This window comes from Bos grunniens, chromosome 23 (genome assembly GCF_055505025.1).
Source record: "Bos grunniens cultivar Pamir isolate PY7600 chromosome 23, Bosgru_T2T1.0, whole genome shotgun sequence".
NCBI classification, from domain to species: Eukaryota; Metazoa; Chordata; class Mammalia; order Artiodactyla; family Bovidae; genus Bos; species Bos grunniens.
Window position 1 is genome coordinate 46,839,177 of NC_141187.1, and position 133,634 is coordinate 46,972,810.

Sequence of the window (133,634 nt, forward strand, 5' to 3'; positions counted from 1 at the left end):
ACAATGTATTGTTTTGTCATAAATCCTTAGCCCTGGTAATCCTGAGTAAAAGATGCACTAAATTGTTGGAGGTAATCAAGCAGCACCAGTGTGGCTTCATCTGGTTTTACTCTTATTTTTCAGACTGATAGTCTTGGGCTACACCCAGCACGCTCCAAAGAAGGAACCCAGAAACAGCAAAACAGACATCCAAGTCTTAAAGGACGGGGGACCTCACAAGTCTGAAACAAAAGGTCCTGGAGCAATACCCCCACCATGGACAGCAAAGGGCAGGCAGAAAGCAACAACAACCTTCACGCCTCAGGCAAGAAAGAAGCTACTATTTCTTGGCGAAACTGATGGCAGGGTGGCTCATCAGTTACCAGGGAAACAGGCAGCTGGGACGGGGGCAAGCACAGAGGCACTTAATGATTAAGCCCTGTAATTAAGAGGGTTGGTTAACCAGATGAGTGAAGTGGGACTGGTCAAGAAGGGGATGCTGCTGCTGCTGCTAAGTCGCTTCAGTCGTGTCCGACTCTGTGCGACCCCATAGATGGCAGCACACCAGGCTCCCCCGTCCCTGAGATTCTCCAGGCAAGAACACTGGAGTGGGTTGCCATTTCCTTCTCCACAAGAAGGGGATACAGAGTGAGCAAAGAAACAGCCACCTTGAATGGCCTGACCATATACACCAGGACAGAGCTTTCTTTACACAAAGGAAAGCATATGGCCATGGAAAGAATGTGATTTCTAGGGTCGGTTTCTATCGTTCGCCAAAAAACACACTCTGAAGAAAAGCAGACTGATTTAAAGTCACAATAAATTATGAGTGATCCATACAAGAGAACAAGTAATAAAAGAAAAATCTTATAAAAGCATATTTATTGCATATTAATTATGGACAAATGAATGGGAATTCATGTTATCTCTGGTCAGAACGTGAAGATATGATCCCAGTTCCGTGTTAACAGGGGTAGAACCATTTCCTTTTTCTATTTAATGAAATAATTAGTGGGAAAAAGAATACCTTCTGGCATTTGCCATCTCCTATGTTCCTTTATTGTAGCAACAAGAAAAGCCGTAATTTATTTTAAGTGATGGATAATAATATATCCGTGACATTTTAGACCTCCTTCTGGACCTGTGGGCTGATAAATATTTTAAAGTAATAAACAAGAATTATCAGACCAAATGGGAAGTATAATTCAAAATTTAAGGGTTTACACATGTGAACCTGGTGTTCTTTGCAAGGTATAGATGACATCAATGGTATAATTTCTACAAGCAAAGAGCAGAACGCTTAGCGGCTAGCTGTCACACTCTCCCCCCCTTCCCCCACCTCCGCCATCTTGTTAGAAAAATAAGACTAAATCCTTTCAGAGATGACGGACTTGTGTTCTCAAAATGTGGTCCGTGGCCTACGTGCCTGCATCAGCCTCACTTGTTATGCTTGTTAAAAATTTGTATTCCTGATCTGCAGCTGAGAGCAGCTTGATGCATCCAGGTCTCTGTAGTTGATTAAATCCTCAGGTGCAATTTATACACAATAATGTCTGAGAATACGTTGAGAATTCACACTGCGTTACAGTAGATTAATCATACAGTGACACTGAGCCAGTCTTTTCCTAGTTGAAGGTCCAAAGAATGTGAGAACCATTTTTGTGGATTTAAAATTATAAAATAATATGTGTTTTAAAAAACCCTGAAAAATGAAAAAATATTAAGACAAATCATTTCATAATACGGCTATTGGGGGGAAAAACAATTTGGGGTGAGTACTGGGGTGAATTTCCTTCCCACACACATTTTTAATTCAAGGAACAAGACCATCCTCTTGAGCCAGAGCCTCACGCGAGACAAGGGATCTCCTGCGGAGACTGACCAGCTCCCGACCTCATCCCCGAAAGGAACCGGACTGACCCCTCCATCTGACCGCTGCATCCTGCAAAATTCAGGGTCATCCTGCATCCCAAGTGGGAGCCTTCATCTGCCTTTAACGTGTGCTTGAAAGCCCTGGAGCCGAGTCAGCGAAGGACGAACGACGACGTCCTGGCCCCCTGCAGCCCCCTCTTCCCCCAGATCGGCTGCGCTGGCAGCCTCCGGGGCTCGGGGTGGGTGAGACCGGGGTACAGCCGGCGGGCGATGCCTCGGGTCCTGGCTGAGCCTCCGCGAACGTTGAGCATCCGAGCGCAGCGGGCGCCCGCGGGGCCTGCACCTCGCCGCCCGGTCGGTAGGGGGCGCCGGTGTGTATGTGTGTGTTTGTGGCGGGAGCCGGGCCTGCACATCGCCGCCCGGCCGGCAGGGGGCGCCGGTGGCGGGGGGTAGCCGCCGCCGCCTGGCCCGCGCGCCCCTCCCCCGCCAGCCCGCACGCGCGGCGTTCCGCGAAGCCCGGGCGAGGGGCTGGGCGGGGCGCGGCGGGCGCCCGAAACGGCCCTGCGGCGGGGGGCGCGCGCGCGAGCCCGAGGGGGGCGGGGCGGCGGGGGCGCGCGGCGCGCGGGGGCGGGGCGGCGGGCGCGCGCGGCGGGAGCGCGGGCAGAGGGACGCCGGCTACCCTGGACAGCGCACCGCCGGCCGCCGGGGTCGCCGCGCCTCCGGCCATGGTGAGTGGGCGCCGCGCGCCTCTCGCCGCCGCCGCCCCTTCCTCCTTTCCGCCACCGACGCGCGGGGCGGGAAGGGGGCTGAGCGGCCGGCGGCGGCGGCGGCGGCGCGGGGGGCTGCGGGTTCGGCCGCTGGAACCCGTCGCTGTCGGCGGGCCGCGCCGCGCGGGCCTGGGGAGGGGGTGGCGGACGTTTGGGGACGGGGGGCGCGCGGGCCGCGCCCGGGCTCGCCGTGTCGCCGGCTCCGCGGTCCCGCCCGGCCCCTCCGGCGCCCGCCGCCGCGTCCAGTCCCCTGTTGCATGCACGTGCCCTCCGCGCCGCCCCCCTCGTCCCGCGGCGGCCGCTCCACTCTCCGGGTCCGGGGGACGGCGCCCCGCTTCGCGCGGGACCGGCCCCGCCGCGGGACTCACGCCGGCTCCGGGGCGCTAACGGTTGAATTCCCGCCTGCACGGAGCCTGCAAGCGCCGGGGGTGTGTCTGCGCGCGGCCCCCCCAGGTTTGCACGGCGGGGTTGGGGCGGGGTGTCCCCGTGTGAACCGGGGTGAGCGGGCCTCTCTGCTCCGTTCTTCTCCCCCCGCAACCGCTGTCTCCGCAGGCTCCGGCTCATTTCCCAGTTTACGAGGCTTTCTGCTGGATCTTAGGCTTAGTTCCCGGAGAGAAAGGGGCGTGTGTGTGTGTCCCCGCGTGTCCCTGACCCAGGCATCGCTCGAGACTGTTGGTGGCAGAGCCCTATTCTGTGACTCCAAAAAAAAAAGGAAAGTGTGCGCGGAACTCAGATGTGAAGTCTCGTACGTCCTCGGTGGCCCCTGTTTATCTTTGCTTCTCTCCTCCCTCCCAGATGGTCCCCTCTCCCCCACTTCAGGGCTCGTTAAAAGAACGCGCATCTCCTTTCACCCCGCTCCAGCTGACACCAGTCAGTCCTAGATTTTTGTCCACCCTCTCCCCTTTCGGGCACACGCAATCTCCCTGTGGACGGAGGAGCCTTCTTTTTTGGCCACTCACCGCAGTTCGTAGGACCCTAGTCGGCTTCATTTTCTCCCCGCCTGAAGCATCTCTATTGTTTAACACACTCTCTATTTAGTTTATGGACTTTCTTGAATGCGTTTCCCACTGGACTGTCAGTTTCGGTAGGGCAGAGTTGGGGTTTTTATTTTTATTTTTTGTCATTTTGTTGACTGCTCCATTCCTGGTGCCTGCACAGATGCCTGGCCAATCGCCAGTGCTCCGTAATCTGAAAAAAGTAGCCCAGTAAAGGAGCATACTGATGCTAATGTACAAATAAGAAACAGCAGCACGACTATAGGTTTATCTATTCAATTAACAGTTGTAATGATGAGAATCACGGGTGATGTTGAGAGGAGACATGCTTTTGGATGAGAGGGACTCAGTGTGGTGGCCCTTGATGGTAAGAGTAGAGTTGGCCGAGCTTTTGGTAGCTTGGCACCTGGGTGGACAAAGGGTTTTTAGGGCTAACTGGCTGTGTCCTTCTGGTCCTGAACCTTTGCTCCAAATTATTATGAATTACAACGAGTAAGGGAAATGTCCAAGAAAGTCTCCTTAACTGAATGGAAGAATCATGGGAACCTAAAAAAGCCAGAATAAAGGGCAAGCTGATACTGCCTGAAGACAAGCATTTTTCAGAAACTTCGGGTCTTCAGAGAATTATTTCACTTGTAAATGTCCAAATCCGAGTCTTCCCACTTGGAAAAAAAAAAAACGATGCAGAGTGTGTGAAACTTCAGGGTTTATAAGGTAGTGGTTTGGTTCAGAGACACCCCTCTGGATCCAAGTCCAACATGAACAGTCTCTCAAGGTGTGTCTGCTAATTCATCTTACTCCAAAACCCGTTTTTCTTTCAAGTTCCGTTTTTTCCACTTCCAGAGTATAAATTTATGGTAATCCTTTGTTTAAAGCCTGGGAAAGTGTGCTTTTATAGTCTGAGCCAAACTGCTTAATCTACCTGGTTAATGTTTAATCATTTCTGTAAATGATGTGATTTTAACCATCATTGTGCAAGTCTGTGGTTCTGACTACTGTCTTGCCCAGATAGGTAGTAAAAAATTAAAGATAAACAGGAAAGAAAATTTTCTTTCTAATTAAAAACTAGCAACCAACTAAACCAAATATAAGATATCTCATTTTTATGCAAGTTTATATTTTTAGGAGATTTTGCTATGTATGACTCCAGTCAAAATATCAAGCCATTTTTTTCTTTTCTTCAAAAGCATATCAAATCCATTTTAGACGCATCCAGTTGGGTAAGCTTACTTTTTGGTTCTCCAACAAAAGGCTGAAATTTTAGCTTCCTCCAAGACATGTTTTTTTTTTTTTTTAGTTAAGATATAATCGATCCCTTCAAAACATGTTAATCACAGTTTTGGAGTCTTGTCTATCTAGTCATCTTCAGGAGGCAGGGCCCTTCTGGTTAGAGTTAGTTGCGTCCAGGATCACCTGCCTTGGACATGCGCTGTGTACAACCTAATTCAGCAGGTTTGGGTGTTAGGTGTAGACGTTGACTGAAGGCACGGAGCCGCACTGGAAGCTCTTCTTCAGGCTCAACATAGACAAAGGAGGTCAAATTGCTGCTGCTAAGTCGCTTCAGTCGTGTCCGACTCTGTGCGACCCCATGGACTGCAGCCTACCAGGTTCCTCCGTGCGTGGGATTTTCCAGGCAAGAGTACTGGAGTGGATTGCCATTAGTTCCCATAATTCTGAAGTTACAAATTTGCTCACTTGTGTTTTTTCTTAACCTTGGAATTAGGACATTGCTGGTATTTCACCAGCTCTTAACAATGAACTATTACAATAAATTGCTAGTTTAAATACAGCCATTTAAAATTTAACAATTTAATAGCAGAATATCAATTGTTCTGGGGTTGATGTAGCAATTTGGAACCTGAGGCATGGACTCAACTTTGGGTTTGAATTCCAGCACAGCATTTAACTGTGACCTTGGGCAGATTAACTTCTCTTGGCCCCAGCTTTTTATTCTGTGAAAAAAAGATGCTAATGTTATTCCATAAGGTTGTTTTCGGAGAAGGCAATGGCACCCCACTCCAGTACTCTTGCCTGGAAAGTCCCATGGATGGAGGAGCCTAGTGGGCTGTAGTCCATGGGGTTGCTAAGAGTCAGACACGACTGAGCAACTTCCCTTTCACTTTTCACTTTCCTGCATTGAAGAAGGAAATGGCAACCCACTCCAGTGTTCTTGCCTGGAGAATTCCAGGGACGGGGGAGCCTGATGGGCTGCCGTTTATGGGGTCGCACAGAGTCGGACACGACTGAGGCAACTTAGCAGCAGCAGCAAGGTTGTTTGAGGAACAAATAAGATAATGCACTTGATGTGGCTCATTTAGTCCTGCGCATGTTCAGTAAATGTTAACTGTTATAATGACGTGTTTTTTTTTCTTTCTCGCATATGTGTTTGCAGTTCAGACCCTCCTAAATGATGTATGTGATTCTTCTCAGAATTCTCTTCCCCTTATGTGGTCCTAAAACATTCCTAGTATTGTTCTGTATGCATGCCTTCCAGGAGAAATATAATGCAGGCCATATGTGTGATTTAAAATTTTCTACTAGTCACTTTAAAAAGTAAAAAGAGACAGGTGAAATTAATTTTTAACATATTTTTAACCTAATTCACAAAAATGGTATTTCAACATGTAGTAAGTGTAGAAAACAGTGGGTGCTTTTTTTTTTCCATGTGTAATCTTTAAAATCTGGTATGTGTTTTATGCTTGGAACTTGTTCTATTCAGCCTCACCACGATTTCTCAATAGCCACACATGACATGGTTCGAGGTCGAGGTTACTGTGTTAGACAGAACAGCTCTGGGGTGATCCACACCTTCCAGATGTACCTCCTGTCTGCTGGGCCCTTTGCACTCGCGAGAGCCTCCCTGCCACCTTAAACCCAGCATTACTGAAAGAGAGCTCCTCGCCTTTCAGACTTGCCTCCGGTCCGTCTTGCTGTTAGTAATTCCACCAGCTCCGGCATCTACGGTGTCAGAAATCTGATTCTTACTCTTTCTCTCCTCTTTGTGTTGTTTATCGTCTAATCTCATATTTTAACTTGAAAATGTCTTTCACTGTCTCCAGCCCCTTTTCCACTATTGCTTTTTCTCCAGGTTTCCTCTTCTGTTGTCTGATTGTTTCTTTACTTGAAGCTTGTTCTTTCATCATCGTTTTCACGTAGCTCAATGCTGGGGGCTCTCTCCTAATATTTTCACTCCCTCCCACCTCCCCAGCCCCCTGCTTCCCTTCCCCAAGCCTGCCTCTCTCTCCAAACCACCAGCCTCCACACCCTGTCCATTCCTTCACTGGCTGTTTTTCGTGAGTCACAAATGGTTTCCATTTGATCGCTTCTTTCCGTGTTGAACATCTTTTCCTTTATCAAATATCCAAAGAAATAGACTTACTTTAACTGATGATGGACTTTAACTGATGATGTGGTATTAAAACGAACCGTCCAAGGAAAGCAGCACAGGTAGAGGGAGGAGAAATATCAACCACAGGCCGCGCAAAGGATGTTACTGTTGAGCTTCATCTACTTTCCAAGAACTGTCAATGGACCCGGTTAATAGCAGCAACCAGCACATCAGTGATGACACCCTGCCTTTCTCAGTGCCCTAGCGGGACAGGGCACCGCCCTCTGTGCCTGGAGAGCAAGGGCACAGAGCAGAAGAAAGGCCTGAATGGGGAGCCAGGAGCCCTAGCCTCTCGTCCTGGGTCTGTCGTGGACCAGCTCTGTGCCCTTGACCAGGTTACTCTGGGGCACTGGTTACTCATCAGCAAAATGGGCTCCTCTCGTTTTCACAAGATGATTTTGTCAGAAGCAAATGGGGCCTTTACACTGGCTGTTCTCTCTGGCTGGGTGTTTCCTATGCGAGCTGTGTGGTTGTCTTCCTAATACCTTCTTAGTTGGGCTTACCCCAACATCACTATTTAAAACTGGAGCCTGCTCTCGGCCGAGTTACATGCATCTCCTTACGGCTCTCTGCTTTTTCCATAACACTACAACTTTATAATTTACTCATTTACATAGCCCTGGGAATCTTCTGATCATTTATTACGTTGTGTGCTTTCTTGTCCTTCCTACATGAAGGCAGGCTTCGCAAGGCCAGGTGTCTGTCTGCGTTGCTCAGTGACGTAGCTCAGGCACCGAGCCTAACCCCTGACGGTCGGTGAACGCTGAGCCACTGTTGACCAAGTGCTGGCAGGTTCTGCTGGCTCCCCGAGCAGTGCTCCTGTCTCCTTACGTCCCATTTCCCACCTGCCGAGGACGAATTGGGAAACGAACTTTTGCTTTGCAGACATATCCACAGTAATTTACTTCAAAGGACAGTCTCTTAATGCGTTTAAAATCACCACCATTCAGTTTAGGCCTGTTTGAGCAATATAGATACTTCACCAAGGCACAGACGCCCGAGTGACCTGTTAGTAAATGATCATGTGTGTGTATTCCCACATCTGTATTATACTTCATAATCGTTATATTTATGGAAGGTTAGGTTGTTATTTCTAAATAGGTAAACCTGTAATTTCATAAGTTCTTATTGAAATCAAAATGTGTGTGCATTTCTGTAATTCTGCTTGCATTTCATAATTTGTAGACCAGGCCAGATTATATTGTTTTTACATAATGAAATCTATAATTATAGATTTAAGTTCTATAATTATACAATTAAGTTCTTTAAAAACGAATAGTTTAATAATATAAACAAAGTTATCATGCATAAATTTACTGAATAATTACATATGTTGCCTTTTTTTGGCTTTGAGTTATCACTTCAATGCACTACAAGTATAGTAATATTCTATAGTTATTAATCAGTAAGATTTTTTTAATGCATTTTTACACACATTATCTGGTTTGAAGCCTCACAAAAGACTTTTGAGAGAGACAAGTCCTGTAGACTCTACCAATTTACAGGTGAGAAAATTGAGTTTAAAACAAGAAATGATTTACTCAGGATCACATACTACAGGTAACAAAACCAGGCACAAGCCTTCTGACTCCAAAAATGTCATCTCTTTTGCTAATCCTGATATCCTTATCCTAGAACCAGCGCAAATGTACTCTTCTCATACAAATACGATGAAAGAAGAGCTGTTTCTTGTTACTGTAGATGAGAAGGGAAAAATCAGAATGACTTCCCCATGTAATTTTTTTCTCATAAATTAAAAGAATAGGTAGGTAGATGGATAGAGATATACATACACACATACATTCAAAAGTAATGAGTATACATAAAACCTAAAAGTCTGTTTCATTTGTATGGAAATGGAGCACATAAGAGAAAGCCATTTTAAATGGAGGTGATCATGAACAATATATGTGTGTATCAAACCTAATCTACTTACCAGTATAATAAATATGGAAACACCTGAATAGTAGATAATTAATTTACAAAGGAAGTAAAGTCTGTTTTTGAGTAGAATGACTGCAGTGTTGAGACATCACTCAGACCAACAGCAACTCTGCACAAGAATTTTTGGTTCATAATGAGAGTTCACCATTTGGGTTTATTTCCAATACTTAAACAATGTACTGATTTTTCTATGAGGCTCAGTAGAATTTGGTTACTAGAATTTTTGAGTTTAATAACAGATGCTATGGCAACTTGGGAGACCGTAATTTTTTTTTTTTTTTGACCAGGTTCAAAAAGTTTATTGACCAATATGCTGAAGAGTTAGGTTAAAAATTAACTCGCGCCTTTCAAGAAGAAATCAGAAGGTGTGTATAAGGCAAAAATCAGTGAGGCCACTTGAGTTTTCCGGAGGGCTCAGCCTGAGAGCGACTCTCCTCTCTGCCTCTGGGGGGGTCCATGCGGGGCTCACCAGGCACCGTGGGAAGGAGGGCCGCTGCGCTTCGACTTTCTCAAAGGCTTTCGTCCCAGGAAGACACCCTCTCTTGGAGCCAGCAGCTTCCTTGATTTTTGGAAATTACAGATTTCATGGCTGTTTAATGTCGGTGAAGTTATGCCCGAGAGAGGGTGTCTTGGGTTGTCGGCAAAATACTCTGCTGTCAGAATTGTACCTGGAAGCTGTTTCACATCCCTTCTCTCCACGGGCTGAAGAGTTGTTAGTTCTTTGTATATTCAAGGAAAGCATTGCTGTCCTTTGGCCTCTTATCTATTCCGATTCCTAAAAAGGAATGGCATGTGTCACAAGTCATCTTGGGATTTACTGGCTAAAATCTGTTTCAGACTCAAAGCACACTGCCTTCCCTACTGTGTTTCTTCAGCAACGGTGTCATGCTTACCTTGACCCCTTCAAGATCCTGCCTCTCCTACTAAAATGTTTCTGTGGTTTTTTGGTTTCTTTGTAAATTAGATTTCAGTTCAGTTCAGTCGCTCAGTCGTGTCTGACTCTTTGCGACCCCATGAATCGCAGCACGCCAGGCCTCCCTGTCCATCACCAACTCCCAGAGTTCACTCAGACTCATGTCCATCGAGTCAGTGATGCCATCCAGCCATCTCATCCTCTGTCGTCCCCTTCTCCTCCTGCCCCCAATCCCTCCCAGCATCAGAGTCTTTTCCAATGAGTCAACTCTTTGCATGAGGTGGCCAAAGTACTGGAGTTTCAGCTTTAGCATCATTCCCTCCAAAGAAATCCCAGGGCCAATCTCCTTCAGAATGGACTGGTTGGATCTCCTTGCAGTCCAAGGGACTCTCAAGAGTCTTCTCCAACACCACAGTTCAAAAGCATCAATTCTTCGGAGCACAGCCTTCTTCACAGTCCAACTCTCACATCCATACGTGACCACTGGAAAAACCATAGCCTTGACTAGACGGACCTTTGTTGGCAAAGTAATGTCTCTGCTTTTGAATATGCTGTCTAGGTTGGTCATAACTTTCCTTCCAAGGAGTAAGCGTCTTTTAATTTCATGGCTGCAGTCACCATCTGCAGTGATTTTGGAGCCCAGAAAAATAAAGTCTGACACTGTTTCCACTGTTTCCCCATCTATTTCCCATGAAGTGGTGGGACCGGATGCCATGATCTTCGTTTTCTGAATGTTGAGCTTTAAGCCAACTTTTTTACTCTCTTTCACTTTCATCAAGAGGCTTTTTAGTTCCTCTTCACTTTCTGCCATAAGGGTGGTGTCATCTGCATATCTGATGTTATTGATATTTCTCCTGGCAATCTTGATTCCAGCTTGTGCTTCATCCAGCCCAGCATTTCTCATGATGTACTCTGCATGTAAGTTAAATAAGCAGGGTGACAATATACAGCCTTGACATACTCCTTTTCCTATTTGAAACCTGTTCCATAAATCTTTTTCTCTTTACAATTTAAAAGTAAGTGGATTTGTCCCTGTTGTAACAGATTTCTGAAAAGAACACTGATCTTAGTGGTGCTTGCTTTGTGTAAGATAGAACAGGTGTCTGTCATAGTCGTAAGTCTTTGGTGCACACTTTGCGAATTGATAGAATTGCATTGATTTTTGGAATTGCATTAAGTTTTCTTTTGATGAAAAGAGAACTGTTCTCTACATCGAGTGCCATGTTCTTTAAAATTGACATCAAGGAGACATGGCCGTACATGCCTCAGTGAGCCTTTGAGCAGGTGTGCCCACTGGTCATTCATCTGGCACGTGGTCGTAACAGGCAGTGTGCTCGGCACTGTCAGTCAGCCGCGCAGCGGGAGACTCCTGAGTCCTCCAGCAGGAGCGTATGCCCAGGTCAGCAGCCGAGACAACCAGTCACTCAGGCCAGTAAATGTGCTTTATGTAACATTTTATCCAGTAAGAAGACTTACATGATAAGGTGAATAGTTGTGTTAGTAAAAAAAAAAAAAAAATCTAAACCCTGCAATACAAGGCACGTTTGCTTCAATATCAGGCCAAGAATGTGATCAGGACCAGGAGGTGGCTGGTAACTGAAGAGCTGGAAATCATCAGGGTTGATAAAACTGAGGTCAGGATTTGAGTCTGTGACACCAGTGTACTCAGAAGAGGAGGCAATTCAGTGAGAGGGAAAAACATCAAACCTATCATCGGAGAGCTAGCGTGGGTCGAAGGAGCAGGAATTTTAAATGTACATCTCCAGACTTGGTGAAGCCACACGTGCGGACTCAATCTGAATGCTGGCTGTGGAATCTGTTCGCTTGGAATCTCGTGTACATGAATGTGGAATCTAGTGTTCTAGATGGAGTTCTCAAGGAACGAGGGACACTTCGTAGCAAAGGTTAGTGTATGATCATAAAGGTGTTGGGGGTCAACACTGGATCTTGAGTAGGTTGGATTTTAGTAGGTAGGAAAAAGGAAGGTAGAATTGAACATTCCATCTAGGGATATAACTTGGTAGGGAAGCAGAAAGCAATAACAAGTGCATTTGAGTAAAAGCTGTGTGCTATGAGCAGCTTGTGGACAAGGACACATCTTTGCCGAGCCTAGCACAGAACGGGTGCTCAGAAAGAGTTGAGTTGGAAGGTTAGAGACCAAGGGGATTACGGGATGAATCGAGCCAGATTTTGAAGAGTCTTGAATCTGAGGCTGGGAAGTGTCTTCTAGATTTTGTAAACTGGATTTTGGAATGGAGAGCCAAATGATGAAAGCATTGTTTAGGAAGATTAAGCTGGTTTCCATAACAGCTGGGGCTGGAAGAGCCTAGATAAGGAGGTTATAAGGGGGCTAGTTCAGTGCATTAGTTCTCTTATTTTCATGTTGTCAACTTTTGAAAACAACTCTTTCACCACACACTCCTAGGTTCAATTCTCTACTCCATTTATCTCATCTATAAAATATATATAGTAACATAAGGTGAATATTAGATCAAATAAGATAATATATAAGGCCCCTCTTAACATATAAGCTAGCCAAGAGTAAATACTCAAAACTGGTGGCTGTTGCCCACAGAAACTTCATCATATTCATATTTACAAACCTAACTTTTCTCTGTGCTTGGGATAGAGATCTTTTAAAATCTAACTTGATTGATATATTTACATTAAAAAGTTTTTCATATTCCTGAGATTTTAGTTTTGACATTCAGGACTTTTTCTGGAGAGAATTAAAAAGTGATAAAGACTTTATTCTTTGTCCTTTTCTTTAGGCTGCATGAATTCTGTTAAATAGTGAAAAATGAAAGGTAAACTGTGTTCTCATCTTAGAGCAGTTTTTCTCAGTGATTCTCACCCACAGCTGCAGTCACATAACTGAATGTATTTTGAAAACTGTTTAATGGATTTGAAGTACCATTTTGGAACCTGCTAAGAGTGCCATGTAATCAGATTAAACTTCAGCTATTTTCCCAACTGCCCACATCAAATTGCCTGTGTCTTGAGCCTCTTAATTGTGCTTAATCTAATGCCTTAACCCTTACAAATGTACAAGAAAACAGATCTTCCGTGCTCTGCCTTTGCCACCAGATTGCCATTACTTCACATACTAAAACCCTAAATATAGCTGATTCTTGGATTGGTATGTTGTATTGCAAATCATGAGGAAAGAATATATCATATATATATGATATACATGATTTTATATATTTACTGCTGCTTTTCCTAATTTTCCCCTATCAGTTTAGTAGTGGAAATTGATTAGAAATTTTAGTGTATTTGTAAAACCAAACAAAATAGGTGGACGATATGGGGCTTATTACTTTTCATGATCTAGGAGAGGACAGTGTTAGAAGAGGCTAAGATTAGGTGAGAAAAGTCGAAGACTCGTGGGGTGTGTTGCGGGCAGGGAACAGACCCATCTGCCTGGCATGAAGTTGTTGCTTAGAGGACTGGTTCAGGCGAGGCTGGAGGAGGACTTTGAACCAAGGGAGGGAAGTCTCCAGGTTGCTGGTCCATGATGCCCTCGCACATGAAACCCTTTCCTACCTAACAGTTACTTTGCCTTGTATGGTTCATTCTTTTTTAAAAAGAAAAAATAGGATAATTCTACCTTCAGTGTGTGAGCAACCTTAGAAGAACTTTCCACAATGTCCCTCACAGTGATAATCATAACACGACATATTTGTATGCTTTTCAATTTACAGAACACGTTCACAGCATCTCAGTTGTAGGTTAATTGCTTAGTTAATGATCTGCCTTCCCCTCTGCAGTATAAGGTCTGTAAGGGCAAGAACTTTGTACATCCTGCTTACCGCTGCAGTTGCCACACTAGGATGGTGCCAGTATGCAACAGATACCCAAAGAATACTCGCTGGATAAACGGTCAGATGTGTCCAGCAAGAGGAAACAGACTTGGGTTGTTTTATTCAGAGTCCTATGACTAGTACATGGTGGTTTGAGGATTGAAGCCCACTCTATACCTGCGTCTCATCCACCATCGCTTGTTTCATTATAGTAATTGACTTTCCTGCTACCCATGGTAATTTCAGCAAGACTGAAAAATCACAAATCATAGAAAGTGACAGGTTTGATCACATCAAAATGTTAAATTTTGACATGACAGAAGACACTATTAGGCAGAGATTTAAAAAACAAGCAACAGACCAGGAGAAGGTATTTGCCATCTGTGTAAGAGTATAGATTGTTATATAGATGACTTACATAAACTCAGTAGATGAAGGCTTCCCAGGTGGCTCAGTGGTAGAGAATCCGCCTACCAGTGCAAAAGACACAGGAGGTACGGGTTCAATCCCTGGGGCGGGAAGAACCCCTGGAGGAGGAAATGGCAACCCATTCCAGTATTCTTGCCTGGAAAATCTTATGGACAGAGGAGTGTGGTGGGTCCATGCGATTGCGAATAATCGGACATGACTGACCACGCACACATAAATGCAAACAACAGATAAGCAACCTGTTAGAAGCATAGATGGGCAGCCGTTATTAATGGCAGCTCACTGCAGAGGAAACCACAAGTCAATAAACATTGAAAGGCATGCACAACCGCAGTAGTAATAAGGAAATGCAAATTAAAGCCACGCAACACACATGAACTTGACAGAAACTTAAAAATGCTGACAGCAAATCCTGTAACTTTTCGTAGAGCACTATGGTAGTTTTTACCAAAATCAGAAATTTTAATAAACAACATGGCAATTCCCAGAGAAATTCTCGCTTATAAACACAAGGAGACTTGTATAAAGCATCATCATTTGTAATAGCCCCCAAACTGGAAATAACCTATAAAGCCTAAAAAACCTATAATGCATAACATTATAGAATATTCATATGATGAGATACATACAGCAGTTACAGTGAGTGAACTGGAATAGATGAAGCTGCAGAAATCAAGTATAATTTATATGCACCCTTAAAATGTACAAAAGCAATGTGATTTTTGTTTGAATATCTATAAATATATAAAAAATGGACAAGAAGGCCTTATATCAAAACGATTGCAGTGGTTATATCTGAGGAGGGAACAAGGGACTCAGGGTCAGGGAGGCATACAAAGGGAAGGGCGACTTTATCAATTATGTTTTATTTCTCTATTCCCAGCACCTGCTAGGTGTATTCGGTAAATACTGAATTAGTTTTAAAAGATTTGAAACAAATGTGATAGTTTTAACACGTGATACTTATTTTACTCTTCTTTACCTTTTTATGCCTTTCCGTTTTTTTCTTAAGTTGAAAATGGATGTGGGATCTGCATTAGAGATCGGATATGAATAGCACATGTAGGACAGATGAGCTGCAAGACAGGATGGTCTTCTGTTTTCTGAGACCCTAGTCCATCCTTTTTGGCTGGCGGAACCAACTCTGAAAGAAAGACCTTACAGGGTCAGACTCAGTCACCATGTGGTTTTAGAGGACTAAAGGATAAGCTGCACATGGGCCTGTTTGTTGTTCTCAACATTCATCAGAGGAAGAAGGGTGTTTTCCCAGGAGCCATAAATAGCCAAACACCAACAATAGCACCTGATCACACTTAGTAAGCCAGAGCTCCAGGAACTCTCAGGGGAACCTTTCCTGTATTTACTCATCCTCAGGGCAGGCCTGTGAGGTGGTACCAACACCTCCTTTTAGCAGACAGGGAAATCGAGGCAGGCTGGGGAGAGACGCTCGTGTGTCCTCTCAGGAGGCCGTGGCGAGGGACTCTGAACGCCTGCACGCAGCAGCTGTTCGCTCTCTCTAACTGCTAACTTAGGCAGTGCTGTCTCTGCGAATATTCACGTTGAATATCCCTTGGGTCCTTTTCCTGTGTTATAACTCAAACTAGAATTTCGTTCCTCTCCTTTTACACTACTGCACTTCCTCTTCTAATTTTTTGAAAAAGGACCATTAAAAAAATTTTTTTTAAAAGACATCACTGTTGAGATAAGCCTAAATTCAAGAAGGGCCATTTCTCCTATGACATCACTCCCTCTAGATGATTCAAGGGTGATGGTGGAGAAGAGACACAGACGTGACAGTGTGCTGCTCAGTGGGGGCCTGAAAATGCAGGGAATGAATGAACACCTGTTAAGCGTCTGCTTCAGGCGCAGGCCCATCACAGATGCTTTCACAGATATGACATCCACTAAGCTTCACATAAGTTAGGATACTTATTTTATAGATAGCAAAGATGTTACTCTCAGATGATTATCTTGCCCAAGGTTATACAACTACTTAGTGTCAGAACCAAGACTAGAACCCTTGTAAAACTCCCATTCTTTCCAAGGAACCACCCTGAATGCCATGCTGTCTCCTTTAACATAACCCCCACACACACAAGACCCAGGATTGGCTAAAAATAATCACCAGCTGAGTGGGTGGCAAGAAGGCACAACATTCCTCTAAGCAGAGGGTAGTGGTTCATCATTTATTAGCTCATGGAAGTTAGACAAGTCGCTTTACTTCTCAAAGCCTCACTTTCCTGCTCTGTTGAAGGAGGTGAAAATACCTATTTTATAGAGTAGCTGAAAGAATTAAGTGAGATAATAGTATCTAATATCCCCAATAAATACAACAGCTTATTCCTGATAAACACATTCCATTTTCATTTATTACTGCAATTATTATTATCTGTGTGTGTGCTGTGTGCTCAGTCGTGTCCGACTCTCTGCAGCCCCATGGACTGTAGCCTACCAGGCTCCTCTGTTCATGGGATTTCCCAGGCAAGAATACCGGAGTGGGTTGCCATTTCCTCCTCCAGAGATCAAACCGATCCTAGGAGATCAAGCCCATGTCTTACCGACCCAGGGATCAAACCCACGCCTTAAGTCGGCAGGCAGATTCTTTACCACTAGCACCACCTGGGAAGACTATTATCATCTAGTTTCTATAATGAAGAAATCAGTGATATTGGAGGTAATTCTGAAATTAGGAATTCCTCATTTTTTAAAATTCAAAAAACTTTTTTTTTTTTTAAATCTTGCTTCCTGACAGCTGTAGGTAACTAATGAAGGAGAATGTAGTGCTTTCTTTATGAACCAGTCAGTAAGTAAAAAGAAGGAAAGGAGAACCTACACCCATTTTTACAACTCGTAGGCAGTTCTCTGCTGATGGAAATAGTTACTCTGGGCTGAAGCCATTCAATCACAGATCAGCCTGTTCGTTGCCACCAGCTTCTTGCCAAGAGTAAAATCTATAAAAAGTGGCCAAACTGAAGAGTCAGATAAATGTAAAGTTAAATGAAGTTGGAGCTTATCAGAGCAGCCACCGCAAGGGAGGTGTATAGCCTTCTAGGGCAAGAAGCTATTCTATTCCAGAGTTAAAGCGCTACATCCAAATCTAAGGCAAAACCAAATCCCCAAAGAGATTAAGCAACTCATACACTACATTAAGAAGCTCCATAGTCATCATTTAGTTGATGGAAGAGAAGAGAAATCTGTGTCGGTAGATTCTCCCCAACAAAAGTCCAATTTCAGCCCATTTGGAGGTATGGTATTGGAGGAAGTTTTTAGGCACAGGCAAAAGGAATTGGTTATATCAATGGAAATTGGTTACTCCTATTCACAGTAAGGTAATAGTTCTACCACATTCTGAAAATGTTCACTTCTGAAGGCTCTGTATTTTACAAAGATATTGACAGACTAACTGGAATAAATCCAGAAGAGAAAGCTGAAGAAAGCGAGGGTCGAGAGTGCCTGTCACGTTTGTGGATGGGTGTCTGATAGTTTATGAATTAATGGGAGGAGGAAGAAGGGAGCAGGAAAGGCCAGACAACAAAGTTGGGAGTGAGAGCAGGGAAGGGGAGTTTACTGAGGCTTTTGGAAGAAGTGATGGCTTGGTGTGAAATGTCAGGTATGTTCAGGGCTCTCAGGTGAAAGGAAAACGGTCCTGGTCATGTGTGATTTTAGAGAGAACTAGGACTGGTGGGTAACCGTTGGATGGAGAAAGATTTTTAACCCAAAATAAGGAATGGTTTCCTAAAAATGAGAAACACTCTAAAAATAGACTGTGCTACCTTGCCAAGCAGTGAGAAGTGTTTCTCTAGAGGTTTTCCAGTTGGGTGGGTGGGTTTCTATCAGAATTATTGTGGAAATCAAGCATTTCCGACTTCAGCTGCAAAGTTGAATTAGATGCCTTGATTTTTCCCCCCATATTTTGTAAATGAGGTTCACGGCCACAGTACTTGTTGGTGCCGGTTTCCAGGCAAGAACTGGGTCCCTTAACTCGTGTTCCAGTGCTTTCTGCCACATGAAGATGGTTGCTGACTTTATAGGGAAGCAGTCATCTTTACTAAGTGGGTAAATAAATGTGTGGGCATCTCCTTTAAGAGATCTCACGGAACTGGGAAAGCCCCTTCTGGGAGCTTTAATTAATACATGTGTAACATTGAGTCAGTCCTACATTCTGACACTCTGCCAAGTGCATGCAAGTTACCCTTATGAGACTGACATGAATATATTTTATCCTAAAAGATTTTATCCTAAGCTAAAATAACTATTGGAAGGACTGATGTTGAAGCTGAAATTCCAATACTTTGGCCACTTGATGTGAAGCACTGACTCATTTGAAAAGACCCTGATGCTGGGAAAGATTGAGGGCAGGAGGGGAAGGGGACAACAGAGGATGAGATGGTTGGATGGCTTCACCGAATCAACAGACATGGGTTTGGGTGGACTCTGGCAATCGGTGATGGACAGGGAGGCCTGGTGTGTTGCGGTTCATGGGGTCGCAGAGAGTCGGACACGACTGAACTGAACTGAAAATAACCATTGCTGTCATGGAGTTACATAGCTTTGTCTGTGAACATATTTAAGTGACTCTATTAGGAAATTCTTGAGATTGAAGGAATAGCAAGCTAGAATAAGTCCCTGGTAGCTCAGTCTGTGAAGAATGTGCCTGCAGCACAGGAGACCCAGATTCAATCCCTGGGTCGGGAAGATCCCCTGAAGAAGGAAATGAAAATCCACTCCAGTATCCTTGCCTGGAAAATCCCATAGACAGAAGAACCTGGTGGGCTGCAGTCCACTGGGTCACAGAGAGTCGGGTACGACTGAGTGACTAACATTTAGGCTTATAAACAGTTAGGTGAAAATCGGGCTCCTCCTCACTCAGAGGGAAGAGAGAACCGGGGGAAAGCGTGTGTGTGTTGTAAGGTTTTCCCTTTGATGTTAGCAGCTGCTGCCTCATGCTGCATGTCCTGGTGGGCTTAAGAGCTCTATTTTAGTGAGACAATGGACACGAAAAAAATAAAATGCTTCCATTTCCCCACAATTTCTAGCTTGTCTGGTGAAGAAACCAAGGAGACTTGCTATTTAAGAATCAGCTGCTTGGTGGCTGTCCCAGAGATCTGTAATATAACACCTAACCCGAGTCCAGGATTAACGTGGAAGAGTTGGCTGGTCCTTGGTGTTACAGCCGAGAAGGATTGCTAAGGATTTCCCACCACGTGCTGCGCAGCTGAAGCTCGCAGCCCAGCCGGCGTCTTCTGACCTTTTCGCCCAGCCTGCTGCTGGCTGCGGTGGTCTTTCCATTTTCAGCCTCCGGGCTGTTTAAAAGCCATGCAAATTAGTTGGTCAGACTTTCTTTAAAACAACAACAACAAAGAAAACCAAACAAAAAAAAAACCCTGTCTAACATCTCCTCCTTTGACTTTCCACATTTATCTAAGTCCAACACCCATTTTCACACACTCAGACTGGGGAGCTTTTTCTGTCTCTTAAGTCTCTAGGGTCTAAGTTGGGCTACAACTTGAGAAATAACTAGAAACAACTAGAATCAAGTGAGGTCACCAGTGAAGTTCACATGCTCAGCATCCTGTGCCTTCCTAAATAGAACTCTGGAATGTTGCTCACCCCAGTTCTACTGCCCAGAGGTGGTACCCGTTAGCATTACTGAATTTATCTTTTCTCTTTTAAAGACTGGGAGGGAAAACACTGTGAGCCTTTTATAGCTGCTTTAGCTGGGTTGGGAAGATCCCCTGGAGAAGGGAATGGCTACTCACTCCAGTATTCCGGCCTGGAGAATTCCATGGGGTCACAAAGAGTCAGACACGACTGAGAGACTTTCACTTCTTCAGGCATGTATTCACTTTAAAACATTTCTTCTACTCTATTAGAAGTTACATGGCAGATAAGCATTCAAAAGGCCTTGCTTGCATAAAGTTAAACTAAAAAATTACTGAATGAAAATGAGTGAAGTAACCCAGCTTGCCAAAGAAACGACTCAGTGTTCCTCTGAAAGGCTGTGGATTCGGTTTCACCAACTTCAGTCCTGTATGCCCAGTTCATTTCCAAATTACCTGTTGGGCCAACATACTTCAGACACTGGCACCATACATGAAGTTAAACATATTTTTATTTAGTTATAAAGTAAATCACTGTGTTTTATGTTGATCTCCAGTAGTAGCTTCAAAATTCTTATATAGGCAAAGAAGGGGACGGCTGTCTTAATTGGAAGAATAGATAGAGGGTGGGGACCACAGAGGAGGGCTTGAAGCATCTGTTGCTTAGCACTTTAAAGAAAATTGAGAAAACACACTACAAAATACTTTCTATTCTCCACTGAATAGAAATGACTTGTCAATAAGATTAAGGATAGTGAGCCTTCTCTGGTGGTCCAGTGGTTAAGACCTTTCCACTGCAGGGGACTGAGGTGGTCTGGGAACTAAGATGCCACATGCCATGAGGCTAAAAAAAAAAAAAAAAGATTAAGAATGGTAATACTTCATAAAAGTGCTCATCTAACAGGATTCAAAACAATAGCTTGGGAAGAACTAGGAGAGATTTGTGATGCAATGCTGTTTTAAATGGAGAAGGAAATGGCAGCCCACTCCAGTGGTCTTGCCTGGAAAATCCCAGGGACGGGGGAGCCTGGTGGGCTGCTGTCTATGGGGTCACACAGAGTCGGACACGACTGAAACGACTTAGCAGCAGCAGCTGTTTTAAAAAATATGGGTGTCAGAGACTTATATTTATGTAATTTTCTTTATTTTGACATGGTATCTTGGCAGAAATAATCGGCTTAGCCATGCATGATGTATAGTTATAATCACTGTATCTTCTGCCTTATCTCATCTGTCAAATAGATAATACTTCTCACTGCTCTCTTCTCTCCACACCCCCCATAGAGTTGTCTTGTTTTTATCCTCAGTGCAGTGTTTTGGGAGACAGTGTTGGCCTGATGGTTGAATGTTGATTGATGACATTAATTAAGGTGACATCCAGAAGGTGCTCAGAATAACATGAGGTACCTAAAATCAGTGTGTAAAATTCTGACGTCATCATAAATGTCAGTTCAGTTCAGTTCAGTCGCTCAGTTGTGTCCGACTCTTTGCAACCCCATGAATCACAGCATGCCAGGTCTCCCTGTCCATCACCAACTCCCGGAGTTCACTCACAGTCATGTCCATCGAGTCGGTAATGCCACCCAGCCATCTCATCCTCTTTCATCCCCTACTCCTCCTTCCCCCAATCCCTCCAGCATCAGGGTCTTTTCCAATGAGTCAGCTCTTCGCATGAGGTGGCCAAACTATTGGAATTTCAACTTCAGCATCAGTCCTTCCAATGAACACCCAGGACTGATCTCCTTTAGGATGGACTGGTTGGATCTCCTTGCAGTCCAAGGGACTCTCAAGAGTCTTCTCCAACACCACAGTTCAAAAGCATCAATTCTTCGGCACTCAGCTTTCTTCACAGTCCAACTCTCACATCCATACATGACCACTAGAAAAACCATAGCCTTGACTAGACGGACCTTTGTTGGCAAAGTAATGTCTCTGCTTTTGAATATGCTGTCTAGGTTGCTCATAACTTTCCTTCCAAGGAGTAAGCATCTTTTAATTTCATGACTGCAGTCACCATCTGCAGTGATTTTGGAGCCCAAAAAATTAAGTCTGACACTGTTTCCACTATTTCCCCATCTATTTCCCATGAAGTGATGGGACCAGATGCCATGATCTTCGTTTTCTGAATGTTGAGCTTTAAGCCAACTTTTTTACTCTCCTCTTTCACTTTCATCAAGAGACTTTTTAGCTCCTCTTCACTTTCTGCCATAAGGGTGGTGTCATCTGCATATCTGAGGTTATTGATATTTCTCCCGGCAATCTTGATTCCAGCTTGTGCTTCTTCCAGCCCAGCGTTTCTCATGATGTACTCTGCATGTAAGTTAAATAAGCAGGGTGACAATATACAGCCTTGACGTACTCCTTTTCCTATTTGGAACCAGTCTGTTGTTTCATGTCCAGTTCTAATGGTTGCTTCCTGACCTGCAAATAGGTTTCTCAAGAGGCAGGTCAGGTGGTCTGGTGTTCCCATCTCTTTCAGAATTTTCCACAGTTTATTGTGATCCACACAGTCAAAGGCTTTGGCATAGTCAATAAAGCAGAAATAGATGTTTTTCTGTAACTCTCTTGCTTTTTCAATGATCCAGCAGATGTTGGCAATTTGATCTCTGGTTCCTCTGCCTTTTCTAAAACCAGCTTGAACATCTGGAACTTCATGGTTCACATACTGCTGAAGCCTGGCTTAGAGAATTTTGAGCATTACTTTCCTAGCCTGTGAGATGAATACAATTGTGCAGTAGTTTGAACATTCTTTGGTATTGCCTTTCTTTGGGATTGGAATGAAAACTGACCTTTTCCAGTCCTGTGGCCACTGCTGAGTTTTCCAAATTTGCTGGCATATTGAGTGCAACACTTTCACAGCATCATCTTTCAGGATTTGAAATAGCTCAAGTGGAATTCCATCACCTCCACAAGCTTTGTTCGTAGTGATGCTTTCTAACGCCCACTTGACTTCCCATTCCAGGATGTCTGGCTGTAGGTGAGTGATTACACCATCATGATTATCTTGGTCATCAAGATCTTATTTGTACAGTTCTTCTGTGTATTCTTGCCACCTCTTCCTAATATCTTCTGCTTCTGTTAGGTCCATATCATTTCTGTCCTGTATCAAGCCCATCTTTGCATGAAGTGTTCCCTTGGTATCTCTAATTTTCTTGAAGAGATCCCTAGTCTTTCCCATTCTGTTGTTTTCCTCTATATCTTTGCATTGATCACTGAGGAAGGCTTTCTTATCTCTCCTTGCTATTCTTTGGAACTCTGCATTCAGATGCTTATATCTTTCCTTTTCTCCTTTGCTTTTCACTTCTCTTCTTTTCACAGCTATTTGTAAGGCCTTCTCAGACAGGCATTTTGCTTTTTTGCATTTCTTTTCCATGGGGATGGTCTTGATCCCTGTCTTCTGTACAATGTCACGAACCTCATTCCATAGTTCATCAGGCACTCTATCTATCAGATCTAGTCCCTTAAATCTATTTCTCACTTCCACTGTATAATCATAAGGGATTTGATTTAGCTCATACCTGAATGGTCTAGTGGTTTTCCCCACTTTCTTCAATTTAAGTCTGAATTTGGCGATAAGGAGTTCATGATCTGAGCCACAGTCAGCTTCCAGTCTTGTTTTTGCTGACTGTATAGAGCTTCTCCATCTTTGGCTGCAAAGAATATAATCAGTCTGATTTCGGTGTTGACCATCTGGTGATGTCCATGTGTAGAGTCTTCTCTTGTGTTGTTGGAAGAGGGTGTTTGCTATGACCAATGGGTGACCATCAAAAAAAGCCTCTTTTTTTTCTTCTTCACATACAGCTCAGACTGCATTTTGCCTTTCTATGACTTCTTTTCGTCTTAGAGCCTGCTAACGGTGCTCAGTTTGATTTGACATCTGGATTAAAATGTTAAGGAAAAGGTATGATTTTCCCTTATCTTTTAGAAAAGGCCGTACATGGTGAAGTGCGACGCAACTGTCACTATCACTAATACTTGAAACAGAGAGGATGTGATGAGGATCTCACTCAGCAGGGAGAGATGCTGGATTGCTCAGTAACTCCCGCTTATCGGTTGATTTTTATAGCTTGAAAGGAGGAGAATATAATATAGTCTCTCCATGTGACTCATAGATGTCTCTTAGGATTAGCAGTACACATCTTTTGATGTTACCATGAATTTACTGAAATGCTGTGGGTATTGTTTTTGAGTTTTTTTTTTTTTTTTAATGTGGACCATTTTTAAAGTCTTTATTAAACTTGCTACAATATTGTTTCTGTTTTAAGTTTTGATTTTGGGGGCCTGAGGCATGTGGGATCTTAGCCCCCTGACCAGGGATCAAACCCACACCCCCTGCGTTGAAAGGCAAAGTCCTAACCACTGGGCTGCCAGGGAAGTCCCTGTAGATATTATTAGACCATATAGAAATAGAATATAGATGTATAAATAGGTAGAAGACAAAGGTGTGATTATCGCTAAAAATTAGAAATAAAGTCTGGCCCATGTCTTTTACAAGAAACCATTAAAAACATTGCTTTGTTTTCATTTTTGGAAGGATAGCACTTGTACATGCAGAACAGCCAACCTGCCTCCCCTCTGGTCAGCACTTGATAACCAGAGCACATACAAACAGAATCTCCTTTCATCACTGCTGTTAATTGTGAAAGAGCTTCATTCTTCCCCATGTGCCCAAACACAGAAGCTGGTACTGTTCCAAGGTGTCCTGAATACAACTATCTGGCCTTGGGTTAAATCTCCAAGGAGTTTGGTATTCACTCACAACTTCCTGGGGAAATAGAAGTTGTAGTAATCATTGCAAATATCTTGCATCGCAGCCTTAGCAGCTTTCCTGGCTCCTCACATACCCCGTATAGAATCCCTGAATGGCTGTATTTTCTAACTGTGAGATTGACTCTTTTTCTGTATAGCAGATTTCACTTTATACACTTGAAATTAAGGCAAGTTATTTAATAATATCTTTTAATGAGACCAGAATATTATAAAAGAAATAATGTTGGTTCAGTTTTCTTTCCTTATTCTTGAAGAGAAGGTAATAACTTGCAAAACGACTGGCAGGGGAACCTAATATAATTAGGGCACTAATCCGATCATGAAGACCCACCCTCATCAGGTCATCAAAATCTAATTATCTCCCAAAGGCCCTGTCATTGGGGGAGAGGCTTCAACATACCAATATGAGAGAAACAAACATTCAGTTTGTAACACGCAGACTATGCCACTTGTTTTAATTAGTAATTTGAATAAAGGTGCCGAGACTTTAAAAGTGACTAAGCCCAAAGGGAAAATAAATATTTGGAGTTTGCATAATCTTCAGAGTACAAGGTGGGGCTGGAAATGAAGATAAATTCAAAAGGGATAAAGGTCTAAATTCCATTCAAGTAAAAAAAAATCAGTTGTGTAAGTATAGAATGGGTAAAGCTTGAATTTAATAGCAATTAACATGAAACATAATGACAACCTCGGAGATGGCAATGGCACCCCACTCCAGTACTCTTGCCTGGAAAATCCCATGGACGGAGGAGCCTGGTGGGCTGCAGTCCATGGGGTGGCTAAGAGTCAGACACGACTGAAGGAACTTAGCAGCAGCAGCAGCAGCATAATGGCAATCTGCTCTAGTACTCTTGCCTTTAAAATCCCATGGACAGAGGAGCCTGGCTGACCACAGTCCATGGAGTCGCAAAGAATCGGACACGACTGAGCATGCACACACGCAACATGAGACGTACCTGGAAATGCTTGTTGACAGTGACTAACTGGTGTGAGTGTGAATGCAGGCTTCTGATACTTTAATAGAAATACAGCATCCTGATCAAAAGGGGCCACCAGTTTCTCTGCACTCTTCCTCAGTAGGCCACTTTCAGCATATCGTATTCAGATACAACACATAAACGAAAAGTGATTTTATTTCTGTTTCCACAGTGCAGACGCTGTCTAATGGGTTTGTAGAGACAGGTAATTACTAAACTGCCTGTGATATGTGTGGCCACATAACCAGTGTACAGTTACAGACTCACAGTGTACAGTGAGTGTGAGTTTCACAGAGTAGAATATGCAGTGAAGTGCTCGGTGCTGTGCTCAGTCACCTCAGTCATGTCTGACTCTGTGACCCCATGCCTGCCCGGTTCCCGGTCCATGGAGATTCTCCAGGCAAGAGCACTGGAGTGGGTTGCCATGCCCTCCTGCAGGGGATTTTCCCAACCCAGGGATCGAACGTGCGTCTCTTACATCTCCTGCATTGACAGGCAGGTCCTTTACCACTTGGGCCACCTGGGAAGCCTTGATTATAATCAAAGCACATTTCAAGAGCATGAAATTAGAGCATGGAAAACTTTTAGTTGTGTTCAGTGAAAGCTTTAAAAAAGAAATCTATGATGATGTCCCCAAACTTTCTTTTATGAGTGACGCAGTACTTCAGGTAGAGTGAAAGTGAAGGATGATGTGATATCGATGGGTGGTCTCTGAAGGCGGACGCAGGCGTCACCTGGGTGACCCCCAGCACTGCTCCGGGGGTGGGATGCTGGGGGTGTGGGAGGGAATGCTGGCGTGGCAGTGAATGTGGTCAGGTGGGCGGAGGTTAGCTGGCTCTGGGTTGAGGCTCTGTGATCAGGTAGAGACATTTCGGATGCTCTTTATTCTTCTCTGTAAATGCTACTTTCCATATGGAATCATTTCCCACTAGATTTTTTTCCCTAAAGAACAACACCCTTCGCACACCTTGGGGTGTCGTTCTGCTGCTAGAAATTCTCTCACACGTGTGTATGAAAACGTTCCCTGTTTCCCTCTCATTTTTGAAGGCTATTCTGCTCCTCTCTCCTGCTGCCCTGGGCAACCACTGATTTTGTGTCACACAGATAATTTTTTATTTTCTGGAATTTCATGTAAATGGAAGCTGTGTATTTTTTGGGGGGGGGTCTAGCTTCTTTAATGCAACATCATAATTTTGAGATTCATCAACACGTGTTTGCATCAATAGTTCATTCCTTTATGTTGCAGAGTAGTATTTCATTGTAGGCTATATCACAGTCTGTTTATCCATTGATCTGCCTGTGTTTCCACACGCCAGACCCAGAGTGCAGCTGCGAACTCGGTACCCAGGCTCCGCTCTCACCCTTTGCTCGGAGTTCGTCCTGGGTGACTAACGCTGCTCCAACTCTGTACTTCAGCTTACCTTTTCCTGACCCGGTGGGAACTCTGATTTGTTCTTCCGAAGCCATCTCATCCTTGTCTTTTTAAACTGCATCCTCAATAACTGTTTTAAAGAACTCAGAACCAAAGAGGTAATTGTCCTCAGGTTTCTGACCTTCCCCGGTTCGCTTTGCTTCTGTCTGTCAGAAAGGTCACCAGGGGCCCTGGCCACGAGCGTCTCCCAGCTGAGCCTCGTCTCCGTGTGTTTGCTGCTGCTTCCTCTTCGTCTAGACGATGTCCTGGAATCCTTCAAAACTCAACAAAGCGGCAGCTCCTCCTTGGAAGGCTAAATTTATAAGAGATTTAAATGAAATCTAGTATTTTTCCTTTTGTTTCGGGTGTACAGTATAGTGATCTGGTATTTATAGATATTGCAAAATGAACACCACAGTAAGTCTAGTTAACATGAACAGTTACCATTTTTTTCTTGTGATGATAACTTTTAAGATCTACTCTCTTAGCAACTTTCAAATACTCAATACAGTATTGCTATTATTTTGTAAATTGGAGTATAATCGCTTTACAGTGTTGCGTTAGCTTCTGTTGAACGACAGCGGGAATCAGCCACAGTGGCCTGCTGTTAGTTGCTCAGTCATGTCTGACTCTGCGACCCAATGGACTGTAGCCTGTCAGGTTCCTCTGTCCACGGGATTCTCCAGCAAGAATACTGGAGTGGGTTTTGCCATTTCCTTCTCCAAGGATCTTCCCAACCCAGGGCTCAAACCCATGTCTCCTGCATTGCAGGGGATTCTTTATCATCTGAGCCACCAGGGAAGCCCAGCCAGCAGCCATAAGTATACACATCTCCTCTGCCCCGCTCCCCCCAGCCACTCATCTAGGTCGTCACCGAGCACTGAGCGGAGCCTCCTGTGCTGTGTAGCGGCTTCCTACGAGCTGTCTGTTTTACACACGGTGGTGCCAACACAGTGTTGCTGACTGTGGTCACCATGCTGCACGTTGCATCGCTGGGGCTCAATCTTGTTTAGTAACTGAAAGTTTGTACCTTTTGACCCCTTCAGTGCTTCTCCCACTTCCCAGCCCCCACCTCTGGCAACCAGCGATCTGTTCTCTGTATCTCGGTTTGGTTTTGTTTCTTTCAGATTCCGTACGTAAGTGAGATCATATGGTATTTGTTTCTCTCTCTGACTTATCTGTTCACCCAGCATCACGCCCTCAAGGTCCACCCACGTTGTCACAGATGGCAGGATTTTTCTTTTTTTTTTTTTAAAGTATGTTTATTTTTTTAAAACTATTTATTTGGCTGTGCTGGGTTTTCGTTGCTGTGCAGGCTTTTCTCTAGTCGGGGTGAGCAGGGCCGACTCTAGTTTCGGTGCTTGGGCTTCTCATCGAGGCGGCTTCTCTCGTCGCAGAGAGTGGGCTTCAGTAGTTGTGGCTCCCTGGGCTCTCGAGCAAGGCTCAGTGGTTGTGGCCCATGGGCTTATGAGTTGCTCTGCAGCATGTGGGATCTTCCTGGACCAAAGATCAAACCCGTGTCTCCTGTCTCGGCAGGTGGACTCTTTACCACCTTCTTTGCCACCAGGAAAACCCAGGACTCCCCCCGCCCCCCACCTTGGGAACAACCTTCTTTCCCTTTTTATTCATGTAATTATGAACAATATACTCAAGGACGCTTTTTTATGGCTGGAGTGACTTCGCTTTCACTTTTCACTTTCATGCATTGGAGAAGGAAATGGCAACCCACTCCAGTGTTCTTGCCTGGAGAATCCCAGGGATGGAGGTGCCTGGTGGGCTGCCGTCTATGGGGTCACACAGAGTCGGACACGACTGAAGCGACTTAGCAGCAGCAGCAGCGGCAACATTTCCTTTCTCATGGTTCTTACAGCGCACCACTGTTAACCCTTCCTATCATACTTAAGAAACTGACCCCTAATTACTGATGACTTGTCTGTTAGCCTATGTGATGATAAGGGCCATGCCTCATTTGACTTCATATGTCAGCATCTAACATGGTGCTGTTACATGGTAATGTCCAGAAAATTGGTTAATAAATCATGAAGTTAATGAGAAAGAATTCATTCATAGTTATCTTTCATTCTGTTTACTCTTCCTGTCTTCTCTTCTTAGCTTTTCTTTTGTTTCTGTTTTCCTCCACTGTGACTGAATTTCTGAAAGATAATAGAAGTAATACAAGCCTTGTGACTTTCAGCATTGTATTAGATCTGCTGACACTGGAAGATGGATTTTGAATGCTAGCAAACAAACTGGGAAAGTTTAAGCATTGTGGGTAGATGTAGCAATGGAAAAGATTTCGTTGGTGTTTGTTGTGAGGGTGGGTACATCAGCGAGGTTAACCTTCTTTGCTCGGGAATGAGAGGCCTCTAGACAGGTCTGCCCTATTTGGACAGCAGCGCAAATAAAACCGTTTCACCTTGAGATGTTAGGTAACTGACCTTTCCCCAATCTGGAGGTCTCCCAGGATGTCCCTCATGGAAACCAAAGATAAAAACCCTATTTAAAATCTTCCAAAGTGGGTTTAGTTCAGATAGTTGTTTGTTTGTTTTTTTTCTAATTTATCTATTTATATATTTTTGGCTGTGCTGGGTCTTCATTGCTGTGTGGGCTTGTCTCTAGCTGGGGCAAGAGGGGCTCCTCTGTAGCTGTGGTGCGCGGGCTTCTCATTGAGGCCTCTTCTTGTTGCAGAGCACGGGCTCCAGGCACACAGCCCAGGCTCAGTAGCTGAGGCGTGCGGGCTTAGTTGCTCCGCCGCATGTGGGGTCTTCCCGGACCAGGGATCAAACCCATGTCTCCAGCACTGGCAGGTGGACTCTTTCCCACTGAGCCACCAAGGAAGCCCAGTTGAGTCTATATACTTTCCATAGAGATACAGTGAAGTAATAAAGGTCCTAATTCACTGGTCAGCAAGTCGTGGGTGCTCATAAATGCTCGTCTTTCATCCTCATCCTCCTCCCCAAGCTGCCTGAGGTTCCCAGAGACCTACGTTTCCTTGAAATTCCCTCCAGATCAATGTCATGAATGTGGGACAGGTGCAGACAGTAAGTGCTGATCACCAACACACACGTCTTCTTTTCTGAGTCTCCTCTGTGGCACTTAGATTTTCTTTGAGAATAAACTGCGTTTGACTGCACACCAGCTGTTGATCAGGGAGAATGTTCTGCGTGAACTTCCTGACAACCATCCAGGAAACTCACTTGCTGTCAGAGACCAGTCCACTCACCTGAAATCCTTGTCAGAGTTCCCTTTCCTAGGAACACTGTGCATTGTTCTTCTCTTCCTACCTTTCCTGGAGGAGGTGCTCCAGACCTTAGCAGCAGGGGAAGGGAACACCTGAGCAGGTATTCTGAGCGGTGTGATGGCACTCCAGCGTGAAGAGGGGCCAGCAGCCAGTTTATCAGCCACCCAATGCTCAGCAGAAACTCTCCAGTCCCACCCTGAACCCACTAAAGTGGTGGTAATTAATTTGGGATACCCTAGTGACACTATCTATTGTAATAGTAAATGGATGCTAATGTACTGAAAATGTTTTGAAAAACAAAACATAAAGACAATGGGAAAAATAGCCATAGTACCTAATTTCCTTCCTTGAAAAATGAGTTGTCTTTGTAGTTTTATGTTTAGCTTTGTGAAATACAGTTCAGCTGAATTTTTCTTTAATATTAGGTTGTGTCCTGTGGGTGTAGACTCTCCCTGTGGCTTGCACACAGATATTTCACACATCCTGCGAGTGTAGACTCTCTGTGGCTTGCCCACAGACGTTACGTGCATCCTATGGGTGTAGATTGTCCCTGTGGCTTGCTCAGACATTATGTGCGTCCTGCGGGTGTAGACTCTCCCTGCGGCTTGCCCATAGACGTTAGATGCGTCCTGCAGGTGTAGACTCTCCCTGTGGCTTGCACACAGATGTTATGTGCATCCTGCGGGTGTAGACTCTCCCTGTGGCTTGCACACAGATGTTGTGTGTGTCCTGCAGGTGTAGACTTCCATGTGGTTTGCACATAGCCCAGGAACTGCAACAGTAGGAGTTGTTTGTGGAGAAGCTTCTACCTCTCTAAGCATCCTCAAAGGACATGGGACAGTCAGTCACCCTTCAGCGTTTGAAGGTTCCAAACTGTCCTCCAGGACTCCTTTTACCTAAGAAATGGAAAGAGAAACTGTTTCCTTCCCAGTCCTTACAGGCTGGTGATGGTGAGGCCGCATCCCTGGTCCACCTCCCATAAATCTCCGCAGTCAAAAGTCCCCGAGGCCAGGACCCTTGGATTCTGTCAACCGTGTGTTGTTGGCAGTGGTTCATTTTGAGAGATTCCAGAAGCATCTGCTTAAATCATTTTTTCTTTGTCTTTTCAGGAGCATCTAAAGGCCTTTGATGATGAAGTCAATGCTGTTTTGGACAATATGTTTGGACCTCGGGGTGAGTGAGAACTTGAGAACTCAATGTGGAAGGAGCACCGTCTAGTTAGAGAAGAGGATGGTGCCCTTGCAGGTGTCTGGGGAACAGTCTGGCGCCTCCCCTGAGAGACCTGCCACCCCTCCCCCTGGGGCCCCTCCTCCCCTGAGAGACCTGCCGCCCCTCCCCCGTCCCTGCAGGGCCCCCGCCTCCTGCCCTCCAGCCTCTCCTGGGGGCAGGAACACAGCCCAGTGCCATCCGTGTCTCTGGTCCCTCCGCGGCTGCCATGGTGGCAGTCCTTTCCTTCCAAGCCTGCTTCTTCCTCTCTTCCCCTCCTCCACCCGCCTCCCACATCCTCACACACGGTCTCTCTGCCCCTCCCTGTCCGATAGACTCCCTCTAGACACTCTGGGCTTTCCCTGCCCAGAGCCACGGTTCAGACTCCTCAGCTCCCAGCCATCCGGAGGGTCCTGGTGGTTCGTCCATCACCGCCCACTCAGACCACGGGGGGCCTCCTGACGCGGCTGCCCTTCCTCATCGTCTGCTCAGCGGCAGCTGCAGTAAGACTTCAAAAGCCTAAGTCATATTGTGCAGCACTCTAGCTTAAAACCCATCAGGTCTTCCCTGCGTCCTCAGGATAAAACCCAGCTCCTCGTGGACCACGCAGCCCTGTACTGTCCGGCCCCAGCTGTCCACTCTCCCCATGCTCTAGACATCTTCTCCTTCCTCTGAGTGTAAAGTTCATTCCTATGCTGCTGCTCCCCAGCACGGTCAGCTCCTTCTTACACTGTCAGATGTCCGCTTAACCGTCCCCTCCTCAGATAGCCTTTCCCTCACCAGGACGGCGGAGATCTGCCCTCAAAAGCAGCGACTCTTAAACCTGTCATTATGCTCTGTTTCAGCTTCTGTTTATTTCCTTCATGCACTTGATTAATAGCTCTTTCTTCCATGAGGACAGGACCCATGACTGGTATCTCCACGGTGTCTTAACGGTCCTAGGAACCAATTAGACACTATGTATTTTGCAAATAAATGAGGAAAGTCTCAAGAGCATGCTTTTGTTTCCCTTGAGCCTTGCTGGTTCACAAAGCTGGAGAATTTACAAGTTGTCTGCTCAGCATTAGGGGGTGGGAGGAGAGGGAAATGAGGTTTTCCAGTTTCTCAGAACCTTTAAATAGAATCACGCTGGGACACAGGCTGCGTAAACTGTCCTGAGCGTGACCACTTGCATAGTGTTAGTGAGATGCTACTCTGATTGTAGAGAGCTTTCAAATATACTCATCTGTGTATTCACATTGTCTTTGGTCTTCGTTTTGTTTTCCATTTCCTCCTTGTGATGACGCCGTGGGGCGGGCAGAGTGGGATGTCGGTCGCTCTTAGCCCGCTTTGTGTGACGTGCCCTCTGTGGCACTGCTGTAGCAGGCAGTGTCGAGGACATGGCACTCCAGCAGGCACGCGGGGCTTCTGGGTGACGGGCCAGCACGTGACGTCTCCACCAGAGACTTAACAGGCAGTGTCTGAGCCAAGGTCACACTGAGCTTTGGCATCAGTGAGGCCACTGTCACCTGGAATTACGTGGACAGGAGCAGTTAAGGACGGGATTGCAGTTGTTTGCTCAGTTTCGGTCATTTTTATGGAAATTTCCTTTGCTGCGAGGAGACTGTGAGGTTGACAGTTGATCGCTGATCAGGTGACGTCTGTGGTGACAGGAGGCTGAGCCTCCCGGCCGGCAGGCACCCTCCTCTCCCTTGAGAAGTGGGTGGGCTGAAATCATGTGGCAAATCCCCTGGGGAACCGACAGGCATCCCCAAGCCTTTTCCGGCTGTACCCGTGCCATGTTGGCACCATCCAGAGAGATTGTTCTGGGCAAATACCTGACCCCGCTGCAGAGTTAATGTCTCAGGTCCCAAAGACGATGATTTATAAGTGCTCGGTCCTGAGTTTTGGTTAGGGCAATTGTGAGCCTCCCTAACAACCATGGCCATTGTTTACAGGACTGTGACACAAGACAGTCACAGCCTTGAGCACTGCATCACGTACTTGACCTGTCGGCGGGCATGCGTTTGATGACTGTCCCCTTCACCTCCACATTAAGCAGCTGTAAGTTATGAGTGAGACTGAGTAGAAATACAAGGTAGTCTCACCTCTCAGAGTACACTGGCTGGGGCCTGAAACCACAACCTCTGAGACAGAAAGCGCAGAAGTCAACTGCATGTGTTCGTTTCCGGGGCTGTTGTAGCAAAACTCCCACAGACTGTGCGGCTTAAGACAACAGCAGTTCATTCTCTCCCTGTTCTGGAAACACGGTGTCAGCAGAGCCTTGCCCGCCCTGCGCTTCCGGGAGCGCTCTGTCCACACCTCCCGCTCAGGGCTTTCCGGCCGCTGCCCTGGAGCTCCATCGCTCCATCACCCCGGTCTCTGCCTCCGTCTCCACGTGGCCTTCTCCTCCTGCACCTCCCCTTCTTCTCAGGACACAGTTCCCTGAGCAGGGCCCACCTCACCTGGTACAGCCTCATGTTAGCCGGTTTGTGTCTGCAAAGGCCCTATTTCTCAGTAGGACCGCATCTACAGAGACCAGGAGTTTGGACCTGAACACACCTTTCTGGGGGACACTGTTTAACTCAATACCATAAGCAGAGGCAGGGTAGGGTTTAGTGCAAGTTACTTAACTGTTTTACTCAGTTTTTCTCTATTGTAAACCAGAGATAATTCCACCTATAGGATGGAGTTATCCATCACCTTGACTGTGGTGTTGGCAGCACAGGGGTTTGCATATGAATGGCACCCCACTCCAGTAATCTTGCCTGGAAAATCCCATGGACGGAGGAGCCTGGAAGGCTGCAGTCCATGGGGTCGCTAAGAGTCGGACACGACTGAGCGACTTCACTTTCACTTTTCACTTTCCTGCATTGGAGAAGGAAATGGCAACCCACTCCAGTGTTCTTGCCTGGAGAATCCCAGGGACGGGGGAGCCTGGTAGGCTTCTGTCTATGGGGTCGCACAGAGTCGGACACGACTGAAGTGACTTAGCAGTAGCAAACTCATCAGATTGTACACAGGAAAAGTGTGCAGGGTTTTTTGTATATGGCAATGACACCTCTATATAGCTGTTCAAAATAAGATCACCTATATAATTAGATTGTTTTGAGAATTTTAAGTTAACACATATAAAAGGCTTTAGGTCTGTGTGTGGCACAGAATCAGTGCTCAGCAAATGTTCATTATAAAAACAGTGCTATAGCCACATGGGCTTCCCTGGTGGCTCAGATGGTTAAGAATCTGCCTGCAATGCAGGAGACCTGGGTTCAATCCCTGGGTCAAGAAGATCCCCTGGAGAAGGGAACCCACTCGAGTATTCTTGCCTGGGAAATCCCATGAACAAAGGACCCTGGCAAGCTACAGCCCATGGGGTCGTGAAGAGTTGGACACGACTGAGCGACCAGCACACACACTATCGCCATGATAACATGCAAACTGTAAATTGATCACTGTTTTGTTACACTGAAGAGTTGTAGTTATGGAAGAGCAGTGGGAAGTGGCTTCCCTCAGAGGCCAGGCCCTTGACGTGGGCCTTGAAGGACGCGCAGGCTTTAGATGTGGAGGTGGACATTAGGAAGTGGCACGGTGTGCAGACCTCAGGACAGATGGTTATGAGCCCCTTGTGCAAAAGATAACTTGTTACCTGCAGGAACGCTCCCCTTACCTTTCAGCTCCGTCACAGATGTGGGAAGTTCACAGCATCAGTGATGCCACAGAGCTCGAGAAGGCACTTGGCTCATAGAAACTGTGCTCTGCAGGATGGGATGTGGAGAGCCAGGGGCTGGGTGGGGTGGCAGGGAGCAGAAGGGGAACTGGGGCTCTGGGGACCAGAGGGATCCCGGAAAGGGAGAACCCAGCTCCAACAGCTCTGTTTACAGAGATCAGAGTCAGTGTGAAGTTCTCATAATTCTGGGCCAAACCATTTTCTCTCTCTAGACTACAACAAAAAGGAGCAGAACAGAGAACAAAAATCACTTTGTGCCTCCAGTTATTTTCTAATTACTGACTGTATTATAGTTCTATTGTGTATGTTTTCTTTAGGTTGTTTTTTTTAATAGTGAAAACTTTTATATTTGGAATTAGCTAGCTGGACTCCGTTTCAGTTCAGTTCAGTCGCTCAACTGTGTCTTGATTCTTTGTGACCCCATGGACTGCAGCACGCCAGGCTTCCCTGTCCCTGACCAACTCCCAGAGCTTGCTCTAATTCATGTCCATTGAATCAGTGATACTGTCCAACCATCTCATCCTCTGCCGCCCCCTCCTCCTGCCTTCAGTCTTTCCCAGCATCAGGTCTTTTCAAATGAGTCAGTTGTTTGCATCAGGTGGCCAAAGTATTCGAGTTTCAGCTTCAGCGTCAGTCCTTCCAATGAATATTCAGGACTGATTTCCTTTAGGATGGATTGGTTGGATCTCCTTGCAGTCCAAGGGACTCTCAAGAGTGTTCTGCCACACCACAGTTCAAAAGCATCAACTCTTTGGTGCTCAGCTTTCTTTATAGCCCAACTCTCAGTTTACATGATCCCAATTTTGTTGGCAACATCCAAGCATCATAGTCCGGAGCCAGTCAAACATATGCCTTCTCCTCTCCATCAGGCCTGATCAGGGTGTTGACCTTGGCCACGTCAGCATTAGAGGGCTTCTCCACAGCCTGTTGGATTGGGCGCTTGTTGGCCTTGACACCCACAGTGGACACCCGTGTGGTGTGGTCTTCTGTCTTCTTCACGGCTGACTTGGTGGTGAGGGGGAACTTGACGATGGCACAGTGGTCCAGTTTGTTTCTCTTGGGGGCGCTCTTCGAGAATGTTTGAGCTGCCTCCTGAGCCACAGTGTTCTGGGCCACTGGAAGGTGGGTGACGTCCGGTCTTTGTTTGTGGCTGTGGATGCCTTTCAGCACAGCTTTCTTGGCCTCAAAGCCTTTGCTTTGGCTTTGGCTTTAGGAGGGGTTGGGGCTTCCTTCTTCGCCTTTGGTGCCATCTTCATGAAAAGCTTCTTTAGGTTTGTACGTGTTCACTCTCCAGAGTAAGGGACACTTGCCTCCTGGCTGTGCGTACTCTTGGTCCACGATCAGATTTGGATCCTTGGTTTGTTTCCTGTTCTCCATTCCAAACCCTCAGCTCCAAGGCTCGTTCCAGCCTCTCGCCCTCGCCCTCCTGTAATCCCGCTGCCCTGTTTGGACCAGCTGGACTCTAACCACTCCTGGTTTCTATAGTGATCCTAAGCTGATTCCAGGGGGTGTGGGTGCTGGAGCTAGGGCGCAGTATGGACGTGTGCTCTGTCCCGCCTCCCAGAGCTGCTCCATGGAGGCAGCAGCAAGATGCAGTGACCCAGGAGCTGGGTGTGGATTCACGTCCTGACAGCTGCTGACTGCCCGATGGCCTCCTGCAGGTGCTGACGCTTGCTTAGCCGTTTGTGTGGGACAGCGTAATACACATGCCTGCTGCTTACTGAGCGTAAACACAGGACTCTGCCACTTAGACATCGAGAACCATCACTTCCCACCTCTCTGATTTGTCACTGCGTGTTCGGCCTAAGCCCTGTTGGCGCCGTGGAACCTTCCTTAACTATTTCAGCCCCACTGGTTTCTTCTTCCGAATGGAACCCGAATCCAGCTTGCTCACGCTGCGGCCCACGGTTCCCTGCTGGGCCTGGTGCGACACACGCAGCGCACGAGACGGCATCTCCTTACTAAGCACGCAGGGTGCTCTGTGGGATTCTCACTGTGTGTTTCTTTTCAGATTCTCGAGTCAGAGGATGGTTCATGCTGGACTCCTACCTCCCTACCTTTTCTCTCACTGTTTTATACCTGCTGTTGATATGGCTGGGCAACAGATGCATGAGGAACAGACCTGCTCTTTCCCTCAGGGGCATCCTCACCTTGTACAATCTTGGAATCACACTTCTTTCCGCATACATGCTGGCAGAGGTAAGTGTCCGCAAAACAGTTACGTCTGGCATTGCAGAACTTTCCACGGTTTCTATCAATACTGATCTTTAATATCTCAAGAAGCTGTTCCAGCGTCTGATATTATTCCTTCCACATGGGTGGAAGTCTTTGTTTCTAACTTGAATTTTTCTTATTGTAATTTAGACCTATTTCTTTAGTCCTTAGTCTTTAGTTGTAATTTAAAATCACAATTTAGATCTGAATGGGCTTAAAGATCATGTATTATTGTTTTCTCCTTTTATAGATTACCATACTGAGGCTTAGAAAAGTTAAACTGGTTTGCCTGAGCTATTGAGTAACAGTATTTTTTTCAATTAAACATTAAATACAGTTAGTCTGACTGAAATGCAAACATAACATCCCTTAAAGGATGCTCCTCGCATCTCCGGGCCACTGTGTGTCCTGAGGACCACCTCCCGGAGGCCTGGGGTGACATCCCAGCTTGGCTATAGTAGCCTGCATTGCATCATGTCTTCCCTATTCCTTTATAATCTGCCAAACCTGAGTGATTTCACAAGAAAAAGAACAAGTAATGATGGCCCTGCCTACACAGCCAAAGGGTATTTACTGTAATACAAGAGGAAATCTTAAAGTGTTAAATAAACCTCGAGAGAGAGAGAACTAAAACAGAATCTTTTTGGAGAAAAATTAGGATAAAATCATTCATATATATTATAAATGGCTAACAGTGGCACACACATAGCTGCCTTCCTGGGCTCCTTGGATTCTGAATGGAAATAAATTCTTGTCTAAAACATAGGCCCTCTCACCCCTAGTTTTTAATCTGTGTTTAATTAGCCTAATAGGCACCATCCTAATGATGGTTAATAACCATCATCTAAAATGTTTTGAAACGCTAATTATGGGACTGGAGGCATCAGAGTGCAGGTGGCAGAGCTTGGGGTCAGGAAGGCCACCCTGACAGCTCTAAAATCACACCACCTGAGTCTAAACGGGGAACTTGCATTTTAGTTTCCCTCCTGGCTCAATTTTAGTTTTCTCTTGCGAGAGAGTAATTTACGGGCTTATTCCTCCCTGTGCAGCAGGGAGAGGCACTCTTCCCGGGGCGGGTCTCAGCGGCCACGCGTCTGCAGGGCCCGCCTGGCGGGCTCACTCGGTCAGAGGTGTGAGCCCCGCGGGAGGCGTCGGCGCAGCGGAGGCGGGAGGCCCGAGCGCGGTGGCGGCTCTCCACGTCCTCTGCGGCCCTGGGGGACTCACTCAGCCAGCTTAGCTGTAAGATGGAGACGCGACGTCTGTCCTGCCTCACTCCCTCCTGGGTGTCAGGACGTCAGTTCTGTTCAGCCGGCACTCAGCGAGCCCACGCTCGTTGCGGCCCAGGGGCCACAGCGAGGTCAGAGGTGGTTCCTGTTCTCGAAGAGCTCACAGACGCGCGCAAGTGCAGGAGACAGTCAGTCCTATGAGTCAGGACGAAGTCCACAACAGGCACCGACGGCAGGAACGAGAACGACAGTTCAGTGCCTGAGCCGCCACATACATGTACGGGGTTTGTCTCTTTTAGGGAGAAACCCCTGCACAGAGCGCATTCTCCACTGTGAGCTTTAGCTCCCACTGGTCTGCTGTTTCTCTTCTCAGACTTTTCCATCTCTCAGTTCAAAATCACTGCTGGTGGTTGAGTGCCTCCTAGTCTCCTGACCTAACCTCTTTCGGGGTTTAAGGTCTTCCCCCTTACACTACAGGCTGTGTTCGTAGACTAGTCAAGGGGTAGCTTACCTTAACCTTGCTAACCTGTTACACTCAGGCCAGACGTGTGCTTAGGCCAGGAAGCTGCCCTGAAACCACTAACACTGTTCCAGCAAGCGCACCCTGCAGGCCCTGCACGGTGTCAGGTCGAGTCCCAGGCTCTGGAGCACAGCCTCGGCCCAAGTGCAAGAGGGAGCACTGGCCCAGGTGGGGTTGGGGAGGCCTCTCTGAGGAGGCGATGGCTGAGCTGCGCGCAGTGATGAGAGCAGGCCAGGCAGGTCAAGATCTGGCGAGGCCTCGAGGCCGCAGCAAGCTCAGGGTGGTGGTCGAGGACCACGAGAAGCAGCGGTGTGCCAAGGAGAGTGGACAGAGACGGGTGATGCGAGACGAGCTGGACGGGAGCAGGTTACCCAGGGCCTCGCCAGGAATTTGGCTGTTCTTAGGAGGAGCCATCGAAGGATGTTAATGGATGAGTGATGGGATCTTCTACATGGAGAATGGACTCAGCGAGTTGGGGCAAGCATGGAAGCAGAGGCTCTGCTGGGGGGACTTGATGGTGCTACAGTCACAGACACCAGTGGTGTGGACTCGGAGTGGATTCTAGTCATATTCTGGAGCGAGTTGGCCCACACCTCCTTAAGGCTGACAGCCCTGTTTGAAAGCCTGGTTTCCTCCTCTTCAACACTCAGGTTGGGTGCTTCCTGCAAACCAGCACGCCCAGGGCAGCAGGAGGGGTCTGGGGTGAGGCACTCTGAGCCTTCCCCAGCCTGGCTGCTTGCTCTGCCACTCAGTCTGTCAGATGGTTCTGCAGGGGTGCGGTGGGGAGGGGACAGCCGGGGGACAGCTGACTAAGCAGAGCATGGCCTGTTCTTTCCTACTGTGGTGTTGCTATTACATAAACACGGTAGATGGTAGAGCCCCGAGCTGCAGAACTACAGCCTGACCATGGAGGTTTTTAATTAATCTTTCTAAACAAAGTTAAGTAACTTTATTTTGAAAAAGGCAGAAAAAATTTACATACACTTCTAGATATTCCTGGATCCACTGGGGCCTCCCACCAGCTCCCATTTGAGAACCAACAGGGACAGCTCTGGGACCTGGGGGTGACTTGATCTGTAATAGACCCACCAGGAAGGTTCAGTCTCTCTTACTTTCCCTGGATTCATTTATCCTGATAACCTATACTTATCACAATGTTAACTGGGGTGATTTTGTTAGAAGAGAAGCAGTGGAGGATATGGAAGACTCATGAAGGTTCTGAAACATTCTGTGTTCTTTGAGTTTATCTCTTTTTCTTGGTGTTCAGTTCATTAACATCCCTCCCTCCCTGCTCTGTCTAACAGTCGGTCCCTTTACACCTTTTTGATAAGCTACAGAAAATTATAGGCTTTCACATATATCATATGTAAATCAAAGCCAAAGACCTTATAGTCTAGAATTTTAAGTTTCTTAGTAACAGTGAGCAAGAAGGCAGAAAACTTTTATAGAATTTCCCACAAAGAAAGTTCATTTCCTTAAGTTGTAGAAGCAAAACTAGACAAGGAATTAGAAGACCTGAATCCAGTTGTCATTCTACTACTTACAGTCGTGTGATCACAAGCAAATAGTCATTGAGGACTTTCTCTGTGCCAGGCATTGGACAAGGAATTGTAGTTGCAAAAAATGAGCAAAGAAGGAGGCATGGACTTTATGGAGCTTTGTTTTTTGAGCATAATGGGGAAAACAGATGTGTATCAGTTATAATCGCAAAAATGACTGATTACAACATAGCATAAACACAATGAAGAAAATGACTTCAGAATGTCTGTGAGCCCTGGTTTTCTCATGGAAAATGGTAATAAGTACATAATTCATAACTTTGGGATGATCAAATAACAAATACATGTAAGCCAATAAAGTACTTAAATTTTAGTGTAGTTTCTTCACATCTGTTTACATTTAATTCTATATTGTATTTGTAGAGCATATGATTAGATAATTGCTTACGGAAAATATTTTGTTACTCAAATGATAGCTAAATTCTGTTTCTGGTGGCTGTGAAGGTTAGAAGTAAATCCTATATTAACCAAGGATTTTAACCACTGATACCAGTTCAGCAGCAAGAAATTAGGTCCTTTGATACTGTGTATTTGGGAACAGGATTGAGTAAAGCTCATACTGGGAAGAACTCAAACCTTGAATAGATGCCAATCAGAAACATGAATAGGAAGTTGAGTTTTCGTCCAAATTTTTGCACTGATTTTTTTCCTCTCCTTTGTTTCTTTGGCAGCTTATTCTCTCCAGTTGGGAAGGAGGGTACAACTTACAGTGTCAGGATCTGACCAGTGCAGGGGAGGCCGACATCCGGGTGAGTCAGCTGTTTGTAACCATTTCTCACTGAAAAGGAGAGAAAGCTTTCTCCTCCCAGAGACGAGGATGGAGGCTGGGCTTAGATAAGCAGGGGTCTCCGTCGTAGTAGAAGTGCTCATTTGGGGGACAGATGGAACAAACCTTGAATAGATCCCTTTGCAAAGTGGAATGGGGATGACCTCTGTCCTGATACAGAATCATCTCCAGGATGGAGCTCAGTGAAAACAGCAACCCACAGACCATGCCTATAGTACAGGGCCTCATGTGCAGAAAATGATAGGAATATGCGTGTCTTAGCTTTTAGTTTATTCTGCCATTGTTTCTTTTTAAAACCATAAGCAAACATGCTTGTTTCCTTTTAGGGGAGGGACCAGGGCAGAGTAGATAGAGGTGGAAATTGGACTTCTCTGAATGTCCCTTGTCTAATTTTCAGAAACAGTAGGTGTTTTCACATAATTATAAAGCAAATTTTAAAAGAATGCAAGGCAGCCTCTTATTCCACATCTTGGAAATAAAATAATTACCCGTATATTAAGTTGCTGACATAACCACCCAAGGAATTCTTTCATGTGCCTTTAAACAGTGTTTGAGTGCACACCCTGAGCGAGATGACCTCAACGGCATTCAGTAATTTGGAAAGGGGGGCTGCTCTTATTAATAAAAATATTGGTATTGCTTTTTGTGGGACTATTACAGGTATGCTTAAGATAAAGTACATAATAATGTTAATATCATTACAACTAATATTTGAAACATAGAAAAGAGAAACCAAGACTCAGTAATCATAGATTTAAATCAGAAATATCAAAATGAACATTCTTTCTAAAACGTGCTTTTTAGCTCTGTTCACAGGAGAGGTCTAGTTAGTCTCTGAGAAACCAGCAGTGATACCCACATCATGCTCTCTAAATATAATCCACCAGGAGGGTTTAGTGCTCTTAGAGAGTTGACCGATTCCTGTTTGGTTGGGGGGAAGTACATATATGAGAAGAATCCAGGACATCATGTGACAGAGCCAGGAAGCTGGGGTCACGACAAGAAGATGTAAGGGCCAGCTTAAAGGGACTCCCACAGCTAAAGTGGGACAGTTTGAGTATCAAAAGGAATACTGACAAATTTATAAAAACTAAACGAGTTTAAAATGACACTAAAAAAAAATCGTTGTTACTTTTTGAAGGTTACTAGGACACCAAGTAATTCTAGAAAAAAAAAATTGAATCAAACATCTATCCTGCCATTCATATGTAAGTTTCCAAATAGCTAAAGAGGAAGAGCTTCCCTGGTGGCTCAAACAATAAAGAAACTCCCTGTAATGGGGGAGACCCAGGTTCGATCCCCTGGGTCAGGAAGATCCCCTGGAGGGCATGGCAACCCACTCCAGTATTCTTGCCTGGGAAATCCCTCAGACAGAGGAGCCTGGAGGGCTATGGTCCACGGGGTCACAGAGTTGGACACGACTGAGTGACTAACATCATCTCACCTGCTATGTAAAGTTTCCAAATAGCTAAAGAGGAAGAACTATTTCTATAAAGACAAAAACATGCACGTAAGTATGAAGAGAATTTGAAAAGCACCATTTTGCAGCTTCTAGTGAAGGGTAATGGGCCCAGACGGCAGTCATCTGTAAACGATGAAGCTACCGGGTGAAAGCTGAGTGGAAGCTTCGCGATGATTAGGTGACGCTGTTAACACCTGGACTCTGCTGCTGTTAGTGTCAGCGGGCCACCCAGAAGCTGGGTGCCTCTTGACGTGATTCCACAGGAAGTACACAGACCCACGCCTGAAGTACAGATGACCACTAAACCACGTGGGTTTGAATTACACGGGTCCACTTAATACACAGACTCTTTTCAGTACTAAATACTAAGTGCTGTACAACCCGACACGGAGGAACCATGCTATGGAGGGCTGGCTGTAAGTTATACACAGACTCTGGCCTGTGCAGGGGGTCAGTGCCATGACCATCCCTGCCCCGTTGTTCAAGGGTCAACTGTAATCTTACCCCCAACCTTAAACCTGAATCCAGCTAAGCCTCTGTCATTGCTCTTTACAGAAAACGTGGAGGATAGAGAAATAAGTTTAAACAACACTAGGAAAAATAAGTCACCTAAATCCATACTATTAGGAATTCTATACAACTGATCAAGTTTAAGAAATAAAAGATCAGAAAGAAAACAGTGGAGCACGGAAAGGGAACAGACTTTTTGGTCCCCCCCAATATTTTGGAAAGGTACAATTATTCCTTTCACTAGATGGGGCTGGATTGCTGGGAATAAGGAATAGATGGCAGCAGAGGCCGGGTGAGACGGTTCTCGCTGGTCTGGGAGCAGGGCGGGTGAGCCGGTGGAGCATGGCCCGGTGCCCGCAGGGGCAGGTGGCCCCGGGCAGCATCACAGCTCACCCTGTCTTCCTCCCGCTTGACTTCTCGTACAGGTAGCCAGGGTGTTGTGGTGGTACTACTTCTCCAAATTAATAGAGTTCCTGGACACAATTTTCTTTGTGTTGCGGAAAAAAACCAGCCAGGTCACCTTTCTCCACGTCTACCATCACGCCTCCATGTTTAACATCTGGTGGTGCGTCTTGAACTGGATTCCTTGTGGGCAAAGTAAGTATACATCTGTCGGTTCTGTGTAATGGGCCTCCTGCCCGTCACACGGGGAAGCACACGTTTGCTGGTGGCCGTTTCGTTTCTCATCTTTGATCCTGGCAAAACCTTTGAGTATTAGGATAAATTTTAAAAATGTCTTCTCTTCCATGCACCATACATCTGATGGCAGGAGCGCGTGCCCCAGCTGGAGCAGGTTACCCCACGCCCTGGGCTGGTAGAAACAGCGCCTTCTAGTCACGACCCCTCGGCTGTGGTACAGATGCAGTCATTTCAACTTCGGGGGCTTGTTTATCCATTCTGAAAAAATAAAATCACATCCCTCTGACCCACCAGAGCAGTGGCTTTCAATTTTTTTTTTTTTTTACTAAGACATCAATAAATATTACATTATATCACAACCCAGGGCACTCATACTGAATGAAACAAATTCCATGAAACAGTATTTAGCCTGGCTCTGTGTGATTCACTTAAAAAAAAATTGACCTCACTTTTTCAAAAAGTTAATAACTCTCACTGCACTGACTTTCACAGTTGACATGTCAGTTCTGACCTGACATATCAACACAGCGCTCAAGAGAGAACAATACTTTTCTATTGGATATTTATTGGTTTATACCCAAGAATTCAAAAGTATTCTATGAAAAATCAGGTACAACTCAGGTCAGAATGATTTTCTCCTAGGATATAGGAACTTGTAGAGATGATACTTAAAAAAACAAAACAAAACTGGGGTATCTGCAGCACATTGACTATGAAGATGTAAATTTAAACTCCAGTAAGCTTGCTGGAGGCACAGTGGACAGAAGAGACCCTTTTCCACCTCTCCTAGACTGACATACTCTGGTTTCAGTTTAGTTATTAAGAATATAGTAGACTGATGATATAATCAGTATGTAGACTAAAATCAATACCAAAGGACAGTTGTCAAGGCTAAGTATTTTTTTGATTATCAAGTTTCATTTCTAAGTCACTAAAGCATCTAAAAGTCGATCTTAACCATTGTGTAAAGACATTGTATTTCATTCACGGGAATTCTGTGTGTGTGATGGTTTCTTTTCAGTCTAGAATACTATGAAAATTATAAGCAGCAACTACTTTTTTAAAATTAATTGATGGAAATGAAAACTCAGGTTGGTAAAAAAAAAAATCACTAATATTGTGCTGCCTGGTACTCTGAAACTATATTTGTGCTTTCATATAAATCCAGTGTCCTGACAAGTCATTCCAGCCAGTGTATAAGGACTTGCTAGAGTCCTGGTGCTGTTCCTCTTGTCATATTCACTGATTTGCATTGATCTATCCAGATTGTTAATCCAGGACTGGGAAACCAGGCAGGAGAATTTAAATTAATTAACCCCCATATGTGCAGTGCCTTTTAGTTTATATAGTTAACCCCATCACAACCTTAAGTGGTACTTACTTATATCAGTTTTCCAGATGAGAAACAAAATTTACAAAGTAATATATGCAAGGGGACAGAGCTATTTAGGTGGTCCTCCAGCTGCACAGCCCGTCTCTTGGGCAGCTCACAGACCAGCGGCCTGGATCCTGGACCCGCCCATTGTGCTCACCTTCTGCGCGCCCCGTCCGGAGCCCTTCACGTAGGCTGGCGTTGTTCTCACACCCTGCTTCCCGCTCCTTGGCTTGTGCACTTCCTCACCTCTTGCAGCTCAATCCTTTGACCCTTAGTTGAGCCAACACAGGGCTTAGCCCTTGCTCCTTAGTTTCCTGAAACACGACTCACCCACGTGGATGATAGCACCTGTCATGAAGGTGACGGCAGGGGACCGGGGGCAGGGGGGTTCCCCGCCACAGCTCAGCATAGCAGATACCCAAAAGTGTTAGACACCCCTTGTCCCAGAAGTTCAGGAGGCTTCCTGGCCACTGGGAAAGTCCCCAGCCCAGCTCAGCCTCTTCTCATCCTGCGGGACCTTCCCCGATTCACATTCTGCAGCATCTCCTGGTTCTAGGTCCCTTCCAGGGAGATTCCATTTACCAAACTATGAAGGGCAGTACATTTTCCCTGACTCTCAAGTGCCCTGTTCAGCCATGTATGAAGGCTATAATCATATAGTCTGTCTACAACCCAAATGGCTGGAAGGTTTAGTGAAAGCAAACACATGTTCTTTCTGAAATTCTGCCTCCTGGTTAGATGGTAGTCATGACAGAGACTGCATAGCCCTGGCAAAACGGTTTTCAGAGTCCCAGCCAGTCCCGGGTGAGCCCCCTCTCTAGGTGTCTGGTGGAATCCTGCGATGATGGCACAGGAATCGGGTGAGTCACGTGAGCGCTGGGTTGTTTGTGCTCAGTTATGTCAGGGGGAACAGTGCTTGACGAAGAACGGCCGGTCCTGCCTTCCAAAGGAACGATAATGCCTCCTGTGCTCTCCTAGGTTTCTTTGGCCCCACCCTGAACAGCTTCATCCACATCCTCATGTACTCCTACTACGGGCTGTCCGTGTTCCCGTCCATGCACAAGTACCTCTGGTGGAAGAAGTACCTGACGCAGGCCCAGCTGGTACGTCCGCCCCCGCCAGCTCCGCCCCGCGGGCTGCGGCGCATGCTCGGTCCCAGCCCTGGAAGCTGGAGGCACGAGGCTGCCAGGCTCTCTCTAAAAACGGGCTTTTAAGAGTAAAACCTTGTTAAAGTGTCCCTCGTGTACGGAATGCGTCCTGTGCGTATGGAATATGCAGCTAGCTCACTCCTTGCTGTGAAATGTAGACGAATACTTTTGAAGTTACTCTGCTGAAGCGTTTCTAGCTAAATGGCCTGAGATGTTCCCCAGAGAAAATTAACGATGGCCAATTTTACACACTTGCTAACTTCTGACAAAACTCCCAGAGAGGAGAGTGGGCCCCTCGGGCGCTTTGGGGGCTGTCTCGCCCCGGGAGCAGGCTTGCAGCAGAGCCAGAGCGATCCGCCCCTGCCGCCCACAGGTGCAGTTCCTGCTCACCATCACCCACACCATGAGCGCCGTGGTCAGGCCCTGCGGCTTCCCCTTGGGCTGCCTCATCTTCCAGTCTTCTTACATGATGACGCTGGTCATCCTCTTCTTAAACTTCTACATTCAGGTACGTTTAAACTCAGTCAACAGCGAAACATGAGACTGAGCACCTCTGCGTTACGTTTTTAATTTTACCAGTTAAACGTTATGGGAGTGCAGGCTTGTGGATCAGCTCAGATAACAGAGGTGCACAGAGTCCACCCTGCAACCTGCATTCCTAACTCATCTCCCTGCACCTCCTCCACAGGAGAACTAACCCCTGTTACTGCTCTGGTGGGCATTCTGCCAAACGTTTTTCAATGCATGCCTATGAAGTTTAATCAAAAATACTATGTATTTGAATCTTGTATTTGCACCAGGCTGCCAAAGTCTCACCTCTGAAAGTTAAACACTGTGTATAGTAACACAGATCTAGGAAATCTCTATGAATGGAGGAAAACATCGACTAAATGAACCTAATGGTGAAAACCTGTTGCCATTAGCTACTGCAAGGTTGTAGACTTCCTGTTTATTTGAAAACGTTCTTTTGAAGTGAACCAGGATGAGAAGGTCACATTGACTTTTCCTTAGGTGCCATTTTCTTTTTAACAATTTACGTGGAAGGGATTTCCAAAACGCAATTTCAGAGCAACTCTGTTCTAAAGAACCGGTGGCAGCAGTGACAGCACAGGCCTCAGGCGGTCGGTTTTGAATTGCTCCTCTGTGGGCTGCGGAAATAGAAAGCTTCGTAAGAAAAATGAGAATATACAGTTCATTCAGAACAGTACTTCTGAAATTGTATTGGCTGTATTTTCTCCCGCAAATAAACAAGTGCCCACTGACTTTAGTTTGGGTTGACTTTGAGCAAATGTATGGTGGTTTTATACAGAATACGGCTGGGGGAGCAGAACTTCTGATAGCTTTTCAGCTCTTGTGTTTTGGAAATTGGACTGGCGAGGCTTTGTCTCCTGTGAGATAAAAGTTTCCTTTGAGAATTTCTAAAGCAGCAACCATTGATAGAACCAAACAAAGCCACCCCTCTCCTAAAAAAAAAAAAATGATGAACGTTGCTGGCAGACTAAGGGAATCATCTTGGTGTTGAAACTTGAAGGAATCCATAGTCCAGCAGTGGGGAACAGTGGTGCTCAAAGCCGTAGTCAAGGTCAGCCCTGATCCTGAGTTGATACTATTCGCTTTTTTTAAAAAAGTGAGATCATATATTTTGTCTGAATAGGAAGGCTGTACCAAGACATACATCAAGCCAAAATCTCAGGTACCAGTACTTTTGAAATAACAGCACTTTTTCACTTGAATTGTATTTTTTTTTAAATTTCTATCCTTAAGTAAGTCATAGTGCATACTTGAAAGTTGCTGAGACTAGATCTTAAAAGTTCTCATCACAAGAAAAAATTCTAGTGGGATGGGAAATGTGGTAAATCCTGTATGTGGGATGGTAAGCTACACGGTGTGACCACTTACCAAGCAGTAAATCATTTACAAGCATTAAATCATGTTATACACCTGAACTGATGCACTGAATTTCACATATACCTTGACTTTTTAAAAAGACTTCAAAAAAATCATTCCCTCCATGTAAGCAACTAATGCAGAATTTGAATGCTAATCCCATAAAACAATATATATCAATACTAACCTGATGTGGGTAAGGTGAGACAGCTTTTCCTTGGAATTCATGCATTTGTCTTGTTTTTAATCAGAAGCTTAACAACCATCATTTAACAAATAAGCATTCATACTAGAAAGTTCAGTACCCAATGAAATCATGCATTGTTTTAGACCCTAAGTCACATTACAGACAAGGTTCTATTAAAGAATCCCTTTCTCTTTTTCTCTTCAACATGTACACATCCCAACAGACATACCGGAAAAAGCCAATGAAGAAAGCCATGGAAGAGGCAGGGAAAGAAGTCAAGAATGGTTTTTCCAAAGCCTACTTCAGCACAGCGAATGGAGTAATAAGCAAGAAGGCACAATAAGTGTCGTGTCTCAAAGACAAAGCATATATAATAGCCTAACAGATCCGCTTGTTTTAAAGCAAAGACTGAATTGAAAGTTATATATGTTTTAGCATAAACTAATTTCTTTTGAGTTTATAAATCATTTGTATCCGGAACGTATTAATATATTGCTGTTGGGTTGATCTGTTAACTGAATGCTTTCATCAGCAGTGAGGCGAGAACTCCGCAGAACTCAGAACCGGTGCGCCTTCTCTCCTCTCCCCACCAACCTAGCCCCCCCCCCCCCGGCCCCACCCCGCCCGGACACGGTCCCCACCACGCCTTACACACCTGCAGAGCCAGGGCACAGGGAGCACTGTTTCTCACAGCAAGTCTGCAAATAAGTTAGTTTTGTTCAGATTAAAATGTTTAAAACAAAATGTTATTATCTTCTAAATACAGGGTATGCTCTAATCTATATTTAGCAATAATTGTCAGTACACAATCGGTCCATTTGTTCCTTTAGGAATCAACCCCAGAAAATATTAAAATGGTCACATAGATGGACAACCCAGCAACCCCTTTTCTCTCTCAAGTCTGTCTTGTCTCCAGAATCTCAGATTCCCACAATTACTCCTAATTCTCAACTTAGTGACATGGTAATAGTTTTTTATTCCTTTTTTTTTATTTTGAAGAAAAATCTCCCAGACCCTCATAGCACAAGGGCTCTGGATAGGCCTAGTTCTTCTGTTTTAACTGGGTTTCCTTAGTTATTCATGCATTCACATCTACATCCTATGTTAAGGTACCCTGGGTTAGGATAACAGTGTTCATTTTAAAAGTAGGATCCGAATTTGGCTGCCTATCTCCTCTCTGAACAAGGACTCGAGCCCACTAATCTCCATCACTGGGCCCTTAGAATGATCTGTCAATGGACTATCTGTAAGTTAGAATTAATAGAGCATCGAGGGAAAAATAGATACTGACCTTGTCAACGATTTCTTAAGAGCCTACTTGAGAATATTATCCCCAAATAGCTGCTGTTTGTCTTTACAGGTTAGGTTTTTGAAAATAGGAAGAAAGAGAGGGCTATGGAAAGGTTCCAGCACTGCCCGCAGTAAAAAGCGCCGGTTTGGCAAGCCCAGCACACCCTTGCCCTGCTCGGGTAACCCGAGCCCCGCAGAGAAGCACACAGAGGAAGGCGAGAGGGACCACTCCTTTCTCCCCAAGGGCAGGGCGGTCATCTACCATTAAATTGTCCCAAGAATGGAAACGGTATTATCCGAAGATCTGATACAGATTTACACCCTATAAAATAATTCATACCCTGTAAAAACGAGATTTGCGCACTTTGACACTCTCTCTGCTTTCCTGCCTTACTTTAAGAAGTTTTTAGGTCGTAACATTGACATCAGAGGCTTAAATGCCCCAACACATTACAGCACAAAAGGACTTTGTCCTTTGGGGACCATTTCTGTTTTCTGAGCTTCCGTTTGAAAAAAAAAATTTTTAATGGGAAAACAAAAACACGGACTGTGGTACTGACGTGTACACTGACACTGGGCATACTGACACTTCCAACGTCTATTTCTTGTAAACGCCCCTCGGGGTTCCGCTGCCCTGAAAGGCAACTGACCTTACCAGCCTTCACGGCGAGGGCATCGTGCCCTCCAGCCCCTCCTCTGCCAGCGGACCCATTTCTCCGGAACAGACATCTTCCGTCTGATGTCCGCTTTCTCTTGGGTCTTTCTAGTCTCCTAAAGCTGTCTTGTTCTAGGGTGCTCAACCCCCTCCTTCCATCACATCATGCCTGCACAGCTCTAAGTACTGTGTCCTCCCAGAAACTCACTTTAAAACAAGGGCTCGCTTTGAGTATGACTCTCCCTGCTCCCGTAACAAAGTCCTCGACAGACTGGGGAGGAAGCCCCTCGGAGGAGCTAGACTTTGGTGCAGTTTTAGGTCTCAGAGGGGAGCTACAATGTTATCAAAATGCACTCACCGCAGGTAAAAATGAGGCTCAGAAGGCAGAGGTCACGGGTCAGCTGCTGTCTCCAGCTTCCCCTCAGTCATCAGGCCCCGGCTCTGCACTCAGCCTCGCAGCTGCAGTTCCGGAGGCTCCCGTGGGCTCCATCCCCACACGGCCAGGACAGAGGCGTCCTTCAGCCGAGGCAGACCCAGACAGCTGGAAACCACTGATCAAAGGGGAAGCTCGGTTAGTTTACACTCTCCAGCTCGATTTGGATAGAGGCTTCAGGATGCTTACTTCTGACTTGATCTGTAATCCTAGGGAAGCTTCATGAAACACTTTATAGCCTTAAACCATTCAAGGGCTGGTTAAAAAAAAATACAGGGTTATGAAGTCTTAGTCACAAAAACTGAATCAGGTAACTATCTTCACCTGTTATTAAGTGTTACAATTTTAAACAAAATGTTTACTTTTAATGTGATTTTCCTAAAGCAAAGCTGTTTTAAAAAAAGTTCTGTATAATTTGTTAGAAAAAAAAAGGGAAGTTTTCCCCCCAAATAAATTTCTCCTCACTCATAAGAATGAAAACAGTTATATGAGTATGGTAAGCATATGTTTATTCCAATTTTTCAAACAAAAGAATGTTCACTTACTGGAATTAAATACAGAAATCTCAACCCATCAAAATTACATACTAAACTATTTAGACATATTGAGGGGAAAGTCCTCCCCACATTGGAGAGGTATTTTTAAGGCAAAAGGTTACTATGATGGACAGAACTTCATTTCTTGTGTAAGAAACCAGTCTAGTTCTTTCCAGTATTTCCATTTCATTTTATGTTTCTGGGGACTTCCTTATTTGGAAAATAAGGATAGCACTTTTTTGATTTTCCTTGGAAAACACTTATATCTTAAGAACATAGTATCATGACTGAGGTGGCCAGGGAGGCAGGAGAAGCCATTTTTTCCTTGTAGATAAAAAGCATCTGTATGATTGTTGTATAATAAATTGATTTTTACACTAAAGTATGTCATGATTCCTTTTATTCGGTTCAAAGAAGTTAAAATGTGTTCTGCATGCTATTCCAAATGACCTATTACTCAGGAATTTTTTTTTTAACAAAGTTATATTTTAGCAATTAATTTTGGAGGTGTAATTCATTTCAGTAAGCAGTGGGCTTTTATATAACAATGTCACCTTTATGCAGTATTCATATACCAAGTTAAACTCTTTCAGAAAACGGTCATTCGTAAGGAAAAGTTAAGAGTAGACTAGCAGAGAGGATATGGTGGTGGTAATGGTAGAGTCTACCTGCCGATGCAGAAGATGTAAGAGATGCAGGTTCAATCCCTGGGTCAGGAAGATCCCCCGGAGAAGAGCATGGCAACCCACTCCAGTATTCTTGCCTGGAAAATTTCATGGACAGAGGAACCGGGCGGGCTCCAGTCATGGGTCACAAAGAGTCGGACACAACTGAAGCGACTTAGCGTTCTGCACAGCAAGCAGAGGATAGAAAGGTTATAACAAAAACAGCTACACAGCACGACCCAGGGGAAAGTGCAGGACTGGCTGAAGAGGCTAGGCTGGGCACAAGCAACGTGCAGCCACGCTCCAGCCCTGGGCACTCTCTTCGCAGGGTCAGGCAGACAGGAGGCCGCTGCAGCAGCTCAGGAGTGGGTCTGAAGCCTGAGGCAGACTTAATGGTCGTGGGGCAGATCACAGACTGGCCTAGTGTCGGTGTAGAGAGAAGAGGTTTAATGTGACGTTGACAGCAATGCGCAGAATGGTACAAGAGAGCTCCAAGTCTGCTTAGGAAGTGGCTTAAATTCCTGGACAGTAACAAGGATGGGGCAGAATATCCTGAAGAGCAGGAGCGGAGGAGAGTGGGAGGTGGCCCTGGAGAGCGGAAACTTCACCTCACCTCCCCAAACGGGGGCCACAGACCTCCCCATCACCTCCTGGGGTTTCCTTACCTTAAACAGTGGGTGCAACCCGTTCATTAAAAGCCTAATAACTTGTTGCAAATTAAAAGCTGCTTGTACATGACAAACGTTCACCTAAATAAGTTTCAGTTTCTCAGTATAAAGAGAAATTCAACGTGTTTTTATTATTCAGTTTATTATTACCACTTAAATTTATTATTTAGGATTTCTTCAAAATCAAATTATATTCACATTAAAGAAGAATTCTAAAAATAAAAAATAAAGGGTTCTACTCCAGGGCAAGTTAAAATAATAATCACTCTTACAACACCTAAACGACACTCACCTAAAATATCCCTTGACCTTCAGTAACACATGACTTTCAGTCATGGGTAGGTGGGGGAGCAAAAGCTATCGATTTGTAGGTCATTTTTCTGTCTTGAGAGGCAGCACTCAGGAAACACTGGGATGACACCAGGAGGACAAGCAGATGTGAAAGTCAAACCCTCACTGAGCACTTCGTGAATCAGTCAGTTTGGCTCTTGGAAGCAACCCACTGGGAGCCCATTATAACCCTGTGTGTGTGTCCCCAGCTGCTAAGTCATGTCCAACCCTTTGCAACCCCACGGACTGCAGCCCGCCAGGCTCCTCTGTCCATGGGACTCTCCAGGCAGGAGCACCACAGTGGGTTGCCACTTCCTCCTGCAGGGGAACGAACCCACGTCTCCTGCATTGGCAGGCAGCTTCTTTACTCCTGAGCCACGTGGGAAGCCCCGTTATGACCCCATCTGAAGCCAGATCCCATCTGACAGTGCAGCCGGGCTGCAGCAGGCACAGCCACCCTCCAGCCCTGGCAGGTACCTTGGCATCTGTACGCACCAGTCTGACCCTGAGATGGGAGCTGTGCTCTTGTGTGACCAGTTACCACCACTCATCCTCTTACATTCGGCCTGTTCACCCAGGTGACCCCCGAAGGCATCTGCATTTGTGACACCTGAGCACTGAAGAACAAAAGGAAAAATTCTGCATGGTTTTGCCTAGACCGAGTTCACACATTTCAAGGGAAATGAACTTCACTTTCCTGTTGACTGTGACCCTAATGATAAATATCACAAGTTGCAAATTTCTCTCAAAGTTTAGGCACTGTCCCAAAGATGGTCTGTGTACAGAGCTAGCCTTTATTTTTTAAGTCCAGTTTAATCCTATGAGCCTTGATAAACTCTGGAAATAGTCATGTTCAATTGCAAAATTCATTAAATCTACCTTCCCAGTGCTGTATGTTGTTATGGTGATACAGAAGTGACCCAGATGAAATATTTGCCCTTCCGAGTTCATAGTCTTGTAAAGCAAATGGAGAAACATGTAAAATAATAGAAATATGGAAAACTGCTTACCAAGAAAACTTTTCCAAAGGAGACAGTGTCTGGGCTTAGCTTTAATGGGTGAGGAATTTTCCAATGAGACAGGGAGGGAACTTTGTCCCAGCAAATCCCAGAGGTTAAACACCTAGGATTTTACCAGGACTCACCATCCTTCCACAATGAGGAGGCACTTCTCCAGTGCCCCCCATGTGGCTGGCATTGTACCAGGGCTTTGGAATAAAGTAGTGAAGAGATCAAACAGGGTCTCTGCTCAAAGAGCTCAGGTTCTAGGTGGAAGATGGGAGGTTGAAGAGGGAGGGGACATATTATGTATCTATGGCTGATTCATGTGGATGTATGGCAGAAACCAACACAATATTATAAAGCAATTATCCTTCAATTAAAAAAAGAAAGAAAGAAGGGCTCACAACCAGTGAGTACCTGCTAGAGGAAAACAGGGGTTACCGCAAAACTGCAAGAACATGCTGTTGGTGCTGTTCCAGGTGTCAGGATTCGGTCTCCCCGTGTCCCGTGGGGAACCAAAGCCGAATGCTGAGACCACTGTTTGCACCTGATTCAGCTCCCAACACCACTCTGCTACTCCTGGCTCGAGCAGAACGACCCAGACAGCTGAAACGCCGTCACCACGGGTGAACAAGCGCACTTTGGGAGTCTATTTGAAGTTTTCCCTTCTTTTGGTAACAACTGCACTGTGTATTCGGGTGCAAGCTGAGCAGCAGAACCGCTAGGTGACAGCCACGTAAATCCCCCAGAACCTGACCTCACACAGCTGCGGGAATGAAGGAGGAGCCTTGGGAAGGTGGCTGTCATCAGGTGTGATGTGGGCGTTCAGAATGCACACCGCAGACATTCGGGAAGAGAATATGGACCTGGGGTGGGGAAGACCGAGAACGAGCCTGAGCTGCAGCCCACGCAGACAGACAGGTGCCTCTGATCTCAGTGGTGAAGGTGACCTGCGGAAGCCAAGGCCTGTGTCCCAGAGCCCTGCACACACCTGGCCCAGGAGGAGGAGCTGATAGACTGCTGGGGAAGCGGAGCAGCTGCAGGGCCAGCACGTGCCTCAGGGGGAGCCTGCGGACAGGCCATGAGGCAGGCATGCAAACCAAGCCCAGTCCTCTGCCCGCAAGCCTCCCCCTGGACACCCCCCCGTGGCCACTCTCACCAGAAAGGTACAGGGGCACGAGTCGCCCTGCCCAAGTCAACAGGTCGCAAAGCCACCATGTCCTGTGGCGACAATCGAAAGTGCCGTGCACATAGAGAAAGATCCAGCAACCCCAGCTTAGCTTACCTGAATTCCCAGAAAGAGAGGTCTCAGTCAACAGTGGCCAGTCCTCCGGATCCGAGACGGTGTCTGCTTCTGCTTCTCTATTATCTGGTCAGTAGTAACAACCGTATCATAAACGGGAGAATCAAACCATTCAAGGACCAGAAACGTAAGCGCTCAGCCAAGGACAGCTGGGCCTCCGCCTCAACAGATCCCAGTTCATGTGGAAACAAGTTTCTCCAGCTTTCCTTGACCCAAGGCAAAGCCGAGGTTTTTTGTTTTGTTTTGTTTGTATCTTAATTAGCATACTCATTTTCTAAAAGCATCAGAATGCTGAACTGACACCTATTGTCCATATGTTCTAACCACTCTGACCCCCTTACACTTTCCTGTCACACACATTCACAGACACACACACACACACACACACACACACCTTGCATTCCGTAGGCTCCTGGGAGAGGTCTCAACTACACTGGATTGGAGACCTGTATTAGTCAGGATTCTCCAGAGAAAGACAACCAATAGCACATAGATATAAATATCTTGATGTACAATTTATATGTGTATATAACATATAAACATATATATAACATATACACATATAAATTGTATATAAAGAGAGAGAGGGAGATATCATTCAGCAGTTGGCTCCCAAAATTGTGAGAGCTGGCCAGTGTGAAATCTGCAGGGCTGGCCATCAGACTGGAAACTCAGGCAGGGTTTCTAGGCTGTAATCTTGAAACAGAATCGCTTCTTTCAGCAACCTCAGTCTTGACTCTTAAAATCTTCAACTGATTAGGCGAGGCCCACCCACTTTATGGCAGGTAATCTGCTTTACTCAAAGTCTATTGATTTAAATGTTAATCATATCTTAAAAAAAGAAGCTATTAAATAAGTGCTCTGATACTCTTATAGCTTACAATATACTAAAACATAGCTCATTAAAAAATTCAAGGAAAATGACAAATTGGGATTATAAAGACTGTTTTAGGCATATTAAACTATAACTAAGCTATATTATATAACAATTATATACTGTAAAATCTGGCCTTCAGTGTACAGTCTTTAACTGCAGTTATCCAATCATGTTCCTTATAGATGGGCTTAGCTTATGTAGGTTTCATTTTTCTAAAATAAATCCAGTCAGCTGTATATACAACTCCACGCACCAGACTTTATTAGAGCATTTAGTAATTATCAAAAGATGAATATTTCTCCTCTGCTAAAGCTGGAAGTTTTGTTAAAGTTCCAGAGAAACCAGAATATCTGCCAAACAGAAGAAGAACTATTTCAAAATACAACACTGTTTTCATCTGAGCTCTTTTCATCCCAAAGTAAGCTCTCCCTTAAAGAGACACGCTAAGTGGTATATACACACAGATGCTGAGGTTTCCCTTCTCCAAATAACTTGAAGCTGCTTCTCAAAAATCAATTTTACTTTCAAAAATTAAAAAAAAAAAGGGCACCATCACTCCAAGTTGCTAAACATCCTGAACTTCTTATTTTCTGACCAAATTTAAATACAAAAGGTAAACCTTTGTGACCAAATGGACAAACGACCAACATATTTCAGTCTATCCCGACTTGGCAGGTCTCAGGAACTCCACTTGCTGTGAACGTGCACAGAGCACTAAGGCACAGCCTGTGTGGCCGGAGGCTGCTTTGTCTCCTCCCCGTGGCTCAGGCTGGTGGAAAGGGAACAGGAGAACAGCTGTTAGTGAAGCCTGAACCATCCCCTTCCTAGGCCCTAGAACTCAGGGAGCCAACGTGAATGTCACTCCCTGTCATCGGCTACTTCCCTAACTCAGATAATAACTTAGCTCCACTGGGAGCTAAGGTCACTGCACTGGGGGGAACTGCCCAGGGTCAAAATCACTCTCAAAAATCTCTTAAACGTGCTGCTTTCAAGACTCACGTATCATCTCTCCACAGTCTAATGCATGATTTTTTTTTTTCCTTCGGTGTTGGAGAAAAGACAGCTATTTCTTGGAGGGAGGGCCAGTTAAAGTGGCTGGTCTGACCTTTGGGAAAATGCCCATTGTTAATAAGCAGACTGAGTCCAGTTGGAGGTTCACAAAACAAGAGGTGGGTAGGGCCCATATTCTCCCATCCTAAAGTGAACACTAGGGCATGTGCTCATTGAGAAGAACAGACAGAATCACCTCTGAGATTTATTTCTCAATCTTCTCCTGCATTCAGCACATACAATTTAATTTGGGCATGACAGACATTGCTGGTTACCTACCCAACATCTATACTCCCCTTTCTCCTTATTAACAGAATCCCACTTTGCGGGAAGACAGTAACAAGCTCAGTTTAAATCTGTAGCCCCAGATTCCCTTGTAACTAACAAGCTTCATGTGATTCGGTTCCGGCCAATGGAGACAAAAGTCTACTGATTCAGCTTCCATGAAAACTATTTCCCTAATTTTTTAAAAAGAAAAGAGAGTCTACTGGCACACATCTTTTACCAAATCCTTCACCATCTGCCTGCCCCTCCCTGCCTGGAGAGCAGATGTGCTTGAAGGTAGAGCTGCTGTTCTGTGACCATGAAACCCAAAGCCAAAGGAAAGATAACAGAGCAGGAAGTGAAAACAACCTGCGTCCCTAACTAGCACTCAAAGCTGCCGTACCAGCCTTGGATGGGTTTCCCCGATGACTCAGCCAGAGAAGAATCTGCCTGCAAGGCAGGAGACACAGGAGATACAGGTTTGATCCTTGGGTTGGAAAGATCCCCTGGAGAAGGAAACGGCAACCCACTCCAGTATTCTTGCCCTGGAGAATCCCATGGACAGAGGAGCTTAGCGGGCCATGGGGGTCTCAAAGAGTCAGACGTGACTGAGCTCAGCACCAGCCTTGGACAAAATCCCTCTGGGCTACTGCTCACAGGATTCAAACAAAACCTCTATTTGGTTCAGCTTCTGGAGTCTGATTTCTCTTATACATGACTGATCATAACACATACATTTAATTCGCATTAGATCCAATTCCCCACTAGGGCTGGAATTCTAATATACTTAGCCCAGATTAGGCTTTTATCCATATCCTCTTTTAGTACTATTTTGACTTGGAGATTTTGTTATTTTTGTTTTCCCCAAATAAAACTGTAATGTTTCCCTGATACTGAAAGTCATTCAAGATACAGTTACAAGGGTATTCACTAAGATTTGTTTGTGATAATTTAAAATAATCTGAATGCTCATCAACAGTAAATCAAATGTGAAAGTATAATAGACCCATAAACTAGAACAGCTACAGTTATTTTAAAAATCAGCAGATCCTTATTATTGACTTGGAAAGAAACCCTACTTCTGTTACTGAGAGAACAAAGGAAGAACAATGCACATAAAACGTAGTTACGTCATTTATGGTACTTAAAATACACACACTGAAACTTATCAAGATGTTTGTATATATTCTTATGTAAACATAGAAACATAGCTGAGCACCGAGAAATTGATGCTTTTGAACTGTGGTGTTGGAGAAGACTTTGAGAGCCCCTTGGACTGCAAGGAGATCCAACCAGTCCATCCTAGAGGAAATCAGTCCTGAATATTCATTGGAAGGACTGATGCTGAAGCTGAAACTCCAATCCTTTGGCCACCTGATGCGAAGAACTGACTCACTGGAAAAGACCCTGATGCTGGGAAAGACTGAAGGCGGGAGGAGAAGGGGATGATAGAGGATGAGATGGTTGGATGGCATCACCAACTCGATGGACGTGAGTTTGAGCAAGCTCCAGGAGTTGGTGATGGACAGGAAGCCTGGCATGCTGCAGTCCATGGGGTCACAAAGAGTTGGACACGACTGAGCAACTGAACTGAAACAGAAAAAAAATCAAGAAGAATATATACTAAAGAGATAGTTCTCTCTGGATCATAAAAAAGAGGGAAGGTTAGGGAGAGAGGAAAATTCACTTACTTGATAAATGTTATGTTGTTTGAGTTTATTACACAAGAGTCATTTATGAAAGTGAAAGTGTTAGTAGCTCAGTTGTGTCCAACTCTTTGCGACCCTATGGACTGTAGCCCGTCAGACTGCTGCATGAATTCTTCAGGCAAAAGTACTGGAGTGGATTGCCATTCCCTGCTCCAGGGGATCTTCCTGACCCAGGGATCAAACCCAGGTCTCCTGCAGTGCAGGGTGGACTCCTTACCATCTTAGCCACCAGGGAAGCCCAAAGTCATTTATATCTTGCACTACATCTAAAAAAATACAGAACAGCCTAAGTTAGAAAAGTCAAGTCACCTAAAATGTCACCACACAGAAATAACCATGGTTGACATTTTGATGAAAATCTCCTAGAATCCAGACCTCTCACTACATATGCATGCGCACACATCTTCTCACCTTCTGCAACACCACCCCCTCCTCGCACCATCCTCTCGCCCTCTTCTGCTGGCTTCCTCTCCCTTACCAAACTTCAGCTCCCTGGAGCATCCCGAGGATTCTGTCCTGGAACAACTTCTCTCTGTAACTGGTCCCTAAGTCAACTCATCCGGTCTCATTGTCAGACCCTCCACCATGAGTTTCAGTCTTGACTATCCGGTTACCCACTTGAGAGCTCCATTCAGATGCTGAAACCACAAATCTAATGTACACTCACACCCAGCCTTTAAGATCCAGCCACACCCCTTTCCTTCTCTCTCCACCAATAAAAGCAGAACTTTCCCAGTCTACACGCACACACACACACACAAACACACACATACACACACACCCCACTACCAGCAGTTCCCAAAGTGTGAGCCTTTGGGATGTCTAAGTTTTCAAAGATTCTGTGAGGTCAAAACTATTCTGGTAATACTGTGATGAAAACTAGCAAAAATTTGCTTCCTTCATTCCTACTCTCTCTACAAACATACAGTGGAGTTTTTCAGAGCCTACCTGATGTGTGGTGTCATGATGGATGGAATTCAGAAGCAGATATAGAGGCCCTTATTAAGGCAGACTGTGTGGATCACAACAAATTGTGGAAAATTCTTAAAGAGATGAGAAAACCAGACCACCTGACTTGCCTCCTGAGAAACTTGTACAGAGATCAAGAAGCAACAGTTAGAACTGGACATGGAACAACAGACTGGTTCCAAATAGGAAAAGGAGTACGTCAAGGCTGTATATTGTCACCCTGCTTATTTAACTTCTATGCAGAGTACATCATGAGAAATGCTGAGCTGAGGAAGCACAAGCTGGAATCAAGACTGCCGGGAGAAATATCAATAACCTCAGATATGCAGGTAACACCACCCTTATGGCAGAAAGTGAAGAAGAACTAAAGAGCCTCTTGATGAAAGCAAAAGAGGAGAGTGAAAAAGCTGGCTTAAAACTCAACATTCAGAAAACTAAGATCATGGCATCTGGTCCCATCACCTCATGGCAAATAGATGGGGAAACAATGGAAATAGTGACATTATTTTCTTGGGCTCCAAAATCACTGCAGATGGTGACTGCAGTTATGAAATTAAAAGATGCTTGCTCCTTGGAAGAAAAGCTATGACCAACCTAGACAGCATATTAAAAAGCAGAGACATTACTTTGCCAACAAAGGTCCATCTAGTCAAAGCTATGGTTTTTCCAGTAGTCATGTATGGATGTGAAAGTTGGACTATAAAGAAAGCTGAGCACCAAAGAATTGATGCTTTTGAACTGTGGTGTTGGAGAAGACTCTTGAGAGTCCCTTGGACTGAAAGGAGATCCAACCAGTCCATCAAAATCAGTCCTGGGTGTTCATTGGAAGGACTGATACTGAAGCCCAAGCTCCAATACTTTGGCCACCTGATGCGAAGAACTGACTCACTGGAAAAGGCCCTGATGCTGGGAAAGACTGAACAGAGGATGAGATGGTTGGATGGCATCACCGAGTTGATGGACATGAGTTTGAGTAAACTCTGAGGGTTGGTGATGCACAGGGAAGCCTGGTGTGCTGCAGTCTATGGGGTCGCAAAGAGTCGGATATGACTGAGCGACTGAACTGATTAAGCCAGACATTAGAGATCTGCAAAAGCACAAAACACTAATCTTCTCATAGTTCTTGTTTTGAAAAGTCTGGTTATTTTTCATAAAAATCTGTTATTTATATCAATAGGTAAACATTTATTACTGTTCTTTTAATTTTTTAAATCTACTTATTTTTAATCGAAGGAAAACTGCTTTACCATATTGTGCTGGTTTCTGCCATACATCAACAATTACTGTTCTTTTTAAAGGAACACATTTCAAAAACTGTCTCAGAATATTTCCTACATGACAATAAATATACTATTTTAAAATTTAAAAAAAACTCAGTCTCAATTTTTAACATGGAACATATTCACAGACAGCTGACAAAGCCAAAGCTTTCTGGGGATCCTCAATAAATTTTAAAAGTGTTAAGAGATCTTAATTCCAACCAGCTTGAGAACCATTCTTAACAACCATGGGCATTTAGTGAAGAGATCTGAAATGGCTATCCACTATCATCATGCGTAATGAACAGTGCACGGAGTGGGATGTGTGTTTGGAAGAACTTTGGAAATCTAGAGGCTACACTGTCAATGTTATTTCTTGTATTAACTGAGAAAACAGTAGGATGGCTAATTCAAATGCTGACAGTTTTTGTTCTGGTTTGAAATACCTGATATGATCAGAATAATATCCTTTTTGAAACCACATGACAGATTTCTGTGACAAAAGCTGATTCTTATGTGATAGAGAAGGCTTTAGCTAGTGTAAATTTATATAGGGATCCCTTTTGATTCAAGAAAGAAAAAAAAACACTAGAATTCCTCCCAGGGCACAAGCACCAGAGTAAAGGACTTCACTATCCATTTGCCCACTTCCTCCCCTCTAGAAAGAGGAAACGATTCCAAATGGACAGAAGCAGCAGCCTCAGAATGGACATGGGCTAACCACAGTGAGAGGAACACGCAACAAGATAAACCCACATGTTGTTTTAAAATGTATATATACATGTTTAAAACTGGACTCTCCTGGTGGTCCAGTGGTTAAGAATCCGCCTGCCAATGCAGGGGACGCAGGTTCGATCCCTGGTCCGGGAAGATTCCCACATACCTCGGGGGCACCTGAGTCCGTGCACCGCAAACTCCTGAGCCTACACTCGACAACTACGGAAGCCCGCACGCCTAGAGCCCTGCTCTGCAACGAGAAAGCCGCTGCAATGAGAAGCCTGTGCCCTGCAACAAAGAGCAGCCTTCCCTCACCGCACCTAGAGAGACTTTGGTGCAGCAACAAAGACCCAGCGCAGCCAAAAATAAACCACGTAAATAAAATTGAAAAAAAAAAAAAAAGTCTACATATACTACGTATATAAGGTGTGTAGAATGTACTCTATCAAGTACACAGTTCAGTTTAACTGAAAATGAACTGTTCACTCAGGAACCTCGATATTTTTCTCAAAATCTGTTTTAATTTTTTAAAATCTTGCTTAAAAAAAAAACAATGTGTATCCAAAAAAAAAAATGAAGTTTTCATGATCCTTTTTATGCTTTTCAAAATGTATATGTCTTGATGGGTATTGTAAGCCATACTCTATGCCCAGGGAGTCCCACAGAAGCAGCTGGTTAGAAAAGATGCAGCTAATTAGCTACCTAAGTAAGGTTTTACTAACATCAACCACTCATGCTTTAGCTAAATACCTCCTACTTCAACGAAGATACTTCTAGGAAAGATCCTTGTTAAAAAACAAACAAAATACCTCTGCAGCTGCAGTTCACAGAATGATTTCAGGTCAGCTGACTGCTTCCCCCAAAATTCCTAAAATTGAACAAGAGGTGGGTTGGTTGAAGTGGTTGACAGTTTTTCTACACCAGAACACATTCTCTTAAGTCACAGAGAATGTTCCAAACAAAAAGAACTTACCAGAACATCGTCCTCAAGGCGTTGAAGAACCTCGAAATCCTTGTCAAGATTGCTCAGCTCTTGAAGAACAAAACTGTGAAACTGTTCCAGTTTATTCAGTCTGAGAAAAAATAAGAGCAACAAATTTCACCAGACCGCTGGATGTGACAAAGACATCTCTAATCTTATTGCAAAGATACTCCATATTTTTCTCTAGATGTTTCTTGTCTTAAGAATATACATCTCCTTTCTCTTCTTTCCCCTTGGAAATGTTCTTTTGAGGAATCACAATTCCATAAACTTGCGTTGAAACCCAACACTTACCTGCGATGATGTATCTGGTTTAAAAGTTCTATCAGGCAATCTGGTACTTCCTTTGCATTTTTTGAATAAAGTGGGCTCCTTCTGTACCTAATCTAAACCATAACAACAACAAAATGAGCACATCCGGGTTAAACAGAACTACATAAATTGGATGTAGTCTTCATATTAAAAAGATGTTGCCCGCACATAATATTCACAGCAAACATCACTAAAGCACTGTGCATTTCATATATTACCTCAGGTTTGATATCAATAAAGGACAATAAGCTAAAATAGGAAAACATGTATTCATGCCACGGATACACATATTGAGTATCACAAACAAATTTCCATTATAAACTAGCTTACATTAGTACTGCAGAAAATAAGACTGGAGATCTTTCAAGTTAGTTCAATGAATATACGTTAGGGTGAGATCGTAAGTACTTTTCTCAAATGTGCTAACAAATAATTCCTTAGGGATTTATAAACAGTAGGGAAATGGACGGGACACAAATGGTTTCAAAGTCCTCTTGCAGACAAGGTTCTGTGACAGCCTGCATGTGTGGCGTCTCGAAGATTTGCCCTAGTCAGCTGACCACCCACACCCAGTCCACCTGCGTCTCCATCCCAGACGCCTCTCTCATCCCCACAGTCCCCTGGTCCTCCCTTCCTTGTCTATAGCTGTGACCAAATCAATGCTTCCCGCTTGTCCAGTTTTCTGAGACTGCAATCAACAAAAACCAAAGCCTTTCCATACAGGTCCATCTGGTCCCATGAGAGCAAATGGACATGGAATAGCTGCCCTGGTTTAAGCTGGGGTTTTGTTTTTGGGTTTTTGGCGGAGAGCCACACTGTGCAGCATGTGGGATATTAGTTCCCCAACCAGGGATCGAACCCACACCCACTGCAGCGGAAGCTCTGATTCTTACCCACTGACCACCAGGGAAGTCCCCAGAATAGCTGTCTTATAAATACAAACCACAGTTCACAAAGACACTAAATTCAGCAACCACAGCTAGAACAATGTACCTCCCCAGAGACTCAGGTACACCTTCACACAGGAAGGACCACAGTGGTGTTAATGAATGTGAACCTGTTACTTCAAATGCATAACGAGCTAGCTTTTCATTTTTACTGGACCATTACCTCATAGTTTCTTTTCAGTTCTCTAGTGAAGTTTTCAAAAGCAGTGATCATCACAGAACCTTTTAAGTTCTCTGGCAGAACGTTTAAGGATGAAGTTGAAATGCCTTCTGCACAAGAAGAATAGAACATTAAGTAAAACTAACAAAGGGCTCAAAGTAGGTATGCTCAGCCTGCCTGCTGCCCAGAGCATGGGAAGTCCTTTAGAAACTCAGGCATGACCCAAAGAAGACCCGCTGGCTTCTGTGGGTCACGGACTTCGTGACCCACAGAAGTCCATGGCTGCAGCAAGACTGACTCCAACCGTGACTGACCAGACCAGCTTGAGCCAAGAGTCCTCAGCTGATGCTTCATGCAGCTTCCCACCAAAACTCACTGTCTGGCAAGGGCTCATTTCAACAAATTTTCCCAGCACCTTGAATCAGAGCAACTGATCAGATCAGATCAGATCAGTCACTCAGTCGTGTCCGACTCTTTGCGACCCCATGAATCGCAGCACGCCAGGCCTCCCTGTCCATCACCAACTCCCGGAGTTCACTCAGACTCACGTCCATCGAGTCAGTGATGCCATCCAGCCATCTCATCCTCTGTCATCCCCTTCTCCTCTTGCCCCCAATCCCTCCCAGCATCAGAGTCTTTTCCAATGAGTCAGCTCTTCCCATGAGGTGGCCAAAGTACTGGAGTTTCAGCTTTAGCATCATTCCTTCCAAAGAAATCCCAGGGCCGATCTCCTTCAGAATGGACTGGTTGGATCTCCTTGCAGTTCAAGGGACTCTCAAGAGTCTTCTCCAACACCGCAGTTCAAAAGCATCAATTCTTTGGCACTCAGCCTTCTTCACAGTCCAACTCTCACATCCATACATGACCACTGGAAAAACCATAGTCTTGACTAGACAAACCTTTATTGGCAAAGTAATGTCTCTGCTTTTGAATTTGCTATCTAGGTTGGTCATAACTTTCCTTCCAAGGAGTAAGTGTCTTTTAATTTCATGGCTGCAGTCACCATTTGCAGTGATTTTGGAGCCCAGAAAAATAAAGTCTGACACTGTTTCCACTGTTTCCCCATCTATTTCCCATGAAGTGATGGGACCGGATGCCATGATCTTCATTTTCTGAATGTTGAGCCTTAAGCCAACTTTTTCACTCTCCACTTTCACTTTCATCAAGAGGCTTTTTAGTTCCTCTTCACTTTCTGCCATAAGGGTGGTGTCATCTGCATATCTGAGGTTATTGATATTTCTCCCGGCAGTCTTGATTCCAGCTTGTGTTTCTTCCAGTCCAGCATTTCTCATGATGTATTGTGCATATAAGTTAAATAAGCAGGATGACAATATACAGCCTTGACGTACTCCTTTTCCTATTTGGAACCAGTCTGTTGTTCCATGTCCAGTTCTAACTATTGCTTCCTGACCTGCATATAGGTTTCTCAAGAGGCAAGTCAGGTGGTCTGGTATTCCCATCTCTTTCAGAATTGTCCACAGTTTCTTGTGATCCACACAGTCAAAGGCTTTGGCATAGTCAATAAAGCAGAAATAGATGTTTTTCTGGAACTCTCTTGCTTTTTCCATGATCCAGCAGATGCTGGCAATTTGATCTCTGGTTCCTCTGCCTTTTTTAAAACCAGAGCAACTGTCTGCACCTTAAATCAGAGTATGTCTAAGAAGCAGGCTGAGGTGTTGTTAGAGATCTCTAGGATAATGTAATGGGTAAGACATTCTAGGGACTGGCGTTTAACAGCTTCTGGGTACCAAGAGGCTTTACAAGGGCTCACGAAGGGTCTGGCACTGTGTGGACCAACTCATTTAATTCTCAGAAAATCCAAGTGAAGCCGGTACTGTTCATGTCACTTTTCACACAGATCACACAACTGGTGCGAACTCACACTGACAGCTCCAGGGTCAGAACGCAGGGCTGCCCGGCTCTCACCACCCACTTCGAGTACCTGGGGGCCTCCAAATTTGCCTTCTTAGAGCCTTTGGTCTCAAAGGATAGGCGTGTTGCTCATCCAGAAGGCCAACCCCATGTACGCAGACACTTCAGATCATTCTCCTTCATCTGTGGAGTGGATATTTCTAACACAAACATTTGGCTATACTAAAGCAGATACCTGTAAGTTTAAGAACACTTGGGGCCTGGAAATTGCCACAAAGACTTAAGAGGCAGAAATCAAAATGCCAGGAGGAGACAGTGCTTGCTCTTATCTACAGTGTGTGCAACGATTTACTTATGTCTGAAGACAAAGCACTTCGTTTTTTGGCTCCTGCAGCCACTATGATCTTAAAACTCTAGCTGCCTTGTAGTTCACATTGGGACTCTAAGTGCTCACACATCTGAAACATCTGGGTGCCCAGCGTTACCTGCCAACTCAGCTTCTTCTGCCACCAAGGAAAGGGCCCCTGGTTCACCACCGTCTTCCAGCCATGGCTGTTTCCACTTAGCACCGTGACGGTCAGCTCTGTCTGAAGGCAAGCGGAACACACTGATAATCACACACACACGTCTCCTTGTTCCCAGATTTATCTTGCTCTTTTTTCGCCAGTGAATATCTAGCCATGATGAGCGGCAAGTGAAACGTGTTCCTGCCTTGTTACAAATTGCTTATCATTTGGCACGTTGACTAAGGGCACGTCTCAAAGCACGAGGTGTGCTGTTGCCTGAAAGAGGACCCGAGCATCCTTCGATGAGCTCAGTGACATGCAGGAGCACTCTCCTTTCCAGGATACGGGCTGGCTCAAATGGAAAGCAGTAATGGTTGGCATCAACCAGGGCTCCCGGCTAAAGGGGCAAGGTAGCAAGGTTTCCAGGCCGCCTGGCCCTTGGAAGCTGATCGGATCAGCTCAAGGAGGGCACCACCTGCTGGTGACGTGGAGCCTCAGCACCGGACTGAGGACTGTCTCACGAAGGAGGGCCTCACCAGTGTGAGTGATCACATTTTCACTCGGAACCTGAAAGAGCTCACAACCAGCTTCTCTTTTTTTAAAAAAAAGTGAAAAGCATAAGCAATACTCTCAACCTGGAGAGGTGCAACTATCTCTTTTCACTGCTCTAAGATTCAGGTGTGTTCCTTTATTTGAAAAGTATCAGTTCAGTTCAGTCGCTCAGTCGGGTCTGACTCTTTGCGACCCCATGAATTACAGCACACCAGGCTTCCCTGTCCATCATCAGCTCCCGGAGCTTGCTCAAACGCATGTCTATCGAGTCAGATGGGTATTTGCTAGGGAGTCTGGAAAAGACTCTCATGCTGGGAGGGATTAGGGGCAGGAGGAGAAGGGGACGACAGAGGATGAGATGGTTGGATGGCATCACCAACTCAATGGACATGAGTTTGAGTGAACTCCAGGAGTTGGTGATGGACAGGGAGGCCTGGTATGCTGTGATTCATGGGGTCGCAAAGAGTCGGACAGAACTGAGCGACTGAACTAAACTGCACTGCACTGTTTCAAGGCTAAATGATTTTTTAAATCCAGGGAAGAATCCAGACACAGCCCAGTCCTCTTCCAGCCTCTAAACAAATGGCACTCAGGCTTAAATCTCACATGGTGCCTACACCCCGGTCAAGACCCAAAGAAACCACTTAGAAAGAATTCTAGCTAGCCCCAGTTAGGCACCCATGAACAACTACTATGTTTCTTTACATTTCTCTCCTTTCTGCCTCTTTTGCCTCTTCTGGTTTCCCCCCCGCCCCCCCCCCCCCCACCCCGACATTTGTAGCAATAGCTCAAAGCATGGCCTTGAATGTTCATGCCCCACCTGTGGAAAAACAAAGCATCTACTGGCATAGACAATATAATAGCTACCTCCAATGGAGAGAGGAATCCAGGAACCCTGTATAAACAATGTGATGGTTCCCTGAACAAGCTGCTTGGAATTTGTGAACCTACTATATGGGGATCATCCCAGAGGGCCCACTTCAGCGACATGGAAATAATCTGGCACAGAAAACCCTTTGGAAGGGGCAATCCTGTAAATTACTTTACCTGAAATAGAGGAGCGGCTCTCCAGAGAGAACAAGTTCCTCTAGGGAAACCAGCGCACTCCTTAAAGCATGCAGGTCCTAAGTGATGCAGCTGACTCAGCTTTGTTTCCATGGCAACTGCATGCCTCTTTGAACCAGGACCTTTGGACATTCTCATAAAGGGGCTAAAACTATGTACATGCAGCACTTAAAAAACAAACACAGTCAGTAAACACACCGTGGCCGAAACTAAGGTGATCTCGAATGAATGCTGGTTCTCTTGGTGGCTGCTAAAGGAGTGTCCACTTGCTTTCGGACACAGGTGTCTTCATCGCTGTGAAAGCTGAGGGCTTTTGCAATCTGAGGAGCTTCTGAACTTATTTTAGGCACAGGTTGTATGTAGTGAATAATCTGGTGTCCATATTGCATTTACTCACTCATATTTCCGATGAAAACAGTTTTTAGTGCATGAATACCCAAGTTCTCCCAAGTTGAGGCATTAAAAGAAAATCTTACTCTGAAGTGACACCGTGTGGCTATAAATGATAAAGGTCAAGAGCCTTCACTACGACAAGAAAAGTCTTTTTTTATCGAAATACCCTTCCTATGGAGGTACTTTCCTAATGTCAGTTCCTCTGTTTATTCTACCAATGTGTACTATGCTAAGAATCTGAAAGTTAAAGACAATCTTTACTGTTGAATTTATCAGCCTGATGGAGACCACTGAAAAATATTTTGTCTGGACTAATGCATTTCGATTGCCAATGCAGGAGACTCAAGAGCTGTGGGTTTGATTTCTGGGTTGGGAAGATCCCCTGGAGGAGGGCGTGACAACCCACTGCAGTGTTCTTGCCTGGAGAATCCCATGGACAGAGGAACCTGGTGGGCTACAGTTCATGGGGTCGCAAAGAGTCAGACACGACTGAGAGCATGCACACAAACCAACTAATAATAAATACTGATTTCTGAGTATGTATGGATAATTATTCAAACACAGAATTCTGCAGAGGTTCGTCACTACATGACAGCATGTTCTAAGTTTCTTATTCACTTTCTAAGTTTCTTATTCTTCTTTCTAACTTTCTTATTCTTCTTTCTAACTTTCTTATTCTTCTTTCTAACTTTCTTATTCTTCTTTCTAACTTTCTTATTCTTCTTTCTAAGTGGTGTTGTTGCTGTTTAGTCATTAAGTCACGTGTGACTCTTTGCGACCTCAAGGACTGTAGCCTGTCAGGCTCCTCCATCCATGGGATTTTCCAGGTAAGAATACTGGAGTGGGTTGCTATTTGCTTCTCCAGGGGATCTTCCTGACTCAGAGATCAAACTCGGGTCTCCTGCATTACAGGCAGTTTCTTCACTACTGAGCCACCTGGGAAGCCCCTTTCAAAGAAGGTACACGATGAGGGCAAAATGCAAAATCATGAGTAATCAGTCATCCTGTCTGCTCACAGCTCTGGGAGCCCAGCACATCCAAAATTCCAGAGAAAACATTAAAACAACAGCCCATGAGCAAAAGAGCCAAACAGGAGATACCAAGGGAACATTTCATGCAAAGATGGGCTCGATAAAGGACAGAAATGGTATGGACCTAACAGAAGCAGAAGAAATTAAGAAGAGGTGGCAGGAATACACAGAAGAACTGTACAAAAAAAAGCTTCACGACCCAGATAATCATGATGGTGATCACTCACCTAGAGCCAGACATCCTGGAATGTGAAGTCAAGTGGGCGTTAGAAAGCATCACTACGAACAAAGCTAGTCGAGGTGATGGAATTCCAGTTGAGCTATTTCAAATCCTGAAAGATGATGCTGTGAAGGTGCTGCACTCAATATGCCAGCAAATTTGGAAAACACAGCAGTGGCCACAGGACTGGAAAAGATCAGTTTTCATTCCAATCCCAAAGAAAGGCAATGCCAAAGAATGCTCAAATTACCTCACAATTGCACTCATCTCACATGCTAGTAAAGTAATGCTCAAAATTCTCCAAGCAAGGCTTCAGCAATATGTGAACCGTGAACTTCCAGATGTTCAAGCTGGATTTAGAAAAGGCAGAAGAACCAGAGATCAAATTGCCAACATCCGCTGGATCATGGAAAAAGCAAGGGAGTTCCAGAAAAACATCTATGTCTGCTTTATTAACTATGCCAAAGCCTTTGACTGTGTGGATCACAAGAAACTGTGGACAATTCTGAAAGAGATGGGAATACCAGACCACCTGATCTGCCTCTTGAGTAATTTGTATGCAGGTCAGGAAGCAACAGTTAGAACTGGACATGGAACAACAGACTGGTTCCAAATAGGAAAAGGAGTATGTCAAGGCTGTATATTGTCACCCTGCTTATTTAACTTACATGCAGAATACATCATGAGAAACGCTGGGCTGGAGGAAGCACAAGCTGGAATCAAGACTGCCGAGAGAAATATCAATAACCTCAGATATGCAGATTAACACCACCTTTAGGGCAGAAAGTGAAGAGGAACTAAAAAGCCTCTTGATGAAAGTGAAAGAGGAGAGTGAAAAAGTTGGCTTAAGGCTCAAAATTCAGAAAATGAAGATCATGGCATCTGGTCCCATCACTTCCTGGCAATAGATGGGGAAACAGTGGAAACAGTGTCAGACTTTATTTTGGGGGCTCCAAAATCACTGCAGATGGTGATTGCAGCCATGAAATTAAAAGACACTTACTCCTTGGAAGGAAAGTTATGACCAACCTAGATAGCATATTGAAAAGCAGAGACATTACTTTGCCAACAAAGGTCCATCTAGTCAAGGCTATGGTTTATCCAGTGGTCATGTATGGATGTGAGAGTTGGACTGTGAAGAAAGCTGAGTGCCGAAGAATTGATGCTTTTGAACTGTGGTGTTGGAGAAGACTCTTGAGAGTCCCTTGGACTGCAAGGAGATCCAACCAGTCCATTCTGAAGGAGATCAGCCCTGGGATTTCTTTGGAAGGACTGATGCTAAAGCTGAAACTCCAGTATTTTGGCCACCTCATGGGAAGAGTTGACTCATTGGAAAAGACTCTGATGCTGGGAGGGATTGGGGGCAGGAGGAGAAGGGGATGACAGAGGGTGAGATGGCTGGATGGCATCACCGACTTGATGGACATGAGTTTGAGTGAACTCCAGGAGTTGGTGATGGACAGGGAGGCCTGGCGTGCTGCGATTCACGGGGTCGCAAGGAGTCGGACACGACTGAGCGACTGAACTGAACTTCCCCAAAGGACACCGTTTTTTGAAAATCACCTGACAAAGGGGCTTTGTGGAAGTCTGAGCATCCAGTGTGAAGACCTGACACATTGTTGGACAAGGAAAAATATCCAACTGGACGCATCCAAGAGGATAACAAGGACCATCACTTGAGCCACATCAGCGCGTGCTCAGGGCAGCCCAGCTCAGCACCGAGAGAAACCCTCTGAGCTTGCAAGCTTTCTCCCTTGGGGGAAGGCGAGAGCATCTGGGTGAGTGCTCAGTTACCCCAGGCGAAGAAGACAATTTCTTTCTTGCTCCAGCCAGAATCCTGAGGTACACTACATGGCCTGGGGTGAGGAGGGGCTTGGAGAACAGCATCCAGGGTTCTCAGGGAGCATCGAAGGGACGCAGATCCTGCTACCTGCCTCAGGTGCCCCATAAGGAGGCTTTCTCAAGAGCTGCTGGGCACGCATGACCTACGGGATAACCCTGCAGCTGGTCCACGGACACCACAAACAATCTGGACGGCTCGCCCATGCACAAGCCCACCCTGGGGCTGGCTCATTTTGCACACTCCCAAGAGCACACCAGGATTCCTGCCTGGGAAATCCCACAGGACAGAGGAGCCTGGTGGGCTACAGTCCACGGGGTCGCAAAGAGTCAGACACAACTGAGCGATTAAGCAACAACAAAGCTCACTGACTGTGAGCATTCATAAGACGCCAGGCCTATTCGGCAGGAAGCACTGAGCATGAGCACCCCCTAGCCCCAGGGGAAGCGACCAGAGGCTGCCAGCACCCGGCCTGGCTGTGCAGGTTGCAGAGAAAACGCAGTCTGCAGAGGTTCCCTGGAGAAAGAAAAGCGTGGAGCAGGAACATCCCTAGAAAAGGCCTGGGAAGGCTTCAGGATCCCTAGGAGACAAAACACATTTCTCTCTTGAAGCCAATCAGTATAGACTAAATATGAAGACAGCAACACAAAACTTCAAGGAACATGAAACTCAAGGAAACGCGACCTGTCCAAAAAACACAACAATTATACAGTATGCTGGCCTGGAGAATTCCATGGCATGTATAGTCCATGGGGTCACAAAGAGTCAGATGTGACTGTGCAACTTTAAAAAAAAAAAGAAAAAAATACAGCGACTGACCTCCACAAAAAAAAAAAAAAAAAAAAATGGAGCTCTGCAATTTGCCTAAAAAAGAATGCAAAACAGCTGCTCTAAGGAAGCTCGGTTAGCTATAGGAGCACTCAAAGGTACAAACTTCCGGTGACAAAACAAGTTAAGTCCTGGGAATGAAATATACAGGCAGCACGGTGACTACAGTTAAGACTTTATTTGAAAGTTTCTGAGAAAGTAGACCTTAAAGGTTCTCATCACAAGAAAAAGACTCACTATCTGTGGGGACAGATGTTAACAACATTCATTGTGATCATTTTACAACATGCATGAATAGCAAATGATTATGTCGTGCACTTGAAATTAACATGCTACCTGTCAATGATAACCCAATTTTTTAAAAAAGGAAACAATCGATACTTTTCTGGAGCCCCAGAAGGAGAAAAAAGGGAAAAGGAGCAGAAAGCTACTTAAGAAAATAATGGCAGGCTTTTCGGGTGGCTCAGTTGGTAAAGAGTCTGCCTGCCAATGCAGGAGACGTGGGTTCGATCCCTGGTCTGGGAAGATTCTACATGCTGCACAGCAACCAAGCCCATGCGCTACAACTACTGAGCCTGTGCTCTAGAGCCTGGAGACCACAAGTATTAGCCCACGTGCAGCAACCATGAAAGCCTATGCATCACAGCAAGAGAAGCCACCACAGTAAGAAGCCGATGTACTGCAACAGAGAGTAACCCCTGCTCACCGCAACTACGGAAAAGCCCAGGCAGCAACGAAGACCCAGGTACAGCCAAAAATAATAAATAAAATTTAAGAAAATAACAATGGCTGAGAACTTCCAAAATCTGGGGAGAAATCTGGACATCCCAGTTCAGGAAGCTCATAAACTCCCCAAAGATTCCCTCACAAAGATCTTCTATAAGACACACTATAATAAAACTGTCTAAAATCACACACACCCACAGAATTTAAAAAGCAGTGGAAAAAAATTCCTCATGGTTCAGTTCCTAAGTTGTGTGTAACTCTTTGTGACCCCCTGTAGCCCACCAGGCTCCTCTGTCCATGGGATTCTCCAGGCAAGTATACTGGAGTGAGTTGCCATTTCCTTCTTCAGGGGATCTTCCCTGCCCAGGGATCGAACCTGGCTCTCCTGCATTGCAGGTGGATTCTTTACCAACTAAGCTACCAGGGGAGCCCTGTCCACTTGCATAGAATACCTTTTTCCGTTCTTTTACTTTGAGCCTTTGTGCATCCTTAAAGCTGAGCTGAGTCTCTGTAGACAGCATATAGCTGGGTCTTGTTATTTTTATCCATGAAGCCACTCTCCATCGTTTGATTGGACAGTTTAATCTACTTACACTTAAAGTAGTCATTGATTTTTAAGGACTTACTAACACCTTTGTATTACTCGCTTTCTGGCTCTTTTGTAGTCCCTCTCTTGCTCTTTGCTTTTGCGGTCCATTTTCTACAGCGGTATGTTTTGATTTCCTTTTCTTTATCTTTTATGTATCTACTATAGATTATCAGAAAAATGGACTTTAGGTTTAAAAATGTAACGAGAAAAGAGGGCCATTACACAATGACAAATGGATCAATTCATAAAAAGAAGGTAACACACTGTAAATATACGTGCACCCAGTATCGCGGCACCCATGTTACGCAAACGTGAACAGATTGGAAGGGAGAAACCAGCAATGCTACAATAGAGCGGGATTTCAGTACCACCCCGGGGGGCAGAGAGGAGGTGGGCTGGGTGACGGGACCCGGATCCCAGGCCACGCGCTTCCTGACACAGACCTTCCTGTTTCGCGAGTGAAACCCCTGCTCCTCCCGTGCCGGCTTACCACTCGGGGCAGGGCAGCAGACGGCACTGCCCTCTCCAAGGTCTGGCAACTGTCGCTCTGTATAGTGATTATATCTGCCTCAGTTTGAATAACAGCCCTGTCAGCCAAAATCAGATTAATTTTGCTTAATTCTGCAAAATAAAAAAGTTTAGAATTCTCTCACCTCTGTCCTCCACGTTCTGCAGTTTATGTTTGAAAGTAGTACTTTTCATCAATGACTCTGGGGCCACAGTCTTAAAAAAAAAAGAGGTGGTCAGAAATACATGCATTTATGTCAAAATAAGCAATATGCGGTATTACATCATCCCTCAAGAAGGAATAAGCCAGTATATTAAGTATAATATCAATTCTGGAAAACAGATAAATAACCAACAATTAAATAGTACCTTCGATTCATTTTCTTCAACATCTGAGTGCTCCAGCGAAGAGAGATCGCTCAGTGGGCTGGGGCTGTGAAGTTCTGAGTATTGGAAGAATAAATAGTTATAAGAGAATAAACATGCTAAGAAGCAAATGAGGAAATGACATTTCACTATCAATCTATAAATTAAATTTCAACATACCCTGCCCCCTGTAAGGGATACAGTTATTAAAAAAAAAAAAAAAGAAAAAAACTCAAACCAAAAAACATTTTGTATCTTTCAAAGTATACATGGGTACAAGGTTTACAAGTTTGCGGATAAAATGAATAGCCAGTTACCTCCACTAGGCCAGCATCTTTTGTGGCTGCCCATGTGGCCCCAAATACATGGCGAGAGCTCTATCATCTCACCGCGGTAGTTCTCTTGCCTCTCTCAGATCTGTTCCTTTGTTCCCCTCACTCTCTAATGCTGTGTTTCCCTCTCTGCTATTTTTCTTTCCCCACTTCTTTTCTTCCAGTGGCAGCCAAATTAAGAGGCTGGCACTCGTGCCTGCTAAGTGCCTGCCAATGTGCTAAGCTGTAGAATGATAAAGGTGAAGAAACAATATCCTGACTCTCACCAATTTAAAAGATGTGAATTGTTTCAATAAAATACAGTGGGGGCTGAGATAAACCTTATAAGTCAAGGGTTAGCACACCCTGGCCCCTCAGGTCAAATCCCATCTGTCACTTGGTTTTATAAATAAAGTTTTATGGAAACACAGATACAGCCATTAGTTTACATCTTGTCTGCGACTGATTTGGGACTATGAACACAGAGTTGAATAGTTGCAACAGAAACTCTAGGGGCCAAAAAAGCAAAAAATAAATACTACCTGTTCCTCTACAGAAAAAGTTTACCAAACCCTGCAATCAACCACCATTTGCATTTGTTGCTATTTTAAAAGCAGATGAACACCAGCAATTCTTACACACAAGGTGATCTCAAATGTTAAACGAAATTAAAACACAAAGTCCTCTGTCTTTTGTTAATCAGGACAAGAAAGAGAAGATTAATCAATCATACCTTCACACTTTCTTCAACAGATATCAAGAGAAACATATTTTGCTTTTTTAAACTACCATTTTCAAAATATATTTTTTTCTATGTAAATCAACAGAAAATCACATACCTGTTTTCTGGGCAGAATCTTCAGGAGTTAAAAAGGCAGAACTACTTTGAAATTCGGTTCCAGAAATTTTGGGAGGTGTGACATTATTTTGCCTGGAGGAATCTTTCCGTAAGGGTGTTAGAATTTTAACCTAAAACATAGTACTTTTTACAAAGTGCTAACAGTCACAATCACTCAAAGCAAGTTATCAAAACATTCCAAGACACTTCCAATTTCCTTTTTAAAAATGTTTAAGAATTGGACATGATCCATTTGAAAAAAGAAACAGTAAGACCATAAGATCCCAGGGCTAGAAGCACATTAGGTCATGAATCAATAAACTAACTCAAAGCTGACTCTAAGTTCTCAAAGTGTGGTCCCAGACCACAGCCTCAGCAGCACCTGAGAACCTGATGGAAATGCATATTCTTAAGCCCCACTGACAACACACTCAATCAAAACTCTGGGGACAGGACGCAGCGATCTGCATTTCTGGTGACCATTCTGGTCATTCTGATGATCACCAAAGTCTGAGAACCACTGCTCTAAGCCAGGAGTCAACAAACTACAGCTCTCCAGCTCAATGGGAATGAAGTTTTCGTAAACAAAGTTTCATTGGAACACAACACATCCGTGCACTTGGGTATTGCACGTGTGGGTGCCTGCATGCTACAATGGCAGAGTTGAACAGTTGCATAGAAACCACCCGCCCCATACTGCTTGACCCTCCACAGAAAAGGTTTGCCAACCCCTGCTTTAAGTTCTTTTCTTAAACTCCAGCACAGAGACGTCAGTGTCAGCTACCAATGTCTCTATAAAGACAGCAATGCCCTCACTGAGAATCACCACAGACTTCCTGGCAGCTGCATATCTTAAATCTGTGGATTCTTAAAGCTTGGAGGTTTTTTGGTACCTAGTTTTTTTAAAGCTGTATATTGTTAAAAACTGTTCTTTGTGCCTATTTCTTTTTTTTTTTTTTAAGATTTTTTGATGTGGACTATTTTTTTAAGTCTTTATTGAATTTGTTACATAGTGCTTCTGTTTTATGTTTTGGTTTTTTGGCTCAGAAACATATGGGATCCTAGCTCCTCAACCAGGGATCAGACCTGCACGCGTTGCCCTGGAGCCAAGTCTTAAGCACTGCACCACCAGGGAAGCCCTTCTGTGGTCTATTTCTAACCGATAACTCCTTATCTCAGGTTGAACTCCTCAACAAATATTTAGGTACTTGCTCTGGCTTATAGTTTGAGCTATAAACACTCCCTGTCGTTGCAGAACATAAGAGTCCCCCTGGGCAGATGGAAGAAGGCTGGTAGGGGGAGGGCAGTAACAAGCTATGATTAGAGCGCTGTGCTGTGCCAAGTCGCTACGGTCGTGTCCGACTCTATGTGACCCCAGGGACTGCAGCCCGCCAGGCTCCTCTGTCCACGGGATTTCCCAGGCGAGAATACTGGAGTGGGTCGCCATTTCCTTCTCCAGGGGATCTTCCCAATCCAGGGGTCAAACTCACGGCTCCTGCATTGGCAGGCGGGTTCTTTACCTCTAGCGCCACGGCCAGATCCCATTAGGGCACTAAACACATTATATTTTCGTACAGGTGAGCAGGGTGCTGTTGATGTCCTCAGAATCCCAGCACTGCTGTAGAAAATCCTTAAACACTTCACACTATATTCTTTAGTGTGTCTGTGTTTTCATGTGTATATGCACATTTATACAGAAGTGTATGTATTCTATATATATGTACAAATTATATATAATATACATATTATATACACGTGATTATGTATCACATTATATATCATATATAAAATATATTTCATATATACATGATTATATGTTATATGGCAACCCACTCCAGTGTTCTTGCCTGGAGAATCCCAGGGATGGGGGAGCCTGGTGGGCTGCCGTCTATGGGGTTGCGCAGAGTCGGACACGACTGAAGTGACTTAGCAGCAGCAGCAGTGAAAGTGAAAAGTGAAACTAGAAAATTCTTGAACACTTTGCACTAATTCTACAGTGTGTGTGTTTTTGTGTCTGCATATACACACACACACATAAAATATGTGTTACATATATACAAGATTAAATGTGTATATATGTATATGTTTTATATATGGTATATAATGTGATATATAATCATACACATATAATATATGATATATATTTATATACATGATATATTATATAAAATATAATCATATACACACATACAAGGCCAAAAGCCAACTGCTAAGAGAGGTAATTCCGCTAAAAACATGGTAAATTAATCTTGGAATTGGTCTGGAGGACACTCATGTCCATGTTCTTAACTGCTTTCCTATAAAACAAGTATAACTGAAGGGATTTAAGAAACCTTCAGGGTTTATTCAATATTTATGTAAGCCTGAAGGTATTTCAACCTCTGGCAACATAAAGATTTAAATAATTAAAATCTATGTGAATAACATGTCCACAAACTGAAAACTAAGAGAAAAATTAAATCAAGAAGTTTAAAATACAAATTCAAAAGAGCACATATTTGTAGGAAATCAGAATAGCCCAGATTTCAAGCATTCTTTGTAATAAACATCTTTCAATAAATTTTCAACCAAAAAAAAAAAAAGATACTAAATCTTTGCCCAAGATTCATATTAAATGTGTGGAACTCCTTGAAGTTTCTACTGAAAGTGGTTTACATACTAGTAAACCACTGGTTTGTTATTTTTCTCTTCCAGAAAGGAGTTTTTTTTTTTTAAATAAACGTAGTTCAAACCTAAACAGATCAACTTGTTTCAAACTTACCCCATAAAGGGCACATGCAGCACAGAAAAAATTTACTCACTTGATCTTTCTCAAGGTCACTGCCACTACTGGGAGGAAAAAGAGGCAAGACTAGAAGGAAAGGAAAGGAGAGCCCAGTGGATACGTTTACTTACGAGAAACACAAAATACTCTCTAGAAGCAATCCCCACTTCCCACAGCTTGCTGAAATGTCTAACTCTCTAATTATTAAGCTTTGTTCTTCTCTGGCCAGCAGGAATTCTTTGCTCCAGATACTGTTTCTGAACGCTCTTCCCACGTTCTTGCTGTTGTTGTTCAGTCGCCAAGTCGTGTCCGACTCTTTGCGACCCCACGGACTGTAGCACGCTAGGCTTCCCTGTCCTTCACTATCTCTCGGAGTTTCCTCAAAGTCGTGTCCATTGAGTCGGTGATGCCACCCTACCATCTCGTCCTCTCCCACCCTCTTCTCCTTTGAGCTGCCATCTTGCCCAGGGACCGGCCCATGTTCTTCTAGCTTTACCTAACCAGAATACTTCCTCTTCTCCATACTTCTTCAAATCCTATTCTTTTCCCAAGGATTAGCTGAGGTCCCACCTAGCCTTCCTTGAAGCTTTTTCTGAAGATTTCAGCTTAGGTCAGCTTACATCAAACTCCTCTTACCTGAACTCTTTACTCCATTTATCTGTAGTTCATATTTCACAATTATTGGTCAATTCCATATTCTTTAGTACTGTTTCACATACGAACATTTTCCCTTTCCCGTGTAACGGTAGCAGGATCACGTGATCATACATCTTGTTGATACCCTTTCTCATCACATCCCGCAAAAGTAACACCTACTGATTCACTTGAAAAGTGACTGGAAAGAAAACACATATCAGACTTACTTCTTAGGCTGCTTCTTCCGGTTCTTGTCTTTTTCCTACTAGTATACGACTTCAAGGATTTCCTTTTTCGGTTACCGGCCCAAGACAGCTCACTGCCGCTACTACTTGAATCTTGATTACTCTCCGAGAAAAGGTGTTTCCTATAATCAAACTTTTACAAACACAGGTGATACATGAGAGCTGCTGAAAGGATGCCAGTAGCATTTATGTACAATTAAACACATGACTATGAAGTTAGGCAAAAGAGAAGTAACTCCTTGAGAAGACTGGGCTGTCTTACACAATAAAAGGGCACAGAAGTACAGAGAAGGGAGAAAAAGAAGATGATTATATCCTTAGACAGCTGCTGTTGTAAAAGATAACAAAATCCCCTCTAATCATAATTGTAGAGATGGTAGGTAACTTTCCAAAAGCTGATGCACCTGATTACATGCTATCACCAACTTCAAAATGCTAGCCCATAGGACTGAGAACCACAGCTAAAAGAAAGCCAGAAGGAACTTTGCTTGTTTGGAATCCATGATCTCAATTTTAGGAACAAAAATCTCATTTATTGTTCACATACAGATTTCTTTTTTAGTGCACTGACGATAGACTTAAAGCACTCTGCTTCCCACAAGAAGAGCAGCAGAGATGGAAGCGGACATGTAGGAACAGAGCAACATCATTGACTTAGAACAAAACATTTCTTTTCAATTCATTAACACTTCTGATTCTATTCAGAGGAAATCTCAGCTGCTAGAAAGTCTTTAACACTTCTCTTTTACTTCATAATCTTCTGTTAAATTTACTTTTAATTTGGAGGATAATTGCTTTACAATATGGTGTTGGTTTCTGCCACACAACAACATCAATCAGCCTTAAGTATACATGTGTCTTTTTTGACAAAGCAAGGACAGACGTTTGGCTCAAAGCCGAATACAAGGAGAAGTATCACAATTCGATAAAACTTTGCTATTCTCCTTGTACTTACTTGGGGGCTTTACCAACTAGTTGTTAGAATTAATGCTGATTTTCCACTTGAAAGTGAAATACTTCCTTTTAAAAAGACCTTAAGATAAATTTAACTGAGAAACATAAAGACGCAGAGCCAAGGCAAAGTTTGAAGATGGTATGCAAATAACTAAAATGGGAAGGACTGCCCAAAACAATCAAAGTGATCCCATTACCGACATCCGTGTTTCTTGCTTTCTATTATCCTCGAAAGCAGAATCTTTCCTGAAAGCAAAATATATTGAATTAACGGAAGTGTGGCAGCAACACCTTCGCCCTTCTTTTTTCTGCCATGTGCCCTTTGCCTACTGTGAGCCCAGCGCACCAAAAGTGCCCTATTCCGTGACAAACTTCTTGTCTTGCCATCCATTTCCATACATCTTCTGCCTGCCAACAATTCGCTATTTAAAACAAAACCTATGTTGAGCCCATCTCCGTGAGGCACATAAAGCCGAGGATGGCAGGACAAAAAAGGGCAAGGCAGCAGCGCTTCCTACCCGGTTGTGTCTTAGACCCGGCTGGGCGCTACAAAAGCCTTTCTGGGGATCAGTGACGTCAAGCATCTTCTCACACACGTCTTGACCATTTGTATATCTCCTTTGCAGAAATGTCTGTTGAAAGCCTTTCCCCTCCTTTTTTAATCAGATGATTTTTTTTTTTGGCTATTGAATGTAGGCATTCCTTATATTTTTTGGATATTAACCCCTTCTCAGATAACATGGTTTGCTATTATCTATTTGCTAGCATACAGAAAGAAATTTGATTTTTGTATACTAATCTTTTTTTAAGGTTTTAAAATAACATTTATGTCTTAAAAGTTAACACATGCATAATAGGAAACCAAAAAACACAAGGAGCGAAAAAACAAAGTGATTCATAGTCACAAGTACTTTACCACTTGGTGTGTCCTTCTAGGTCTCTTGTATCTTTCAATTTTGTTAAATTGGGGAGTTGTTTAGTGGGGACAGCATTTCAGGCGGGGAAGATGGAAAATGCTCGGGAGATGGGCGGAGGTGACGACTGTACATACAACAATGTGAGTGCACTTACTGCCACGGAACATACACTCACAATGTGAAGATGGCAAACTTTACATGATGTCTATTTTATCACCATTTTTTAAAAAGTCAGCCCTATACTAAATGTTATTGTGCATGTGTGTGTAGTCTGAAAAGGGATAGAATAGGATAATCAAAGAGCTAGTTTAAAATCCCACTTGTTGCCAGTCCAGGTTCGATGCACGATACTGGATGCTTGGGGCTAGCGCACTGGGACGACCCAGAGGAATGGTATGGGGAGGGAGGAGGGAGGAGGGTTCAGGATGGGGAACACATGTATACCTGTGGCGGATTCATTTTGATATTTGGCAAAACTAATACAATTATGTAAAGTTTAAAAATAAAATAAAATTAGAAAATAAATAAATAAATAAAATCTCACTTGGAGACTATAGGTAGACGGGGAACTTGAAGGAACTTTGGGAGACCAATGTAAGTTAATGATCACCCCAGAAAGCAAATGGAAAATCATGAAGCAAAGCAGGCTTGCTTAACAATGAAACTAACAACAGAAATACACATCAAGTCAATGATGTTTGCATCCTGCCGGTTGAGGTCACTAGGTTAATGATTCCTAGGACATGCTCCTCTGCATACATTAAAAACAAAAATAGAGGGGAAAGGTGACACTCCAAAGTGGAAACCCCTCATCATACCGATTGCTGTTGTCTAGTCACTAAGTTGTGTCCAACTCTTGGCGACCCCGTGGACTGTAGCTGCCAGGCTCCTCCGTCCATGGAATTCTCCAGGTGAGAATACTGGAATGGGTTGCCATCTCCTTTTCCACGGGGATCTTCCTGACCCAGGGATCGAACCCACGTCTTCTGCATTGATTCTTTACTGAGTCACCTGGGAAGCCCCATTATACTGATACCTGACATGCTTTACCATAGTCTAGCATACATAACCATTCTTCTGCTGATTTGAATAGTGCCATGATGGTCCCAGTTTGACCATGCAGAGACAAGAAAACTTCCCAGCCTGACATGGAGGAGGAGCCGATGATGGAAGCTTAACTCAAAAATAAGGAAAATGGTGGTCTTCTCCCTGCTGTTCCTTTAATTATAAAAATGTAACTTGTGAAGCGCTCAAAGCCCTCTCACCTGCCTGCAACTCGCACCTTTTTAGCAAGAGCGTGCTCGGCCGTTTCTGACTCTTTGGGACCCCACAGACTGTAGCCCTCTATCCAGGGAATTTTCCAGGCAAGAACTAATAAACTCTTTCCTTACCTGACACTCTGCTTCTCATTGAGTTCTTTATGCATTGAGACAGAAAAACCTACGCTCTTCTGAGCCCTGAATTGCATTCTGTGGTTTCAGTCTGAATGTAAAAGCAGTTGTACGTGCTGTTTTACTTATTTCAACACAAAAGAGCTAAAAAGCTCTGAGCAGTACCCAAGATTTCTTTGCCATAAAGGCATCTGAATGTCCCTTTTAATTGAGGTACTCGTTTACAGACAGAGAAACAGAGACCCAGCGATGAACAGATTACTCCAGTCTAGAAACCTTAGCTCAGAGTCTGTGGTGGTTTTGCTAGACGTTCTTGGGGAATTAGTACCCTCCGGAAGACAAAGACCTACCCTCTGCTCTACGTGGACATATTCTGCAGGATGACAAGTGAGCAGCCCCTTCCCAAAGACAAATCTAGACTTCTTGGAGCAGCAGCAACAATGTTCCACGCTTCCCAGAAGGAGACAAAGGATTCTCGGATTCAAGCAGGGCTGGGGAGTTCTCACATGCTGAATGGAGGATCAGACAGGCACAGAGAAGGGCAGCAGGTTTCTGGGAGGAACAGAGCCCCAGAAGAAGGTTGCTGGGTCGCCTGAGCCCAGCACACTTCCAAACCAGGCTCCAGCTCCCACTCCTGCTGCAGTGGGCGTGAGAGGAAGAAGTAAAGCCGGAAGAAACCTGGATTCCTCTACGGATCTGAAATGACGAAACACTGGATGCCTGGACAAGAAAGTATGACGAGAAGGAAGCAGAGTGGTGGTGTAGGTCTCTGCTCTCTTCTAATTGAAAGAGACCTCTGCCCAGGAAATGGCTAGCTTCAGCGATGATACAAAAACACTCCTTTTTAGTTCCTGGACAGCCTGACAGGCTGTAGGCTTCGAACTTTCATTTTTTAAGGTCAGACAGGAACAGATTTCACAGCGTGACAAAGAGTACTTTATTAATGTTAGTGAAAACATTAGTAAAAATGTTAGTAAAAACTAACATTATTAAAGGAGAAATAGAGCTGTTCATTGGTAAAGCATCCGCCTGCAATGTAGGAGACACCGGTCCGATCCCTGGATCGGGAAGATCTCCTGGAGCAGGAAACAGCAACCCACACCAGTATTCGTGCCTGGAGAATCCCATGGACAGAGGAGCCTGGCGGGCTACAGTCCATGGGGTTGCAAAGAATCGGACATGACTGAGCACAAATGCAGGTCCTAGAGCTGCATACGTAATTTACAACTTGGGGATTTACATATGTGAATTACATGTGTAATTTACAACTTGGAATTTACATATGTAAATTACACATGTAATTTACAATTATATATAAATGGTAAACCCTTAAAGCCCCCAAATAATAAATGCTGACACAGATACACAACACAGAAAGATATCTAATAATTCAAAGAAGAAGAATGGTGTTTGGGAGGTAGAGCCATAACAATATATAAAAACTAATGAAGTAAATAAAGGAAATTATCACTCACTGAGGATCCTTTGTGGGACTGTGTCTGGTAGAAAGAAGCAGCAGCCCACATCAGTACTGGATCTGTTCATTCATTCATTAGTTCATCCATTAGTGAAATTATATTACTGAACCTACTAATGAGAAAGTCTAGCAACCAGAACCCTCAAAGACTGTTGGTGCTAACATAGAATGCTCTAAAGACACTGGAAAACATCTTGGCAGGTTTTAAGAAGTGAAAGATACACCAACTATGATCCAGCTATCCCACTCCTATATATTCACCCCAGAGAAAAGAAAACATAATCTCTATACAGAGGAGTTTCCCAGGTGGCACAGTGGTAAAGAATCTGCCTGCAATGCAGGAGACTGGGGACCAGGAATGCAAGATTCCTGGGTCAGGAAGATCTCCTGGACAGGAAATGAAAAACCACTCCAGTATTCTTGCCTGGAGAATCCCATGGACAGAGGAGGCTGGTGGGCTACAGTCCATGCAGCTGCAAAGAGTCGGATGTGACTTAGCAGCTAAACCACCTCCACCTCCACACAGAGACTTATACATGAAGCCTAAAGGGCTTTACTTGTAACAACGAAAATACTGGAAATTCAAATGTCCATCAACAGGAGAATGGATAGACAAGTTGTGGTATATCCGTACAATAGATCCACTATTCTCCATACCACTCATAACATAAAGGAATGAACTGCTGATACAACGTGAAGAATCTCAAAATACTAGGTTGGCCAAAAAGTTTGTTCAGATTTTTCTATAAGTGATGAGAAAACCAAACTTCCTGGCCAATCCCAATAATTACAAGGAATGAAAGATGCTAGGAAAGAAAAAAAAAAAAGAGTGCGTCCAGTTTGATTCCACTTAAGTAAGATTTTTAAAACTACAAACTCATCTATAGTGACAAAGCAGATCACTGATTGCCAAGGGTGGGGGTGGGCATGGAGAAAGAGGGAGGGATTTCCAAGGGGCAGGAAGAAATTCTTGGAAATGATGGACATGGTCCTTATCTTGATTGTGGTGATGGCTCCTGGGTGCAGACAAATGTCAAAACTCAAATTGTATACTTTACATAGGTACATGTTATTTCAATTGTATCTCAACAAAGCTGTAAAAAAAAAAAAATCACATGCATGGCCCATTCTTCAGAGGCCTACAGAGAAAAGTGGCAAATAAATTATTGCCAAGTGATACTCATTTTCTGTCTCGGAGTATCCAGTGTTCTGCTAGGGAAAACTACGTCACCAAAGATAACACTGGGGCTACAGTTTCCTCCCCCAGTGCTTTGTCAGAACTCTCCACCACGACCCATCTGTCTTGGGGGGCCCTGTAGAGCATGGCTCATAGCTTCATTGAGTTATGCAGGCCCTGTGGCCACGATAAGGCTGTGATCCTTGAAAGGGGTAGAGATCCACAGGACAAGAGAACACTCCAGCCCTGCTGAAATTATTCACAGAAAACTGCACATAACGCTCTCTCCTTGTGTGGGGCAAGGCCAGATGCAGGAAAGGGGAAAACCCAAATGGTCAAATTGCAATTAACGAGTCACATTAACAACAATCTACGTGGTTTATGGGCTTCCCTGGTGGCTCAGATGGTAAAGCATCTGCCCGTGATGCAGGAGGCTCAGAGTTCGATCCCTGGGTTGGGAAGATACCCTGAAGAAGGAAATGGCAACCCACTCCAATATTTCTACCTGGAAAATCCCATGGACAGAGGACCCTGCTGGCTGCAGTTCACGGGGTTGCAGAGTCAGACACGACTGAGAGATTTCGCGTGGTTTATGACTTCTGAAAATCACTTACCTGGATGCATCGTTTAAAGTAGGAAACTGAATTGTTGCTGATGATTCTTGTAAATCTACAGAATACTCATGTTCTGAAGTAACTTCCAAGCATAAAAATGGAAAACAAAAATTGTTAAGCATCTGAAGTATACATTGAAATATACCATTCAAGTCCTATGATAGAAAAAAAAAAATCTGACCTTTTTGTGTATCATCCAGTTTTGACTTTTTGGGTGAATTATCAGCTGTATTTGTTTGCTGCAGGAAAATGCATAAACATCTGCTTAATTAGGGTGCCTTTGAGACTTTTTGGAATCATTCTATACCTCCAAAGAAAAGCATTTGAGTACTAAGATATCAGGCTCTTTCTTCATTAAATTTGGTTCCAAGTGACTACTGGCTATTAAAAAAAAAAGATACCCACCCACAGGAGAAGGTTTACCACATCCGAGATAATCAAGAGTGTCTCATAGTCACTAAGGGAGACATCGAAGGAAGACTTACAAAAATGTCAACAGCATCATAACTGTTCAAGTTCCCCAAAAGACAGTCTATCTGTAGAAATAATCTTTGGTGTATATTTGTTTAAAAAATATGACACTATCATCACACTTCTCTACAGTCTGTCCATGTGATCAAACATAAGAAAATGGACTGAACATCAATACATGCCAAGCCTTGTGTTAGGTGCTTTACATATATTCTGTTTTTAGTCCCAAGAGGGCCACACTATAAAGCAGGTATTGTTTGTTTTCTCTAGTCACTTAAGTCATATCCAACTCTTTATGACCCCATGGACTGCAGCCTGCCAGGCTCCTCTGTCCATGGGATTCTCCAGGCGAGAATACCAGAGTGGGTTGCCATTTCCTTCTCCAGGGGATCTTCCAGGTCCAATAATTGAACCTGCATCTCCTGCATTGGCAGGTGGATTCTTTATCACTGAGCCACCAGGAAGCCCAAACCAGCTTTGTTCTATAGATGAGAAGCCTCAGTCCCAGGGATGTTATGTCATTTCCTCAAGTTCCCACAGTCAGTAACTAAATGCCAGGTCTGATTCCAGAAATGATGCTGCTTCTCACAAGCTCAGTCTCCAAATCCCAAATGAGGGAATGAGGCAAAGCCAGCCAAGTCACACATTCCACTGGAAACCCAAGTTGAGGGAAAGGCAAGCAAAAATAAGTACAACTGATGAACCTAATTTAGAGGAGGGGATCGTCAAAAAAAGCCATGCCTGGGCAGGAGAAACTGGAGAACCAGCCGGGAGAGTCAGCTTCCACCTGCCAGCACCCCAGTGGACACGGTTCAGAATCCTGCCCTCAGGTCCTTGTACTTACAGCAGGCTCAGACTGGTTATTTAAGGGGAGAGTTATCAGGTGGTGGTCATCTTCAGCCCTGGTTAACTCTGCCGGCTTGGTAGAGTCCTTTTCTTGGTCTGTACGCATGAAGAAAAGAGCAATAAAAAATGGTAATAACCATACAAAATGCTGCATACATCCTGCAAATGCTCGTCATGGGATCCACACTGCTGGTACAGCGCCATCTTCTGGTAAGAGCTGGTAATTGGGACCTGCCTCAAACACCAAAAATCTAGAGGCACCTTGGGCTTTGGGTCTAACTCATAAGAAATATTTCACCTGTGCAGGGCCAGCTTTGTGGGCAGACAGGCCCCTACATACCCCTAGCATTTGCCTCCAGCCACCCCATCATTATTTCTCCTTTGTCATTTCCAACTGACTCCCAAAGAGACTGTATCAGGTGGACAAAATAATTCAAGGTTTAATTTGCAACTTTTTTCTTCAAAGGTGTAACACATTAATTACTCTTATATGACCACAGGTTTTCAGTAACTGCTTTCAAGTAACATGTTATCACTGCTTCTACGGGGAATCCAGGTAAGAAATTTTGCTGTTTCCCAATATACCTGTCTCTATTTTGTGGCTGCTAGGAATCTCAGTGTCTTCTTTCTCTAATTCACCAAAAACGGCCGAGATTTTTGTCTGGTCAGGCATCACCTGAAATGCACACCAAAACCACATGGTTTTTAAAAGCAGTAATTCTTTTATAAATTTAACATTAACAGGTATAGAGAGAAATAGACAGCAATATGATAATAGTGAAAGTGAAGTTGCTCAGTCGTGTCTGACTCTTTGCAACCCCATGGACTGTAGCCGACCAGGCTCCTCCGTCCGTGGGATTCTCCAGGCAAGAGTACTGGAGTGGGTTGCTGTTTCCTTCTCCAGGAGATCTTCCCAACCCAGGGATCGAACCCGGGCCTCCCACATTGCAGGCAGATGCTTTACCATCTGAGCCACCAAGGAAGCTATGATAATAGTAAGGGACTTTAAATGGGGGCTTCCCAGGTAGAGCTAGGGGTAAAGAATACACCTGCCAAGGCAGGAGATGCAAGAGACGTGGGTTCCATCCCTGGGTCAGGAAGATCCCCTGGAGAAGGGAATGGCTACCCACTCCAGTATTCTTGCCTGGCAAATTCCATGGGCAGAGGAGCCTGGAGAGCTACAGAACATGGGGCTGCAAAGAGTCGGACATGACTGAGTGACTGAGCACACACAAGGGACTTTAATATCCCACTTACATCAATGGATACATCATTTAGATGGAAAATTAACGTGAAGACATCAGCCTTAAATTAATGTTAGATCAGATGGACTTGACATACACATAACATTCTACCCAAAAGCAACAGAATACACATTCTTTCAACACACATAGAATCCAGGAAACACTTATATATTAGGCCACAAAACAAGTCTTAATAAATTTAAGACTGAAATCATATTAAGCATCCTTACTGACCACACTGATGTGAAACCAGAAATCAATTACAAGAGAAAAACAGGGAAATTCATGAATATGTGGTGACTAAATGACACACTTCTGAAAAACCAATGGGTCAATGAAGAAAGCAAAAGAGCACTTAAAAATACCTTTTGGCAAATGGAAATAAAACATACCAAACTTATGCAGCAAAAGCAGTTCTAAGAGGGAAATTATAGTGATAAATGCCCACATCAAAAAATAAAGAAGAAAGATCTCAAATAAACAACATATCTTTACACTTGAAGGAACTAGAAAACGAAAATAAATGAACCCAGTTAGTAGAACGAAGAAAAAAAGAATGGAGATAAATGAAGTAGAGGCAAAAAAAAAAAAAAAAAACCAGAAAAGATCAACAAAACTAAGAGCTATTTCTTTGAAAATATAAACAAACCTGACAAATATTTCTCTGGAGTCACATATGTACTTTGACATAGAATATTACACAGCCATTAAAAAGAAGCAAATCTGCCATTTGCAACAATACGGACGGACTCTGAGGGCCTTATGCAAACTGAGGTAAGTCAGACAGAGAAAGACAGATTCCGTGTGGTCTCACTTGTATGTGCAATCTTGAAAATGACAACAACAAAAATAAGCTCACAGATACAAACAGCAGATTGGTGATTCCAGAGGAGGGGGTTGAGGGTAAAAGAAACGAGTGAAGGGCGTCGAAAGGTACAAACTTCCTGTTATAAAATGAGTATGTCAAGGGGATTTAACGTACAGCATCGTGACTATAGTTAATACTATACTGCATATTTGAAGTTGCTAAGAGAGTAAAAGTTTTCACAAGAAGAAAAAATTTCTAATAATGGTGATGACTATCAACTAGTCTCATAATGGCAATTATTTCACAATATATACAAAATGGAATTGTTATGATTTATACCTGAAACAAATGTTTTATGTCGATTATATTTCAATTTATAAAACCCCAATATGGAAATGAAACAGAAGAATTAAACACATCACCTGTTTGTCTTCTCCTAAAGCTTTAATGGAAGCTTGTGATATGTTGAATTGCAATTCAAAATGGATTTCTATTTTCGTCACTTCTTTGTTTCTGATATTAATAGGCTTCTTCAGGTAAATTTTGAGCATCTTCATCTCAGTTTCTAGCAAAAAATAAAGTCAATATAGATCAACAAACTGAAAGGGGTTGTGTTTTTAAATTTCATAATTTTAAATGACTGGGATATTTGCTCACTGTCCAGATTTTTCTGCAATGAGAAGTTGAAAAGACATTATTTAAATAAAGTTACTCTGAAATTATTTTTATCAAATGCACATGTGTTTTTATATACACACATTATGTTTAAGTAGTTAATCTTGCAGAAACAGAAGTAATTTAGCAGCATAGCAATTGAGACGGGTCTTCTAAAATTCAATCCAGTTTTTAAAAGAACGTTTGTGAATACAAAGCTATCATCTCTGACAGATATTTTACTTCTCAATATATTAAGCACAACCTTCATTCTCATTCTTTCTCTTAGATCCCACCCATTTCTATAATTCAAAATAAAATCCACCGTTTCCAATATACAAACTGAAATAATCCACACTCATCTCAACAGACTCCACTTGAAGAGAAATGGAAACATCCTCGGAGAGGCCTGCTTCTCAGACAATAGTCTCCTTGAGGGTCTCCGACCAGGACACCAGCTCTTTACTGACAAATAGTAGCTGGTTTTAATAGAGGAACCAGTTCAGACCACAATTCACAGCAAATCCAAGCGTAAGCCACAGCGAGTACAAGCTGCATTGGAAGCAGTAGGAACAAAAACTCATGAGAGCTGGCAAAGCTTGTTCACAAACTGATGAGAATGGAAAAAGGAAAAACAGACACACACCTGGATCCAGATCTGTGGCCCCTGATACTCGAAATACGGCTAGTACAACATGAGATGTGTTATAAGCACAAAACCACAGCTTATAAAGACTAGTACCAAAAAGAGAAGGTAAAGTATTTCACTGATTGTTCATACTGATTACATGTTAAACTGTGAATATTTTGGACATATTGAGTGAAATACACATTAAAATTAGTCCACTTGAAAAAAAACTTTAATGAGGTTACTAGAAAAATTTTAATTAAATATATGGTTCAGATCATATTTACATAGGATAGTGCTGGCCTCTAGTGAAATTCAACAATCCCCCAAAGGCTGATCTTACTGGACATTCAGTCTCTGCAGGGTAAGTCTCAAACTCTGCAGCAAAAACAATTTAAAACAATATCTGAAAAAGTAAATAGCTAACTGTGGTGTTGGAGAAGACTCTTGAGAGTCCCTTGGACTACCTGGAGATAAAAATCCATCCTAAAGGAGATCAGTCCTGAATATTCATTAGAAGGACTTATGTTGAAGCTGAAACTCCAATCCTCTGGCCACCTGATGTGGAGAGTTGACTCATTGGAAAAGACCCTGATACTGGGAAAGACTGAAGGCAGAAGGGGACAGCAGATGATGAGATGGTTGGACAGCATCACTGAATCAATGGATATGAGTTTTAGCAAGCTCTGGGAGCTGATGATAGGGAAGCCTAGTGTGCTGCAGTCCACGAGGTCACAAAGAGTCAGACACAACTGAGCGACTGAACTGAACTGAGCTGTGGGGCTAAATGCAAAGATACAAGGGTGAGAAAAAATAGCCCAAGAACTATACCAAACCCTCAACAGGCTCCTAAAGCACTGCCAACCCCTTAGCAGGAAGGGCTGTGCACACAAAAGGCAAGTCTTGCTCACCGAGTTTGCTATACAAGCCTCAGTTTCCTCAACTATAAAACTACCCCAAGTCACAGCTACCTCCACCAGCTCCTACGAAGCACTTTATGAATCTCAGAGTCTCCCCAAAAGGTGATATATTTATGAAGTATAGGATATTGACTTGGCAAGTGGGTTACTGAAAACCACCTCAGCAGCAAAATCCAGGGTTCAGAAACTTACAATATGCAAAGTAATATTAGGATGTGACCACAGTCAGATCCATGGGAAGTCTCTATAAAATACTGACTTCAGAGTAAACACCAATGATAAGTTATATATCTTAAATAGTAACAGGTGGTGACTATACAGTATCCCTGGTGACTCAGACAGTAAAGAATGTGCCTGCAGTGCTGGAGACCTGGGTTGGATCCCTGGGTTGGGGAGATCCCCTGGAGAAGGGCATGGCAACCCACTCCAGTATTCTTGCCTGGAGAATCTCATGGACAGAGGAGCCTGGCAGGCTACAGTCCATGGGTTTGCAAAGAGTTACTCTTAATTTATACTTATATTTAATTTAAATTTTTAGTGAGATGTTTATAAACCCCTTTCCTAGAGAGAGGGGGCACTTCCAGCTCAGCATATACTGTGACTACAGAACCGCTGGCTTCTGCTCCTTCCCATCTGTGTCACCATAAAAAATATACATTTGATCTTGACCTCGGTTCCTGACACAGAACTCCTAAAATCCATTTTAAGCAACGGGGTGCTAGAAGCATCTTTTGCTCTCATATTTGGTCTTTGACCTTGGTTCCTGACACTGGAGCTTCTAACACCCTTGGCATCTCCTGAGTGATGAGTGTGTTTTGTAAGTTCATGAGGTGACTGGGGGCTGGAGGAGCCTAGACAACTTCAGGATGCACACTGGTCCCCAGAAAGACCAAGGAATGGTTAGAGGGTTGGAACTTCCATCTTCCCAACCTTCAGGGAGGGGAGAAAAGGCCAGAGATGGAGTTAATATTGGATCATGCCTACATGATAAAGCTTCCATAAAAATCCCTAAACTATGGGGTTCAGGGTTCACAGAGCCGTCGGGCTGGTGAACCCCAACATTCCAGGAGGGTGATGCAGCCGACCTCCTCAGAAAGGCAGGCCCCTGCACTGTGGACCCTCTGGATCCTTTATTATGTATGTCCCCTATAATAAACTGATAAATGTAAACAAACATGTTTCCCTGAGTTCTGTGAACCATTATAGCAAATTATGAAACCTGAGGAGGAGCTTGTGGGAACCTCTGAGTGGTACCCGGGTGGTCAGGCATACAGGTGTCAACCTGTAATTGACTTGCAATCAGCATCTGAATGATGGGCGGTCTTTACCACCCTTTCCTTCTCCCAGCTGCACGGTGAAAGGCTCTCCTTCTGCCTCTTCCTCTACTGCCTCCTCATGCCACAACTTCCCTCTTTTTCTAATAATATTTAACAGAAGAAATTAAATAACGCAAGTGATTCTTGTTCATAGAAACTCAAATTGTGTTTATCAAACGCATCTATTTACAAATCTATTTGTGTAGTTCTTTGCATCTTCCTGGTTACTACATCTTACCAATTATCTCATTAACGGGGCCTTTAATCCACGTTTTATTAATGTATTTTTATGAGGGTCACCATGTCACCTTTTCAAAAATTATCCTTTAACAAAACACTGAAGTTAACTTATGTACCTAGGAAAGTCCAGCAAGGAACACTGGGGGCTGAGTGAGGTCCACCTTACCCTCAGGAGCCCCTTGGGAGAACCTCCAGTGAGAGTTTCCAGCTGGGAAGGATGGGTCCGCTCTCTCCAGGGCTGGTGGGGTGAGAATCAAGTTACACGTGGTCCCACTTTTCACCCTAATCTGAACCTCCACGGTGGCCAAGTTCAATTCAGCCTGCATGAGAGACACTGTCCTTCTTGTCTGTGGTTTCAATTTTCCATTTCTATTATTTCGGTATAAATAGGCAAGCTGCCCTAGATTCTTTGTGAAGTAAGCATAGCATCCATATAATTGCATAGTATTTTAACTCTTTAGTAAACCCAATTACTTCAATGATTATGTGTATGGAGTTATTTTCAAAACATCCTTGTATTTTTTTAAAGACCCAATTCAGGGATCCTGGTTAAGTGTGATTACATCTGAAATACTCAACTAGACCAGCACCTTACTTTTATCCACCCATAAAAGAATCACTCCCCAATTCCATGCCCCTCAACTCTACCTACCAAGCAGAGAAGAAAGGTGAGTGGTGGAGATTTAAGAAGAGGGGGACAGAGGGCAGATATTTACATACATGTTGAAATTGTCCCTGTAACTCATAAATTGCTAGTGCAAATATGTGGGAAACAGAAGGGAGGTACCATCAGTTCAGTTCAGTTCAGTCGCTCAGTCGGTCTGACTCTTTGAAACCCCATGAACTGCAGCACGCCAGGCCTCCCTGTCCATCACCAACTCCCGGAGTTCACTCAAACTCACGTCCATCAAGTTGGTGATGCCATCCAGCCATCTCATCCTCTGTTGTCCCCTTCTCCTCCTGCCCCCAATCCCTCCCAGCATCAGAGTCTTTTCCAATGAGTCAACTCTTCGCATGAGGTGGCCAAAGTACTGGAGTTTCAGCTTTAGCATCATTCCTTCCAAAGAACACCCAGACTGATTTCCTTTAGAATGGACTGATTGGACCTCCTTGCAGTCCAAGAAACCCAAGAGTCTTCTCCAACACCACAGTTCAAAATCATCAATTCTTTGGCGCTCAGCTTTCTTCACAGTCCAACTCTCACATCTATACATGACCACTGGAAAAACCATAGCCCTGACTAGATGGACCTTTGTTGGCAAAGTAATATGTCTGCTTTTTAATATGCTATCTAGGTTGGTCATAACTTTACTGCCAAGGAATAAGCGTCTTTTAATTTTATGGCTGCAATCACCATCTGCAGTGATTTTGGACCCAAAAAAAATAAAGTCTGACACTGTTTCCACTGTTTCCCCATCTCTTTGCCATGAAGTGATGGGACCAGATGCCATGATCTTCGTCTTCTGAATGCTGAGCTTTAAGCCAACTTTTTCACTCTCCTCTTTCACTTTCATCAAGAGGCTCTTTAGTTCCTCTTTACTTTCTGCCATAAGGGTGGTGTCATCTGCATATCTAAGGTTAGTAATATTTCTCCTGGCAATCTTGATTCCAGCTTGTGCTTCTTCCAGCCCAGCATTTCTCATGATGTACTCTGCATAGAAGTTAAATAAGCAGGGTGACAATATACAGCCTTGACGTACTCCTTTTCCTTTTGGAACCAGTCTGTTGTTCCATGTCCAGTTCTAACTGTTGCTTCCTGACCTGCATACAGGTTTCTCAAGAGGCAGGTCAGGTGGTCTGGTATTCCCATCTCTTTGGGAATTTTCCACAATTTATTGTGATCCACACAGTCAAAGGCTTTGGCATAGTCAAGAAAGCAGAAATAAGATGTTTTTCTGGAACTCTCTTGCTTTTTCCATGATCCAGTGGATGTTGGCAATTTGATCTCTGGTTTCTCTGCCTTTTCTAAAACCAGCTTGAACATCTGAAGTTCACAGTTCACGTATTGCTGAAGCCCGGCTTGGAGACTTTTGAGCATTACTTTACTAACATGTGAGATGAGTGCAATTGTGTGGTAGTTTGAGCATTCTTTGGCATTGCCCTTCTTTGGGATTGGAATGAAAATTGACCTTTTCCAGTCCTGTGGCCACTGTTGAGTTTTCCAAATTTGCTGGCATATTGAGTGCAGCACCTTCACAGCATCATCTTTCAGGATTTGAAATAGCTCAACTAGAATTCCATCACCTCCACTAGCTTTGTTCATAGTGATGCTTTCTAAGGCCCACTTGACTTCACATTCCAGGATGTCTGGCTCTAGGTGAGTGATCATACCATCGTGATTATCTGGGTCGTGAAGCTCTTTTTTGTACAGTTCTTCTGTGTATTCTTGCCACCTCTTCTTAATATCTTCTGCTTCTGTTAGGTCCATACCATTTCTGTCCTTTATTGAGCCCATCTTTGCATGAAATGTTCCCTTGGTATCTCTGATTTTCTTGAAGAGATCTCTAGTCTTTCCCATTCTATTGTTTTCCTCTATTTCTTTGCATTGATCGCTGAGGAAGACTTTCTTATCTCTCCTGCTATTCTTTGGAACTGTGCATTCAGATGCTTATATCTTTCCTTTTCTCCTTTGCTTTTTGCTTCTCTTCTTTTCACAGCTATTTGTAAGGCCTCCCCAGATGGCCATTTTACTATAACCACTTCTTAAAACTGTGCTACAAAATATAACACTTCCCTTGTTAATCTTTTTAAGTGTAGAGTTCAGTGGCATTAAGTATATTCATGTGGTTGTGGAAAAGATCTCATCTTACAAATCTGAAACCCTGCACCCACTGAACAACTCTCCATTTGCCCCTCCCCACGGCCCCTGGTAACCACCATTCTGCTCTCTGTCTCCATCAACTTGACTTCACTTCAGACACTTCATTTTAGTGGAATCATACAGTATTCGTCTTTTTTGTGACTGCTACTGCTAAGTCACTTCAGTCGTGTCTGACTCTGTGCGACCCCATAGACGGCAGCCCACCAGGCTCCCCCGTCCCTGGGATTCTCCAGGCAAGAACATTGGAGTGGGTTGCCATTTCCTTCTCCAATGCAGGAAAGTGAAAAGTGAAAGTGAAGTCGCTCAGTCGGGTCCAACTCTTCGCGACCCCATGGACTGTAGCCTACCAGGCTCCTCCGCCCATGGGATTTTCCAGGCAAGAGTACTGGAGTGGGGGACTAGCATTTACTAATTAGCATGACATCCTTAGGGTTCATCTATGTTGTAGCATGTGCCAGAATTTCCTTTTTTTTTATAAGGTAAATAACAGTCCACTGTATGTACAGATTACATCTACTTTATCCATTCATCGGTCGATGAACACTTGGGTGTCTTCCATCTCTTGGCTATTGTGAATAAGGCTGCCATGAACATTGGCATGCAAATCTATTCAAGTCCAACTTTCAATTCTTCCAGATATAAATCCAGAAGTGGAACTGCTGGATCCCATGGTGACTCTATTTTCAATTTGTTCAGGAACTATAGCCATTTTTTACAGTGAGAAAATCAGGCAAGCCACTGAACCCCAACGTTACAGACTGGAGGAGTCACCAGTCCTTCCCTGAGCACAGCCTGGCTTCCACCACACTCACCAGCTCCCTCTACCTCAAGTGCAAGCAAAGTTCACCCTGAATTAACTAAGCATACACAGCAACTGTAAACAGAAATAACACTCAGCAGTAAAATGTGGAGTGGTTTAGAATGCACATCTTACCTAGTATGCTGAAATTCATCACTGCTTCCTTCAAAAGTCTTACTGAGTCCCACAGATCACTCTTGAAAAAAAAAAAAGTGAAATTCATGAGCACTTAACACACACTGGATATCAACATTCTCTAAGCACTGAGGTTTAAACAGGAATCAAACATGATTACCTCAGGATTGTTTATACAAAAAGTTACGCTCTGACTCCCTAGGTTGAAATCGATCCAAAATTTCTCTAATTTTTCATCTGCAGGTTTTCTCATCTGTAAGATATAATTTCAGCATTAATATGTGAAAGAGTCAAATGAAAATTCCACTGAAAACAGAACTTCTTTCCCTAGAACAATCCTACTTTAAGATTACAGGGTCTCCTATTGTCTCTCACTTCTGCAAAACAGGAAGAGGGTTTCAACTGTAATAGCTCACCTACTTCTGAAAAAACTCTATATACTTATAAAAACTCCATACTTAGCAACAGATGTTTAAATGTGTCAGATAACTATCCACACCATTTTTTTTTCTAGTGCAAGTCACAGAGGAAATAGTTCTCTGTGAAAGCAGTAACAGTCCACATGGCATATGGATAGGAACTTCTAGCAAGGAGGTGCGGTGATCAAATAAAAATGGTGGTTGGCTGTCTAACTTGCCACGTGTTGGAAGAAGGCTAAGACCTGAAGATTTCACGTTATCCTCATTTTCATTGATTACAGACACTCCTCCGTATCCATGGGTTCATTCAAACAAATGTGGATTGATTCAGAAAGTTCCAAAAAGCAAACCTTGATTTTTGCCACATGCTGGCAATTACTTACATAACATATTAACTTCTATGCAGAGTACATCATGAGAAACGCTGGACTGGAAGAAACACAAGCTGGAATCAAGATTGCTGGGAAAAATATCAATAACCTCAGATATGCAGATGACACTACCCTTATGGCAGAAAGTGAAGAGGAACTCAAAAACCTCTTGATGAAAGTGAAAGAGGAGAGTGAAAAAGTTGGCTTAAAGCTCAACATTCAGAAAACGAAGATCATGGCATCCGGTCCCACCACTTCATGGGAGCTAGATGGGGAAACAATGGAAACAGTGTCAGACTTTATTTTTCTGGGCTCCAAAATCACTGCAGATGGTGACTGCAGCCATGAAATTAAAAGATGCTTACTCCTTGGAAGGAAAGTTATGACCAACCTAGATAGCATATTCAAAATCAGAGACATTACTTTGCCAACAAAGGTCTGTCCAGTCAAGGCTATGGTTTTTCCAGTGGTCATGTATGGATGTGAGAGTTGGACTGTGAAGAAGGCTGAGCACCGAAGAATTGATGCTTTTGAACTGTGGTGTTGGAGAAGACTCTTGAGAGTCCCTTGGACTGCAAGGAGATCCAACCAGTCCATTCTGAAGGAGATCGGCCCTGGGATTTCTTTGGAAGGAATGATGCTAAAGCTGAAACTCCAGTACTTTGGCCACCTCATGCGAAGAGTTGACTCATTGGAAAAGACTCTGATGCTGGGAGGGATTGGGGGCAGGAGGAGAAGGGGACAACAGAGGATGAGATGGCTGGATGGCATCGCTGACCCAATGGACGTGAGTCTCAGTGAACTCCGGGAGTTGGTGATGGACAGGGAGGCCTGGCGTGCTGCGATTCATGGGGTCACAAAGACTTGGACATGACTGAGCAACTGATCTGATCTGATCTGATCTGATTGTATTAATATTTACAACTATTTGCACAGCATTTGCACTGTGTTAGGCACTGTAAGTAATCTAGAGGTGATTTAAAGTATGTGGGAGAGTGTGTGTTCATTGTATGCAAATACTAAGCTGTTTTAGATAAGGGACTTGGGTATCCACAGATTTTGGCATCCACAAGGGGTCCTGGGCCTGGCCCCCCATAGGTACCAAGAAATGATTGTATTACAAAATAAATACATGCTCTTAAAGAAAGGAGAAAGAAGGAAAGAAAGCTAGATTAAAACAGTACAGTACTTATGTGTGTGAATGTGTGTGTATGGTGCTTATAGAAAGAGTAAATATCTCCTTCTTTGTCCCCCAACTTCACAGAGGTCCCTTTTCATAGGAACCATTAACAATGCCTTTGTTTCTTCCCAGATATGTTAGACACGCTCAGCAAGCATATATAAAGTTTCTATTCCTCAGCAAGTGGGACAAACACTAGACTTACTATTCTCCCACTTGCTTCTCCAATAAACAGTATTTCTTGGCCAGCATTGCATCAGGCATGTCTACTTTTTATTAATGACAGCTACAGAGTTGAGCAAAGGTGTTAACATATGTCTGTGGCGTGGAAAGCCAATGTACGGACCCCCTACTGAAGCTGATGGAAATTTAGAAGTCCTAGAAAGAAGCAAGCAAGCAGGGACTGGAGTCCTCAGACAACCAGAAGGAAAAACAGACAGACCTGAGATGCAGGAACCAAGCTACCAAAATCAGTTCGAGAGAGAAAGAGTTTATCATGTAGTCATGATCTAACAGTTCAGCTCACAGAGGCCAAGAAGGGCGCGCTAGACCCAAAACAAAGAAAGGGTTAACTAAGACATTTAAGAGACATGATCCAGGAAACCTCAGTGAAGTCCAGGTCCAGAGACCTTTGAAAATTTTACCCAAAAAAAAAAACCTGAGATGGTGCAGGTTGGAGCACTTTTACATGAAGGATCTTGTTCCTCTAGGAGCCAAAGAAGAGGGTGAAAAGAGACTACACAATTTTGGACTATGAAGTACAAGGTAGAATGACCTAGAGAAAGGAGAGTGACCCCAGTTGCTGGGGACAGAGTGGGAGGCACTTACTGGAAGGAAAGAAGCAAGGGCCCTGCCCTGTTCCCTCCAATCCAGGTGTGAACAATGATGCCCATCACCAGGATAAAGTACGACAAGGTTCCTGTAACTGACCTTGTGAACAAAGTATATAAACTCAAAAATTCATTTATCAAGTAGTAACAGCAGGGCTCTTAAATAATAAGCTTCAGAGTTGAGGCCTCTAGGAAGAAAAGCAAGATTTCTTAAAAAAAAAACACACACACACCCTTCTGTGTAGCGAGAGCAGTTTGGCCTGATGTACATCTACCTATGGATCTCACTATATAGCACCCGACTTCACAGCCCCAAAGACAGACATACCTCATGCTCACCAGCAAAAGCAGCAGTGCATGGAAATGAATAGACCCTGCAAAACATCTCAGAATTAAAAAGTAAAATAAAATATGGATGGACCCCACACACAAGCTACAGACATTCTACAAACAAGCATGGATAACTAGGTGTGCTGTTAAGTCCCTTGGTACAAAGTATGGAAGAGGCTCTCAAAGCTGCAAATGGAGATCTATTACCGTGGGCAAAATTCACATCCCACCTGGCAGGTTACAGGCCAGGTTTTCCAGTACAATATACACCTCAACCCAGCTGCCTGGCAAGAGTCCTAAGGAAAGGAGTGAATTTAGCCAATATTTTCTCAAAGACTTAACTGTCCATAATATGTCTTTCTCTAGTTATCCTCAGACCTACAGGAAATCATTCTTCATAAAATCTCTCTGGAGGATATAATGTTACAACTGCTCTAAATCACAAATAAATATGTTAGACTGAATGAAACCATCTTACACACACACTAATGAATCGCTAGGCACAATGAGTCTTCTCTTCTGAGCGTTCTACTCAATGGATAACCCAGTGATGCCCAGTAAATTCTGTATTCTGTATTCTCCCCTAAAATAAAACAGATTCTAGATTTCTTAAAAAACATTAGACATTCAGTGATTTCTCTGGTAGGACGGGATAAGAATCTGCCTGCCAATGCAGGAGACACAGGTTCGATCCCTAGCCTGGGGAAGATCCTGCATGCCTTGGAACAGCTATGCCCATGAGCCACAACTACAGAAACCCATGCACCCCACGGCCTGCGTTCTGCAGCAAGAGAAACCACCCCAAGAGAAACCACCCCAAGAGAAACCCGTGCACCGCAATGAGGAGGAGCCCCCGCTTGTTGCAATTATAGAGAAAGCCCGCGTGCAGAAACAAAGACCCAGAGCAACCAAAAATCAAATAAAATTTTAAAAAGACATTCAGAAAAGAACTAGTTAATAAAGTAAAGCTCAGAGAAACGTCTTACCTTCTTTGGTCACCAAGTCTGTCATTTAGGTGATTGATAAACCGTCTACAATCCTTCAAAGTAAATAATGCAAACTTTTTGTTAAACAAACCAAGATATTCAATATATCTTTACCCTTTGCAGCATAACAGAGACCAGTGTTTGCTTCTACATTTTCAGGATCCAGTGACATCAAGACTCCATAAGGACTCATTATTAACCATGATAACTGTAACAGAACTTTGTATCAGAAAAAGGAGGCTCCAGGCTCAAGTTCTGAACCCCCAGCTGAGGAATACTTTATGTGCAATTATGTTTCCCTGGGTTAAAAGAGTGAACGAGAGGAATACCTCTTACTGATGATCTAGACTGTAATATTTGACTAACCCTTGGGCATCCATCTCCCCAGCACAAGCCAACCACAAACCCATAAAACTTATCAACTGGGGGTTTATCCTGGTGTATTTATCCACTGTCAATTTCCCTTATCAGCAGTTCTCTCTCCTGCTCCTCCCTGAAATCTCCCTCCTGCTATAGGTTCTAAGAATAAAGAATACGTCTAGAGTTCTCCTAATCAAAACCCATTAGGGAGGCAAACTTGCCAACCCCCAAATTCTAAAACTAGAGAAATACTGATCCAGGCGTTTTTCCCTCTTGTTGGCAGGGGATGTCTGTTGTGGTAAACAGTCCTCACGCTCCACGTCTACATTCAGCACTAAAGGGACACGGATGTGAGCCTTCCTCTAAAAGCAATTCCACTAAGAAATTGCTTTTCTGACGGAAAATGATTTGAGAAACAAGATAATTACTTTTGTTTTGCAAAACTGAAAGTGAAAAGTGAAAGTGAAGTCACTCAGTCGTGTCCGACTCTTTGTGACCCCATGGATTATACAGTGCATGGAATTCTCCAGGCCAGAAGACTGGAGTGGGTAGCCTATTCATTCTCCCGTGGATCTTCCTGACCCAGGAATCAAACTGGGGTCTTCTGCACTGCAAGCAGATTTTTTACCAACTGAGCTACCAGGGAAGCAGGTTACATGAAAGACACCAAAAATTATTGGCTTTTCTAGTGGCTCAGCTGGTAAAGAATCCGCCTGCAATGTGGGAGACTTGGGTTCGAACTCTGGGTTGGGAAGATCCCCTGGCAAAGAGAAAGGCTATCCACTCCAATATTCTGGCCTGGAAAATTCCATGGACTATATAGACCATGGGGTTGCAAAGAGCTGGACACGACTGAGCGGCTTTCACTTACTTCAAATTGCGGAGGTTGGAGGGCCCAGGTCATAACCACCCCACAATACTCCTCTGCCAGCAGAGCCCCCAGGCCAGCTTCAGCCTCCACCACCACCCCAGGTGCTCTCTGCAAGGCACATTCTTTTCTTCTCTGACTCTCCCTACCTGTCAAGGTTTGTTGAAAGTCACTTCCGGCTCCATGACATGGTCTCTGACTGGATCCATCAAATTCACACAGTTCTGTCTCCAGGCTGTCTCCTATAAAGATGTCCTAACTCTAAGCTGGTATTTGTTCCACACATACTCTATTTCTATTGTCCTCAACTTATTTTCACATAAGTGGGAAACAGGAAGCTTCAAAATGCCAACACAATCACACTCGAAGGAAAAAACCCTCCCCTAAGCCCAACATACACGAAGGCTCTGAGAAGTTGCTTCATGAATATTGATTAAATGGAATTTTCATGACCATAGATCTCACCGTCTCAAATTCTCGGTCGTTAATTTCTTTGAAAGCCTTAGCAATGGTGTCATCTTCAAACCACTGAGGGACAAAGTCCTCCCTGGATTTTCTGGTCGTCAATCTACACAATGCTTCACAAAGAGCCACCTGCTGGTCATAATCTAGAGATTAAAGACAGGGCAGACAGGGATGATTCTGGGCACCAAGCAAACGCAGCAACAAGGTCCACAGACCAGCATTTGCTCTAAGAAGCTCCAGCTTAGACGACTAGCACGTGGCTTCTAGTTTTAAGCAGCAAGCTGTATCCTGGAGCAATTATAATCATTTAAAGTGTGAACGTGTTAGTTGCTCAGTCGTGCCTGACCCTTTGGAACCCCATGGACTGCAGCCCGCCAGGCTCCTCTGTCTATGCAATTCTCCACGCAAGAATACAAGAGTGGGTTGCCATTCCCTTCTCTGGAGGATCTTCCCGACCTAGGGTTCAAACTCAGGTCTCCTGCATTGCAGGCAGATTCTTTACAATCTGAGCCACCAGGGAAGCCCCAATAATCATTTAAATTCATCTGTAAGAAATTTTAGGAGAAAAATCCAAACAATAGGTCAATAAGGAAACACTTTCTAAAAAAATTAAATGTTACTTCTGTATTCTGTATTTCAGATATATTAAAACATTCAAAACCAACTATGGCTAAGACTCATAGACATAGAGAACAAATTCGTGGTTACCAGTGGGAAGAGGGAAGGGGAGAGGGGCAAGATAGGAGTGAGGAAGTAGGAGGTACAAAGTATTGGGTATAAAATTAGCTATAAGGACATACTGCACAGCATGGGGAATACAGAAAGAATTTTACAGTAACTATAAACTGGGTATAACCTTTAAAAATTCTGAATTACTATATTGTATACCTGTAACTTATATAATATTATACATCAACTAGACCTCAATTAAAAAAAAAGGAGATTTTTTCCCCCCAGCCTTAAGAAATATTTCTACTATAACAAAATCTCAAGATAAACTATGGTTTTTCAGAGCAGATAAACAAAACTACATATCCCAACATATTTAAATATTAAACAATTTTAAAGGTAACAACCAAATAGCAACTGGATATGCAAACTTAAATTTGCAAAATAACAGTGTATGTTGCTTGTGGATATATGTATTAAAGTATAAACATATTCTTGAAAATGGAAAACAAGTCCAAGTCAAGGATTATCTCTACAGATAAAGAGGGGAATGGGATGGGAATTTGGACATGGGCCTTTACCTGTAACTCTGATTTACTTAAAAAAGAATTTGAAGCAAATGTGGAAAAATGATCAAATTTGACTCACTTCATTGGAGAGTAAAGGAATATTCATTAACTATTCTTTATGGTTTCAGCATGCTTAATGCTTCAATCATAAATTAAAAATAAAATTCTACTTCCTATTTTCAATTTGACCATACATTATTCCCCATAGTTCCAAGATGCTCATTAAACCCCCCCATGTCCAGTATTTAATATTCTCATATTTAAAATTCTAAATGCTTCTTACCACCCACAGTCAAGATTGTCCTTGCAAGGTCTTTCCTGAAATATTTAGATAAATTTCATTTTACTGGGATGAACATAAATAAGTAAAACTTTAATACATTGGCATTAAAATTTTAAACCGAGATGTATATTTTTTTTAAGTATTTCAAACTCATTATCAGAATGTCCTCAATGTCAAGAACATATTTTTATGGGAAAAGTCTCAAATTTATATATTGACTTAAATATACTTTTTTAAAGAGAAACTAGAACTACTACACATTATGAGATTCTAGTTCTTCTATAAATGAGTTTGATCCTCTCCAGACAATTCATCAAATGCTAAGATTCTGGAATTCTATAATCACCTCACCACCCTGTGAAGATATATATTCTTTATTATTATTATTACATAGCTTGACCCTGGAAGAAACGATACAGCAGGTGCTGTGGGTCTTTCCTATTGCTGTTTGGAATCAATTTTTAAAACTGATAAAGTTACAGATGTAATGGGGTTATCGCATTACTGTAACCACCAGAGATTCCCAAACTTCATGTTCATTTAAGAATTTCAATTAAATGCTGACAAGGGTGATGCAGATCTTTTTTAATGTCATAACTCCAAAGCTAAAGAATGGATTTTAGAAATCTTGTAATAGTTCAGTTTCTCATAATAAATGGATGGATTTGTCACAATTTAATAGAAGTCTTAGAATGGTCTTATCAAGAGTTCTACTTAATTTTATGTTTGCAGGTTTTACATTTAACTAGAAATGCAGAACATTCCAGATGAGAACATGCAAACGTTAAGACAGGACCATTGCATTAGTCTGAAAACTGAGCAGAGACCATCAGGTCGACTTCTCTCCAGATCTAAACACATGACTAAGGGTAATAATTAAACTAACGTATTCAAAGAAACTCAGCAGGAAAAATTCAGAGGAAACACTATCCTGCAAAGAGTTAAACAGACAAACACGGTGAGCTCCACAGTCACCAATCACCTTTTTCAGGTCTGTGCTGTGCATAGTTGCTCAGTCGTGTCTGACTCTTTGTGACCCCATGGACTGTGGCCCACCAGGCTCCTCTGTCCATGGGGATTCTCCAGGCAAGAATACTGGAGTAGGTTGCCATGCCCTCCTCCAGGGGATCTTCCCAACTCAGGGATCGAACCCATGTCTCCTGCATTGCAGGTGGATCCTTTACCATCTGAGCCACCAGGGAAGCCCACACTGTGATAAACTGGATCCCCTCCTCTTGCAGGCATGGCTGCGTGTCACGTGAACAACGGAGGGCCATAATGATGTCTCCGATGCTGACTGGTGCTCAGCACACAGTCACAGGTTCAGGCTGATATCTCTAAACAAGGTACTAGTGTTGCTTCCCATGGTCAACACGACCACCTTACCTCCAAATTTCAATGTCCCAGGAACCATGTAACTGTGAGTGTGTCACCAAAACCCCCAAAATCCATCCCGTGGAAAGTGCATTGCTGTACTGGGACAGCTAACAGCTGGTAACCTGTGAGTATCTGCTGTCTACCAGGTGATATGCTAATCGCTTTCAATGGATTGCCTGATTCGGCCTGCACTCTATCAATCAGGTATTAATCTTGGTTCCACTTTACAGGTGAGCAGACTGAGGTGTAGTGAGTTAAGACCGTGGTCTTAACCAGTGAACAACCAGTGTAAGTGGAGAAACCAGGATTGTATCTCCCATGAGTTGCTAATTCAGTTCACATTCACAGTGAAAAATAATCTAAAGCCTGAGAAAGTATTTCACCTCACAAATGTGATAGAACCAAAAAAAAAAAAAAAAAAAACCACCACCGCAAACACCTAAACAGAACAAAGACTGCCTGTGTGTTAGTTGCCTAGTTGTGTCTGGCTCTTTGTGACCCCATGGACTGTAGCCCATCAGACTCCTCTGTCCATGGGATTCTCCAGACGAGAATCCTGGAGTGGGTTGCCATGCCCTTCTCCAGGGGATCTTCCTGACCCAGGGATCCATCCCAGGTCTCCTGCATTGCAGGCAGATTCTTTACCATCTGAGCTACCAGGGAAGCACAACAGATTGGGGTAGTACAGTTCAGAGATTTTGCCCCTACATCACCACCAGATCAGGTCAAGGTCACGTACATAAGACGACAGGGACCTTCCAACAAGAGGAGCCGTTTTCTCTCTTCCCGAGGTACAGCTTGCAGAATGCCGTTCAAGGTCCTCAGTGCCTGTTGGGAGTTGGGAAAGGTTTTCAGAGGAAGAAACAAAAGACAGGACTAGGCACAAACTTCTCCACGGGGCCCAGGGCAGCTGCTGTCAGCAACTCACCTCCCGTTGGATCAAAGGATTTACAGCTTCTTCTGTCACTAGAAATCCCAAGGTAAATATGAAGGAATTCAACATCTGAATTTTCCCTGAAAGCAGAATTTTCGAAGAATCACATTGATGCTAAAAAAAAAAAAAAAAAAAGAATAAGGAAATGATTGTACACAGCAGGAGTGGCAAAGGGTGAAAAGCCATGGGCAGCAAATGTTTCCGAAACTATCTAGGCTGGATAAGGGACACATGCTAGCCTACTGCAAGTTCTAGAAAGCCCCAGGCCACAGTAGATCTGCAGGGCTTTTGTTGTTGTTCAGTCGCTAAGTCGCGTCAGACTCTCTGCGACCCCATGAACTGCAGCACGCCAGGCTTCCTTGTCCTGCATGACCTGGACGCCCATGGAGAGAAACAGCAGCAGTGCCTGCAGAGTCTGACTGTGATCATTGCATCTCAGGCAAAGCTGCTTTGGTATCCAGAGTGAGCAACGTGCAAGGGCGGCTCCTGAACACAGTTTCCCACTGTTTCCATGCATTTCTCACATTTGTGTATTTTATGAAAGTCTTAGGCGGCTTCCCTGGTGGCTCAGACAGTAAAGAATCTGCCTGCAATAGGGAAGACCCAGGTTCGATACCTGGATCAGGAAGACACCCTGGAGATGGGAATGGCAACCCACTCCAGGATTCTTGCCTGGAGAATCCCATGGACAGAGGAGCCTGGCAGACTATGATCCATGGGGTCGCAAAGAGTCGGACACAACTGAGCGACTAAGTACAGCACAGCACATTCACTGCAGAATGTAGTGTGAATTTAGTAGTAGCTTTTCAAAAGGATGAAAAAGATGGAAAATAGGGAGAGGACATAAAATGTCCCCGATATCTATCCATCTTTGTTTTCTTTATTTTGAAGTGGAGGATAATTGCTTTACAGTGTTGTGTTGGTTTCTGGCATACAACATCGTGAATTAGCCGTAAGTATACATGGCACAAATTAGCACAAATTAGCCCCTCCCTCTTTACCTCCCCCACCCAAACCCACCATCTTTGAATGCATGGTTTCATAATTCAAAATGTGGAATTACCTTTAACGTGAGCCTAAGCTGAACAATATCACCCTAACATCCAAATAATCTACCTTTTGTGCTCTTGAAAGACAGAGAGAGGCACAGAATTGATTTTAAGTTAAATCAGTATTAGGTAATTTTGCTGGTTTGGATGATAAAAGTGGCTGTCCATCCCCAACCAGAACTGAATGATCAAATGGTGGTAAAAATGAAGTCGCTCAGTCGTGTCTGACTCTTTGCGACCCCATGGACTGTAGCCTACCAGACTCCTCTGTCCATGGGATTTTCCAGGCAATAGTACTGGAGTGGATTGCCATTTCCTTCTCCAGCAGATCTTCCCAACCCAGGGATCGAATCTGGGTCTGCCACATTGTAGACAGACACTTTACCGTCTGAGCCACCAGGGAAGTAAATGGTGGTAGAAGCAGCGAAATAAAGATGCACCAGAGGTGAACGAGGCACACTTTATGGCAAAATTCGCTGCAGCACCACCATCTGACTGCCATAAAACAGTCAGTTAATCCAAATATAATAGTTAAACCCACAGCACTTTTACATATCATTTAGATAAATATTCTTCTCTATTCAAGAATATTCTAGTAATGAGAGGTCAAAGGCCAATTAGTAGTAAATAATACACTTACCTTGACTACTACTTCTGGAAATAATCTAATGAAAAGAAAAAGTAAAACTTCTATTATTTTTTAAAAGCATTATCAACTGTAACATTAATGTATTAAGGCTGATAATTCTCTAACAGGCAGAAGTTGACTTTAATTACCATAGAAAAAAATTATAGAGAAATCCTATTTGACCTTCAATCCACTTTATTAAAATCAGCCTATTACCTCCAATCAGGTGAACAACATATTTGAAAATAAATCACCTTATTTTTCTATAACATTGGTTACACGTACTGTTTGTTACTATTTCATATAACATTTCTAATAATAAAATACGAGTCTTTTAGTAAAATCCACTTCTTGGAAAAACACAAGCTTTATAAACCACCTGAAGATTCCTGCAAATTACCAACGGTATCTGCTCAGTAAAGCACCCGTCCTTATCCTTACCAAGGCTGTGTCAAAAAAGTCTTCCGTCACGTTCTTCAGAGATGTGTCTGAGGCTAGGTCTGCCATGGTCAGAAATCCCACTGTTCTTTCAAACCAGGAAACCATGTACACAATAAAAGAAATACTTATACAACCTCTAGGACTAAATCACTACTCCCCATTCATTAAAATTTCACAACTCTATCATTTTAAAGACCTCTTTCCATTCCCTGTCATTTCGATTAGGTCTAGTCCTGAAGTCTTCATCTAGACCACTCCAGAATGGACTCAGACCACTACAGAGCTGCAGTAAGTTCTCAGATACCAGCAAGAACTGGAGACTTTGCCAGGATCATCCACACCAGAAAGCCTTATAAAGGGGCTAGTGAGTGGCCAAGAGAACGCAGGAGAAATTCCTCATTCCTGTAACCTCGGAGATTACAGAAAACAAGCCATCCAATATCAAAGGACAGCAGATTCCAGAGAGCTCTCCAGAAGTGGGCCAGTGCAGGACACAGGCCCGACCACCTTCCTTCCTTTTTTCTGCCAGAAGCTTCCAGCTAATTGGAGATCCCCACCCCTCACCACTGCCTCCCACCCCATAGGAACATCTATCTAAGTTCATATTACATCGCTAGAATTGGTGTGCTTTAATTAACTTATATAAACCTCCCTGCTCTGTGTGTGTGCTCAGATGCTCAGTCATCTCCAACTCTTTGCAACCCCACAGACTGAGCACACCAGGCTCCTCTGTCCATGGAATTCTCCAGGCAAGAATACTAGAGTGGGTTGCCATTTCCTTCTCCAGGAGATCTTCCCAACCCAGGGATCAAACCCGTGTCTCCTGCATGGGCAGGCAGATTCTTTACCTCTGAGCCACCTGGGAAGCCCATAAACCTCTCTAGAATATATTTATTCAATAAAGCGAAGGCCATCTTTGGATGTTTTTTGCAGAGACTAGACACTCTTATAAAAAAAAAGAAAGAAAGAAAGAAAATCTTGGCATGCACAATCAGAAATCAGTTGAACAAGAAGTTGGTGACATGAGTTTGTGATGAGAAACTCTTATAGGAGTGGGGCCTTGGAAACTCTCCACTTTAGAGTCAAGAACCCGAGGTACCATCCGAAGGCCACAGATGAGCCCATCAGCTCCCAATCTTGGCTGCACATTAGGAAATCCTGAGGAGCTTTAAAATGCCCTCATGAGTGAGACCACTGCAGACCCAGTAAATCAGAATCTCTGGCAATGGGACCCTCACATGATGTCTCAAAGCTCTTTAGGCAATTCTAAGGTACAGTGAGGTTTGGAAGCTCTATTAAGTTCCAGGTGATTTTCTTTTATCTCAAATCAGACAAATATTTGCATTTGATTGAATCATCCACCTCCTAAAGCAAACTTTTCTCCAACAGTCCATGGAAGAAATGTCCCAGAGGTCAGTGGGGTAGGGGATAAATTGAGACTGATCTATACATGGCACTATTAATATATATATATAACAGATAAATAATAACTTGTTGTATAGTACAGGGAACTCTACTCAACACTCTAGTGGCCTACATGGGGAAAGAAATCCTAACAAGTGGATATACGTATAACTGATCCACTTGGCTATATACCTGAAACTAACACGACACTGTGAATCAGCTACTCTCTAATAAAAAATTTTTTAAGTGTTCCTCTACAAGCAGAACTCACTGCTAAGGCACTTTTTTCTCCCTCCCTATACTCATGCTCAAAATTCTATGCTTTTAAATACATTTCTGTCACTATCCCCCCAAATCCTGTCCCCCTCCCCAGCTCATCAAAATCCACTGAGTATAGATTTAGAAAGCTGGGCAAAATGCCACATTATTTGATCAAAACCTGGACTAGGAATTCACTCTGAAGGCATCTCTGTGCCAAGATTAAGCGTAATAACTGTTACACCAGCTGCCCCTACAGCTGTGTCATTACCAGAAATCAGACAGATAATTATTGACGGGTGCAATAGCTCTTACTCGTGACACATATAGCAAAGGAGAAGTCACTCAGTCCTCCTGAATCTTCAAGTACAGGGCCAAACTTGCTTCTCTCTGTAGGAAATTCTTCTATGGTGAACCACCTTCCAGCACACTTTATGTTGAGCCTGTGAGCCCAGTGGGCTTTAGAAGTATAAAATCTGGTACCCCCCTCCGCTCTGATAATATCAACCTACACAAATTAACACTACGTGCTTTACAAGGTGTTAACTTATGGCTGTGGCATTTACATCACCAGCTAGAAGTCTAACAGAATGTGGAAATTCCTATTTGGTTTCAAAACTCCAGTGGAGACTTGATCTGACACTTTTCAACCCTTGGGAAGGCATTCTGAAGTCTAAATATAGATTTCAGTTCAGAGCAGATCCCAATTCATCCCCCCAAGTAAGCTTCAGCTTCCAAGGTACCTTGGGACACCCTGCTCCATTCCTTTGGAGTTTGGCTGTTTGTCCCTGCTTCATATTACCTGCATAAGTAAGTATATCAGGGAGCTGTTGCTTAGTCACTCAGTCATGTCCAACTCTTTTAGACCCCATGGACTATAGGCCTCCAGGCTCTTCTGTCCATGGGATTGCCCAGGCAAGAATACTGGAGTAGGTTGCCAGTTCCTTCTACAGGGGATCAGAGAGTTGGGTGGGGCTAAAATCAATATGAAATACACGTGTTAATATTTTTCTCTTTATGATATATATATACACACACACACAAACACACTACCATGTGTAAATAGATGGCTAGTGGGAAGCTGCTGTATGGCACAGGGAGCTCAGCTCAGTGCTCTGTGATGACCTAGACAAGTGGGATGAGGGGTGAGGTGGGAGGGAGGTCTGGGAGGGAGGGGATATATGTACATATATAGCTGATCAGTCCTGAATGTTCACTGGAAGGACTGATGTTGAAGCTGAAACTCTAATACTTTGGCCACCTGATGGGAAGAACTGACTCACTGGAAAAGACCCTGATGCTGGAAAGGATTGAAGGCAGGAGGAGAAGGGGACGACAGAGGATGAGATGGTTGGATGGCATCACCGACTCAATGGACATGAGTTTGAGTGAACTCCAGGAGTTGGTGATGGACAGGGAGGCCTGGCGTGCTGTAGTCCATGGGGTTGCAAAGAGTCGGACACTACTGAGCAACTGAACTGATAGCTGATTTACTTTGCTATACAGCAGAAACTAACAACACTATAAACAATTATACCCCATTAAAAAAATGAAATACACGACTTGCATTAAGTACAGCCCTTAGATTTCCACTCCATCCTGCAGGCCTCCCTCTACACACCAGCCGCTAACACTTTTATAGTCCCCGAGAGAAGTTAGGAAAACCTGGAGTTAACTCTCCCCCCGCCATGGAGGGGCAGCCCCATGATTATATGCATTTTAAAGTGAAAAAGGACAGACACATCTCCTTGGCCTAACCCGATCTTGATAAACTTGAGATGTAAGTACCTGCAGAGGGTAAGTAGAGATTTTATTGCCAGCTCTGTCACCCTTCTGTCCCCTACCTACCCTCATGTCCTCATCAACAATCAAGCTCAGGGCTGCAAATCTTATCATGAAAAAAAAACAAAACAAAACCAAAAAACGTGCAACAAGAGACTGGGAAAACTGCTTTGCTTCCAGATGCCATTATCAAAGGCACACACGATGTTACCTTCTGATTAAAAAATAGAACTGTGTAATTTGGGTGACCTAGAATAAGCAACAGAGAAAGCAATGGCACCCCACTCCAGTACTTTTGCCTGGAAAATCCCATGGATGGAGAAGCCTGGTAGGCTGCAGTCTGTGAGGTTGCTAAGAGTCAGACACGACTGAGCAACTTCACTTTCACTTTTCACTTTCATGCATTGGAGAAGGAAATGGCAACCCACTCCAGTGTTCTTGCCTGGAGAATCCCAGGGACGGGGGACCCTGGTGGGAAGCCATCTATGGGGTTGATAGAGTAGGACACGACTGAGCGACTTCACTTTCACTTTTCACTTTCATGCATTGGAAAAGGAAATGGCAACCCACTCCAGTATTCTTGCCTGGAGAATCCCAGGGATGGGGGAGCCTGGTGGGAGGCCATCTATGGGGTCGCACAGAGTTGGACACAACTGAAGCAACTTAGCAGCAGCAGTAGCCGCAGAATAAGCAAAAGATACTTTTGCCATGTGTTTTTTCAGATTTAACTAGGCTTTTAGGAAGTTGAAAAAGTGGCCTGTGGCAAAGGATAAACTGATCATTTATCTAGGTCCAATCTTGTTACTGGAAAAGACCCTGATGCTGGAAAGACTGAAGATAGGAGAAGGGGATTGACAGAAGATGATGGTTGGGTGGCATCACTGACTTGATGGATATGAATCTGAGCAAACTCTGGGAGATGGTGAAGGACAGGGAAGTGTGGAGTGCTGCAGTCCATGGGGTTGCAAAGAGTTGGATGTGACTGAGTAAATGAACAACAACAACAATCTTGTTAATAAAGTATATTGAAATAGTTATAAAGCTTTTGGGGGAGGGGTGTAATAGTCCACTCTCTTCATTCTATATTTAAGCTAAATTCACTGAAATAATAAAATCATACTATTACTGCATTGACTTGTCAAGGGGAGGAGAGGTTGTGTCTTATTCCTGTGCACTCCCCAAGTGTCCTGTCCATCCCACATATCAGGAAACACGTGGAACTTCAGTTTTGATTGGATATAGGCAACAAGCCCTGGCAGCAATTCCTTTTCAAATCTGACTTCAAAGGAATATAAAATACCAAACTGGGTAACTGAATCCTCTCTTGTTCTTTAAATTATCCAAATCCACACAAAATTAAAAGATGACACTTATCTTTGGGATCAGACCCTGCTTAATCAGTAAAGGCTCATCTTCTTTGAGGCCATCAATGAAGAATCGCTGGATACATTTCAGCAACAGAGAAACACGCTGGAATTCATTTTTATCCAGTTCCTTGGGATGAGACCAGGCCAAGTTAAAAACCTTACACAGTTACACATTGGTACTCTGATTACAAAACAAACAAAACTCACTTGCCTTATTTATTGATCTGTCGAGAAGGCGTAATAAAAGATTGTTATATCTTTGAGGAACATGGCGCTGTTCCTGAAAATATTCTTTGATTTTCTGAAATCCTTCATCATGGAATGCATTAGTAATAAGCGATTGAAGCTGGAAAGTTGACAGTTTGAAAATTACTCTTTTTCCCGAAGAATAATTATTTCATAGTGATATTTCTAACAAGTGTTATCAATAACAATTCAGTGCAGAAAAATTCAGTGCCGAAAAAGAGGGTAAGAATAGAGAGTTATATCTTGAACAGTAACCATGCAGGCAATGATTTTGGGGGCTTAAGACAGTAGTTTGCAAAACCACCACCAGCACAGCACGGATGTCACTGGGGCACGTGTTAGGAGTCAGAAACTCTGGGAGCAGGGCCCTTCAGGTGATTCTCAGTATGCAAAAGTCTGAGAACCACTGACTTACGGAAAACCACACCTGAATTACAGATATCTGTGGGCAGAGACTTTATCCCCAGTGATGTTAGAAACTCTAAAACACTACAAAATGCATGCCTATTATCACTCATTAAGTTATATACATGATATTAACAGGAGAAAACGAATTCAACAAATAGTTACATTTAAGGGAACTAATACACACAAATTGCTATGATGAATGAAATTGAACTTTTCTGCCTGAAAGTTAGTCAGTCAAGACCTATCTCTATATGTGTGTCTCTGTATGTGTGCTTGAATAAGATATATTCTTAAATATCTGTACTATAAAAGATATGATTTCTTCTTTAATCAAGAAAAACCCAGTCCAATCCTATAGGCTAACTTACAGTATTTTAATGAATCATTTTACTATATCTAGCCTGAAATTCCATCTATTCCTAGTATTGATTTAAATGAGGAGAGAGCATTTGAAATTAAACATTTAAACAGAATTTAAGTTATCATATATTAATAGTAAGTTTTTTTGAACCAAGGGGGTTTAGGCGTTCTGCAGATATTCTAATTTACTCCTCGCCACTGATCTAGGTGTTAGACTCTCTATCTGGGGATAATAATACAAGGCTGGGAAAGGTTAAGAACGTGTATAAGATCACCCAGCTGGGACTCACGTTCAGATTCTCTGACTCAACAGTCAGGCTTCTTCCTACTTGCAGCTTCTCTATACTCAGAACAAATCCAAACCCTTTGCCTTGGTCTGTAGGGCTCTGCATGATTTGATCTGTCAGCATATCCTGTCTCACTTCCCTTCTGAGTCCCAGAATAAGTCAAGCTCTTCCTGGCCTCAGGGCCTTTGCACTGGCTATGCCATGCCTGGACTGCTTCTCCCCACCACGTACCATTCTGGCTCCTTGTCACCCCTCAGTTCTCAGCTTTAGTATCACCTTTTCAGGGAGGTCTTCTGGACCTTATCTAAAGTTGCATGCATGTGCGTGCGTGCGTGCGTGCTCAGTGGTGTCCAACTCTTTTCGACCCCATGGACTATAGCCCACCAGGCTCCTCTGTCCATAGAATTCTCCAGACAAGAATACTGGAGTGGGTTGCCATTTTCTACTCCAGAGGATCTTCCTGACCCAGAGATTGAACCCAAGTCTCTTGCGTCTCCTGCATTGGCAGGTGGATTCTTTACCACTGCACCACCTAGGAAGCCCCTATAAAGTCAGTCAAGTGCAATTATTCTCCATCACAACATCTGTTTCATTTTCTTCCTACTGTCTTACTTTTGTCCTTATTCTGTCTCTTTGGCTCTCTGCCAGGCTGAAAGTTCTAGGAGAGCCAGTATTGTGACTATTTTGTTCAATACTGTCTACCTCCACCTAGAATAGTACAACGGAATGGCCTAGATTAGGATATTAGTAGGGTAATCAAAGAGATGGTGATAAGTTGATGCAGATTAGAAAAGTAGAAAAGGACTTCTCAGGCTTGAAGAACTGGAGGAAGGAAACAGAACAAGACAGCACACACGCAGAACACAAACTCGATCTTTACAGAGAAAGCATCCCGGGGCAGTCCACTCTCGTCCTTTTCCTGAACGGGCTGCAAAGGACCTTCGTTCTCCTGTGTACAAAACACATTAAAAAAATTTTTTTATTTCAAAGAAATGCACTAAGTTTTAAAAAGAAATAAGGTTTATATTATTTTCCTGAACAAGCTTTCTTCATTCACGCCACTGACTATAGGTCTAAGAAAACTATGACTTAGAAGAAAGCCCAAAAGCTTTATCCAACGCTCTTTAACACTTATGACAAATACAAACTACCGCAAGAAACAAAGTAAATATCATTGTAATAAATGACCACATAAAATAAATTTAAACTCTATAGCAGCAACTATAATAAAAAGAAAGGAAGGAAGAAAGAAAAGGCTTTGAATTAATGAACCATTTTCAGAATGAGAGCTTGTAAAATAAAGTTTTCTAAAGCGAGTTTCAAGCCCAGTCATGAGCTTAAGCTTTATATTTCTGACTTGCATGAATTTTAAATGTGACTCTAGGACTTACTCTTGCCTGGAAAATCCCATGGATGGAGGAGCCTGGTGGGCTGCAGTCCATGGGGTCCCTAGGAGTCGGACAGACTCAGCGACTTCACTTTCACTTTTCAGTTTCATGCATTGGAGAAGGAAATGGCAACCCACTCCAGTGTTCTTGCCTGGAGAATCCCAAGGGACGGGGGAGCCTGGTGGGCTGCCGTCTATGGGGTCGCACACTGAAGCGACTTAGCAGTAGCTAGGACTTAAAACTGAAACTTCAAGGATCAAAACAGCAACAAGAAAACTTACTAAACATTGGGTTGTTGCACATTTTCTTCAAGAAGTGATTCCTGGATTACCAACCTAGTTTTCACAAACACGCTAAACAACGGCATCTCACCTGCTCCCGACAATTAAAGAATAACTTAAAAAAATTTTTTTAATCTCTCTCCCAAAGAGGTTGTTTAAAAAAAAAAATCTAGCTTGGGTTAACAGTCCTTTGTGTACTGGACAAACTCCTTAAATGTCAACATATTTTACAATAATATTATTTATAAATGGGGGGGGTGAATTCAAAGACTCAAATCCAGGCTTGTTTTTTCCACCAACAGTGTATTCAAGAAGAGGAATGAGGGAAAGTACCAACCCACCTTGCCCTCTCCAAACCCTGGGCGGCGGGGCTAACAGAAGCCCCAGAATCTTGGGGCCTGGGTAGGTTTGCGTCCTTGCACTTTCCACGAAACAGGAAAAACGGGCTGGGAAAACATCCCGAGCATCTCAAAAAGAACAACATCGTTGCCTTCGGACATTAATTCTCCAATTCCCCCTTCCCCAAACGCTTTACTGACGAGGGACCAGAAGTTTCTATTCTACCTTACGGTCTCCCTGAAAGCGACCAATAAGCTCCCAGCAACCCTAAGAACGGTGAAGCGCCGCAGCGCCCCTGCGAAGGGCCGGGGGCACGCCAGGCTTCCCAGGGCGCAGTGGTAAAGAATCCGCCTGCCAATGCGGGAGACACCGGTTCGATCCTTGTGTCAGGAAGATCCCCCAGAGAAGGAACTGGCAACCCACTCCAGTATTCTTGCCTGGAGAATCCCATAGACAGAGGAGCCTGGCGGGGCTACAGAAGCAGAGTCGGTCACGACTGAGCAACCGGAGCATTCTGGGCGAGCACGCCAGGCTCGGAGCCCAGAGCCCGACGGACGTGAGCCCTCGCGTCCCCCTGGAACGGTGGAGAGGGGGCCGGGGTTCTACGGTGCTCGGGTCCCCCCGAGGCCACTCACCTCCCCCATCCCGAGGCTCAGGCAGGACGCCACGTACCCGAACCAGGGCGCACGCCGGGAGCCGGACGCGCCGCGCTCGGCCTCCTGGGTTCCGCCGGCGAGGGCTGGGGTAAGCCACGGCTCCCGGACGCCAAGCTCCGCCCCAAACTCTAATTAATCATCCCGCCCCTGAAAACCGAGCAGAGTCCCGTGATTGAGAAGCGTGTTGAGAAACGCTGGCATGTTAACTAGGAATCAAGGTAAGGCCACCTGGGCGCACGCAAGCGCACCTTAAGAAAAAGCGATTTCTCCAGGGATGAAAACATGTCAATTAACAGACTTTAAAAGGGAAGTTCTAAGCTGATAGGCGCACCCTGTGCTGAAGCCGCAGTTTTCTCTCCACCTTTAAACAGATAGCAGAGCTGGTTTCGATCCACTGATATTAACAGACTGAAGCCGAACTTTCCCCATAGGAACCAGATTTGTACCCGAAACTGTGACTTTAAAAAGAAAGCGTTTTAAAATATACACACCTCGCTGTGCTCAGTCAAAATAAAATAAACATTTTCATCCAGTCTGCTTGTTTTCTGCCCACTTACTTTAGCCCCACAGGAATGTGTACCAGGTTTAGGCTGATCGTTTGTCTGATATGGGAACACGGTGACAAAAATAAGTTGAACTGGAATTTTCTTTAAAAAAAAGAAAAAAAAAAGCAGACAAAAGGACCTCTCAGATCCAAACATTCCTTGTAAAAAATTAACTTGTATGATAATTGGGTGCGGTGGGTACTTGGTGTCATGACCTTTACAGAAGATATTTGTTTGCATCAAAGGTAAACTTAATATAACCAGAATCTCTGCAAGTCAGCCCTGAACTCTACCTTGTATCTCCAGTCCATTCAATAAAGTACTTGCTTCAAAGCTCATCATATCCATTCCTGGTAAATATGAGGTAATTTACTTATTTAAATGTAAACCAAACTTTTAGATTCCTTTGCTTTTAAATTAATAAACTACGATTTCAAAATCAGCTGTGAATATAGTGTTCTGAATCAATGTAAGTATTAATGCAGAAAAATTTTAAGGTTGATAACAAATAATCAAATACAGTTAAAATGCACTTTATTTTAGAGAATAAAATAGGTAATACAGTAAAAATATAATGTATGACATTTAAGTCTTCTTGATATTAGTTTAAAAGTTTTAATCAATTATTTTCAGACTGTGGGGAAAATATAACAGCCTTTCAAACTACATGGTTGTTAATGGATTCAAAAATTCAGGAGAAATTAAAGACAACAACACAGACAACACCATTTATATTTTTTTTTATGTTTTCACTTTGATTAACTTCTTTTACTAACATGTTTTACCCAGACATAATTTTAGGACAACTTGGAATATATATTCTAATTCTGCTCAAACAAAATACAGTAGAGACAAGGACTTTTCTTTGGATACCAGAATCTATTTAGAAAAAAAAAGTACTTGATTAATTGACTTGGCTTTCTTTTTTTTTAATTGTGCTTTTTCATATTTTTGAAGGGTAAGGCCTCTGTAGGAATATTCCAAAATTACAGAGAAAAGCAATAGTATAACAATGGTTACAGTAAGACCAGAAATTAGTTTCTACATATTTTCACAAGTGATTTTAAGTTCGTTTTTGAAGTTATATTAAAAACATTTTGTTGTTAAGCTGTGTCTGACTCTTTACGACTCTATGGACTGCATTATGCCAGGCTTCCCTGTCCTTCACCAACTCCCAGAGCTTGCTCAAATTCATATCCCCTGAGTTGGTGATGCCATCCAAACATCTCATCCTCTGTCGACTCCTTCTCTTCCTGCCTTCGATCTTTCCCAGCATCAGGGTCTTTTCCAATGAGTTGGCTCTCTTCACATCAGATGATCCAAGAATTGGAGCTTCAGCTTCAGCATCAGTCCTTCCAGTGAATATTCAGGACTGATTTCCGTTAGGATTGACTGGCTTGACCTCCTTTAAAATGTTTTTAAAACATTTTAAAACGTAATATTATCTTAAACTTGACAAAGAAATGTCGATTTGTAATAAATAAATGAAAAGAGAAGGGTCAGTAATTTTAACCGTGGAAAAAGAAGACAACCCAAAAAGGAACTGAATTATAGAAGTTGCCAGGAGGTTCAGTGCGCGGTTGATACACTGAAAGTCTGTCAATCAAACTAGTGGGTGAACAGTGAACACATTTCTCTGTTTCCTCCCAGACTTTCGCGGCAACTCTGTGAATGATTTTAATCAGAAACGCTGACCCACAAGAAGATAGAAACTTTAGGGGCAGGGTGATCGCGGTAGGGAGGCTGGGGAATGAACTTGTCACTTTCTCTTACAAGAACTTTGCGCCTCTGCTTGGGGCGGGGAGGGGGGTTTTGGGGAGGGTGGGAGCAGAGAATCCCAGCTTGAAACTAGAGAGAAGAAAATTCGTGTCATTACCCAAATCTGGCTTTTACCCTCTTGGGAATTCTCTGCCCCTGCGCCGTCAACGGCAGCGGCTCTGAGTCGAACTTCACTGTTGGTTTGACTTGCCCTCCACCAGGAAAGTTAAGAAGACTGGGAGCATGGACGAGATTCGCTTCCTGTGGTTGTAAGTGCGCATCTCTTTCCTCACCTTTCGCCAAAGAAGAGGCTGCAATCCTGCAAGAGGCGCTGGACTGGGCGTCCTTCCCTTAGGGTGCCACGCTGCATTCGCATGCGCGCTCCGCGATGCCAAATTCTAGGCGCGCGGGGGTGAGGATTTGGCGGGATGCAGGTTCCAAGCGTCCTCCGCTAACAGTGAACATCTTTAGAAGCCGGCCTCCATCTGGCTGCCTAAAGAATCTGCCTGCAGTGTAGGAGACCCGGGTTCTATCCCTGGGTCGGGAAGATCAGTGGAGAAGGAAATGGCAAGCCACTAGAGTATCCTTGTCTGGAAAATCGCATGGAGAGCGGAGGCTGGTGGGCTGCAGACCATGGGGTCGCAAAGAGTTGGGCAGGACTGAGCAACTAACCGGAGAAGGCGATGGCACCCCACTCCAGTACTCTTGCCTGGAAAATTCCATGGACGGAGAAGCCTGGTAGGCTGCAGTCTATGGGGTCGCGAAGAGTCGGACACGACTGAGCGACTTCACCTTCACTTTTCACTTTCATGCATTGGAGAAGGAAATGGCAACCCACTCCAGTGTTCTTGCCTGGAGAATCCCAGGGACAGGGGAGCCTAGTGGGCTGCCGTCTGTGGGGTCGTACAGAGTCAGACACGACTGAAGCGACTTAGCAGCAGCAGCAGCAGCGCAACTAACAGGTCACTTCTGTCTGGCTATGCTGGTAGCAGGAGCGTGCCATCCCCAAGAACAAAGGCGCAGGGAATGAATTCTGGAAACCCACTCTCCCTCGCTAACCGAAGCGGCCAAAGAGCAACTTAAACCCCTTCCATTGGTTTCTTGTATTGGGCCCTTCCAATCACCCTAAGGAAGTGGGTGCACAGCTAAAGAAAGCTTGGTCTCAGCCCTGGGAAGCCCACAGCGCCCTACGCACTCACCTGGTTCTTCTAGTCTCCAGAGCCTCCGCAGACGGAATGGGTGTAAATACGATTTTGTTGTGATATTTCTACGACGATTTCTACGCGGTTAGGGAGGGGAAAAAATACTATTTTTTAAAAGGGTCGTTTCATGTGGATGGCGACTGAGAAATCCCCGAGCCTCAGATCCTTTTCCTAGCAGAAAGAAAACAGGCTCAGAAGTAGCCAGGGCGGCAGAGAAAATACAGGTTAGGGGGCGCTTGGGGGCCGCAGAGTTCCCCCCTCCTTCCCCTTCCCCCTTCCTACCTGATGCGAAGAACTGACTCAGAAAAGACTGAGAGACAGGAGAAGGGGACGACAGAGGACGTGATGGCTGGATGGCATCACGACTCAGTGGACATGTTTGAGCAAGCTCCGGGAGATGGTGAAGGATAGGGAAGCCTGGCGTGCTGCAGTTCATGGGTTCTCAGGGAGTCAGAGACGACTGAGCGACTGAACAACAACATCAGCCGGAACAAAATCCCCGAAAAGAACGCGCCCCAAAGCTAGTAGGCTTGCGCGCATCTTCTCGGACAAGGGCGCTCGGCCTCCCAGGCGTTTAGAGGTGGTTCCCGAACTGCCTGGGGACTGAGAATTGCCTCTTGGGGACTTTGCTGGAAAGGTTCTGTCTCAAAAGCCTCTCTCTAAATCCAGTCGGAAACCCCAGAGATGGGGCGCAGTTAGGAAAATGAACATGATTTTCAACTTAAACTAGACATTCCAACCTCCCCCGACTCTGGCCCGTCTAGGCTTCAGTTTCCCGTCACCTCGAGGGCTCAGGTCCACCTCCCCTCCGTCCCTCGCCTTGCCTGGAAGTGGGGGACCGGCCCTGGCGGGCGGGGAGCGAGGAAAGGCGGAGCACAGCGCGCGGGGCCGCTGGGCGGGGGACCTTTATAAACGTGCGGGCAGCTGCCTGGCGCCGCGGTGTGCTCCAGGTGGAGACTTTCCAGCACTGCGACCAAGAACAGGGCTCCACCCGAGCCTCCCTGAACCCTTGTCCGTCGCTTCTGCATTTCTAAATCGGCTTCTCTGTCTGTCTCTCTCTCCACTTGCTTTTAAAACAGGGGGAAAACAATCTTGGGCAGCTCTAGGTTGGTTTGTTTTTCTTGTGTCTTTCAGGACCCTTGGCCGGGAGTGCCCGCGAGGAGGACCGGATGCCGGCGCCGGAGGCGCAGCTGGCGGACTGCGCGTGGTCCTACGGGATGAAGCTCAGCTGGGACATCAACGACCCGCAGATGCCGCAGGTGCGTGAAACCCGCTGCGCGCGCCGCTCTCCATCCAAAGAGGAGGGATGTCTTGGCAGGGACTGTGAACAGGCCGCCCTACCACCACCCTCCCTCCAAAAAAAAAAAAAAAAAAATACACATCCCTGAGAGCCCGCCAGTGTTCAGGAACTCCATAAATGGCAGAGCTGGGGTTAGAGATGTGTCTTCTCCCACCTGTTTCCTCGAACCCTTTTGAAAACACCGAAAGGAGCGGGAACTGTCCAATTAGGCTCCACGTTTCAGGTCGTCTGGCCGGCGGGAGCCTGACACCTCGTCCCTCACTTTCTTTTAACGGAGGTAGAAATCCGCTGACTCTTCCTTGTCCATTCTTCGACATCCACTAGAAAGGTGGAGGGGCATCTTGGTGAATATAGATGCCACCTCTTCTCACGCAGCAGAACTGTGAGATAGGTCCATAAATTGCAGTGACTGAATCTTAAACAGCAGGACTTGGGCCATTTATCCTGGCTGCCAGGATGAAGCGTGGCTTTTGGGGGGCTTTGTAGTCATTCTAACCAGGTCACAGGTGCCCAGACAGCCTCTGGAATCCAGGTTTTGGACACAACTTCTGAGTTTACTTCTCTAGTGAGGAGAAAATCAAAGTCATCTGTTTAGGATGAATTTGTTTTCATTTTTAACAGAAGGAAGGGGTCTCAAGCCAAGTCCCAGGAATGGGCTGGGCAGTTATGCTTGGTCACGGTGGTTGGGAGCAAAAACTGGGGAGTGACTTTAAAGTCCTGGGTGTAGTGGAAGGAGAATTAGGAGTGACCCGGAAGCATTTGCAGAGGTGGACTTCTGGCAGTGCCCTGGTAAGAGTGAGAGAGACTTGACCTTTATTCAGCATCTATACGTGCCATGCAGGTGTTCAGGTGGACAGCAATTCATTAGCAATGTTGTGTAGCCTCTCAAAGAGATAAGTACTTTTGGGGTACACATTCATGGAAATCTATTTGTTTGTTTTCAAGCCTGCCTACTTTAGGGTCACACTGCCATTCTGTGAAAGTGGACCTCAGTACAGCAAGGGCATCTCCTTCTTACTGACCTCTGTCCATGTAAATCCCCACGGGGCAGGGGGGAATCTGTTCTTGTATTTTAGAAAAGAGCCATATCCAAGTAAGGGAAGGATGGGTTCTCTCACAAGGATTTTCTAGACTTCCCATGTAAGTGTGAAGAACTTATCCTCTGGGAGATTAGTTCTTAAACAGAGAGTGAGTGTGCCGTCTCTAAAGAGGCAGGTGCTCTGGGCTGGAGAAAGAGGATCCTGCTCTGGCTAGCCCAAGGAGGAAGGGCTACCCTCAAGGTGTGACCTTGAGACGGTTCCTGAATTTGCCTTCGTCCCGGGTCATTCACTTGTCATCAAGCAGTGGAATTAGATAACGATCTTAAACTCTCATCCCATGTGTGTTTAGTGCACTCTAGAGTGAAAACAGACCAAATGCAGACAAATGTACATGGCCGTGTTCTAATACAACTTCATTATGGATGGCAAAATTTGAATTTCATGTGACTTTTCATGTGTCACAACATATAACTCTTTTGATTTGTCCCCTCAACCATTAAAAAATGTCAAAATCATTCTTAGCTTGTGAGCTGTACTAAAACAAATGGGAAGCTGAATTAGGCACATGGTCCCTAGTTTGCAGACCCCTGCCATAAAGAGTACCTGGTAAATAGTAAGTGTGCACAAAAGGGTAATTTTATATTAAACTTATAACAAGAAAGACATTGCAGTATAAATAATGCATAATATGGACAAGGACCACCAAACACGAATAGGAAAGCGGTGCTCAGTCTATTAGATATCACATTATTTTAGCCAGGCAGCTGTTTTTGTAGGAGAATGACAATCCATATTGCTCTGGAGAGAGGCCCAGGACTTAGCAGGCTCTACCAAGTGCTCGGGTTTATCTTATAGCCAGGCTATCGTCGTAACGCCCTTGTAAACCTGGAAGGCTGGGCTTCCCAGGTGGCAGTAGTGGTAAAGAACATACCTGCCAGTGCAGGAGACATTAGAGAGAGACATGGGTTCAATCCCTGGGTAGGGAAGATCCCCTGGAGGAGGGCATGGCCATCCACTCTAGTATTCCTACCTGGAGAATCCCATGGACAGAGGAGCCTGGGGGCTACAGTCCATGGGGTGGCAAAAAGGTGGACACAACTGAAGTGACTTAGCACGTATGCATGCAAACCTGGAAGGCTACTTTGGGAAGCTGTTCTTGTCTCTCTCATGTTGTACTGGGTATCAAGCCAAGAGCTTTGGAAGAAAAACCTCTGGATGGAAGAAAAGATACAGGCTCAAGTGTATATCAGTGAAGAACTTTCTAACCACTTTCTGCCCTGGCACTTTAATACTTACCTTAAAAATATTTGTAATATGTAAATATACCAAGAAGTGGTATAACCTGGTGGTAAGGAGGACAGGCTCTGGAGTCAAACTGTGTGGGCTCAAATCCTACAGCCAGATCTTACCAGCTGTGTGACTTTGGGCAAATCGATGAAGCTCTCTGGCCTCCATTTACTATTCAGTTAAATAGGGATAACACTAGTGCCTATTGTCTGTGGGCAGTATGAAAGCCAGAGCTAATACCTGTACCATTTTTGTAGGAAGCACTAGAGAAGCATCAGTTTATAGCCAGTTGTCAGAAGCGTACACACACACGATGAGTGACATTTCGTAAGAGCACGACTTCTGGGTTTTACAGTATTTCTGGAATTAAAAAGACTCAGTTTTCATCCTGATATGCTTGGAGAAGATTAAAAGCTTGCTGCATGGCATTTGGGGTGAATAAACTTGATTGCTGTCTTTGGATACCTTTGCAGAAGCCAGCTCACTTTGACCGCTTCTGCGAGTGGCCGGACGGCTACGTGCGTTTCATCTACAGCAGCGACGAGAAGAAGGCGCAGCGCCACCTGAGCGGCTGGGCCATGCGCAACACCAACAACCACAACGGCCACATCCTCAAGAAGTCGTGCCTGGGTGTGGTGGTGTGTGCGCAGGACTGCGCCCTGCCCGACGGCTCGCGGTTGCAGCTGCGGCCAGCCATCTGCGACAAGGCGCGGCTGAAGCAGCAGAGTAAGCCGTGGGGCCGGGTGGGGGTGGCCCTGCAGGCCTGAGTTCCCCTTCCCAGTGAGTGCGTTCCCCTTCCTTCCTTCCTTCCGGGGGGCTGGGAATTATTAATATTAATTAATTAATTTTGTTAACATTAATATAGTTAATGTTTATTAATATTAATCATTAATATTTCACCACCTCTGGCATTGCAGAGAAGCCTTGTCCCAACTGTCACTCTGCTTTGGAGTTGATCCCCTGTCGAGGGCACAGCGGTTACCCTGTAACCAACTTTTGGCGACTGGATGGCAACGCGATCTTTTTTCAGGTAGATGAGGGAACCCCACAGTTTGAGATGGACAGTCTCATCGTATCACAGCGACCAGGCCACCTGCCAGGTGTCTCAGAAACTCTTGTTTCTGGTTTAGTCCCTAAGCTGTGTCCGACTCTTTGTGACCCCATGGACTGTAGCCTGCCAGGCTCCTCTGTCCATGGAATTCTCCAGGCAAGAATACTGGAGTGGGTTGTCATTCCCTTCTCTAGGGGATCTTCCCTACCCAGGGACTGAACCCCTGTCTTCTGTGTTGGCAGGCAGATTCTTTACTGCCTAAGCCACCAGGGAAGCCCCTTAGAAACTCTGGACCAAACCAAATACAGCTCAACTGGTCAGAAATAGGTGTTGTGGCTTCTAGCCTAGCCTTACTAGGCTCCTAGAAATTAGTTCACCTACTGTGTGCTCTCTAAGAGTGAACTTAGTTATAGTTCTTTTCATATTTAAAAGGACTATTAGGTCATCTTTTAAGATGTCTATTATTAGTGCAGTTTTATTTGTTTAAGAATTTTTCCCCCCGTTTCTTTGAAAAAACAACAACATGGGATGTTGGGAAAGGCATATTTAATTTTTGCCCAGCTTCGCTGCAGAGGAACACATGTGATTCATCCCTTTATTAATGCAGGCCAAGGGAGTTCATGATCACCCAAGACCAGAGAGCAAATCAGAGACGGAAGCTAGAAGAAGTGCAATCAAGAGACAAATGGCTTCTTTTTACCAACCACAGAAAAGGAGAATTCGAGAACCTGAGGTAATGGGGAGCTGATGTTACACTTGTGGTCTGTATTTGTTGTCATCAGAAAATACACTGAGAATTACGCTAAATAGGAATGCCATACCTTAATTTAAAAGGTTTGATTTTATGTGAAAGTTCTATGTCTCTAACAAAATGTCAATGAATCAAATTTTTGAATAGGGTTTCTAATCCCTTCTTCTCCTTGGGGAAAAAAAAAAAGAGCTGAATATCTCTACAGTTAATGATAGACTGGGGATATGAGCTGACATTCTACTACAAGGGCAATTATCCAACGGTCATACAGAAAAACATAGGTGCATCCCAGTGAGTTAACAGTACAGCTTTGAGAGGGCCCTTTGCATTATTAACGTAGAACAGATAAAAGTTCTTTGTGCAACTTGAGCCAGTTTGGCTTCTCTACCAAAGTATGCCAAGCAGGCAGAATATTTGCCTGAAGATAAGAGGCACTGGTCTTGTCTGAGCACTTTCTATGTGCCATGACATACAGGCAAAGAGATTTACACTTCTTAAGATCACAAAAGCCTTAAGAAGAAACTACGGTTATTGAGCCCCATTTTTAAGTGAGGAACCTGAGGCTCAGAGAGAGTAGGTAACTTGTCTAACTCATGAGGGACAGGCAGGATTTGAACCCACGTCTGCGGCAGGCTCCTAAGCCTCTGCTCTCCTGCACATAGTGTGCGGAAGACAGGATCGTCCACCACTGAGACCCACCCTCCCAGGCTATCCTGGACCCTCCGAGGGTCCAGCAGCGTGGAATTCAAGACTGAGCTCAAGCCGTGAAATTCCTGGACCGGGTGCCCAGAAAGTGTTTGCTTGTTATTTGGTTGGTTGGTGACTGTTGACAGGTGAAGATGTCCATGTAATTTACATCTCTATTTACAAATAAAAACTTTGGGTCATTTCTTTAGGCAGGAGAGAATCAGGATCACAGCAGACATTTCAACAACATCCCTTCCCTGGAGAACCCAGAGGGCTTGGATGTGATTCCTGACGCTGGCTTCCCTGTTTCGGGCCAGCACTGCCTTTCCTTTCCAAACTCGGATGCTTGCAAAGCTACCTGCGACCTCACCACCTTCCAGGGAGACATAGTACCACCCTTTCAGAAGTATTCGAACCCAAGAATCTATTTGCCCCGGCCCCCCTGCAGCTATGAATTGGCAGGTCCTGGGTATGCAAATTCAAGCCCGTATCCCACCTTTTATAAAGATGCCGGCAGTATCCCTAAGGACTCGGACTGGGTTCAGCTGAATGCGCTGCCGTACAACGTCAACACCTACAGCAGCTTTGAGAGGAGCTGTGATTTCACCAGTAACCAGCACAGCTGGAAACCAGCCCTTGGAAAAGCTGGCCCAGGGGAGAGGATGGACCAAGGACAGTTCCCGGTCGAGGCCACTCACCCTCAGCACACCCCACAGCCCCCCTGCAGGTACCTTGCAACCGCCCCGCCAGCCGCTCCAGCCCTTCAGACGGTGATCACCACCACCACCAGAGTCTCCTACCAGGCCTGCCAGCCCCCCACCCTGAAATGCTGTGACAACGTGCGGGATGCAAAGAGCCTCTCCAGCTGTGACTATGCTTCTGAAAACACCCAGATGTCCATCTACCCAGGAGCCTTGGACTTTCCAGCTCCAGTTGTCACGACAAGCTCTCCAACAGCATCGCTTCCTCTGAAGATTCCCAGAGATTGCTGGACCGTCAGACAACATTCTCTGCCTTATCCTCTAGGAGCAGCACCCTCCCGGACAGACGGAGCAGAGGCCTGGGAAGTGTGTTCCTCCAGACTGGGGTCTGCAGCCAACTATTCAGATCGAATCAGTCCATTCTTTAGCTGTGACAATGAGGACTTTTGAACAGCAGTCCTGGGCACAGCATAATACTGGTCTTCATGTACGCAGTGGAAGACGACATGGAAGCTCTCTCTTAAATTGGGAGATTCATTTAGCATGCAAAGAAATATATATTATATCAATGATATTTATGTACATATATATGATAGGAAAACCAATGATCAGAGTAAATTATAGACTGGAAATGTTTAGTTACTATAGTACATTTTGCGCAGGAAAGCCTACTATAGTACATAGAATCAGGTCTGGAATGTGACTTCCAAATGAACAGATAAGCATGAAAGTTGGGTCTTCCAGGTGGCGCAGTGGTAAAGAATCTGTCTGCCAGTGCAGGAGACACAAGAGGTGAGGGTTTGATCCCTGGGTCAGGAAGATCTCCTGGAGGAGAAAATAGCAACCCACTCCAGTATTCCTGCCTGGAGAATCCCATGGTCAAAGGAACCTGGTGCGCTGCAGTCCATGGGATCACAAAGAGTTGGACACAACTGAGCACAGCACACACACACGGGCGTGCACGCATGCGCACACACATACACACACACACACACAGGCGTGAGAGCAAACGTTAATGAGCTACGTCCATTTAGTTTGTTAGTTGGAGTAGAAATCAAGAATCTTGGTTCTCACTCAAAGCCTCCTCCATTGGATCCTATTAGAGAATTTCACAAATCTTTATTTGGCTCTTAGGGATTGTCAAAATGGCTTTGGAAAGATATCTGTACAATCTTAACCCCTGAGTCATTTCCTAAGACTTTCATTAAGCATTTACAACCTGTGAAAATACTTCAGGAAGTAATTTGCATAATTTTATCTCCAAAGTATGTATCTATAGCTTTTAAGGAAATCTACCATGTACAGTGATAAAGTGCAGTTGTTTCTAAGTGAATTTTGGTTTCCAGTATCAATTGAATATCTTCTCTCAACGCTGATGAATGTTTGCCTAACAGAGACAGCCTAACACTGATGATGTGTATTTAATGGATTTTTACTGTACTAAAGCATATTTTTTGACTAGGTTTCAAAATTAGAATTGAGATGTTTTATTCAAATTTAGCTTTACTATTTGTAAAGCTCATAAATGTATACCTCATAAATGTAAATGATAATGTTATTGATTAAACATAATAAATAACATTTTAAAATAATGTAGCTGAATCTTCAGTTACTTCATAACAAAAATAGAAAAAAATTGTTCATAGTATGACCTGTAAAACACTTGTTTTAATAGATTAAACATACTAGTTTAAGTTTTGTTTATTTAAGAAAAAACTATTTGCTATCTAATAATAGAAATTCTCTTCCAAATACTGTGATGGGACCTCCCTGGTGGTCCAGTGGCTAAGACTCTGAGCTCCCAATGCAGAGGGCCCAGGTTTAACCCCTGGTCAGGGAACTAGGTCTTACATGCCACAACTGAAGATTCCACAGGCCACAACTAAGACCCCGTGCAGTCAAATAAATGAATATTACCAAAAACACAGGACCTCCCCAGTGGCTCAGCTGGGGGAGAACCCATCTGCCAATGCAGAAAACAGAAGAGGTGCAGTTTTGATCCCTGGGTCTGCAAGATCCCCTGGAGAAGGAAATGGCCACCCACTCCAGTATTCTTACTTGGGAAATCCCATGGACAGAAGATCCTGGCCGGCTGCAGTCCATGGGGTCACAAAGAGTGAGACACAACTTAGAGACTGAACAACAACAACAACAAACTCAAAGAAAAAACAAAGCAGTGTGCATACATGCACACACACACACACTTCTGCGCAGCTCCAGCACACACACACGCACTTCTGCGCAGCTCCAAGTGCTTGATGAAAATGTTCAATTTTCAAATAAGAACAAACTGTAGAGATAAATTTTTGAGAATTGATGGGGAGGAGGATTATTCACAAATTTGATTACTGTGCTCAATCTGCATAACTAAATTGCAGTCAATCATATGCCATTTAAATCACTGAGCACTGTATATTTATTGCTACTGCTCACCTGATTCATAAAGCCCTCATACACTGCTATAATGAATGCATGCATTACTGGCCACGAGATTAAAAAAAGTATAAGCACACTCCTGTTCCATGGCCAACTTTTTCTCAAAGGAAAGGATGCCTAATACATTCATGGACTACTTTTTTTCTTTAGATTTCCATTGCCAGAACTTGCAGCTTCTAATCATATCTAGCAATCACATAGCAATTATGTGGGCCAGATACTGTTCTAAACCCTGAACAAGTATTAATTTATTTGATCTTCATAGTAGTCCTCTGAGCTACCTGAGAGAGGCCAAGTGATTTTCACAGTGAGTGGCAGGGCTGGAATTTGAATTCATCTCCAGAGTCCCCACTTTTAGCCACATCACATTAGCTTTGATTATAGCTATTTATCAACAAAATCCCACTTGTACTTAGCAAGTGTTGTGCTTGGCATGGAGTAGCGAGTTTTATTACTGCCAAGTGCTTATCCCCTAACATTGGACACAAGGGTTCTGTACAGGATGGTAGATAGGGGAGGGGTGGGAGTGGACAGACAGACCCCGGGCAAAGCCCTGAGGTGACCATTCCCCAAAGTGTGGCACAAGGGTGTTCTGGGTGACAGGATGATTCTAGCTGGTCCACAAATATTGTATGTTAATAGTTAGGACTTATTTTAATGTGTAATAGGGAAAGAACAACACATCCCAACTATGATTTCAGGGTATTTTTGCTGAGACAGAGCAAAGCCACAAGGCAATTTAAGGAAAAATATTAAGCAAATAATAGTACAGATGTTACAAGAAATGCCAAAAAATCATCGAAATTGTTGAAAGCCACTGAGTAAGAAGGCACGCGGTAACAGAGAAGAATAAACCTGACTCCGCATCACATCCACTCCTTTAGCAGTAAGCCCTGTGCTCTGTCAGGCTGACTCTCCACCTTCATAAAAGAACGTTGCCTAGAGCCTGAAATATACAAGATAGCCCACCATCACGGCTCTGCCTCCAAGTCTTTAAAGTAGGAAATGGCAACCCACTCCAGTATTCTTTCCTGGGAAATCCCACGGATAGAGGAACCCTGAAGGCTACAGTCCATGGGGTCGTAAAAGAGGTGGACATGACTTAGAGACTAAACAGCAGCATTCAACAATTAGGCTGGAAAATCAATAAGGATAAAGAAGATTTGAGCAATATAGTAAACTAAGGAAACTTGACAGGCATCAAAGAACACTCAACAACAACAGATATACAGTATTCCAAAGTGTGCATGGAACATTCTCCAGAACAGAACATACGTTACAACACAAAACAAGCCTCTGTAGATTAAAAAGATAAAAGTCCTACAAAGCAAGTGTTCCTACCACAGTGGAATAGAAATCAATAATAGAAGTAATCTAGGAAATTCACAAATATGTATAACTTAAACAACATACTTCTAAATAATCAGAAAATCAAAGAAGAAATTGCAAGGAAAAGTAGAAAATATTTTGAGAGTAATGAAAGCAAAAGACAACACACTGAAACTTATGGGATTCATTTTATTGGATCTGGCAATGTGGAAAGCATTGGTGACCATGATAATAATAATTGTTTCCATGATGTGATGGGCTCTGTGTGCTGAGAAGTAGACAAAGCAGCTGGTGACAAAAGGATTAAGCTCAGTTGGTAAAGAATCCGCCTGCAATGCAGGAGACCCCGGTTCGATTCCTGGGTTGGGAGGATCCCCTGAAGAAGGGAAAGGCTACCCACTCCAGTATCCTGGCCTGGAGAATTCCATGGACTGTATAGTCTGTGGGGGGTCCCAAAGAGTTGGACACAACTGAGTGAATTTCTCTTTCACATTCAATGTAGATTTGGACTGTAGAGAAAAGTCTATATTTTCAATTAAAAACTACATTGAGAGCTTCAAATTCCTTCCAGTGAAGTTTGTCTTAGTGATGGGGTTGCCAGAGTTAGCAAAAAATTTAGAGGGTTCCCTATTAGGTTTGAATTAAGATAAACAATAAGTACTTTCTGAGTGTAAGTATATCCCAAATAGGGCTTCCCTGGTGGCTCAGACCTTAAAGAGTCTTCCTGTGACGCAGGAGACCCAGGTTTAATCCCTGGGTCAGGAAGATTATTGCATGGACATACAAAAGTATTGCTTATCTGAAATTCAGGCTTAACTGGGTGTTCTGTATTTTATTTGGCCTTCCTTCTTGGGGAGAATGTTAAAATGTAATTTCATTCCTGGTCAAAATGTGGTAAAGGACATTTGATAAACTGAGAGGCTGAAAATGTCATTACCTAGAACAATTTGGCTGCTGAACTTTTGTGTGGGAAAAACATATTTTTACGAGTTGTTTACTTAATGGGAGAGAATATATTTGTATCATTCTTTAGAATGTAAAAATCATGGTATGTGAATCTCCAATTATAGATATTTTTGTGTTTTGTTTTTTAAAAACATAGTTTGACATTATTTCTAGCACCTATACGTTTTCATGCTTATATCACTTTATTAATGATATTGCTGTTTCCACTTGATACTTCCCTCTCCTTTCCAAATCTAAAACTACTGCTTCATGAAAGAAAAATATACTCGCATATTTTCTTTAAAAAAAGCTAAAAAAAATAAAAATCAGAGATAACTTAATAAAGATTTTAAAAATCCAAGCACATTTATATTTACCAACCTTGCGGGTCGGACAAGCAGAGTCCCACGACCTACCCCTTCAGCTGATGCTCACCCTGTTTATTTCTATTTCTATGCCGCCTGCTTAAAGCAAAGAGTGTTCTGCACCAGTAATGGATTTTCCATTAATCAGCCCTTGAGAACTGGGTCTTCTGATTCTCTCTCGGGCAGCTGCGCTACCCACATTGTGTCTTACAGCTCGTCTGATGAATCTTCTTTGAACACGAGGCAGTCCGAGCCTCGGTGTGGGGGGAAGAGGGTGTCTAAGCCTTTCCATGCTCTCAGCCACCTGTGCTGCCCCGCTGATGAATCAGAAGGGCACTGCTGAGTAAAAATGCCACCTG

The 133,634-nt window shown here is 44.0% G+C and overlaps 3 protein-coding genes and 2 long non-coding RNA genes across 15 annotated transcripts; 3 read left to right on the plus strand and 2 right to left on the minus strand.

Annotated features, from left to right (window-relative positions):
* Positions 1-844: 844 nt before the first annotated feature.
* On the minus strand, positions 845-2,297 carry LOC147347755 (uncharacterized). The gene is made up of 2 exons (XR_015152556.1): positions 1,900-2,297; positions 845-1,681 (listed from the first exon to the last, which is right to left on the minus strand). It is a non-coding gene; the product is annotated as an uncharacterized LOC147347755 (long non-coding RNA).
* LOC147347756 (uncharacterized) lies at positions 1,490-2,168 on the plus strand. The gene is made up of 2 exons (XR_015152557.1): positions 1,490-1,625; positions 1,798-2,168. It is a non-coding gene; the product is annotated as an uncharacterized LOC147347756 (long non-coding RNA).
* A 216-nt stretch (positions 2,298-2,513) lies between the features above and the next one.
* Positions 2,514-49,022, plus strand: ELOVL2 (ELOVL fatty acid elongase 2). The gene is made up of 8 exons (XM_086370331.1): positions 2,514-2,579; positions 31,199-31,262; positions 37,013-37,200; positions 41,192-41,269; positions 43,705-43,876; positions 46,272-46,396; positions 46,815-46,949; positions 48,739-49,022. Exons 1-8 carry the CDS (start codon positions 2,577-2,579, stop codon positions 48,856-48,858), a joined length of 885 nt encoding a protein of 294 aa, XP_086226457.1. The 5' UTR covers positions 2,514-2,576; the 3' UTR covers positions 48,859-49,022.
* On the minus strand, positions 47,376-117,989 carry SYCP2L (synaptonemal complex protein 2 like). 11 transcript variants are annotated; one of them, XR_015152559.1, is made up of 37 exons: positions 117,858-117,989; positions 116,095-116,163; positions 114,125-114,259; positions 113,919-114,040; positions 108,674-108,696; positions 106,979-107,064; positions 106,790-106,878; positions 104,674-104,708; positions 103,153-103,295; positions 101,460-101,512; positions 100,472-100,517; positions 97,504-97,596; positions 97,344-97,404; positions 90,253-90,395; positions 88,364-88,454; positions 87,777-87,874; positions 86,643-86,700; positions 86,462-86,543; positions 81,083-81,131; positions 79,914-80,064; positions 79,088-79,137; positions 76,288-76,417; positions 75,141-75,214; positions 74,918-74,987; positions 67,000-67,101; positions 64,646-64,752; positions 63,518-63,609; positions 63,215-63,314; positions 63,051-63,109; positions 56,893-57,042; positions 55,379-55,462; positions 53,588-53,709; positions 53,055-53,171; positions 52,098-52,277; positions 50,819-51,011; positions 49,171-49,213; positions 47,376-47,589 (listed from the first exon to the last, which is right to left on the minus strand). XR_015152559.1 is itself a non-coding variant. In XM_086370326.1 (30 exons), exons 1-30 carry the CDS (start codon positions 117,864-117,866, stop codon positions 56,988-56,990), a joined length of 2,475 nt encoding a protein of 824 aa, XP_086226452.1. In that variant the 5' UTR covers positions 117,867-117,989; the 3' UTR covers positions 56,512-56,987. The 11 variants fall into 11 exon arrangements, 3 of the variants coding, with proteins under 3 accessions (XP_086226452.1, XP_086226453.1, XP_086226454.1); XR_015152558.1 differs by having other exon boundaries at positions 52,098-53,709; XR_015152560.1 differs by lacking the exons at positions 47,376-47,589; positions 49,171-49,213; positions 50,819-51,011; positions 52,098-52,277; positions 53,055-53,171 and adding an exon at positions 54,851-54,959.
* Positions 117,990-122,520: 4,531 nt separating this feature from the next.
* Positions 122,521-128,753, plus strand: GCM2 (GCM transcription factor 2). Its single transcript, XM_086370330.1, has 5 exons — positions 122,521-122,642; positions 125,484-125,736; positions 125,928-126,040; positions 126,669-126,794; positions 127,709-128,753. The coding sequence occupies exons 1-5, from the start codon at positions 122,553-122,555 to the stop codon at positions 128,648-128,650; spliced, it is 1,524 nt and encodes a 507-aa protein (XP_086226456.1). The 5' UTR covers positions 122,521-122,552; the 3' UTR covers positions 128,651-128,753.
* Positions 128,754-133,634: the final 4,881 nt, after the last annotated feature.

Coding starts and splice junctions, on each gene's coding strand:
- ELOVL2 (XM_086370331.1), top strand. Junction 31,263..37,012: donor CAATATGTTTGGACCTCGGG/GTGAGTGAGAAC, acceptor GTTTCTTTTCAG/ATTCTCGAGTCAGAGGATGG. Junction 41,270..43,704: donor CAGGGGAGGCCGACATCCGG/GTGAGTCAGCTG, acceptor CTTCTCGTACAG/GTAGCCAGGGTGTTGTGGTG.
- SYCP2L (XM_086370326.1), bottom strand. Junction 106,879..106,978: donor ATCCTTTGATCCAACGGGAG/GTGAGTTGCTGA, acceptor AACTCCCAACAG/GCACTGAGGACCTTGAACGG. Junction 74,988..75,140: donor TTGAAGAAAATGAATCGAAG/GTACTATTTAAT, acceptor TTTTTTTTTAAG/ACTGTGGCCCCAGAGTCATT.
- GCM2 (XM_086370330.1), top strand. CDS start 122,553: ATGCCGGCGCCGGAGGCGCAGCTGGCGGACTGCGCGTGGTCCTACGGG. Junction 125,737..125,927: donor GGCGCGGCTGAAGCAGCAGA/GTAAGCCGTGGG, acceptor CTGGCATTGCAG/AGAAGCCTTGTCCCAACTGT. Junction 126,041..126,668: donor GCAACGCGATCTTTTTTCAG/GTAGATGAGGGA, acceptor TTATTAATGCAG/GCCAAGGGAGTTCATGATCA.